This window comes from Neolamprologus multifasciatus, chromosome 4 (assembly GCF_963576455.1).
Source record: "Neolamprologus multifasciatus chromosome 4, fNeoMul1.2, whole genome shotgun sequence".
NCBI classification, from domain to species: Eukaryota; Metazoa; Chordata; class Actinopteri; order Cichliformes; family Cichlidae; genus Neolamprologus; species Neolamprologus multifasciatus.
In genome coordinates, this window is record NC_140442.1 from 9,626,213 (window position 1) to 9,770,391 (window position 144,179).

General features: G+C 38.1%; 6 protein-coding genes across 14 annotated transcripts; 5 read left to right on the top strand and 1 right to left on the bottom strand.

Moving 5' to 3' along the window:
* The first annotated feature begins 17,053 nt into the window (after positions 1 to 17,053).
* psmg3 (proteasome (prosome, macropain) assembly chaperone 3) lies at positions 17,054 to 20,085 on the top strand. The gene is made up of 3 exons (XM_085157170.1): positions 17,054 to 17,212; positions 18,130 to 18,352; positions 19,003 to 20,085. Exons 2-3 carry the CDS (start codon positions 18,140 to 18,142, stop codon positions 19,153 to 19,155), a joined length of 366 nt encoding a protein of 121 aa, XP_085013296.1. The 5' UTR covers positions 17,054 to 17,212; positions 18,130 to 18,139; the 3' UTR covers positions 19,156 to 20,085.
* Positions 20,086 to 22,955: 2,870 nt separating this feature from the next.
* On the top strand, positions 22,956 to 41,992 carry tmem184a (transmembrane protein 184a). Of its 3 annotated transcripts, XM_085157165.1 has the most exons (10): positions 22,958 to 23,201; positions 23,293 to 23,365; positions 23,584 to 23,790; positions 31,590 to 31,755; positions 32,672 to 32,762; positions 34,372 to 34,447; positions 37,302 to 37,393; positions 38,634 to 38,803; positions 38,894 to 39,091; positions 40,548 to 41,992. In XM_085157165.1, exons 3-10 carry the CDS (start codon positions 23,584 to 23,586, stop codon positions 40,775 to 40,777), a joined length of 1,230 nt encoding a protein of 409 aa, XP_085013291.1. In that variant the 5' UTR covers positions 22,958 to 23,201; positions 23,293 to 23,365; the 3' UTR covers positions 40,778 to 41,992. The 3 variants fall into 3 exon arrangements, with proteins under 3 accessions (XP_085013293.1, XP_085013291.1, XP_085013290.1); XM_085157167.1 differs by lacking the exon at positions 23,293 to 23,365 and having other exon boundaries at positions 22,956 to 23,201; XM_085157164.1 differs by having other exon boundaries at positions 22,958 to 23,365.
* A 102-nt stretch (positions 41,993 to 42,094) lies between these two features.
* mafk (MAF bZIP transcription factor K) lies at positions 42,095 to 52,737 on the bottom strand. Of its 2 annotated transcripts, none has more exons than XM_085157169.1 (3): positions 52,539 to 52,737; positions 46,594 to 46,670; positions 42,095 to 46,514 (listed from the first exon to the last, which is right to left on the bottom strand). In XM_085157169.1, exons 2-3 carry the CDS (start codon positions 46,636 to 46,638, stop codon positions 46,077 to 46,079), a joined length of 483 nt encoding a protein of 160 aa, XP_085013295.1. In that variant the 5' UTR covers positions 46,639 to 46,670; positions 52,539 to 52,737; the 3' UTR covers positions 42,095 to 46,076. The 2 variants fall into 2 exon arrangements, with proteins under 2 accessions (XP_085013295.1, XP_085013294.1); XM_085157168.1 differs by having other exon boundaries at positions 52,544 to 52,735.
* A 5,771-nt stretch (positions 52,738 to 58,508) lies between these two features.
* On the top strand, positions 58,509 to 75,908 carry ints1 (integrator complex subunit 1). Of its 4 annotated transcripts, none has more exons than XM_085157262.1 (48): positions 58,509 to 58,641; positions 59,001 to 59,120; positions 59,223 to 59,513; positions 59,630 to 59,826; positions 59,968 to 60,105; positions 60,189 to 60,348; positions 60,433 to 60,538; positions 60,720 to 60,906; positions 61,087 to 61,232; positions 61,323 to 61,464; positions 61,553 to 61,729; positions 61,821 to 61,929; positions 62,013 to 62,133; positions 62,220 to 62,297; positions 62,398 to 62,555; positions 62,816 to 62,915; positions 63,005 to 63,096; positions 63,192 to 63,252; positions 63,338 to 63,535; positions 63,744 to 63,873; positions 64,727 to 64,906; positions 65,071 to 65,220; positions 65,310 to 65,489; positions 65,582 to 65,686; positions 65,796 to 65,963; positions 66,521 to 66,632; positions 66,714 to 66,872; positions 66,964 to 67,110; positions 67,221 to 67,319; positions 67,517 to 67,641; positions 67,851 to 68,105; positions 68,211 to 68,370; positions 68,452 to 68,583; positions 68,769 to 68,937; positions 69,490 to 69,616; positions 69,722 to 69,837; positions 69,942 to 70,029; positions 70,127 to 70,377; positions 71,834 to 71,963; positions 72,575 to 72,708; positions 72,838 to 73,030; positions 73,155 to 73,279; positions 73,385 to 73,494; positions 73,719 to 73,832; positions 73,938 to 74,008; positions 74,098 to 74,189; positions 74,397 to 74,506; positions 74,981 to 75,908. In XM_085157262.1, exons 2-48 carry the CDS (start codon positions 59,066 to 59,068, stop codon positions 75,094 to 75,096), a joined length of 6,564 nt encoding a protein of 2,187 aa, XP_085013388.1. In that variant the 5' UTR covers positions 58,509 to 58,641; positions 59,001 to 59,065; the 3' UTR covers positions 75,097 to 75,908. The 4 variants fall into 4 exon arrangements, with proteins under 4 accessions (XP_085013388.1, XP_085013390.1, XP_085013391.1 ...); XM_085157264.1 differs by having other exon boundaries at positions 62,819 to 62,915; XM_085157265.1 differs by having other exon boundaries at positions 59,238 to 59,513.
* Positions 75,909 to 81,617: 5,709 nt separating this feature from the next.
* Positions 81,618 to 87,124, top strand: LOC146519779 (visual system homeobox 2). 3 transcript variants are annotated; one of them, XM_085157268.1, is made up of 5 exons: positions 81,618 to 81,801; positions 83,781 to 83,873; positions 83,972 to 84,540; positions 84,843 to 85,000; positions 85,458 to 87,124. In XM_085157268.1, exons 3-5 carry the CDS (start codon positions 84,306 to 84,308, stop codon positions 85,830 to 85,832), a joined length of 768 nt encoding a protein of 255 aa, XP_085013394.1. In that variant the 5' UTR covers positions 81,618 to 81,801; positions 83,781 to 83,873; positions 83,972 to 84,305; the 3' UTR covers positions 85,833 to 87,124. The 3 variants fall into 3 exon arrangements, with proteins under 3 accessions (XP_085013394.1, XP_085013393.1, XP_085013395.1); XM_085157267.1 differs by lacking the exon at positions 83,781 to 83,873; XM_085157269.1 differs by lacking the exon at positions 83,781 to 83,873 and having other exon boundaries at positions 84,097 to 84,540.
* A 1,106-nt stretch (positions 87,125 to 88,230) lies between these two features.
* Positions 88,231 to 99,981, top strand: micall2a (mical-like 2a). The gene is made up of 18 exons (XM_085157266.1): positions 88,231 to 88,361; positions 88,511 to 88,677; positions 89,000 to 89,048; positions 90,947 to 91,088; positions 91,249 to 91,415; positions 91,627 to 91,757; positions 91,851 to 92,372; positions 92,485 to 92,669; positions 93,835 to 93,889; positions 94,313 to 94,512; positions 95,275 to 95,382; positions 95,580 to 95,644; positions 95,824 to 95,947; positions 98,692 to 98,794; positions 99,168 to 99,241; positions 99,319 to 99,433; positions 99,544 to 99,590; positions 99,669 to 99,981. Exons 2-18 carry the CDS (start codon positions 88,535 to 88,537, stop codon positions 99,746 to 99,748), a joined length of 2,310 nt encoding a protein of 769 aa, XP_085013392.1. The 5' UTR covers positions 88,231 to 88,361; positions 88,511 to 88,534; the 3' UTR covers positions 99,749 to 99,981.
* The last annotated feature ends 44,198 nt before the right edge of the window (positions 99,982 to 144,179 follow it).

Consider the following 144,179-nt stretch of genomic DNA (forward strand, 5'->3'; position numbering starts at 1 on the left):
TTAATATGGCTTGAAACTAAATGGATCAGTCTCTGCAAATGATATACCTGACAACATCCAAGTTAGTGATGCCAAGATATCGGATTTTCAGAAAACAATTATCCTGGCCAAAAAACTTCACAATAATGATGTTTATTGAAATATAATACCATAATATATCATAAATGCTAACAGGGAGATTACCCTCTAACTTCTTCCTCTAACCAAATCAGAAAACAAAGTGCAATGATCTAGTTATGGAGCCTGTAACCATAATTGTACTAAATCATGCAAAAAGAATGTTCACACAGTTGTTTATGATATGAAATAAATATCACATTTATTGTCAACACATGGTTAATCCACCACTAGTGGAAGTAAGACTCCACTCAAAATATCTCCTTATGGCATCAAAGCTTAAGCTAATAAATTCATGAAAGATTACTTGTGGAAATTCAGCTTGAAACCTTCTACAAAGCTCTGAAAAATGCTGCTATGCTCTTCACTTCCATGAACACACTCCTGAAAAAGTGGGGCTAGTGTACTTTGTTTCCCATGTGTTATTTGTTATGGTCAGATTAATGAAATAGTGAATTAGTTTCATATGATAAACTTAAACCCTGTAGGTCACCCTTTTGATTCCACCTACATTTCTACCTTTTTATATATTTTTAACAAAGACGATATACAAAAATGATCTAAAGCAACATGAATTGCATTAAATTAGCACAGAATTATACCTTCTACTTAATATAACTGGCATTGATACTTAGAGGGAAATGTTCTTCATAGAGGGTTTTGATTTACCACTTCTTGTTGTGTGGTATCCACATGACAGAGTAGGCTTTATTGCTTTTCCCCTCCTACATGGTTTGAGGGTTATTGGTTTAAATGATTCTCTTTTTGGAAAATGGCAAGCAGCCATTATTGCCTAAAGTAGAATCTAAGCCCATTCTCTTTAAGTTTATTTCATATACTGTGGCAGTCTTCATTTGAATAATTTAATAACAAAAATGCCTTTCAGTGAAAAGTAAATTAGAATGTGAGTAGGATACTACCAAGGGGCAGATAAGAACAGCCGCAGTCAAACACAATGTTCCTGTTCAGTGAGCACATTAAACTGGCAGATTTTTGCTGTATGCCTGACGAGCCCTGGACACTGGATACACTCGAAAAAACACAGCCTTGAACATTTTAGCCTGTGCTGTGAGTCTTTTCCAAACAGATTGTAAACTGAAGCAAATACCACAGAGACCCACACACCTCCCTAACCTCATCAGCTACTACCCCCTCACCCCCCACACTCAAAGACACGTGTCAGCATTGATTCTCAGATGCAGTTTTAAGTGATGATAAGCGGTGTACTCACTCTAAATGGTTCAGGACATGTTGCTGATTTAGTTTAGCAATATAGGAAAAGTAACATCAAGCTGTTGGAAAGCTTGATTTTCCAGATAACATATCTGTTAGTGTTTACTAAAGAATAAAGGCAGTTCAATTCATAACATGTAAGTGTGCACTATTTCAATAATTGTAAGTTACAAAGCTTTAGTCAGTCAGCCCTAGATATCAGGCAGTAACATCCCTGGCATTCCCCAGCTACTAAGGAAGAATATGTGTTTCCCAAACAGTTGGTGAGTGGCAGTTGCTGGCTGTCCCTGAGTGAAACTGGTCACAAAGAGGGTGCTGCACTAAAAACCTCCTGCTTTAGTCAGTAGCAGAACACCATGAACAGCTGTAGTTTGCACTGAAACCAACTTGTCTTCAAACACTCACAACAACTGGCTGGGCAGTAGTAAATTTGAAAAGGTTTGCCTTCGAAGTGTTTTCAGACAAGTCAGCATTTTCCATGCAAACAAGAGGAAAATGTGATCATCTGCAAGCAACCAGAGAAATTCCAAGGAAGATTTAATTGCAACATGTTAGATGTTAGATTACATGTCTTTGTGACCAATTTCACCAAACAGAGTACCTTCACTGCCAGGAAGCTCCATCAACCATTCGCCAACTGATGAGGAAGCACTGATTTTTCTCCATGGACCGGAGGTTGTCAAGGGGTCGCTGACAGGTCTCTAAGTCTGTGTGACTGGGAACTCACTGAAATATATTTTCTTAAGCAGTAAAGATAGTTAGTTAACTAACTTATCAGGCCATTAAACATTTAAAATGCTAGTTTTTTCTGTCACTATAAGTTTCAGAACACCCACTCTAGACAGTAATAGCAGTGAGTAAAACTTGTTCTAAATCATCCCAGCATCTGTGCCTCAAACCCAACAGCCCATATTAACAGAATTTTCTGTGGTTACATGTATTTTCTTTCTTATTTTAAAATTGAAGAAATATCTTGAATAGAGCTTGAGAGAATATAATGGACACCGACAAAACCTAACGTGTGTACTTGCAAGGACGTGGCCATGCTTCTTAATGGTACATTTTAAAGAGGTTGTTTGAACTTGTTAGACCCAAATAACAGCAACAGGTGTGAGTTTAAAAAGCTGAATATGATGTAGCAGCCTTTTATGCAATTTTTCTACAAAGGGAGTGAAAAATCACTTAGCTCTCCCAACCCAACAACATGTACAGTATCAGGCAACCCACGCACTTTTTATTTAATCAAATATAATGTAGTCCCTGAATAGATAAATACTAAGCTTTCTGGTCCAGCCCCTGGGCAAATGTGTCTTAAAGTAGTTGGGATACTATATAAGATGTTAAAATTTAATGTTAAAAATGATTCACAATAGAACATAGAAAACATATCAAATGTTTAAACTGAGGAGATGTACCATTGTAGAGGGAGAATAGTTGAGTAGTATTCACGTTTTGTTTAACAGCAGCCAGTAAACATATGGGAACTGAAGAGACCAGTTGCTGAACTTTTATAAGAGGAGTAGTGTCCCGTTCTTGTCTGATGTAGGATTTTAGCTACTCAACTGTCCTGATCATCTCTGCCATATTTTTGTGTCATGATGCACCAAATATTTTAAATTAGAATTCGGGAGACAAACACGTTTTACATTTTTAATATTGTGTTAAAAACAGAGAATATAATTCAAGTTGATTCAGGTGATCTTGAATCCTTTAGTTACGCTACAATAGGTCTAGGCTGCTCAGATGATGCACTGAGTATTTCTTATTCCCTCACCTTTTTCACTCACTGTGTTTATACACCACACTGCATTTAATCATTAGTTATTATAAATCTCTGTCTCTCTTCCACAGCATGTCTTTGTCCCGCCTTTCTCCCTTACCCCCAAGTGGTCGCAGCAGATGGCCAGTCACAGTCACAAAGTCTGGCTTTGCTGGAAGTTTCTTCCAGTTAAAAATTCGTTTTTCCTTCCCACTGTCACCAGAGTGCTTGGTCATAGAGTGTCATCTGATTTTGGGGGTTTTGTCTTTTTTCTCTGTATCATTGTAGGGTCTTTACCTTCCAATATAAAGAGCCTTGAATAAGCTGTTTTTGTGATATAAATAAAGCTGAATTTAGTTGAATTATTTGCATGATAGAGCTTTAAGCTGTATTTGTGGATGGCATGGTGAACTTTGGAGTAACATTCTGAAATTGTTCCACAATTTGTAGTCACGTTTTTTTTTTACACAGTTTCCCAACCTTTACAGAATTAGGTTTGTCACTTTGATACGTTTTAAAGTAATAAATTGTTTTCAGCACTACAGAATATCCAGTAGTCTAGATGCTGGTGGTGAAGATCAAGACTGAGGCTTGGAGGCTTGAGTCTCTGATTCAGGTGAAGTGAAGATGAGGAGGAAGTGGTTTGCATGAATGGTAGTCTGAAAGGGAGAACAGGAAAGTCTGAAAGGGACTAGAGTGATCATGTGAGTACTGAGATAGACAATGTGGGAAAGTGGTAGTGATGCAAAGAACGGACAAGCAGTAGAGAAGCACAGGAAAGCAAGCAAATGAGTGATTTTAGATCCTCCTCATTGAACATACACATAAGCTGCATTTTATACTGCAAAGCCAATGTTCTACAAAACACAGGATCCTAATAGTTTCAAAGAAAGAAACTGTTGTTATAGATTACAACAGGCTCACTGTGAACAAAATAGTTGCTGCCAGTAATTTAATTTTGCAAGGAAACTGACAAAAAGGAGTATATCTCAATTTCACTTATAATGGGGAAACCAGACCCCAAGAACATGTCAGGATTACATCTCTTTGTGCAGGCTGGACAGATGCAAATGAGCAATTTTGAGACAGAATAGCAATCTTATGTAAGAGTGAAACAATGAACAGGTCAGTTGAAGCAAAAACGGTGCCCTACAGTAAACATATTTTGCATAAATGCAAATGTCTTTGATTACAGTGCTTTTTTCACTCTGATAAATATGAGAGTTCAGGAATGTGAAATTCAAATCATTTGCAGTGCCACAGTCATTCATGAACTCTGTGGGTTTATCCAATCTGTCATGACGATATGACATCCTCATTCAGAGACCAGATGTACAACTGTTAGTCACAAACCTCAGGAATGAATGAAAAAGAACATTAGCTTTAGCGACTGCGATTTCTTGTGAATCATTTATAACACTTTTTCATTTATTTCAGAGCAAAAATAAACAAACAGGGAAAAATGAACAACTTATCTGGAAGAAAAAACAGCCTTGGGCTTTCTGGAGTAAATTCAGCTCACTAGAGTCTTCTCATATTATTAAATGTCACACTTCAAAGTGTCATTATCAGTATATTCACACCTTGGTTTTAGGTAAGTATATAATCAAAAGTTAAACACTGCAAATAGTCTAAAAAGGGTAATTTCCTTTTTTTTTTCTTTTCCTTTTTCACCTCAGTAAGTCAAATAAACAAGAAAATAGATTGTGTTGACTAGAGGGAAGCACCCAGACCAGATTAACTTGTTCTTGTCCTAAGTCAGAGCCAATAGTTCACATTGGCCCTCCAGCATGCCAAACTGGGTAACATATTGTGGTAAGAAAGACCAGTAATGGGCTGGAGAGGCAATTTGCTGCTGTTTTCCATTTTTCTCTGTGACCTTTTCTTACGTGTGTGCAATGTCTCTTTGAGCCTTCTGCTGTTCTAAATAATGCCAAAGCAGAATCACAGACCAGACACCATTCCTGCACTCAGTCTTCACCAAATGCCAACCAGTCATCAAACACAAGGACCCAGATTGATGAATGAATTTAAGATGGTCTGTCTACAAAGACATTGCCATGTCACTGTAACATATTGTGCCCATTATGTCTGAATGAAAAACAATACCCAGTGGTCTCAGGTATTCATCAACAAACTGAATACCAGCCAAATTATTGCTATTGAAATCACAAATGTTAGGTTAGTAAAAGGCTGAGGGCTTTCAATTTTTAAACACAGATGCTTTTTAGTGACGACTCCAAATATATTTTTTTCAATATTTTTATTTTTAAAAAATATTTTTAATTTTAATATTGTTTTTTAACTGTGTTCCAGCAAGCTACTCCAGACCCAATTCTTATTCTCATCACAAAGGAAAGAACTCACAGAAATGACACACAGCAGCAGTGAAACACACAAGTCAAAAACAACTTGAAACCAACTCCCAAAACAAGATCTGCCCTGAGATGAAGAATGCTACTTGAGACTGTAGATTATAGATTTAACTTCCCTGGCTCAGCCTAAAATCTGTTCACAGTGTTTTCCACCTTTAGGAATATTAGATGAAGAGCCACACAATTAGAACCTGCTGCCCTGGCTGTCTTTTGAGGCCCCTTCTGTGATTAAAAGGTTTTTTTGTCTGCTGACAAAACCTTTCTCAGTTGCTCTGCCATCATACACAAGAAACAGCGACAGACAACAGAGCTCTGTTTGACAGGCTTCCTCTAAAGCAGCAATACTGATAGACTACTGAAAAATTCAGTGCTGCTCAGAGACTGATCTGGGGAGGAAAATTAAAAGCACCCTTTCTCACAGTCGCCACAAGTCTTGTTTTATTCATTCATTGTTTTGAGGCTCCCCTTATGGTAGCTGCACCTCTGGACAGAAGATGTATGTGTACTCACAAATGGGATCACTTTGTCACATCAAGTATTATTAGGATGCAAATCGCCTCTTAACCCTGCATGGTTGACAACGCTCAGCTCTGTAAAATATGCACATCTTGTGTGTTTTGATCCAGCATGAAACGCCACCCCTTCCAACACTTGGATGTGGGAGATCTTACAGGTAACACTGTCTCATATAATGCAAATCATTAACTTGTATAATTCTGCTTTCTGTTTGTTTGTGAGAAGATGCGTAAATTAATCACAGCAAATTATCCTTTCAGAGTTTTACTCCTCAGCACATTTTAAAGCTCCTACCTCTTTAGTGGAAATGTCACAGCATGTTCAATTAAGGATGAAGTCATTAAATATGTAGTCGCCTTCGTATTGCTCCGGATTAAATGAGCTGCTTTGGATTTGCCTGCTGTTTAGGTGTACACAAATCAAAGCACTACTGCTATAATTGTCAAGGTTCTAAAAGAATAATTGCAGAAAAGAACAAGAAATAACAACAATTTATACATAGCCTTTGGGTATTTTGAGCCTATGCTTAGAAAATGGAGACTAATAAGAACAGTCTCAACCAAATCCAGGACAGCAAAAATGGAAGCAGATCAAATATGAGGCTGCACTATGAATATAAAATGACACTAAGGTTATAAAAAAGTTCTATTCACTGCTCCATCATTCAAACATGTCTGAAGAAGGCTTTCGACTCTGTAAACCATCAGATATTGTTGTCCAGATTGACTCAGTTTAATATCTCCAGTCAGGCTCTTCAGTGGTTTGCCTCATATCTCTCACACAGGAAGCAGTGTGTGGTGTTGGATGGGGTTAAATCTCCATATTTAGACTGTGATACAGGGGTTCCTCAAGGATCTGTTCTTGGGCCCTTATTGTTCTCTCTTTTTATCAATAACTTACCTGAAGTCTGTCCAAATATATTTGCTCAAATGTATGCGGATGATGCAGTTATATATACGCAAGCAAATAGTGTCCAGCAGGTGGCAAAAGATCTTACAGCTGCTTTAGCATTAATGCATAGCTGGCTGGAGGACTCATGCCTAATGTTGAATACCTCAAAAACTGTCTGTATGTATTTTTCAAAACGCCCCTTAAACTTGAAGCAGTCAAACATATTCCTGGATGGAGTAGAGCTTGAATTAGCTCCAGAATTTAAATATCTTGGGGTCATTCTAGACCCAACATTATCCTTCAAGAGTCACATAAATAAAGTGTCCCAGGTACTTAAATTTAATAATCGAAATTTTAATCATATATGTAATAATTTAAATATGAATGTTGCAAAAACTTATTTTTACTCAATGATCATCTCTCATATGGACTATTGTTTGACGTCCTGGTCACTTGCTTGTCCAACAACACTTAAAACTATTGAAAACATTTATAAAAGAAGTTTAAAACTACTTGACAAAAAACCGACTTCCCACCACCACTGTCATGTGTTAAAAAAACATAAATTACTGAACTTCAATAACTTAGTGAAACTTAAAAGAGTGTGTTTAATATATAAAGTCTTACACTCCCTTGCTCCACCACCACTAAAGCAGTTCATTAGGCATAAAGAAAGCTCAGACAGGACCACTCGAGCTACAATCCGAGGAGACTTGTTTATACCCCACAGACGGACAGCATTTGGGCAGAACGTCCTCTCTGTTAAGGGTGGCCATCTGTGGAACAGTCTTCCTCAACCCATTAGAGAATGCTCGACATTCAATTTGTTTAAAGCAAAGGTTAAAAACTGGTTATGGACAAATCAAGTGTTTGATCATGTATGAGTTGTATAGTTTTAATGTTTTATTTGGGAACAGAATGGTGTGTATGTGTAAGTTTGGTGATGGAGTTTTATTATGAATGAATGATGATTTTTTATGAATTATTGTCTATTTTTTTATGTTTAAGGACAACAGATGGAAATTAGCCTTTGGCTATAATCTGGCATGTTTACATTCATGTAATTTTTTTTTTTTACATTTATGTTCATTAACATGCACTGTCCTAAATAAATAAATAATAAAAAAAAAAACATGTGCAAATCTGCAAATCATGATGAGTTTCAGGCATGTTTCCTTCCTTCTGGGTATTGGTTTCTAAAAAGAGGGCACACTATAATAACAGCAATACAATATTGTTTCAATTAATTAATGATAGCTTTAACAAGAACAAAGTCACAGTTGTGAAAATATGTAGGTACATTAACTAATTCAAATTTGGAAGGGCTCACGCTTAGGTATTTACTCAGCTCGACTAATTTTCACTGTTTATTCAAAAGTACCACTTACACAACTATTTGTGGAAGATTAGTTTGTGAAAATGATTTTATCCACTATATTCTAATGCAGGCCCATTTTTTTACACATGACTTCTGACTTCTTTGATGGGAACTTGGAGAATCTGAATGACCTTCTTGTAAGCAGCTCGTTTTAACTCCTGATGTGAGTTGGAAGATGTACACAATAGTGTGCATGTGTATGTGCCTAGTGCTTTTTTTTTTTTTTAGTGCTTCAGTGGAGTTTGAAGGTGTGTGGGTATTACTCCATGGACCACAAAAGCAACAGTGTAGCAAACTAATAGATGCCACTGAGTCCAGTTCCTGAGGCGTTGAGGAAAAAATAACTCTCCCTCATTAACATTGGTTTAAAATGAATTAATTAATTTTGAAATAAATAAATAACACAGGATATACTTTTTATACTTTATCCTCTGCAGTTTTTCGTCCTTCAGAAAAAGTAAAGTGCACTTTAGTACTTCAGGTGAAGCATTAAATTATCACCTTGTATTTTTCTTCTCATCCTCATCTTTTGAGAAGTGTGTTTCAGTATTTATTTAATAACTCTACATTTAATTGTGTTGTCTTACATTATACCTCTGTATATCAATATTAATTGTTTAGAATATTTAATTTTTTAGCTGGGGTGCTATGAATGCCTTCTGGCTATTCTGTTCTAATGAGGTGCTATATCACAGACAAGGCAGATAATCAGAGGCACAAATTAACAAAGTTATTTGAATTAATCAGGTGATATATTTGCGTGAAAATTTAAACAACACTAAAGGGCACGCGGCTTTTTTGTTTCATTTCAATGCACGTGGCAAGAGCCAGTTGAAACTGATTACCATTAATGAATTCATCAGCCAAATATGCTCAACTATTTAGAAAGTCTTGCTGAAACCCATCAATATCCCCAACTTCAGTGACATTAATTCCATCTTGTATGAACTATTATATATACATAATTGGCCAAGTCTGCTCTCAGCTGGCACAGCAAACATGCATGGACTTAGATAGAATAAGTTAAGTACTAATGAAGGTCATTAGTGATGATTAATGTTCACAAATACAAGACTGAAGACCGTAATGCAGCGCCTTAATGTGTGAGAACAAAGAAAATGTGAAGCACTTAATATGTTAAGCACCCCTGAGATGAGAGCAATTTGTTAAAAGTAAGCCTTCTTTGCTGCTAATTATTCAAATTTTCTTGCTCAAAAGGTGAAGGGTCTTTCCAAAAAGACACATTTGCAAAAAAAAATGCAGAAGACTTGAGAGTGTGTTTGTAAAAGTAATCTAACAAGGACAAGTAGAGCATACATGCACTGCTGAATACTGAGGAATCTGATGGTGCTGAACAGTTACCGGTTATGTAACCCCTTGTGACTTTCAACCAAAGGATGATGTTTCACTTTCAACATGATGGAAATATTAATATTGCACAAAGTTCCCACCTTCACTCTGGTCTGATTTATTCTACCCTTCTTTTCATTATGGATATTTCATGAAGTAGTTCACACAAACACTTTTTGAAACAGAAAAAAGACAATTTAATATATAATTAGTTTAGAAAGCAATTTTTTTATTATTATTTATTAAAATAAACATTTCTGGCACAAAGCTATTTCATAAATTCAAAATTTGAAATTAAAACTAACTGTGAAAGTAAGATACAGCCTGCCTTGTTTTACATCTTTCATGTTATGTTATGTTATGTTAATATGAAATATTAGCAGTAGTTTTATGGCAAGATGGTTGAATGAGCTTTTTAGGGCCATTCTCCTGGTGTATTTATTTTATTGTTACACTAACAGTCTATTATTTTTAGTATGTGATGTGGTATGGGTAATATTACACACATAATGGCAAGAAAACTGTTTGCAGTTTCCATTGACATTGTTCTTTGCAATCTATTTAGTTTGTCTTTTTATGCATACATAATTTCTTATATATATATATATATATATATATATATATATATATATATATATATATATATATATATGATTTATATATATATGATTTATATATATATATAAATCATATAAACAGTTATTACAAATATTATGTGAGTTAGAAATTTTTATCTGAATGTCATGTTATTAGCTAGATACCGTACTCAGACCACAGTTTGATTAAACAATTTCCTCACCATGCTGAGTTTGTATTACCTCCAAAGCATTAATGGCAGCTGTACATCAGCCTTGGGGAAGGCTTTTATAGGCTAACTATTGATTTCAATCTGTATAGACACAGTATCTGCCCTCTGTCTCCTTTACTACTCTCTGCCAATCACAAGGAGGTGGCGAAGGAGAGATTATAGCATTTGCTTCAAATTTCTGAAGTACTTCAAACAAAATTTTGTGTACTTCACATGAACACTAGCACTTCAAAGATGCTTGAATTAGTCTGTATGCAGCATTTCCTGGAAATCTTTTTCTAGTTCCTAATCATTTTCAAGCAAATTTCTTGTGTCTTAACTGTGCATGATATGATTTCAGGAGTGGGGAACAGCATGAAACCTGAAATGTTTAGGGACTGAAAGACATTTCAGTCATAGCTGCATGTGTGCAATTCTGGAACACAGTAAGAAGCTCACTGTGACAAGGTTTAATGTTTATAATGAATTAAACTCCCATTTCTTTTCCTTTGAAAAATATTTGAATCTAATTTCTTTCATAGAACAAACTATACAAACTGCTATACATAACTTCCATAAATGATGCCTCTGATTAGGAAGTGAGAAATAAATCAGTAGCCCCCAAAAATGGATTTGCTTTAATATATAAATGTCTGAACAGTTGCTTGGTGTATTGGCCGCTGTCATTGAGAAGTTAAATATAAATGGAAAGTGGATGGGACCCTGGTCAATCATAAGCCTGCAGGCAGAGATTTTCTTTCTTTTTGGCTTTGATTTGAGAGTGATCTTTCAAATCCAGAAACTCTGGCCTGTGATGTAATCGTTAATTATTAATGTACAGCTCCTATTCCCCCCTAGATTATAGTCATCCTCTGCTGCTTTTACAAAGCTTTCAAAATACCTATTTCACACTGGCATCTTTCCATCATCTTATTAAATAAACTCTAATGAAATCATTAAAAAAATTATAGTAATTGGGTAGTTCTAAGACAGAAGAGGTAAATCACAGGCTGTCTGACATTTTGCCAGCACATATGATTTCTGCTCACTGTGGCTTGTTGTTGTCTCTGTTTCAGAAACACTTCGCGGATAGTAGCCCCAGTGGTCAGTCCCAGCAAGCAGTAGTGCAACTTAAAAATGTCATGATAAAGACGCTTTTGAGTTCTATCTGTAATACAGCACAGCACTCTAGTGGCCACCAGGGTAATAATTGTGTGTGTGTGTGTGTGTGTGTGTGTGTGTGTGTGTGTGTGTGTGTGTGTGTGTGTGTGTGTGTGTGTGTGTGTGTGTGTGTGTGTGTGTGTGTGTGTGTGCGTGTATGCTTTTATGGCTAGGCTTATAGAGTTTGTGAGTGAGGTTCAGGCTGGTCTTCACTTTGGAATAAACATTTAAAGGCCTGTTTGAGGTTCACGACTTGTGTTTTTTTGTTAGGGTATGTGTTGTTTATGAGTGGTTTTATGTAGAAGTTTACACATACAGGATGGGTGTGTTTGTAACTCACACTAAGGTGTGAAGGCTTGGCTCTTTGCTGCTCATCTTTTCAGATTTGAGGAAAATGTTTGTCAGTACTGATGACTAAATATTAAGGCAAGGCAAGTTTATTTGTATAGCACAATTCAACAACAAGGTGATTCAAAGTGCTTTACAGAGACATTAGAAACAAAAACAAATAAAAAGCATGATTTAAAATTGATTAAAACAAGCAAACAAACAAACTAACTAATTAACAAACAAACAAACAAACAAAACAGTATATAAAATCAAAACAGATAAAATCAGAACAGTAGATAAAATCAGTAGTTAAAATGTAAGTTTTGAAATTTAAGCTTAAAAGTGTGGATTTGGTGCTTTATTCAAATGCAGCTGAGAACAGGTGAGTCTTCAACCTGGATTTAAATAAACTGAGTGTTTCAGCTGATCTGAGGCTTTCTGGGAGTTTGTTCCAGATATAAGGAGCATAAAAGCTGAATGCAGCTTCTCCGTGTCTGGTTCTGACTCTGGGAACTGATAAAAGACCGGATCCAGATGACCTGAGGGATCTGGAAGGTTCATACTGGGTCAGGAGGTCACTGATGTATTTTGGTCCTAAACCGTTCAGAGCTGTATAGACCAGCATCAGAACTTTAAAGTCTATCCTCTGACGGACAGGCAGCCAGTGTAAAGACCTCAGAGCTGGACTGATGTGGTCCACTTTTTTGGTCTTAGTGAGGACTCGAGCAGCAGAGTTCTGAATGAGCTGTAGTTGTCTGACTGATTTTTTAGGTAGACCTGTAAAGATGCTGTTACAGTAATCAAGCCTACTAAAGATGAATGCATGGACTAGTTTTTCCAGGTCCTGTTGAGACATCAGATCTTTTATCCTTGAAATATTCTTGAGGTGATAGTAAGCTGATTTTGTTATTGTCTTAATGTGTGGTAAGGTAGTTATTATTCAAAAAAGGGTGTAAAAAGAAACATATCAGGCTTTATATGCATTCAGTGTATTCAGAAGACATTTGATGAGACAAATCTAATGAAACAGAACATCAAAATGAAGTGATGGAACAGCTGTGGCTTCGTTCAGCAAAATAAGATATTTTTTACATGGGTTGACATTTTGACACAGACCGTCTGTGTGTGATACAGAGAAAACGCTTGACTACTCATACAGACAGAAGGATGGGATGTGTTTATAGAACTGAGAACCCTTAAGTATCAGTAACTCTTCCAGAAATGTACCATGATCAGACTTCCCTTTTCCTTTTGAGAGCAAATCTATTTACACAGCTAGAAACTAAAATAAAATGTCCACACTTATGTGATTCGAAATCAAAAAGCTTTGCTTTCAAGGACCTCCAAAGCATCGCTCCAGAGCATATTCATTCAGTGCAGGTCAAGGCTACTTTTAGTGACATCATGGGCAAAAGCAGCAAATATAAAAATAGATGAAGAGAAGAATACAAAGCATTGATTACAAAAACACATATTGCTGTCTTTACATGAATCTTATTATAAAAGAGGTAATTACCTTGCCCACGGATTATGGAAAACTGGAGCAGAGAGGGATTGAACCACCGACCTTGTGATTAGACGACCTGCTCTTCCACCTGAGCTACAGGTGCACATGACTATGTGGTTTCTCAATTTACCTGGAAACAGCAAGAGCCCTTGAATCCCAGGAAAAACCAATATAGACGTTATTGTCTCTAAAACTCATTATTTACAGCAATGCCTTTAGTAATTTGCTATTTAATAATACACGGACACGCACTCATTTCAAAGTCTTAGTGACATTTGCTGTCATTAAACCATATCCCAAAAACCTGTTGAAACCACTGTTTTTTCTTTGCTTCTTTGGACTCTTACATGTAGAGATCTGAAGTCAAAATCCGTGATGTGGAAAAAAACGCAGCAGGCAAGATTTTAGAAACAGCTTGGCAACACATGCCTGTGTTTTCATGTCATAATTGTTGGCAATTGAAATAACAAGGACCCTGAGGACATATTCAAACTGATTAAAGATTGAAGAAATATTACTGATGTAACTCAGGTGAAGACAAAGACAGACAAAACTAAAGGATGAAAAAACTTTTATGAGAACCTTCAGTGAAGGGGCCATGTAGTTAGCACAGATCTCTGTTTTGTGTGTTGATCTTGAATGTAAGAAGAACTTGAAAGTGTAGCTTTACACGATTTATATACAGCTGAAAGAAACTCCAAAGTACAAAACTGTTATCCATAATTTTAAGCTCTACATCCTTTATTAGGAAAAGTGTGCTCTCTTCAAATAAATGGGCATCAGACCTAAATAGTGAGTAATTAGACATCAATGGGCAATCTATATAAATAATAGTTTTTCCATTTTGTGCAACACGAATATTCACCAAATTCATTTTAAGGTCTTGCACAGGATTCACATTACCATAAAGCTTAAGTTGCTAACAGCTCATGCACATTTTGAAAAAAATGACTTCCACTTTGAAGAACTTTGAAGAAAAAAATATGGTCTCCATTTTCAAGTTGAGAATGAAAAACCTGATTCTTCTTATGATGCCCAGAATGTGCTTACAACACAAAAATTAAAAGATCGCATAAGTCAAATGTTAAGACTGCCCACCATGACTGGTACATACAACATGCCTTATCCTAGTATTTCTGTTTCTTTCTTTCTTTTATTTCTTTAACGTGAATTGTCTTATTTTCTTATCATCTGTCATCTTTTATTTATCTGTAAAATTAAATTGTGTACTCCCTGGATATCAAAAAGCTGAAAGCTGTGTTTGTAAGCAGCTTTATCCTTTTGAATCAGCTATGAAAGTAGCTCTATCAATTTTCAACAAGGACATGTTTATTTATTCCAACAGGAATGTTCACAATTTTCCCAAACCTTGTGCCCATTTGCTACTCGGTGCACTTGAAGGCTCACAAAGTGTAAAACTCTAAGCCTTCTATTCATGTTGTGGAAATAAAACAGTGCTTTCTAACTCACCCAAATTCAAAAGAAAGGATCAGCTTATTCTATACATTAATGTAGAAATACTATATATTGATATTTGCATTACAATTTTGTTTAGATCAGAATCATCAGTCAAGGACACAGATGGTCAGTCAGGGAGTATAGGGAGCGGTCCAACCAATTTCATAGCTAATGCTGTCTACTCAGAGTGCATAGCAATTCTGCTGAGCCTGTTCTATTTGACATTGTGAATGTGTCATGTTCATAGGGATGGCTCCTTTCGAATCAGCCTGATGCAGCACTCGCAAACTTCAGTCAAGCCTCACATCCACTTGAAAAAAACAGTCATGCAAGCATTTTTGCCAACAGTGAAAATTCCTCATCTGCCTGTATCTCCTTTAGCTGTATTAGCAAATCTGACTGCCGTGGTTGGCCAATCTGTAGTCTAAATGTAAAGGGCCGACTTAACAGTACTTGCTTGGCCTACACACAAATACTAGAATACGTTAAATGTCGAGGCAATACATTTGCAGGTGGTTTTCATCCCATGTGTGCTAGCTATTTTTTATTACTGTCTGTCAGGCACAAAGAAAATGATGAAGTGCAAATACCACTTATTACACTGTAATGTCCATCCCTATCTGTTGTTTTCATCTCCTATTATAGTGCCATGGACTTTTACAGCCTCCTCATCAAACAAAAGGACTGTTCAGCCAGTAGTGTGAAATATCACATTTTAACGAAACCCACAGCAAAAGTAAATAATTAAATAAACTGAAAAATAAAAGGCGTAACTTTATCTGCTTCTTTAAAGCTCCATTGACAGTTAATTAAAAACATCCTGCCTCTGTGATTTCTTGCTTTGGAAAAGCTCTTTCTGTTGGCTAATATTGATTGAAATGTACCAGGCCAGGGGATCCGATTTAATTTAAGCTCAAACAATTTCCCTTTTGATAATACTTTAAGAAAGTTGGCTAAATCATTCTCAGTATAATAATGCAAAGTGAACAATGCCAGAACCTTGAATATTTAATTTATGAGAAAAATAAAACTCAAAGATCTCTTTACGCATTAAGTGTTTTAATTCCTCAAGTCTGTGGGAAACTAAACTTCCCTTGTCCACAACATGTTTGTGAGGATTTTCTAAGGAACTGTTTTGTGAGACCAATGCCAAGGGCATGAAAAGGTAACCTGCAAATATTTCTAAAAGGACACTGTTCTCCTAAACCAAACCAGAAACAAGAGGGCTTGATAATAACTTTCATTGTGAGATGTATATTTACTTTGCTGCAGCTACCCATTTTGCTTAAACATATATTTTTGCAGGACTTTCAAAAGGAATCATATTGACAATAACAGCTGTACACTTGGAAAACCAATAACTATGGAAAAAGTATACTTATTAAAATTTCTATAGAAAAAGTTTGTACTAAAAACAACTTTATCATGATGTTAGACATAGTCACAGCAGGTGCAACTTCACGAAGCTTTTAATATAGCCTATTCCTGATGCTTGTAAATGTCATATGTTTGCTCTCTAACAATTAGCTACTTATTTCACAACAACAAATAGTTTGAACCACACATAAATATGAATTTGAATCAAGGTTCTTTGCACTTTATGCTGACTTATATGCAGTTATTATAGTTTTCTGTTTTCTAATTAGTTTGCCAAGCGGATTTTCTTATTTCAGTTAAGCTTTTATTTTTTGAAAATGTTTGGTTTTTATTTTAGTTTTTATTAGTGTCAATGTTAGTTTTAGTGTTTTTGAATATTATTGTATGGAGGGCATGTGTCGAAGGCAAAATCTTGGGACTTTATGAATTTTTGGAAATATGTTATATTGTAGACATTCAGAGTATTAATATGCATGCCTTTCAATAACTCATCAGGTAAGTTGTAATATATTTTTTAACAAAACTAACAGATACTAAAACTAAGGATATTTCCTCTACATTTTTATTTTATTTTAGTTAGTTTTTGAAATTTATAAAATCGTTTTACTTGTATCTTTTTTCTTATCGAAAACCGAAATTTTTTTTTTTTAGTTAACCAAAATAATTTTTTCACATGTATTTTTGGTTTTTAGTTTAATTTTAGTTAACTATAATACCGTTGCTTATATACAAATCTATTTTGCATTCAACCTGACCGCGAGCGCTTCTTCCTTGCTCGCTTTGTCCTGAGGCGGAATGAGCGTGACGTCAAAACGTCATCACGCAGAGTACTCGCGCTCAACAAAACGAGGCACGTTCGTTTCGGTTTGTTTTCAAGGTGGAGGCTGAATGACAGAGCACGGCTGAAGTTGAGTTAAAGTGAGGCGATTCTGTGAAGAGTAAAGTTTAAACTGTGGACAGCTGAAGACACAGGGTGAGGAATTTGTTCACAGACGGGGGAAAACGTGTGCATTTTTATTCCATCGGTTAATACATTGTCTGAGCTCAGACTAGCTGTGTAGCTAACGTTAGCCTCTGAGCATGCAGCATCCCTTGTGGGGAGTTGATGACGACAGGGTAGAAAAATAACACATATAGTCAATTTTTGATCCAAGTGATTGAATGCGGGTTTTTTTTTTTTTTAGTAAGGGCATAATTCTTCAAAGCAAGCTTTTTCTAGCTGCACTTAGTGCAGCATTGTATCTGAAAAGTCTGATAGCTTATTAGTTTGAAAATGTAATTTACTAATAAATGAGATAATATTCACGGTCAGAAATGCCTGTAGCGCTGGTTTGAAACCACCAGATGTGCAGTTTAAAAACGAGCATGCACACAAAAACAACAGGGAGGATGCAACACATAGCAAGCCCTTTAGTAATCAAGAAAACCTGAAGCTGACTGGAGAGGGTTTTGCATTTGCATTTGCACAAACCTAGAAGAACTCCACAGTTCACACCAAATAAATACATGAGTGAAACATTTAGAGGTAGATTGTTTTATGGGATGATTAGCAGCATTAATGTGTACCTATTATACTTGAATGGTGGTATGATTTTTTTAGAGAAAGGGCCAGTTTAATTGTCATATGAGATAATAAACTCTAGGTGTAATAGAAAATGCAATTTGAAGAATTTATCTTAGGTCTACAGAAATTGTGATAGTCATTGTAAGCATAGTTGCATGGTGTATAAAGTTCCAGATGTATAATTTTGCTGTGGGAAACTAAACCTGTCCACAACATGTGGCAGATAATGAGTATTTAAATACTGTGTTTAAAATATTTAAAACCTCTGCAAATATTCTTGCATTGTAAACTCCATGTACCTATTTTTGTCTTTTTTTTCTGTGCAGGGTTAACAAAATGTCTGAGTCTGTCATCAGATCGAAACAAGCTCAGAGAGAAGTCAATGGAATTCCAACAGAAGTCGTCTGTACAGAGTTCAGTAATTACATATTTGTAGTTCTCACTCAGTATGGCAAAATTGGGACATTGATCTCTGTCACACCCGACTCCAGATCTAATGATCTAAGCACCCCAACGTTCTCTACAAAAGTACTGCTGGGCAAAGATGAGGTACACTGGCTGAAATTGTTCACACAAATATCGTGTCAGTGTGATGCAAACTTGTTCACGGGACATCAGGCAGACTTGTTGCAACACAGGGTATCTCATTTCATGCCGTTAAAGGGCAAATGAGATTGATTTTGGACTGCTCAGGCGGATTGTGGCAAAATTAGATGTGTGCAGGCCTGAAGCTCAGTGGTCTGTTAAGATTTACTCAAGAAAACCTATTTCATCTCTGCATGAGCATGTCATTTTCTCACAGTCATACATTGCAGGAGAAGTAGTATCAGTGTCATATTGGATTAATACAAAGTTTACTTGCTTATGAATACTTTTTTGTTATTTTTGCTCCTCTAGCCATTTTAAATGGTGATACTTGCAATGCTTGTTTCTTGTAAAGTGAACAACTGTTTTAGATCAAGTGAGAAAGTACATAGAGGTCATTACACAGGCTTTCTGTGCTTTTTGAAGTTTACAGTCATGACACTGTCATGACTGTAAAGTGTCATGACAGTGTCATGACTGTCACTGTGTTGTATGATTTCCCTGCAGGGGAACCTCAGCAAATGAATTAGTTGTAGTCATAATGTGTGTGATTTAAGCGAACTGAACAAATAATGCTTTGGTGATAATCTAATGCCTGATTTTTCTCTTTCCAGCCTCTGACACATGTCTGTGCCAAAAACCTGGCGATGTTTGTGTCGCAGGAATCTGGCAACCGGCCTGTCTTGCTGGGACTGGCACTGAAGGATTCCTCCATAGATGCAATAAAACAAATTAAAGAGATGATCAAAAGTTGTCAAGTCTGGTAGGAAGTAATTAAAACGGACATGAAGCCTGTAGGCGGCGTAAAATACAGTTCGCCTGGATACACTGTCACGTTTTATCTCGGCATCTTTTTTAAAATGAAACTCCTCCAAAAATTAATCTGATTAAAACAATTATGTCTCCAAGACATATTGTGCAGAGCAGATTGTCTTCCACAAAACATAATTTATGAAACGCATAATTAACTGTTTGTTAAAAAGAAAGGTTTTCTGCATGTTATTTTGCTTTCAAAAGCTCAATGTGTGCTGATTAAGTGATGGTTTGCAAAATGATGTTATCACTGTATATTTTGGTCATTATTAACACTCTGGATTATTTTGTCATCATCCTCAGAACTTTGTACTTTTGTGAAAAAAAGCCTTTTATAGAACGTGATTCATTTGTATTTTTTCAACTGAATTTAAAGATGCATATGAGCTTGGTTAAGATAAGAGCTTTGGTTTTGTCAAGTACATTTTGTTATTCATTTGTTTCTATAACATCTCACTACTTGAGCTTTGATATCAGAACAATAGCTAACTTTTATATGCATTAAATGTAATTAATATGCTCAATTTTGTTTTGCTTGGTCAATTTTTTGGGTTTAAATGTAAGATGGGAGTAAGAAAAGCCTTCAGATGTCTTATCCTGGACTTATAGACCAAACCCCTGAAAATATTAATTTCATTTCAGAGAAAAATGACCAGCCTTCTTAAAAGATTATTTTATTCTAGCCATCTAAAAATTATTTTATTTTCTGACAGTAATATACAAATACTACATTTTTGTTACATTTGTGAAGTTGTATAGTCAAGTCCATAAATATTTGGAAACTGACACTTTTTTTTTTTTTTTCGCTTCAACCCAACAGGGCATTTTAAGTCAAGCAGTGAAATTGTGATTGAAGTGCTGACTGTCAACTTTAATTCAAGTGGTTTTACGAAATGATTTGCAATTGGTTTTCTGTCTTTTTGATTTGCAACTATTTAGGAGTTAGACGCACTTTTATCCAAGGCCTCCCACTTTCAGAGGCTTAAAATGCAGTTAGTGACTGACTGAAGTATTGAACCCATGGACATTACCAAATGTTTCTCACCTTGAGATGCTCTTCCAGACTTTTACTGCAGCTACATTCAGTTACTGCCTTTTTGCATTCAGTTTTGTCTTCAGTAGCGCAACAGCATGCTCCATGGGGTTGAGATCAGGTGACTGGCTTGCACGCTGAATATCCCATGACTTTGCCTTGAAAAACTCTTAGTTTGCTTTTGCAGTATTCTTTTGGTCATTATCCATTTGTACTGTGAAGCACTGTCTGATCAGTTTTGCAGCATTTGGCTGGATCTGAGCAGAGAGTATAACTCTATACGTTTCAAAATTCATCCTGCTACTTCTATCATATCTTGATTGTTTGATTGAAATGGGAATGGGACAAAACTGGTGGCATAAAGAGAGAAAATTACAAAAATACTGAATTGTCCTAAAACATAAATGTATATAATCTATAACTCAGATTATATACATTTCAAGAAAGTAATGTTTACATGTTCTGTTCAAATCAATGTAGCAAAAATATTAATGCACCTTATTTAATAAAGCAATTTGCATATTTATGTCCAATTTTCAACGTTAGTATCTTAATCCAAATTTCATCCTAAAACATGAAACTAAAACCCTCACAGACTAGCATTGCGTAACCAGTTCGCATAGCAGTAGTCCTGAGTGTGTGAATTTGTAAGTGCATCAAATGAAGCTAAAAGGAATACCATCTTATATTTTTAACATTCTTCATGGCAGAAAACTTTTAACTACCTGTTTTCTGAATTGAACATATTCCAGGCTCTTGCTTTACAAAAGAATATCTTTCATGTTTACAAAAGATTAAGCAGACATTTCAATGGTGTATTAAATTAAAACGTGATGAATTCCTTGTGTTTCTCCTAAATCAAACAATTTGTGCCTTTCTAATGTTTTTGTTTTCATTCACGTTCAATAAGAACTTGCCTCAAAAAATATGATTTAAACAAACTGAAATACTGAAACTGCATTGTCGACATAAAAACTGACCACAAAAAGCCCATCTGAGAAAACCCAACCCATGTAATCTCACTGTTCTGTTTCATAGGTCTGCAGTCAGTATAAATATAACAAAAGTACTTTTGTTAATTTCTTTCCCTTTTATAATAATAGGGACGTATCTTGTCTGAAATAAATAAAGGTGATATAATATCACTTGATTACCAAGGCTGGAATTTAGAAAAGAAATGAACTAAAAATAAATATGGTTGCTTTCCATTTAAAGAGATGATCAATTTTAACTCTTGCACTTGTTAAGGGTAAGTATTATTAGCATTTTCTCAGCAACGCCATAATGCAAATTGAGATACACTACAGCCCTCTTCACTTTGATCATTTTATTATAGCTAATTATCTTTGTATAGCAAGACAGTTTTCTAAATCAACGTTACAAAGTGCGTCTCACAGGGCAACAACATCATTACCAGCCGATTTTATTAAAGTGCTGTGTTCATAGTTTGCCTGTGGGTTAAACAACTTGTTGCAGTTTCAAAATATATTCATAATTTAACGTTAGTATAAGATTGAAAACAAAGCAGCAACTGAATTCTTTCCTGTTACGTTTTTTTTGGCTTTATTTTTTAAATGAATGATATTTTTCACTGTTATCCACTTTTATTCCAGCCAACATAGTTTAAATGAGTCACATCAACAATGTCCGCTGTCACATTATCAAGTAAAATAAAGCAGAAGCATTTTTGGAGCACTGGGCGTTATTTTCTTTCACAGCTTTTATTGCCCTCATGATTCTTTATACTGACGTCAAGGAAAAATTATTAGGAAAAGACAAAGACAACCTTTTTTAAATATTCAGTCACAAGTTGTGAGTTCATAAAAATAGTATAAACAGGTACTGAATAGCACTTTTTGTCATATAACCCGATGTTCCCTTAATGAGGCCAGGTCATATTTTACATATTTTATTATCTTCATAGCCAAGTAACCTTCCTCAAATTCCTCCCAGGGTCTGCCTTGAAGAGAAGACAAGAAATAACTATAAATTTATCAACTTTTGTCAAAGCATCATCCTTAAATAAAACATCTGAAGAAATGAATAATGTAGAACTAGAAATGGAACATAATAAAGCACTGCGTTCATCCAATTTCCTGTTGTTTCATGTAACTTTGCATAGGGGCGCTCCTCATTGATGAGAGGCTTGAGCATTCATCTAAATCCATCAGAGAATACCGTCTTATCTTTGAATCTTATCTTAGATTTTTTTCCCCATAAATAGGGCAGAAGGCAGAGCCCATAGAAACGGAAAGTCAATAACCAAAACTTTACAATAATATGACAACGTAAAGAATAAGATGATGTTTGTATAATTATACAAAACCAGCAACAAGGTGTCACTGAGTTTGTTGGTCCAGGCTCCTTTAAAGAAAGTCCTGCCACCGTCTATGTGATCTTGCAGCAACAGTCAGTGGTCTTGTTATACATGATGTATATAATATGAGAGGAGGCCAGCAAATGCTGCTACAGTCGGTGCAATCATCCAGTTCACCAATAATTCTTGGGGTCTGGGTGCATATCCTTGGCTGTGTCATAGATGATGATGATGGGTGATCCTGATGTGCCTTTCACGTAACCACTGAACTCTACGCGAACCTCTGCCTCTAGCCTCATGTGTAAGCGCACCTGTGAGCGGAAATGTGCCGCACTTTCTGTCACTGAAACAACGTGATGACGACAGGCGTCAAGCCCAGGTCACGTGAACCCTCCACCTGTAAACCTGTTGATTTGTGCCGCTTCCCAGAGTCGCCACTCGAGGATACGTTCAAATCTCTGCTGTTTATAATTTTATTTGTCATTTCGTGGCATCTCGCAGTAAATTCGGGTTCTATCGCACTATCTGTATACTCTATAGAAGCATTTTTGTATGCTCTCCGACTGTGTGGACTTCGACCTCTGCGAGACACCTGCCTCAAACAAGGAAGTCGAGTTTGTTGACTGCGTCGCGGATGAAGTCAACGAGCGGTTAGTAAATGGGCCTAAATTGTCACGTTTAGCTGTTCTGAAAATATATTTCACCCTTAAAGCTCGTCGTGTAATTTTGGCTCGTGGACAGTGACTTCTAAACGCGATAAAGCTACTTCCGCCCTCTCCGGGACAAGGAGATCTCTTTGTTGACAGTAAAGAAGGTACGAGTCGATAAGATCATTTGAACCACATTCATATCTTTTCTTTAAAAATGGCACTTCTTGTGTCCGTTTAGCAAACACTATTGCATTTTTTGCTTGTGCCTAATGGGCAGCATAAAGTCACTTATTCAAACACAGAGGGGCCGTGTGCTCACTGTCTGAGGAAAAAAAAAAAAAAAAAAACTAAACCGACTTGGTGTGTTTTCTTTCTGTTTCAGATGAACCTTTCTTCGGAAGACATGGCTTCATTAACCGAAAATAATTCGTCTGCCCTGGATGCTTCAAAGTCAGGCATGTCCAACATGACCATTATTGTATCAGGCAACGGAGCAATCATACAGAATGGGATGTTTTTAAACACAGTGGCTGCCCAGGTCCTCTCAGGGATATTCGTCTGGTCTGCCTTGCTAATAACTTGTCACCAGGTGAGTATGCACCATTTCACACAAGGTTTTCATGTAAATCACTTTAAATACGTGAAAAGAACTAAAATCACTGCATTACAAAGCATCACACGCTCAAAGATGCAAACGCATAAAGAGAGTTCAGCTCACCATTTTAATGTAACAGAAACAGATGTGCTGCATTTCCCTGTCCAGAGGACAGAAACAAATTATTCTATTCCTAAAGGCTTATTAGTGCAGTGACTTTATTTTCCCTGCTTTTACTGTTTGTTTTTGTTCTCACCCTGGCACTTTCTTATCTAATTTAAAGGTATTACTTTATTCCCATGCAAGCAAGTAAGTAAGTCCCTAACTTGGTTGGACTTCCTCACTTGTTGTGAGTGTGAGCATTGTTTTACTTTTTAGTTGTTGTTGACTACTAATTTAAAACTGACAAAAATACCCAAGCTTATTACAGGACAATGAATGCACAGTGAGCCCTCTCTACATGGGTAAGAACATGGCCACGATGAATGAGTGGCTCACCACAGACTACCTTTACCCAGAAACCATTTTATCACTGCTGCAAAGAAGTGTTTCCGCATGTGTGGTTGATGTGCCCACTGTGCTGAGATGATAGCTGATCATTATGTTTTTTTCACTCATAGTGAATGCCAAAGAGTGCTGTGCACCATCAGCAGGGAAACAACTGATTTTTTTTTTTTTTAAATAACATTTTCCACATTATAAAGAAAAAGGATTTTGTGTTCCTGTTCACTGATCTTATAGCCTAAATACTGATTATGCACCCATAAAGAATCATTGGACTAAATGTATGCAGTGTCATATTTATATTAGGTAGTGTGATGAATGAAAGACACGTTATTTATGTAGATAAATACGTTTGTGACATAGAGAGCATTAAAATATTGCAATCAGTAAACCAAAAAGCAATCTGTGTTTAGGGACTTGTGACACAGTATCGAGCCAATTGGTTTTCTATCTTTTTAATATAGTACATGTTTGGCCAAACACTTGCCAGCAAGACATCTTAATTGAACAAATAAACAACAAGTGTTCCACAGGGAGGATGCTGGCTTGTAACCGACATCCTTTGTGTAGCACAGGAGGGAATAAAACGGTCTGCAGGAGGAGTGTTGCAATGCTGGTGGTGTTTCATCTGACTCCGCTCCAGAGGATTGCTATAGACTCTTAAACTCACATTCTGAATACTAAACACATATCGACAATGACCTTAGATCCTGTGCTATAATGTTTCCAGTGCATTTTGGAGTAGCAATCTGTGAAGTGTGTGTGATGGGCTTATTGGTGCCTTTGCAACGTGAAGCATTTGGGATTAAGAACATCAGACTGAATTTATGTCATGTTTTATGACTGTATTATGTGTTCCAGGAGGCATTCTCCTTTAGCTACCACGTATACTTTAGATTCAGTCCTGTTCTAGTTTATTTGTGTATTCATTTTTCCCTTATCCATACTGTGGGCTGAAGCCATTTTTCATCACACAACTATGATTTACCTGCAGAGTCAGAAAGGATATATATTTCTGTGTTTTAAAGCAAATTTAGGGCATCATTCTACAGTCTGCTTCACTATATGTGAAATGATGGCCACCGTTTTCACAGTAATCAGCCTTTAATGTGTAGGCTTAAATGGGGATATGCTGAGTAAAGTGCCATAAGTGAGATTTTTAGATCCATTCATGCCATTTTTTTGCATTCATGTGAAAAAAAATTAAATTGGTAATAATTTTCTCAATTTCCTACAGCGCTGCAAAATGCTTTTAAACACACCCATTACCACATACACTGAAAGGTTGTCATAAACACCAGTGCCGTCACCACTCATCTTTTTGGCTTTGCATAAATTTGTGACAAAAATGACTGAAAATGATATATCTCAAGGATTTCTTCTTTATGCTCTACACAAGGTTATAGCTCATTTAATGTAGAGAAAGTTCTGTGATCCACAGACTAGTTGTGTGCTTGTCTAAGGTGAAGTTGTAATTATTTTCTGTATCAGTTAATGTGGCAGTTATTTTTTGAGTGAGTGGAATCAATTTGTCTTGATAAGATACCCCAAAATTATATTTAAAAAAATCTCATCACAGATTTTCTAATGTCCAACAATGTTTGTTTTAAAGTCTTTAGTAACCTTTTAAATTGAAGCTATTCAGTTTACAATTTAAAAAAGATCAAACATAATGGACTAAATGGATTAATTCTTATATAGTGCCTTTCTACTCTCGCAGAGTGCTCAAAGCACTTTATACAACATTCAACCATTCACAGAAGAACTTTCTATCCTTTAAGTGCTTTCTAGCTAACATTCACATATATTCATATTCCGATGGATGCATCAGAGAACAACTTGTGGTTAGTGCCTTGCCCAAGGATATTTGGCATGCAGACTGGGGGAGTCAGGGAACAAACCATCACCCTTCCGCTCCACCTACAGCCGCTACAGCCAATCCAGAAATAACCACAAAAACAATCATACAAATATTGGAGGCGGTATGGTCAGAGTTGAAATAATGATGTTTTTATTTTTAGGCTAAATTGACTTGAGCTTGGTGGGATTAATTGGATTACCTCTCATATAGAGGTAGCTGACTGATGAGTCATAAGTGTCTGCGTTTACCGAGGAAATTTAAACTGCTAGTCCTTTTTCTTTCTTCAAATTGTCATTTTATGAAGAATGAATCTTAAGTTATTACCAGAAAATGATGTCTCTCTTTATTCTTTAATAATCACTCTACTTTAAGAGGTCTTTGCGCTTGACTGCATCCATTTTCAGCAATAGTATAGCAATACTGAGGAGATAATTTGACTGATTTTTCAGTGAAATTTTATTTTTTTAGCTGAAGAGACACTACTACAGATATAAGTCTTCCATATTTCCCAACAGTTTTACTGTCAACTTGTTAATCTTGACGGTCTTAGCCACTGTGGTTACGTATTAGCGTTGCATTACCCAAGAACCCAAAAAGGAAGAACCTTCCTCAGACTTTCCACTACTTATCTAACAGATATGTGTTTTATTTCCATTTTATTTATTTAAGACTAGACTGGAAAATGCCAATCCCTTTCTTAACCATATTAACAGTAGTAATCAATAAATGTGACTCACTGGTGTAATAATTGTTCTGTGTTTATGTAAAGCTTTGTCTAAAAGCTAAAGGTCACTGATAAGAATGATAGCTGAATTGTCTGCCATATGGTGCATGTGTTGTTGTGTCGTCAACCATGTTTCTAGAGGCAACTGTGTGTGTATGTATGTGTATGCATATGTGTGTAAAAAAATAATAAGTTAAGACTTTTTACCAGTTTACCAGTTTGTTAAAACAAAGTCCAGTTAGCGAACATATACTTAAGTTGGAGCTCCGCAATGTAAGGTGTGGTTAGTAATTTAGTAGCAGGAATGTTCTGGGAGGGTGTGGGAGGGTGGATTATCTTTCTTTATTCTAGACAACATGCCTCTGTACTTTTGTATTCCATTGTGGCAGTCAGAAGAGTCGCGGCAAGATAAAGTGCCGCAAGAAATAACACCATACAGATTAAAAAGAAAAAGATGACATGGTTGCACTCAGGAGTTTGATATGTCTTGTCTGTTCTATAGAAACACAAGGAACATTAGTTATTATCGGTATAAGAGTGTCTGATAAGCTTAAAGTTGACACTTACACATCACTAACTTCCTTTTTTAAGACATTTTCAGAAAGTGAGTTACAGTTTTATTAAGTTTGTTATCAGTATACATGACTTCTGACAAGAAGTATGGGAGCCCTATGGAATTACCTGGATTTTTGCAATAGCTCGTCATAAAATGTGACATGATTTTCAATAGCCACTAAAAACCACGTACTTGTGGTTTTGTAGCGCAGAACTCACTTCTAGGTAGAGTACCCGCAGTACTAAATGGTCTCCACCTAGTGACAACCTCTCTAACTGGGCTCATTAGTAAATTTTAACTCTTGCTTTTTTATGTAAATATAGTTCATGATCATAAGTATAGTAACTGTTTTGACCAAGAAATATCAGTGTATGCTGTGTAGCAAATGGTTTGCTTTTGCTTGTGGCTTTTTTTCTTCTTCTTTAGCTCCAATACACACCTACAATTTTGTTTCATTGATTAGACTCCAACTTTGCAAGCTCCTCACTCCAATATGCTAATTTGGGTGTTATTATACGTCTTTAGACACTTTTTGAATGTTTAAATGATACATTTAAGCAAGAGAATCCTTTTTGCTTCAAATTGTTGGTAATTAATTACAGTAATTGCAAGGTTAGCTGGGCATGTTTTGTTTTTTAATGTTGTCTAGGTAAAAAGTAACTTTGAAAATGGCACTACAAGCGCTTGTAAATTAAATTAGCTTTAGATAGACTTTTTCTAGTTACAAGATATTGAAAAAATATGTTAATTGAAAATCAAGAACCTTTACATTGCAGTTACTAAAGTTATAGTTGCGTGATAGTGTTTGCCCCTTCCTGATTTCCTAGTGTTTTGCATATGTGTCACACTTAAATGTTTCAGATCATTAAACAAATTTTATTTTAGATAAAGATGGCCTGAATAAATACACAATGCAGTGTTTAAATGATGATTTCACTGATTAAGGGAGAAAAGTTATCCAAACCTACCTGGTCCTGTGTGGAAAAAGTAATTGCGCTTCTTGTTAAATCATGAATTTACTGTGATTAACCACATTTTATGGAAAACTAAGTTCATTTTCACTAAACACACTCAGGCCTGATTACTGGCAGACTGTTAAATCAAGAAATCATTGAATAAAAGCTTTCTGGCAAAGTTGAGCAGGCTAAAAGATCTCAAAAGCAACACATCATGCTGTAATCTAAAGAAAAACCTGAGAAACAAAGTCACTGACATCTATCAGTCTGGATAGGGTTACAAAGCAATTTCTACGGCTTTGGAGCTCCAGTGAACCATGGTGAGAGCCATTATCCACAAATGGAGAAAACTTGGAACAGTGATGAACCTTCCCAGAAATGACCAGCCTACCAAAATTGCTCCAAGAGCACATTGACAGCTCATCCAGGAGGTCACAGAATAACCCAGAACAGCATGAAAGAACCGCGGGCTTCACATGTCTCAGTTAAGGTCAGAGTTCATGATTCAACAACAAATAAGAGAATGGGCAAAAATGGCATCCATTGGAGAACTCCAAGGATATAACCACTGCTGAACAAAAAGAATGCACAGGCTCATCTCACATCTGCCAAGAAACAAATGGATGATCCCAGAGACTTTGGGAAAATATTCTGTGCACTGACAAGACAAAAGTTTACATCTTTTGGAAGGTTTATCCTATTACATCTGGTGGAAAAGTAACGCAGCATTTCAGAAAAGGAACGTCATACCAGAATTATAAACATGAGTATGTCAAAATTCCTCTACAGTGTTGTCAAAGACTCATCAAACAGTTGTTGCTGCTGAGCGTGGTCAAACCAGTTATTAGGTTTAGAGGGCAATCACTTTTTCTGGGGCCATATAGGGTTGGATTTTTTTTTGACCTTAATAATAAACGCCTTGATTTAGAAAGTGCATTTTGTCTTTACCTTTTTTAATCTTTGTCTAATATTTAAATTTGTTTGATGATCTAAAACATTTAAATGTGATAACAAGCAAAAAAATAAAAAATCAGAAAGGGAGGGGGGAGGGGCCAAACTTTTTTCACTACTATATTTCAGTACTAACAGCCATTGTTTAGCTGCTTATTAAAGGCGTTATCATTACATTACCACAAAACCTGTGAACAAGTTTTTCTTATACAAAACAGACTGATTTTAATCTGATATAAGTATAAATATTGGGTTTTGTTCTGTTCAATTGCTCCCATGATTATAAGTTTGACAAGACTGTATCAATTTAAATTTCAGTGATACAAACAGTTGGGATATAACCCCCACCATATTTCCCAACTGCTTTATGTTGCAGCATTTTGCTGTGGATTTCTTAATCTCGATGGTACTAGACAGTACTCCCGTGGTGGCATTGCATTACGTCACCTTTAGAGCATCAAAAGGAACAATTACATTTAACATTTTGTCATAACATAAACACATAGTAAAACCCAGTCACTTTCTTAACTTTATTATCCATACTTCATTTTAAGTAGGAGCTTGGAAAAATGATTCACTGTTTGAACACGACTCATTGATTGTAAAACTATCCTGTCAGGTGATGATTTTTATGTAAAGTCTAAAAACTACAGCTGAGTTGTCTGCCATGTGATATGTGTGTGTTGCCAGATACACTACATCACATTTTAAATATAATTCAATTGAAACCAAGTCCAGTTACCGATCATATTGTTAAGTAAGAGCTGTACAATGTAAGGTGTGGTCAGTAACTTTGTTTCGGGAGGTCATTAAAATGGGCGTTGGGTAATTTCTCTTTATTCTACACAACATGCTTCTAGTATTTCATTGTGGCAGACAGAACAGTCAGGGCAAGATACAATGTGGCAAGGAATACCATCCAGATTAAAAAGAAAATGATGATATGGTTGCTCCTGGGAGCCTGGCATTTTAGTGTTTACACTCTTGTGGTTTATATTGTTTCTTCTCTGTAGAAAAATAGAATTAGAATAGAATAGAATTCAACTTTATTGTCATTGCACATGTCACAGGTACTGGGCAGCGAAATGCAGTTTGCATCCATCCAGAAGTGCTTTAGCCATGATATAGATATATTACAATATATATTAGCAATAATATAGATATGTAAGTATATTACAGAAAAAAAATGAATTACTTATCACCCCTATGTTAGCATTCTCCACTACGGATGTCTGATAAGCTGAAAAACTTGATAAGTAACCATAAAGTAAAAACTTCAAAGTCCAAAGACATTAAACAATGGTGAGTTACAGTTTTGTTAAGTTTATTATCAGTATGCAGTGATTAAAAAAATCTAAGCCTTATGGAGCCTGGTCATAAAATGTGATATGATCTTCATCTCTGCTACTGATATACATAAACATATTGATTTTAAGCTAATAACATACTGACATTTAACATATAAAACTTGGTGTTTTAAATGATCTAAATCATACCAATAAATCATTTCCACTTAATAACAACCCTGTAGTAAATCCTTAACCCTTTTCATGTTTATGCAAAGTCTAGTGACTATTCTAATAAATATCAACAGATGTTGTTTGTGAGTAGCAAGTGGTTTGTTCGTCTCTGTTTTGTACTCTAGGTTTGCCAACTCCTCACTCCTTATGTGGATGTCATTAGCGTAGTTGTCTGCACACTTTCTAGTGTTCTATTAGTATTTAAATGATGGATTCAGTATATACAAAAGCTCTTTTTGGCCAGCATCTTCATTAAAATTTATATATTTTTAACTTAAAGTTAAATTTAGAGTTAACAAATTGTTAAAGAATTTATCAGTCAATTCAAAAGGTGAAAGGAAATAAATGTCAAACTGCATATTCTGTTCTTGATTTATATACATGGAAAGATAGATGGTTTCCTACTTTGTATTTGATTCATATGAATGTAAATATGTGTTTTCTTTGGCCAGGTAACAAGTCATTTTGAGACTTCATAAATAATGAATAAAAAAAAAAAACTATTTTCAAGTTGAGGTTATAATACTCCTTATAACCAGTTTTTCGTTGAACAATAAAAGCAGGTCTGAACCAATTTTCACATGTAGGCAGACATTACTTCTATAGTTATATAAGTTATTGAATTCATAACCCTTTTTTATGGTTCTGTATTAATTCCTGGCAATAAAAGGGTTATTTGTTTCCTAATTGTTCTACTATGCTTTAACTGTTTTCATTGCAGATCTATACACACCTTAGATCCTACACCGTCCCAAATGAGCAGCGCTACATCATCCGCATCCTGTTTATTGTGCCAGTTTATGCCTTTGATTCTTGGCTCAGCCTTCTTTTCATCAGCAACAACCAGTACTATGTCTACTTTGATTCTGTCCGAGACTGCTATGAAGGTAAGCATCATAAGCACCAGCACTGTGGGTGATGGTGTTCTTCATGGGCAGTCATTGTTACTTCCCTGCCTTTGTTTTATATGGCTGCCAGGAGTAGAAACACAAGGAAGTAGCCAAACTAGTTTTTCACAGCAGTCGTTGTTATCATGTGCGTAGACCTCATTATTTCAGGTGTTACATTTCTAGGGTGAGTTGAATTTTTTTGGTGAATTTGTTTTGTTCCCTGGTTTGCAGTGTTTCTGTCTTTCAGGAAAGGTAATTTATTTTGGTTTGATATTGAAAATCCTGCAGCAACTTTCAATATGCAAATCTAATTTAAACCCTGTTCTCTAGGTGGCAGTTAGGTAGAGTAGCCGCTTTTTACAATGTACCTATGATTATGAATTGAAGTTTTGAGACTAAAGCACTTCACCGGTGGCAAAGGTGAATCATATGCAAAATGGATTACAAGTAATTTGAGAAAGAAGAAAAATAGGAAATGCATTATTCAAGCGATTAGTTTCCAGTTTGCAGGCCAATTTTGTGGCTGATTGATAGTGCGGTGCATCAGGAAGCAGGAAGACTGGAATACCACCAGCGGCTACGGCTAAAACATAATGAACCTTCTCTTGACTGGACACCATCTGCATTAGCTTCATTAATCCCTCTTTAAATAGCAACACAGGATTAGGAAGGGATTTCCGAGACACAGAACCCTTAGAAGCTTCTTAATATAAGGACTAAAACATTTATTGTTATAAAATGTAGGACTAATTATTTTTTATCATGTGAAAGTTTTTTTCCTCTAAAATGATTTGACCTTTTTGGTGAAGTTAAACTTAAAGGTGATGGAAAATACAGTTACAGTTTAAATTATTCAGTGAAATGTGTTTGACATTTGGTAAAAAGACAAATAACTCTTTCTTTTTTGTTACAGCTTTTGTCATTTACAATTTCCTGAGCCTGTCCTTTGAGTATTTGAGAGGAGAGAGTGCAATCATGTCAGAGATCCGAGGGAAGCCTATACAGTGAGTCACTCAGTTCTATGTTACATGTACATGATGGAAAGCTTTTTAGTGTTAATGATTACATTGAGCTAGGAGTAATAAATACATTAGTTCACCTGGAACCAACTATAGTTGTTTTTTATGAACCCAAAAGGTCCAAAGTGCATTTTCTACTCTTGAATTAGCATTTTGTTTGAACAGCACAGTGAAAGTGCTACCAATAAACTGCTGTGTTGTTCATAGGTGAGGCTTCTCTTTATCTCTCTGCTTTTACCCAGTCTTCATAAGCTGTGTTTATGGCTGACTCAGCCATAGGGCAGCTAGTCGGGGCCAGTTTCTCGAGTGTGTTCAGACTCTAATGCTGATCTCTGTTAAATGATGGTATTTCTTGACAGAGCTGGTGGAGACAAGATGTATAATGCTTATCTTGTTTAAGGATCATTCACCCTTTAGGAATTCAATGGAAACTCTGATTTGAGCTTTGTGACATTATCAGAAGCAGCCATCAGAATATGGACACACTGCATATAAAGCTATAAATGGTTGCTGACCATGCTATAAAAGGAAAACATTGTCAGCAACAATACTCAGATAAGGTATGACATTTAAACGATCTTTAGTTTGGTTCCAATGGGCCCAAAGTCTGCCGAGAAAAAAATCCCCAATACCATTACACCACCACCACCAGTTTGAAACATTGATACAAGCAGGTTGAATCGGTGCTTTCATGTTGTTTTCACCAACACCCCTACCTTCCGAAAGGTAGGAACTAAGATTCATCAGACCAGTTCTCATCTTCCAATTCTGGTGAAATTGCAGCTTTGTTTCATGCTCTCTTCTGACAGCAGTGGCACCCGGTGTGTTCTTTTCCAGCAGTAGCCCATCTTCTTCAAGGTTACATGTGCTGTGCATTCAGAGATAGCCTTCTGCACATCTTGGTTTTAACAAGTGGTTTTTTGAGTTGTTGTTGCCTTTTTCAACTTCAGGCAGTTGGGCCATTTCACCTGGCATCAACAAGGCATTTTCACCCAGAGAATTGACACTTATTGGATATTTTTGTTTTTGGACCAGTCTCTGTAAATCGTAGCGATGCAGGAAAATCTCAGGAGATGGGGAATTTTTGAAATATTCAATCCAGTTGCTGTTACCAACAACCATGCCAAGCTCAAATTCTCTTAAAGCACTACTCTTTACATTCTAATGATTGAATGGAGAAGAGAAGATGAATTTAAACAGGTTATCCCATGCTTGTCTACATGCCTAAATGCATTGGATTGCTGCAATGCCATTGGTTGATTTAGATATTTGAGTTAAACAGTTGAAAAATTAAAAATTAAAAATAAAAAAGATATATACCTATATAGATAGATATAGATATGTATAGATCCTCATGATCCAGGTGATACCTTCTAATGTGTTTTTCTGTCAAACCAATGATCCAAAACCCAAATATACTCAGTTCACAGTAATCTAAAATATAGCCAGATAAAATCTCCACAAAAGCTTGAACAAATTGATGTCTTAAGTTTTTGTTTGAAAAATATCTTTTGTGTACTTTGCTTGATTTTGTTATCAGACATTTCAGTATTGACACAACTTAAAAACTCCTCATGTTCTGTTGACTTGACAGATCAAATTGTCTGTATGGTACCTGCTGCCTCGTTGGAATGAGCTACTCCATTGGCTTTTTGAGATTCTGCAAACAGGTAAGCTTCAATCATGCTTTTATCTCTGCTCTAAAAACTCTCCTTCGGGCCTCTGAAATAAACTCGCACAAAGTGAAAACAAGAATACATCCAAAAAAAAGAAAACGAAAACCCTTCACTGCGAGTTATTATTCACTTCAAGTCTTCAGACTGCTTAAAAATGACAGCTGTTATAATTGGCTCTGTGTTTTTTCAGAGGATAACATCCATTGGTTACAAAAAGGAAAACAAAAGCAATCGAGGCCAGGTGAAAGCAGCTTGATAATAAACACAGAGAGATGATATGAGCTGTCAGCGCAGTGCTTCATTCCAGTGTCTTGGGATGCTGCACAAGCTTCCAGTCTAACACTGATGGATATTAGAACTGTCTTCAAAAGAAAATGCATAAAATGAACATTTTTTTTAATAAGAAGCAAGTGATAAACACTCGTTGTGCCCTGGCACAAGTCCTCCATGAAATGTTTTAAAAGGAAAATCTCGCAATTGCAATGAGGTAAAACTATAAACAAGATAATTCTCTACGAGGGGGTAATTAAGACAAGAAGAAGAAGATAGATCCAGATACTCCAGTATTTTTTTTTGGAATTTGTAATGTATCAGTGAAACGTAGGCCTAGAGAAAGGGCTTAATACTAAGCTTTCTAAAAATCTAGCACCTTAGAAATTAATAAATTCTGTTTTGCTTATGTAAACCAAAGCAAAGTCATTGACAGTTGCTCCAAACAAGCTTAAGTGGCTGCCATACATATTAATATATTTGAACTAAATCACTGAAGCACTTCATATCGATCACACAAAGCTGTGGTTCAGAATAAGAAACACTGTTCTCTGTGAGTTTCTTTACAAGAAAATACTTAAACTGGAAGAATGTGACATCTGATAGGCCTCGATCTACATTTACGGGTGTAACGAGCATTAAAATTCTTCGCACATTTTGAGAACGCGTCAGTTTGTGATTATAAGGGGGCTTAACAAATGAAATACTGATATGAAAAAGCAGCCTAGAGTCATGGTGTTTCTTGAAGATAAGGTTAGAGGATAAGCTGCTCTTACATCCTAAACTGTTCGATGACATTTCAGTTTTAAGTCATTTATCTCATTGTCAGATGCTTTGGGGAATCATTTACTTGAAACTGAGCACAAGTGAAATCCCGCGGATGTGAATTGTGGCTGTTTTGCTTCCAAATAAACAAATAAGGTGCAGTAAAACATGGTATAACCACAAAGTGTTGTAGTTTGATCATTTTAATAGGTTGCTGTACTTAATATTCTATCAAATGGGCAAATTTTTAATCACAAGTTGAATTAGGCTGACATGAAGTCACCCTCTATGAGCGAATCCTTCACCAAAGCTTATGCCTTGTTTTAGAATTTGAAATGTCTGGATCTGTTTGTAAAATGAAAGATTCTTCTTTTGCCCACTGTCCTCTTCTCAACCAAGTTTCATGAAACTCAGTTTAATGGTTTTTTGTGTAATCCTGCTGACAGACAAATGAAAAGCTCTGAAAACATACCTCCATCTCAGCTCCCTGGCAGAGGAATAACATACATCTTCAGCTTTCCAGGGCTGAAGAGCTTCACAATATTTTGTGTCCTCAGCTTTACTGTTTTGATTCTTTCTTGTCGCACTTCTAGTGTGTAGTGTGAAATAGCAAAGAGACTCACTGACTAGTTGTTAGTCAAGATGAAAAAGCATGCAGAAATACAGTGTCCTCTTACATATGTATCATGCAGTGCACTCTCACATTAGTATTAGTATTTTAGTGTATGAAGACTGTGGATTGCTTGGACTGAATTAATTTGAACCAGAAACCATGATTGACTTTTAATCCACTGCTATGGCTGTGTATTTTGTTTTCAATTTTAAGCATGGCAGGAAGTATCATGCAAATTACTTGCTTTGGGGATATTCTGGGTGACAAGCTTGCACTCAAATAGGCGTACGGTAAGTGAAAACTGCTGGTACTTGAGCTTCAAAGTAAATCGGTGTTCTAAACGATTATCGATGCCATTTTGCCAAGCTGACCATCGTCACTGGAAATCCCTCAAGTTGAAAAGACCTGGTCTGTTGCTTTCAAGTGTAGCAGCAGCGATGGGAGTTTAGAGCAACCTCTTTCAAATTGGTTAGTTCTGGCTTCAATACACAACACAGAGAGCACCTGTCACTCTTGGGATGCATGCAGGTCTCAATTCGCTGCCTACTTTGTTGTTTCATCCACCTTCCATCCAGATCAGCATTAAAACATGTATCCTGTAGGTTAATTTAGCCAAATAATTAATATTTTACAATGATAAGATGTTTTAAGTCTTTTAATAATTACAGCAATGATTTGTTGTATGAAATATGCCTGCTTGTTTTGTTGCTGAGAGCATCTGTCAGCTTGATTTAAGAGCAGTTGGTGTAGTTCAAAGACTGGATATGATAAATCTGCACAGAAACTGATGTTTAAAAACAATTTGTTGTTTTATGGGACGATGTTACAGGACAGTTTCATACCTTTGAGCAATTGCCCAGCAACCAGAAGAGATCCCAGGAAGTTGTTTCTCAGAGCCAAAAAATGGTTTAGTGCATAACCCCTCATAAAACCATAAAACAGTTATTTGTCTTTTAACCGTTTATTACCATGTCATATGGAATTTATTAGCTGTACTAAATGCAAACAATAACTGAATTGGTGTATACGACATATAATGTAAAAAATCATACCTTGTGAGGTGGGAAAATGGCTGGTGATGACATTAAAGGGATTGGGGATATAACACATTGTTTTCGTCTGTCAGATGTGCAAACAGATTCTCACATCCTCCTTCATAGTTTCTTGATGTCTCATTCTGAATTACAATTTCTTCTTCAGGCGACTCTCCAGTTCTGTGTTGTCAAACCCATCATGGCAGTCATCACCATCATCCTGCAGGCCTTTGGCAAATATCACGATGGAGATTTTAAGTGAGCACCACCTCTCTTTGCATTTCCTTCTCCATGTATCATATGCTTCCACATGATAGCCAGAAGGCTTGTTTGCTGTTTGTGTGATGTGCATGGGAACAATTTGCAAATAGAGATAATTGTATCACCTCTTCACAGCTGGCATGATGAAAATAGTTGCATTAAAAGTATTTATTTTAAGCTGAAACTGATGGATAGAAACTTCACAGGTGCCCTGCTGCATTTGTCCCAGTTGTGTCACATGTGTAGCCACACTCACAGCTTCATTGGCATTGTTGATAATGTGAAGTTATTGCTTTTTACAACTTTCCCTGAAATGTAGTGTTTTAAAATGAAAGCCCTTCATTCTTTTTCTGTTATGCTTGGAGAAGAAGCATTGCTTCATTTCACATTTTTACTTTGTCTGTCAAAAGCTGGGGATAAATTGCAGTCAGAAAGATTTAATTACAGCATATTTTAGTGCTTCACATGTGCCAATAAGGTTTTTAACAGAACAAGGAGAGTGTGATATATTCAATAAAATTAGCTTTAGCATATAATCAAAAGCTATAAAATCTGCAGGCCGTAAATTCTGCCCGACTTATTTTCAGGTGCTCTTCTGTGCCTCTTGATTCACCGTCTCTCTCTGAAGATTCAGCTGTGACAACACTTGTTTCAAAACGAAGCACAGAGTTCAATGAGGGCTTTATATAGAAGCATCCAATCAGTTTTATATCATCACCTGCTTTTTAGAAGTTTAAAGTTATTATTTCTTCATATACTTCAACAGGAAAAATGGCAGTCAGAAATAAGTGTCTTTCTTCACATCTTTCTTTAGGCTCTGCAGTAAGGCTATAATGATTCACAGATTGTTTACTTATACGCTTTCAGCCAACCGTGCACGGTATACTGCATGGGAGTAATTAGTGTAGTCACAGCTGAATCCTCAGAGAGGCTCTCTAGAATGCAAAATGGGTAAAAAGGCAGGCTGACAATCAAAAATGTCTGTTTACTGGATGCATCCTAAAAATAAGAAGGCTGTGTATATATATATATATATATGTAAGTCGTAACCTCTTGTTCAAAGAAGAGGACAAAAAGATGCGATATGGCTGAAATGTCCTCAAATTTAAGCCACTTCTTTTCAGTCAGCTTGAAGAGCTGAAGAACTCAAAACCCAAATAAGTAGACACTATCAAACAAAAGCCTATATATGTTTGCAAATTTATTATGCCGTTCTTCCAACTTTCTTTTCATGCAGTGTGAATGGAGGATACCTGTATATCACAATCATCTACAATATTTCAGTCAGCCTGGCCCTCTACGCTCTATTCCTTTTCTACTTCGCAACAAGTGACCTGCTCAGACCGTACGAACCGGTGCTCAAGTTTCTCACAATTAAATCCGTCATCTTCTTATCCTTCTGGCAAGGTAAGCTCAGTGTGCGTGTCCCCTTTTTTTCTTTTCTTTGCCAGCCTATAGAATTATATAAATTGATTTAAAAATGTTGTCTTTTTGAAGGAATGGTCCTCGCCATCCTGGAGCGCTGTGGCGTCATTCCCAATGCACTTTTCATCGACGGACACGAGGTTGGCGCCGGTACTGTGGCGGCAGGCTGGCAGAACTTTATCATCTGCATTGAGATGTTCTTTGCTGCCATTGCCCTCAGATACGCCTTCACCTGCACTGTCTACCAGCAGAAAAAAAATGAAGTGCCAGGTGAGTGATGTCGTTTTTACAGAGAACAGAGGAAACAAACAACAAACAATTGATTGTTACCTCTTGTCCTCGCCTTGAAAATCTGTTGACGTCTTCCCAGGCTAATTGCCCTTCTTCCCTGGAGAATAAGGAGTGACACTGGCCTGAAAGCCTGAGAAGTAAAAGTAATTGAATTGCCCTGTACCTCTTTAGACCAGCAACTTGGAGGAGTCACAATACCTCTGATTTAAGCGATATAGAAACTGAAATGTGTAGCTACAGATTTACACATTTGCACTTGAGTTAAATCTAGTGCAAACATGAACTATGTGACTGTAGGAGTTGCTGAGCATATAATTTGACTAATAAGTTAGAGAAAATTTGCCTTTGAGCAAACCAGAGGAAAATGAGGGGAAAGGCACTGTACTTTAAAAGGGATGAAGTGAGCGATGCTGCTTGCAAGAAAATTGCAAATAGAAGCTAAAAGATGTGTCTTCTGCCATTTTGCAATGTTTCCTGATATAGGAAATCCTACATTCCTTAAAATTCGTACCATACACAATTTCTGGAAATGCTGATGAAAAGGCATAGTTTCATTTAAACTTCTTTGAATTCAGAATTGAAATGTGGTCCACTTGGATAGAACAGTGTTTCTCTATAGAGAGTACCTCATTATTAGATTAGTTTTAAGTCACCCCGTTCAAGAATACAGCTGAACTTTGGGACAGTAACATTCATATTTTCTCGGGTGTTGATATATGTTATTTCAGAAGTTGCCACACCCCTGGTTTACAGTTTCACCAAACCTTGGTCAACCATGCCTAACTACCACACCTTACGCTTCTCGTTGCACACCTTCGTAAGCCTGAGCCAGTGACCCTGAAACCAAAACCTGTTTTTTTACCAGCCCCCCACCCCCTTTTTTTATTTTTTATTGTTGTCTTACAATAAACAGACAGTACAAATTAAATATTTAGTCGCTTGATGGCGACAAGCCCTATTTTTGGTCACTTAACCAGATCAAAAAACATTTTGTCTCTACAATGAAATCAATACAATGATCAAACAATCTTGATTGCACAGATTAGCGGATGTATGGCTGTTTTGAACATTTAGAAGTACTAACGAATTATTAAAATTTGATTCCACCAATAACTGGAATTCATTATTAAGGGTTTATTAGTTTGTTGTTGTTTTTTAAGACATGAAATTACTTTGTGACCAATTGCTAGCATTGCAATTGGGACATTTTGATAGACATTATTGTCAGTACATGAAAACTCCTCCTTTTTAAATTTTCAGTGATTTAATAAAGTATTATGCCGTTATTTTTAAAAATAAATGTTCCCATCCTTCACATTTATTTGCATTCAGATGGCCAAATTGATCACTTTTGTGAAATTTTAAAAGCAATTATATTGCAGTCTCATTTTGTCTGATCGTTAATGTGCCCGTCCTCGTTCCTGCTTTTCTACAGAAATCCTCCCACCAATGCAGAGCATTTCCAGTGGTCTGAAGGAAACGATAAACCCGGGAGACATGGTGCAGGATGCCATCCACAACTTCTCTCCAGCCTATCAGCAGTACACCCAGCAATCCACACAGGAGGTGACCCTGCCCACCACAAATGGAAACGTGGCCACAGGCAGCAAGAGCTCCCGCAAGTCTGACAAAATCATGCTGATTACATCTGATGATGAGTACTAGGCATTTTTCCAGCAAGATCCAGGTGTTTGTGCCCTTCCCACCCCTGTTGCTGATCCCCTGGAGGAACAGCTTTATCTTATAATGCATAAAGCTGGATTGAACCCAGGTGTTTAATTTTCAGTTTCCCAGTATTTCGGATGAGCTTCCTACTTCTGTCCCGTTTCAGTGCTAATTTGACCACATGATGGATTACGTATTAAAATGAATAGCTTAATAGCCAGATATCTGATCTGAGTTCATATCAGCAGTAATAATTGCAGGAAAACGACATGTCGCGTTCACTCTATCAGAGAAGACTGGAGCGCTGTGTTTTATTTAAATCAAGCTGCTGGATTTTCAGCTGTGTCGCCGATGCTGATTCTGTCATTCTGTCGGCGCTCTGGCCGTCTGAAGTGTGCTCCCTCTGATTCATGTCAGTTTCAAAGAGGAGATGATTAATGTGTGACTCCAGGTGGGAAGCAGGGAAGCCAGAGATGGCTGGGAGTGGCACTTCATGGACCGTTTCCCGCATCTGCTTGTTTGAAGTATTTGCTGAGCATTCCTCAGCACGGGTTCCTGACAAATGGAAGGATTTGTTCAAAGACACATTAGTTTTGGAGCAGGCACTTCACAATGCTTTGTGTCTACCGTAGCAGGGATAAACTGGATAAACCTGCCTCCTACAGTGTGGGAGTTACATTATTCTCATTAATTTCCTCAGTGTGCTAAAGAGTGAAACTCAGTGCAACTAGACAGCAGTTTACTAGATTTGTTTTTCACAGTTCCTGCAGCGTTGTAAATACTTTTAGTGGCGCTTTATTTTGTTTTTTAGGCTGACATGTGGACATCACTATTTACATTATGATTCCATGTTCCAGGGATTGTGACATCTGTACAGAATTTGATTAGTTCGATATGATATGATATGTTCTGTTTGGAGTATAATTTGAAAGATCCTAATAATATTTATTGTGTGTATCTCAGGCCTAGATAAAACCAAAACCTGTGCTAGGAGAAAAAGACTTTTGCTCATTTCTTTTTCCCCCTTTAGCAAACATGGGAGTTGTTTTAAAACAGAGGCTAACAAATGCTTGTGAATTTTTAAACCCTCTTGTGCCAATAATACCTGTCTTTCTGGGAAAGCAGAAATTAATTTACATTTGGGTATAAAAACATTCAAAATTGTTTTATTCTTGTTTCTTAATCAGCCAAATAAAATAAGTTTTCCTTCTCTAACTCACATTTGTTTTTTGTTTTAATGAGAAAAAAGCCTCATTTGGAAATACAAAACCAGACAGAGTGACCCTTATTAATAGGAATAAATTTACCACACATTAAATAAGAGCAGAAACAACATAGATTTTATTTGTACATGAGGGTAGTTCATTAAGAAAACATGTAAATGAATGTAAAAATAATTTAGGTGTTTTTTCTTTTTAATAAAATTACACAAATCATTGAAATAAATATAAAATATATGAGCAGAGTAATGACAAGTCATGAATGGTACATACTCAATTTATGCTGCCTTTTTACTGCTATTTGACAGTCACTCTAAGCCTCGAGACATTTATCTCAAACTCACAAACGCAGAAGTTGCTGCTGTTAAACTAACATTCAATGTATTTCATCCATAATTTTAGCCACACCTAATCTGTACACATGCTCCACTCTTACAATATTAAAACTGACTTTCTACATGGCTAAAGTTAAATACTATAGCTTGTAGGACTGGCAAAGCTTGTGTGTCGAAGCTTATTTAATCAAAGACAGCTGATCACCTCGAATGCTTACTCAAGACATACAAGCATGCACATTTCTGTACATGCATTTGATATAATTATTGTATGAAAGATTTAAAAAAAGATCTCAGTTCTATTACTGCTCCTTGGTATTAACTGTGGTTCACTTCAATGTAGAAAGAAAGCTGATCAAACCAAGGTTTGTATTCACCCATGGCAGGAGGGTTTTTTTTTTTTTTTTTTCACCCATAAACATGTCTATATTAATGTATCTACATCTTTAACCTTCTTTAAACTTGTGTGTCTGCTAGACTTTTTTGGATAGCTTAAGAAAAGAGCATGAATAAACTCTCTGCTAGGTCATACTGAAATGTAGAACTTAATTCACCCAGAGGAAGGTTTGTCCTTATTTAGGCACTGTACATAAATATATACTTTAAAATTTGAAACTGTTTTTTTTTTTCAGGTAATTATTATTTAGGTGTGCTCATAAAAAAAAAAAGTATTCACCTCAGACTCAAATACAGTAATAAGTGCTAAAATTAAAGAAGCCCTGATGTAGCTTAGTTTTGCTTGGAAACTAAACCACAAGAGGTCACTGTAATGCTATGCAGAAAATGCTTTTAGCCACAAAGCCTTTTAGGTGAATGTGCTCAAGAAATAAGTTATGTAAACAGGTAATATGTACTCATTTGTCCAAGGCTTGACACATTCCTTATCTGTAAGAGGCCTGGGTGAACAGTCCTAAAAGAGCTTTGGGGTTCTTTTTTTGTTAAGCAGTTACAAAAGCATTGCAGTCACTGAAATTTCTGACTTGACATATTTAGAAAAGTATACCAGGTTTAGTGGCTGCAGGGGCGGACTAGGTTTGCATGCAGGTTGATCTGTTTTAAGAGCAAATTTTCCTCATATTCTATTTGTAATATTCTTAATAATTCCTCAGTTAACGCTGCCCAAAAGCCCATTTTGCAAACTGAACACTTGGTTGAAATTAGGCACTGTTTCGTGTTACACTCGAAACGATCAAATTTGACATGACAAAATATGATAGCTTCTACAGAAGGTCATCTGCAGCCTGCATGTAACCCTAGTTACTGTCCAAGTCGTGCATTAGATACATTGTGAATGTGCTGAGAAGAACTATTCTTGGGCCATAAATACTCACAAGTCTTAAGTTACGAAAATAGTTCTCTCGTTGTAAATTTGAATACTATTTTTTTTCCTTTTTTTTTTTTCTTTTTGAGAGAAAAGTTCAGCATCCATATAATTAGACTTCAAAGACCGATTACATAATCACACCACTCCCAGCATAATAAAAGACATAAATATAGAAAAATATGTACTAATGTATATTTATATAATGTATATGCTTATAAAACTAAGTATCAGGAAAAAAAAGAACATGGGCTGTATTGACACAAACCAAATGAAAAATACAAAATGAGAGTAAGAACACAGCAATGCCCCTGCTTATAAATCACAGCAGGTTGTACAGCAGCAAAGTTCCCCATACTGTTCTTTGCAGCTATGGAACAGGGGAAGAACAGTCATGTCCTCTTAGCCAAGAGAAAATCCTGACATGAACAATCTATTGACTTCACTCCAAATTGGGAATGGATTCTCGGTAAGAACAGCTCGATTTCAAGTGAATTTCATATTTAAATATTACAAAATGTACAATGAGAGCAAGGCCTTTACTGCATTTAGTTATCTTGACACCACAGTTTCTAGAAACGGGCGTCAGGAGTTCTCTTGTAGAAGAGCGTGTCAAAAGAAAAGTAGCTGGTTACTGTTTCGGAAATACCAACACCGGCAGCAGCACTTCTTGTGACCCAGTATAAGGAATGATTTCTATTTGGACGGAGTTCTCAATCTAAGGGACAACAGAAGCAGTGGGAGCTTTGCCGTCTCTAGTCTGTAATATACAGTAAGCAACTTGAATTGCATCATACTTAAAAGGTCTGCTCTTATTATTATATCCAATATGGATTACCTACCAAGAGTTGCATACAAAGAAAAGAGATTAAACACCACTCAGTAAGTGCCTCCGCAGATAGTAGTAGTTCACTATCATTAGTTACATTCGGCACAACTTTCCTGTAAGTGGTTCGACCACATTGTGTTTTCACTTAGTTAGGCTCTAGTAACTGCAGAAATGCAAGCGTAACTTCCTTCTTTAAACAAGTGGCCCTGTGATTTTTTTTTTCTACTCACTGTATCTTAACAGTCTTCTCTAAGTGCTATTTGATGAAAGACACCATTGTCAAACGCATGTTCCTTAATCACTTTCCAATTTTACAATTTAGTCTAACCAAGTTTACCATTTAAACAGAATTTAAAAAATTTTCACCAATATATATCAAGAAACTTCTGAGTCAAGGGGCCACACACAAATGCAATCACATGCAACAGCTCCAACTGTCTTTGACAACATAACAGTACTTTTCAGCTATCTGTCAACTAGAATGTAGTTGACAAGAGAGATCGGAACCCCTTCTGAAATCTGACGGTACTCAGACATGTCTTTTCTCAGTTGCCAGTAGGAGGAATGAAGGCACAAATGGCACTTTTTAGAATATTGTACAAGGAAACAGTCCAGTCCAACAAAGACAAATTCTATCGTAATGGGTGATTTTAACTCTTTCCAAATATTAATTTAAGGTGTTTCTTCAAAACTGCCAGATTAGATCACTTTCAGCTGTATATGAACAACTTTACTGGATCATTCAAACTTCTCTGAACTATACTGGTATTGCTTTCTAAATAAGTTACTTATATAGGTATCATGGTTAAAAGACTAGTATAGCTTTTTAGCTAAACATTGGTCAGTTGTCAACAGTATAACGCAAAGATCCCTCAGAACCATTTCTACATAAGATTTCATGTTACTCAAACACTTAGTCAAGTGACTTTACTGCTTAGCACCTCCTAAAAGTGCTAAGCATATAAGTTTCCGGTGCCGCGTTTGGCTAGCTTTCAAAGGCATCTGATAACTGTGGCCTTGAAGAAGTGTCTATTTGACCTCACAGTGGAAAGATATCACCTCTGTGTTAAAATACATGTGAGATATTGCATAGATCACATGTAGAACTGTTCAAGGCAACAGACACAGAGGCTCATTAATATTTATACAAAGAAAATGTGATTTGGCAAAGACTTTAAAAGTATCCATACTGTCTCATATGTGTTACTTTAAACCTCTCGTATTTTATGCTTTACATCATAAAGTATGAGAGGTGTCCCAGACCATGTGCTGCCACATTAAGGCGTGTCAAATACTTGAAATTTGAGTAAAAGCAAATCTCTGCTATTAGTCATGGAGGTAGGGTCACAGAGGCCCGATAACCTGCCGGTGCTGGTTGTCAGGAAGGGGGTTTGCACAGTGCACAGACAATGTAGATTGTGTAAAAGAGACAAATAGAGGGAGACAGAATTGTGAATGCAGCATAACATCACGTAGAGCTTGCCACCCCTCAGTCTAACTACCGAGCCTCGTCTCAGTGTGGTATGAGTGGGTTTAGACCAGGTCAGAAATTGGAAGGACCAGGCAGGCAAAGGAGAGCCCAGTCCTATCAACACTAGGAAGGTGTTGAGAAAGCAGATGGGCTGGAGTTGTTTTGGCTGGTAGATTTGACGATGGTGATGACGCTGGTAGGTGCAACTTTGCCTGGTGAGAGAGGCCCTCTGGTCACAGTCCGGGCGAAACACTGCAAAGCCTCATACTTGGCTCGCAGTGCATCCAACTCCAATCTCATGCTGGCATTCTCACGTGCCAGCTTGTCCACCTCCTGCTGCAGCTCGGTCTTTTGTCTCTCCAGCTCCTCCTTTTGCGTAACACGTTTGATGCGGCAGCTCGCGGCATAGCCGCGGTTTTTCAGGGTCCGCCGTCGCTGCTTCAATCGCACAACATCCTCCTTGGTGAGCCCACGCAGGTGCTGATTGAGCTCCCGCACAGACATGGCAACCAACTCATCATCGCTGAGCACAGGGGCATTCTCACCCGCCTCCTTCTTGACCTGCAAGACACGAGCAGTGCATGAAGAACTGTGTGCAGGCGTGAATCACTAAAACATTTTTCAAACTTCTCATGCTTACCTTTAAAGCTTTGCTCGTCTTAAAAGTAGTCGTCATTCCCTGCATGAAGACAAATGACCAGAATCTCACAGAAGACACTGAAAAGTAAAAAAATACGACCTCAAGTAAGTGAAACAGAACATATTATTGATGGATGAAAGTAATTACAAATAAACAGATTTACTCAGCTACTTATGTTGGCAATTTAGAAGCAATTGGGGTAGTGAAGTTATTCTACTAGAATGACTGGACAGCATGTGTTACTTTGCACATATCATAAGTTTATACTACTCGGGTTACTTCTGCTGCAGAGTGCATTAACATGCAGGAATTTTAAACAGTGCATTTTAGTTCAAGCGCTATATTTTAAAAATGAGATACTGATATTTTTTACTCAAGATGGCATGTTATTTGACATTTCAGATATGACAGATAAGCAGAAATGACACCCCCACTGGTGGTACTCGAGAAGTTTACTACACAGACGTCACATCCCAGGGTTACATCATATGTCAGTGCTCATGTTTGTTTGTTAGTGACATAAATACCAGCAGATGGCAGCATGACTCTATTAATTGTCAGCACTGTTGCTTGTCTGTCTTTACATATTAAAAAGAGGGCCGCGACAATGTAGTTCACTAGACCAGGCAAAATTAGAAACAGGCATCCTCTCTCCTGCTCGTCACAGAACTTTGCATTTAAGCTCTCTGCCTGAGTGATTTTGCCAGGGCAGTATTTAGAAAAGCCTCTCTGTACTCATTACAGTGAGCCACATGCTTTCCAGACTGCTGCCATGGCCAAAAAAAGCAAGCGCGCTGAGCTGCGATCCTGTGAGAGGCACACATCCCCCAAAGGCTCCATTTCAAGACCTACAGACCAGCTTGACTACGAGTGCACTGTTCCATGCTCAACAGATACCATGGAAACGCCCTGCAAATGGGCGTGGGAGTGTGAGTCACATGGTCACCAAAAGGGTAAACAAGTCTCATTCATAACCGCAACACAGCCCATACATAGTACAAAAGAATAAAAAAGAAAAAAAAGAACTGCACTAACTTGTGCTGGTAACTTCAAGGCAACCTGTGTACAAAAATCCTCAATTCTCCTCTTAAATCCAAACTCTGTCCCATCATTTATCTTCTGATCTGACATCTCTGGATTTACAGAGCAGCAGTCTACAGGATTCTGCCTCCTCATCAAAGCAAATCATCACATCAGTATAACATTTATAGTTCTGCTGAACTTTACAGGGCAGCATGTGGAAAATTCCTAAAGATAGAGTGTCACAGAGAAATAGTTTCCTTTATAGTCACTGATGTATTTTTGCTGGGAGACAATGTAGTCTATCGATTTAGTTTCGTCTCTCTGTGGTTGGATCTTCTTACACTGGGCTTTCCTGAGCTGCCCTATGCCCTTATTTAACGCTCGTGGATATATTTAGCCCGCAGTGCTGACACAAATTTCTGCCAACTAAACAATTTAAAGGGAGAAATGCGATAAGTGATACCCTCAGTAAGAGGGGAAATATTCTCTTCAGATCTATTAGCTGACGCATTCATGGAAGAAAACACTGTGGGTGTGGCTGTTCATTGTGTGATATATATATTTCTGTTATACAGGGCCTCTAGGGGATTCTAACTCAGACCAGTGAAAACTTAGAAAAACAAATGCTTTTTTTTCTTCTTGTCTTTTAAACATTACTAAGTCATTGTCCTGAAATAGAAAATCAAGTCAGAATCCTAACTTGGAAAATAAACACATGGCAAATGTGCGTAATGAGCGAACAGCTACAAACAGAATCCACATAAACTTCGGTTTAGAGATTTAAGGAACATCTGGTGTGCTCGCTGATGTCCTTTATTTATCTACAAAACATGCTGCAAAGCATTACATAACTGAGATTTTAGAGGCATCAAATAAAGATGATGAACTAAAATAAAACATTCCTCAAAAGCAAGCTGGCCCTAAACGGTCTAATTTAAGTGGTATTGCGTCAGAGGGGGGTCCCTGGGTATGTTCCTTGCAAAAATCATGGAAAAGCGGACTGGGGCCTCTCTGATCTTTATACAAGAGGTCCCCAGTCTGAACCAATATGCCAGATTGTTTGCCTGAAATTCTTAAGGCATGTGCTTTTGTTTTTGCAACTTGCACTGGGACACGGCTTTCTTGATTAAGACACCAAAGTTTCCTCAGAGAACAAAACAAACCCCAGCAACCACACAGAGAAGACAGACAAAACACGTCCTCTCGCTATAGTCGAGAAAACAACTTACGTTAGGCTTTTTTTTCCCTTCATAACAGTGAGGAAAGGAGTCTGGGAAAATACCTCAAAGAAAAGCCACAGTTGGCGGGTAAAGAACAAAACCACATTCCTGAGCGAACACACATGTGCAAACCCTCACATGCACACAGGCAAACCTTCGCTGAAGAGGGAACATGCAGTCTGAATATATCCTGCAATGCGCTCAGCTACGGGGGTGGAGTGGAGACAAACCCACTTGTAAAACAATGGCTGCAAATTTCACAAAATGTCTGGAATTTTGAAGTATTGCACATCTGTCACTTGGCCAAATAAATGGAAAACAGCCTGCGCATGCTTACGTGTGGAAGTCAGGAGTCTTTCTTTCTTATTGTTGTGTTTCTTTAAGGGACAAATTGTAAACAAGTGCTTCATTTTTTTTTTTTAAATTCACTTTCCCTTATTTTGATATACAACAAGCAATACTGTTTTATTCCTAACGACACCCCTCTGACGACTGATAAGCAAATAAGTGCTCACTGGAGTAAATGCTCCACTGTCTATCCACTATAAGCACAAACATTTCACGGCTCTGCTTGTTTGCTGAGGGATTTGAGCAAAAAGCACAACGTTTCCCGCTGTGTTCTTTGAAGATGTACAGATGCATGTCATGAATATTTTTAACTAGTTCAAAAGCAAGTAAACCAGAGCAGAAGCAAGAAAACAGTGATTTAAAAAAAAATCATCTCTAGGCAAACAATTGTGGGACAAGAAATCCATTATAACCTTGCTCCACATCTGAGACCAAGCCAGTTAAATAAATGTATGTACCTTTCCTTCACCGATACCTCGTGGTTAAAGTATAGCTTACTGTTTTTGAAGTCAGGGATCGGGTCAAGTTCATGGCTGCTGTTCAGTTACAGCAGTGGGGGCCCAGCCTTCCCCTAAAATAAACAGCGTATCAAAGACTTATGCGCTCACACTTCCCTAATAAATGCAGAGCTGGCTTGTCTGGATTCTTTGTTTTTCTTCTCTTTTTGTGTAGGTTGGGGAGGGGGTTCGGCGCAAAGCAGACTTAATGCTGCCCTTGACATTCAACTTTAGTCTTCACGAGAAAGCGCTTGCATTTCTTGCACTTTTCTAAGGGGTGGGGGGTGGAGAGATTTCTTCACAGACTGAGGCGCGCAGCACTCTGCTCTTTCTCCAGCGCAGCACATTTGGTGGGATATTATGTGAAGGAAATGGAGAGCATAGCTGAGCAGTGAGTCATGCTGTTTACTGGTAAAAGCGACAACCAGCAGCAGGGAATCACACCCTCCTGATCTGACATTTCCTGGAAAATCCCGTTGTTTCAGGGAGAGGAAGGAAAAGTACAGAGAACCTCAGAAATGGTTGGCATGACCAGCGGAACTTTCTTGCGGAAAGGGAGGAGATCTCACTGAATATCTGTGAGAAGATATTCTCCCAGTCATGGACACTGGTTTTCAGAACGATGTAAAGAATGAAAAGTGGACACATCGGTCCTTTTTTTAAATTATAACTAATAATTAGTGAATAAAAGAAGACATATTAATATTCAGTCACTGCTAATAATAGTCCTAAAGATTTCGATAATGTTCTTTCAGGACAGATAGGTTGAGCAAATGTTTCGAATGATTTGATTTGAGTTTGAATCGCAACAGAATCAAGAGTTGCATCCAGCTCCATCAGGAATCAACAGAGAATTCCCAGCAACACAATCCGGCAATATAATTACAGGAGTACCTCTGACACTTGCCACACCTCTGAGCATAATGAGGTGAAAGCAGTGGTTTGAGATCCAGTCTTTCTGACAGAAATGACTTGATACAAGCCGCTGCCGGTGGCAGAGGGAACAATCTCAAATGCTACATAACTGCCAGGGAGTCACGTTTGACAGATGCAAGGCAGACCTGTTCAAACAATCGCCTCTTATTGGCTGTGTCCACTCTGGCTGGCATGTTCGGCTGCAAATAAAAATCACTGGCTTCCACAGTCAGTAATCAAAACTTGACATCTTTTTTCCAGTAAGAGGAGCAAAACACATCACAGCCAACGTGTTCTCTGTGAGTCATAGCATTGCTAACCACAAACATTTCACTTTCACAATACTCCACCACAAAAACGGTCTCGCATTCTGCACTGCTTTCATCCATCGCCACTGTCCGGCAAAATGAGAAACACAGGGAAGACAATTCGACCACATGCTGTATCTTCAGGGGAATTTCTCTCCTCCCCCCCACTGTCCCATACTGGTATGATGAGTCAGCTGCTGTAACTTCTCCATCCAAAAAAGATATCATCACTTTGGTGATTGAACCACATGTTAACCTCATGACAGGAGCACACCCTGCTCCTACTGCTTCAGACTGAAAGTCAGTGTGCACCCACCAGAAACAACAGTGAATCATAAAGCCCCCCCCCCCTCAAGACATCAACCTGTGACCATCTAAGCGGAACAAGTTACTCAGACACAAATATTTTCCATATATTAATCACAAGTTCTTAAGTAAATGGCAAAGGGCAAACTGAAAGGTGGACATACAAGACTGCAAAGAAGATCATTGTGAGCTATTTTGGAGCCATGGTCAAAAATTCAATTAGTCATTGTAATTCAAGGTTTTCTTATCTTTACCCAATTCATTACGAGTTATGCAGAGCAGGAATTATGGCTAAACACAGCGATAAGATAAAGTCTCTCTAAAGTGATTCGTCGTTTGTGGAAATATGGGTTCCTTCTGCTGTTTCTTCTTTGTAGGCTAGTCAACCCTGGTGGTCTACCTCCACTCCACATCGTGCCCTTTGTCCCACATGTCTAAAAATGCAGACCACGTGTCGATTCCAATGTCAAAAGCAGGCTGGTATTCTGCATTATAGCAGCCGCTATCAACCTCGCTGCCGTGAGCTGGGGAAGAGCGCGAAAATTAAGGAGGATGTGAAAAATGTTGTACATGGATTTGATTCAATAGGAAAGTGAGGAAGTTTATTTCACTTCCATTTTCCGAAAATCTCATTCAAGTCACAGAAATGCTATAAATAAACACACATGTGGAGAAAAAAAATGCAATTTTGGGGGTTTGGGGGTTTTTTCGTTCTAGAAAAAGTTATACTCTAAAACCTTAGAGGTTCAGGCGTGCTTAGTAATAGTATATAAACATATTTTGTAACACATTGTGTAACTTTACTTTTTATGAGCAGTGCGAAGAAATAGTTTGATTTTTATCGTCTTATTTTTTTCCCTCCCACAATGCTGGTCGAAAACGTCTCCTCGCTCGTTATACAGTTTATAAAATTTATTAGCTATAATTTTTTTTTAAAGGGACCGCATTCAGTCAGTGTCATAATCACCGCTGTTATTTTCAAAGAACTATTTCAAATCGCAGGAAAGCGGCAAAACACACGTTTGTTTCCCCCTTTTACATATTTTCATACAATTTCTAACTTCCTACATGCGACTGCTCCGAGGTCTCCGCCACTTTTGAAGCACTGTATTATGTATCTCCAGCACAACACGTGTCCGCCCGAAAGAAACAAATCTACGAAATCAACATGAGCTTTCATAACTGGGATCAAAACTTATCCTACGAGGAGGATGCACAACACAAGCCTGTTTGCGTGCGCCACTATGTCACCGTGAGAACTCGAGTAATTTAGAAAGGAATGTCAAAACATCTTCCCGAAAAAAATAAATAATTAAAAAAAATACAACCTCACCTCTGTGGACGCAGATATCTGTGGACCGGAGTGTGTAAAACTGTCAAAGTATGTTTCCTCGACAACCGGTGAAGTAAGTTGACAAAGTTGGTAAAGCGTCCAGCACAGACGGGCAGCGGCGTATCCTCGTACTAAATTAACTACAAAACAACAACAATGTACCAACATTCCACGCTCTGCTTCCGCAAGCACTCACGTCACCGATTCCTCGTGACCGCCCCCTCCATTCATGAAAATAACTTTGTGCTGACGTCAGTCTGGGGAGGTGGGGTGGGGAGGGGGGAGGCCTGGGGGAGGCCATAAATAGAAGACAGATACTGCTGGCGACTGCTTTTGCTTACTTTACAAAACTAATCTGCACAAAGTCAGCTCACGTTGCCAGCATTAGCCAAGAAAAACTTCAGATTTCTAAAGGAAGTCATAAACCTGTTGCTCTCTAAGTGTGCTCACCTCCCTCTCCTCCTCCTCCCCCTCCTCTTCCTCCTATATTTTTGAGTCAGCTCTGCACTACAAGGTATTCAAAAAATACCTTTGAGTGAGGGAAAACAGCGACCTCCTCCCTCAGACTTGAGGAGCAGCAGCAGCAGCATTCCATTCCCGAGGAAAGTATGTGGTGTAGTAGCTCAGCAGTCCCAGGATTTCTCTTATTTTAACTGCACTACTGCCAATAGCGTCACAGGTTATTCTGGGTAATTAAGTACTGAATGTAAATATGTTAAGTCAGTAGCCTTTTATGGCCTCTACTTGTATGGCTTTTCCTCTGCAGCTATATGGTATTAGAAGATCTCAGCTTTGACCTGAACTATGGTGCCTGTTAAAGTCAGATGCAGTGTGCTGACACTAGAAAACACTTTGAGCTGGGCAGCTGAAATTGCTGAAACTTTTCTTTTTTTCTGCTGGTTGGACAAGCAGAAAGTTTTTAGGTTGCATTTGTTAGAAACAATGCAGTAAAACCCTGGGAAAAGTGAACATCTGGATCCAAAGCCATCCAAATATGTAGATTTTGGTTGGTTTTATGAAAGTGCATACTCAGCCATTTGTGGTTATTTATTGGTTTATGGCTACCTATGATGAATAGCAAACAGTTAAATACTCTCTTGAGCTGTTATTGTGCATTTACCATACATCTCTTCAAAATCTGAGCATGGACATGCTGTCAGGACGTCAGGGAAGCTTTTTTTGTTTTTCTTTGACCATTTTAGGCCAAAAGCAGCTTCATTAATGAATCATTTTTTGTTCCATAGTGCTATCTTTAGCAAGTGGTGAGACAAATGAGGAAACAGAGCAACACACAGACATAATGTCAGATCCATGACAAAAAGCGTGACCTTTAGATAAAGAATGAGTTGTAGTTTATTAGTAAATAAAGAAGAAGTGCTGAGTTGGCTTCTGGCTGGGCGATTCAGTGCGCTGAGATCTTTCTGTGCAGACTTCTTTCTGGTGGGTGGATGGTTTAACATTTACAGTTTTTCCAAAGCACTTGACAAAAACATTGGAGACTGACAATTCTGAGTCAGAGAGGAGTAGTCCTTTATACGATTCACAAAAGCTTGCTTACAGAAAAACTGACTAATTCCTTAGAAGTGTTTTTTTTTTTTTTTTGTTCTCTGGCTTTATGCCAGACAAGAAGACTGGGATTGATTCAAACTGAATGTCATCATTTATGGCAAATGACTCAACAGTTCAACCTTTTCCCCCGAATCACATATGGAATCAATTGTTTACTAAGGATGGTTGGCTCCGTCCTTTCATCTGTGCTGAAACCTGCTTTGAGTAAAAAGCAAATAAACCTAATGCGTAACCGTCTTTGTGTACAGGTTACTTGCATCACATCACAGATTATAGATGAGACGAGACAAATGAGTTATTAGAATAACTGTTATTGGACTGTATTAAAGATGAGCTTGAGTAAATCAGGATCACATATTAAGTGAAATAAGATGATGGGATACAATGCAGAAAATGTAAATAAAAAATACAAAAGTGTGGTGCATTGCTTGTTTTCTAGAGAATGTGCAGACAGAGAAAAGAAAGAGATCAAACTGGAGAGTCTCTGCAGGACCACCGCGAATATTCTGCACTAGTCAGACATCCAGCTGCTCAGTCAATGGCATAACCCTCTGTTACTGTCCATCTGGCATCAGTGTATGCGGATGACCTGAAATACACCCGACGTGTGAAACAAAACAAAAACAGCAAAACCATGTGCGGCAGACTTGCCGGGGTTTTTGTCAGATCGACATGCTGTGGGGTCTGGGTTCTTGCGGGCAGTTTTGAATTACAGGAAGTAACATTGACTCACTAATCTGGGTTCTTTCTGACTCAGACTTCTGAACTCCTAAGAAATCTGATCTGGTACAAAGAGGCCCACTGTTGTAAGGGGATCATTCCTTTTCTTCCAAATACTCCAAATGATTTGTTAGCAGAAGAATGGTTGTAAGATATTTATAGGATCCTTTACGCTCACAGTCAATTAACTCACACTGCATTAAAAATAATAATAATCTTGTTTTCCTCCCACTAGATCCTTCCACAATGTCCAGGCACAACTTGCTGAAAATACCTGACATATTAGACAGCCAGCTCTGGCACAGTCTGAGCTGTACGTAATTTCGAAAGCTAAAAAACAGCTTTTTTTTTGTACATTTGTAGACTTCACATGTGACACAAGATTTAATTTGGAGCATTTACTGAACATTCCACTGACTTCACCAAAATGTGTTTCATATGAAAACACTTTACGTAACCAGCTGGCAGCTTAGAGCAGCATGGAAATGAACATGGTGAGGTTACAGTGGTAGTGATGGCAGTACTAGCTGGAGCAAACACTGGTGGACCGTTTAAAGTCTAATACCAAGATTCTCTTTTACGCTTTAAATGGCAAAAAAGTGAGTTTGGGAATTTGCAGACAGCAAGAGAGCGGAGAGAAGGACAGAGTTATTTCTCTTTTTTAGTCCTGTCACAGCTGAGCAATGCTTAAGGAATGAACAGTTCGCTGCTGCTGACTATGGGCGGGACTAAATATGGGCATTATAAAGTGTAACGCTTCAATGCTGTCATTTTTTTCCTCCCTAAAGCTACTGATAGCTGTAAATTTGAAAAAAAAAGTGAAGATTAACACGTTTAAAATGAACACTGTTAATTCTTTATATTCAGAAAAGTTTAGTCACTGTTAGCATAAAATAAGCCTCCGCTTGCAAAGTGACAAGTGGAGCCTGTCTTAATTAAACCCATCTAGAGTTTGCTGCTTCACTTTGAAATCACCATGCCACAATCTTACGTTTTCTCTAAGACCTCAGCAACAGATTTTTTTTAAATAATTTTTTTAGGTCCACGATTCCACTCTCAGCAAAAACTGTAGATTTTAGATGGCTGCCAGTTTTTACTGAACCGGCTGCCAAAGCAAATCCAACCCAAGAGTGACAAAACCCCTAGTTTTAACTGGAGGATCTGCAGGTAGCTCATGCAAGTGTTGCTGTCAAAGCAAAGGTTTAGATAATCAGAAAGAGATGGTTCCCTGTATTGAAGATGTGGCAGTGAAAAGACTTTGATGTTTAAAGCAAAAAATTTTAAGAGTAAAATACATTTTGCCAACAGAGGCTGAGGCTGGGAGTTCTAGAATAATTTGTTCTGTCTAGACAAATCAGAGGCAGAGCTTTTTGGTTAAAGTAACAGTGGACATGTTTGTCACACCGGGAGCTTAGTAGAAGAAGAACTGACAGAAATGGTAAGGTCTGGGGTTGCCTCCTTTCTCTTGGGGGACCGGGCGATCATTTATTGAACTATAAATTCTGCATCATAACTAAGATTATTGGAATATAATATGAGGCTACCTGTCTGAAAAGTGAATCAGAAAGGGACATTTCAACAAGGCAATAATTAACCTTCAGTCCACCCTGGAATAACTCAAAAGGAAGAACGCTAAGGTGATTGAATGGCCTTAAAGCCCAGAGTTCAAAAAGGATTTGATAGAGGAACTTCTGTTTGAAAACCCTCCCGCCTAAGGTCATCTGGCAACTGAAGGAATTTTGCATAGAGGAGTGGTTAAAAATTTTCAACCAGCCAGTGCCAGATAGTAAGCAATTATGCAAAAACTCTTAAAAAAGGTCATTTCTGCTAAAGGGGGCAAAAAAGCACGTGCATCCCTCCACAGAAGAATATTTAATCTTCATATTTTAGTAGAATAGCCGATTGACCTGCATCCCATTCCAGACCTTTGGCTGCGGTGTTTTTGAAAGCGAAATGCAGTTCTTTTATTAAGCTTAAAAGCAGCCAAAATTTTGCTTGGATTTAATTTTTTTCAATTAATTTTCACAAAGGATGAAAGTAATTAAACGCATGATGTGAATCAAATGAATTGATGAGAGCTATCTTGTCTCTTAATTCAGAATAAAGCACTTACAACTCACAGTTCAAATGCAATGCTTGCCTTTTTGTCCTCCGACTTCACAAGGGAACACAAAGGAGACTAAAAATGAAGGTTAAATGGGAAAGAAGAGGGGTATTTTTTTCAAGCTCGACCAGTCTAAAGCTGTAGTGAGGAACAGTGTGCAGAAATAATGATGATTATGTGATGGCAAAATATCTGCAGACTCTGGCACAAGTGATGATGAAAAAGCTTTGCAAGGCACTGACTGAAACCCATTAAGCAAATGCCAGTAACTATGCTTAAAATGATTCACGGTTTTGCAGCATTTGATAGAATTAGAGTGATGACATCTGCTGGCCATTTCTTCATCTTTCACTTGGGATTTTAGAAAAAGACCTAATCAAAAAGCTGAGTCAAAGTATAAAACATTGCTGTTATTCTCATATTTTACTCCAATAGAAAAAGATTTTGGAGATTCTGTTGAAAAAGTGATATATTTAAATATAAATATACTTAAATACTGTAGAGAGTAGTAAAATATTATTTCTGTCTCTTTATGTGACACTGATTTCAACTTAACTTTACCATAAACTATTTCAATTAACACATATTTATTTTTCACAACATGCGTTAACATCAGTAATTTTGATACAAAAACATTTTTATCAACACATTCTTGTTTATTTTTATTTTCATGTTATTAACACTAAAGGGAGAAGAAAAAAGTGTGAATCTTTAGCGCCCCCAATTGGTAATATCACGTAATTACTTAGCTTAGAAAAAAAGAAAAGTTTTTTTTATTTTGGAGGTGACCGGAAGGTGTTTTAAATTAAGTATTGACCAATGACAGTACACACAAATATTCACGTTCCTCTGCTGTGATGGCACAAACCCTGTGGTGTACAGCACATTTCCTTTAACGTGTATTACATTAGCATAGATAGTACTGTGACAGCATTATACACACATTATCTATGTTATATCAACAGTAAATGGAAACAGTTATGTATTATGAATCTATAATGTCGTTATTTTGTATAAGGACGCCCTCTGACGATCACCGTTGGCTCGTCAGTTTACGGGAACAATGACATAATACAACTTCCGGTTAAAAAAAACTTGTTACAAAGTTTTACACAAAGTTATAGGAGAAGATTTGTCATGTCTACCAAGGCAGATGTGATTAAATGATAAGTTTCCCCCCGCAAATAAAACTGGCTAAACATACATATATAGTTTTTATTATTAGATTTTAAACTTTTTTTTTACATATTACAAACCACGTCTACTGGTACTGAAGCTGGGGAATAAAATCATAAAACTGTGATGGCGCAGTTCTGTCGTAAATATTACACACGAGGGTTAAAGATAAGAATTCCACCATGATTGGAAGAGTTAACCATTTTAATCTGTAAAAGTAATTAAACACAAATGTTTGCTGCATAGACATTTAAGGATACGACGAACTATTTTACTTTGAACTGATTGGATATGCCTTAATAATAAAAAGTCGAGAGCAAGTTCGTATACGAACTTGGTGTATATATACAGCACGACTAGCAGGAGGTGACACTCAAAGATGTACATGACCCTCCCTGGCGCTTGGTGGCGCTTGTTACTTGTTGGTGTTATCGAGTAGTTTCAGTCGAGAAAAAGAAGCCACCACAGCTCTGTCTGTCTGATAGCTTTGAGGCGGTGAATGACTTTTTGTGTGAAGTATATCGTCCAGGTATCATATCAGTATGACTTTTATTGAACATATTAATCAAACGACTTACGGTTGATTTAAGTTAAATGAAACCTAACGCCTTTTAGTTGTCAGTGTTAACGTTTAACGTCGTGCTAGTAGTCATACTAGCCATAGTTTTCGTTGTTAGCCTAGCATTTTTTGTCTTATGTGTTGTAAACATGTAATTAATAACCTTTATAGTGCTAAGCGGCATTGAATACATCCTTCTTGCTAGTCTTCTTATGCAGTGATTTACTAGCTGTAGAGATTTAGAGAGATTTAAACTGCTATTTATTACTGGCTTTTACCTTTGCTGTTGTTACTAACCTCATGTTTATTTATTGTTTTGTTTTACACAGGCTACACATATGACACATACATGTGTCCCGCTCTACTTTGATTGTAATTGTGCCTACCAGTAAATATGAATCGTCCAAAGCCTACAACTCTTAGGCGCCCCAGTGCAGCGAAACCATCAGGTCGGACTACTTGTGCAACGAAATCCAATCTTAGTTGTGTGTTCCATGTTGAATAGCACCTAGGCAGTTGAAACTAAAATTGTAACATCTGCATTTTTGCAGGCCATCCCCCTACAGGAGATTTTATTGCTCTCGGTTCTAAAAGCCAGGGAGGAGAGCCGAAAGCCCCCGCTGTCCTCCTGAAGGCAACCTCTACAAATTTACCTGCTGACCGCAAGAGAGAGACTTCCTCCACTCTGCCATCCTCATCAGGGCTAGCCAACCTAACTAAGCGGCCCAAACTATCCACCACCCCTCCTGTCAGTGCCCTTGGACGTCTCGCTGATGTTGCTGCAGTGGACAAGAGGGCTATATCGCCCTCAATAAAGGAGCCATCAGTAGTACCTATTGAAGGTAACTTTGAAGCCTGTGCATTTCTGAAGTGTTGTAAAATTTGAGATAGAAATGTCAGAAAATCTTCAGGTGACAACTGACAAGGAAAGTAAAAAAAATATGTTTCTTTATGGCAGTTTCTCCAGCAGTGCTGTTGGATGAGATTGAAGCTGCTGAATCAGAAGGAAATGACGATCGCATTGAGGGATTGCTGTGTGGAGCAGTGAAACAGCTCAAGATGAACAGAGCCAAGCCCGACATCACACTTTACCTTAGCCTCATGTTTCTGGCCAAAATCAAGCCCAATGTTTTTGCAACTGAGGGAATTATTGAGGTAATTCTTTTAACACAGTTATTCTTCAGTACATATACACAGATGAATAATGTATATCAGCATTGCAATATTTCGCCAAGTGAACCTCACTGATTTGACAAAATCTTTGTTACTTTCCATGTGTTACACTTGTGTCACTAGGCCTTGTGCAGCCTCCTGCGTAGGGATGCTTCTATCAACTTTAAAGCAAAAGGCAACAGCCTGGTCTCTGTTCTGGCATGCAATCTGCTGATGGCAGCATACGAGGAGGACGAGAACTGGCCAGAGATATTTGTCAAAGTGAGAATGCCCACAAAATTCAAACACATTTCTGTCATGCATGAGCTCTTCTTATAATTTGTCCTTCTGACGTATACTTTCAGGTTTACATTGAGGACTCTCTGGGTGAAAGAATCTGGGTGGACAGCTCTCACTGTAAGAATTTTGTTGACAACATTCAGACTGCTTTTGGAACAAAAATGCCCCCAAAGAGTATGCTGCTCCAGGCTGATACGGGCCGCTCTGCTGGAGATCTGAGTGCAGGTATGGTACATTCAGGTTTCCGCAAGTCAGGATTACTGATGTCAGAAACAAGTGCTGATTGGTCATGCTGCTTTTGATCTTTAGGTAGCAGCCCTCATCCATCAACCCCAGATGAGGATGACAGCCAGACTGAGTTGCTGATAGCTGAGGAGAAACTCAGCCCTGAGGACGAAGGGCAGGTTATGCCAAGGTATGAAAGCTACCAACATAAATGTGACGGCCATAGCGTACAGTCTGTGTGTTCAGATTTACAGCATATATAGGTAACACGGTTAAATTTTCACAATTGAACAATGAAAAATGATTGAAACAATGCACTGAGCTCCGTGATCATTTTGTGTTTATTGTTCTTATTCACTGGAAACCTGTAGGTATGACGAACTTGCAGAGAGTGTGGAGGACTATGTGCTTGATGTCCTCAGGGATCAGTTGAACCGCAGGCAGCCGATGGACAATGTGTCCCGAAACCTGTTGCGTCTGCTCACAGCCACATGTGGCTACAAAGAGGCGAGACTCATGGCGGTGCAAAGGCTGGAGATGTGGCTCCAGAACCCAAAGGTGAAACCCTTGATACTGACAGCTGTGTTAAATAAATCCATAGTGTTATATAGTTGTACTAATAATATGTTGCAGGATTTGTGTAAATAAAAGGTGAAATGTGGCCTCTTAAGATACAGCTATTGCAATACATTAAAAGTAGGCGACTAAGCATTAGCTTACTTTTTTCTGTGGTTGCAGTTGACTCGCCCAGCTCAGGACCTCCTGATGTCTTTGTGCATGAACTGCAACACCCACGGAGCAGATGACATGGAGGTTATCTCCAACCTGATCAAGATCCGACTCAAACCCAAAGTTCTTCTTAATCATTACATGCTGTGTGTCAGGTCTGTAAAGTTGTTCTTATTGTCACACATCTATTTTGTCATCACAGTCAGTAATTCGCATTAACCGGAGCTTTGGGTGTATCTTTGCAGGGAGCTACTAAATGCACACAGAGACAACCTGGGAACTATGGTGAAGCTCGTCATCTTTAATGAGCTGTCCAATGCCCGGAATCCCAACAACATGCAAGTCCTCCATACAGTGCTGCAGCACAGCCCAGAGCAAGCTCCAAAGGTAAAACTAGATCGTTTGGAAACATTTCAACAGAAATGAAATTCTTTTTTAATAAACTCTGCATTTAATTTTATCTTTGTCTCGGCAGTTCTTGGCAATGGTGTTCCAGGACCTGTTAACCAATAAGGATGATTACCTTCGTGCCTCAAGAGCTTTGCTCAGAGAAATCATCAAACAGACTAAGCATGAGATCAACTTCCAGTCCTTTTGCTTTGGTTTGATGCAGGAGAGAAAAGAGGCCAGCTATGTTGACATGGAGTTTAAAGTAAGTGGATATGAAAATTCAGCAGGCCTACTTTGTTGTTGTTGTTTGTTTGTTTCGTTCATGCATTTAAACTTGGTTATTTCTCCCATAGGAGCGATTTGTCATCCAGGTGACAGATTTACTCACTGTTTCTATGATGTTGGGCATCACCGCTCAGGTCAAGGAAGCAGGCATTGCATGGGACAAAGGAGAGAAGAAGAGTGCGTTCTGTCTATTTGTCCTTCTGCTGTATTTAAAGTAGCTCGACTTGGCTTGGGTTAAACATGTGTCTGGTTTGTTTCAGATCTTGAGGTCCTGAGGTCCTTTCAGAATCAGATTGCTGCCATCCAGAGAGATGCTGTGTGGTGGCTTCACACTGTTGTTCCTACCATCAGCAAACTTGGTGCAAAAGACTACGTTCACTGGTCAGTATCCGTAGCAGATGTGTCGATTGTCCACGTGGAAATATTTTTGCTGCTTTATAAATCATTTATCTGCTTCATGTCTGCAGCCTTCACAAAGTGCTTTTCACAGAGCAGCCTGAGACATATTACAAGTGGGACAACTGGCCTCCAGAGAGCGACAGAAAGTGAGCAACCCTGAAATAGTAGCACATAATTTGCTTTTTGTTATTTCTTAATTTTTTTTAGCTTCTGTAACTTTATGGACCTTTTCTTTTCATCCCTCAGTTTCTTCCTTCGCCTTTGTTCTGAAGTTCCTCTTTTGGAGGACACTCTGATGCGTATTCTGGTGATCGGGCTGTCACGTGATTTGCCTCTGGGGCCGGCAGACGCAATGGAGCTTGCTGATCACCTGGTTAAGAGAGCTGCCGGAGTTCAGTCAGATGGTTTGTGGAAGACCAATTTTGGTTGTAAATGTTTATGACTGCTGTTAAAGTTATTTATGATAAACTCTAGTCGAATGTTTGTAGATTTGTTAAACACTTGTGCCTCTCTTTAATGAGCTGCTATAAATATTTCAGGGGGCAACTTTTATGTTTTTTACGTTTGCTAAGTAATGTTAGGAACAAAGGAAAGACTATTTTCATTGTTATAGTTTTCTTGGCACGATGCGTGCTGCTGAGCTGTCTGCATGTTTCTTGTTAAGCAGATCTCGAGGTCCTGAGAGTGGAGAGGATCCAGCTCATTGATGCTGTTCTGAATCTGTGTACATACCACCACCCAGAGAACATTCAACTGCCTGCTGGGTATGTCACTTATCCTTAATGGCTTTTAAGAACACATATAGGTCATACTGTTTACAGACTTAAGTAACAAATGACTACTCTTGTTTAAGGTACCAACCACCAAATTTGGCAATATCCACACTCTATTGGAAGGCATGGCTATTGTTGCTTGTTGTGGCTGCATTTAACCCTCAGAAGATAGGTACAGCAGTCATATTTACATACATCTTCATATAAGATAAATTGTTCTAGGTATCTGTTGACAGATATGGTGTCTGATATCTTTTTCTCTTTTAGGTTTGGCTGCCTGGGATGGATATCCCACCCTAAAAATGCTTATGGAGATGGTTATGACAAAGTAAGTAAAGGTTATCAGTAACAGTTAAATTATTTAAATGTAATAATTCTGATTGGCTAACACTTTTGTCTCTGTGGTTTTATAGTAACTATACATACCCTCCTTGTACCATTGCGGATGAGGACACAAAAACAGAGATGATCAACAGAGAGTTACAGATCTCCCAGAGAGAGAAACAAGAGATTTTAGCCTTTGAGAGCCACTTGGCTGCAGCTTCAACCAAACAGACCATCACAGAGAGCAACAGCTTGCTCTTGTCTCAGCTTACCAGTCTGGACCCACAGTAAGATACCAAGACAGTTATTTGAGAGTGGACACCCATACTAGAATGAAACATTTTTGCTCATATATTAGGACATTTGAAATTCCCTATTTTACTGAAAAAAAATGATATAAGCTCAATATCTTTCCATCACAATGTGAATGAAGTCATAACAAATAATCTTAGCTTTTATTTGATGGTCAGAATCATAGCTGGTGTTTGTGTTTAGGGGACCTCCTCGTAGACCTCCTCCTCAGGTCCAGGAGCAGGTTAAAAGTCTCAACCAGTCTCTGCGTCTCGGTCACCTCCTTTGCCGCAGTCGCAACCCCGACTTTCTTCTCAACATCATCCAGAGACAGGTAATGACCATTTCAATAACTCTCCCAAACTCTGCATCCCCCCATCTCCATAAAATAACCATTTTTTTCCCCCCTTTTCAGTTTTTTGTTGTAGTCCCGACAGTTCAGCCACAGTATTAAAAAAGAGCAGTAGTTTATGTTATTAATCAGTGAGTTTTGTCTGTTGCGACTCAAATTTTTTTCAAACTCATCTGCAGTAATTACCAAACAATGACCAAATTCAAGGCATTACATGGAACATATCAGTTTTAAAATGTCCAAAATGACCTGGTCATTGTTGTATTATATTGACTTCAGTACTTATCTAATGTTTCCAAGAACATCTAATATTAGATTATAATTATATTCGATATAAGAGATTAGATTATGCCTCAACAATCATATGATGTGCATATTAGCTATATTAGCTTGGCTTGGGGCTTAGGCTGTACCACCCGGAGTGTGCCCGATTCTCATCTGATCTCAAGAGCTAAGCGGGGTTTGGCCTGGTTTGTATTTGAATGGGAAACCACATAAGTGCTGTAAGCTTTAGCATGGTTGAGTTGTTGTTAGTACCATTGCTTCTGGGTTCAAATCCTCTTGCTGTCTTTGGCCTTTCTGAGTAGAGTTTACATATTTATCCTTGTACCTGTGTGGATTCTCCCCAGAAGTGCATTGTACTTTACTTGGTGTTTTGAAGTTGTTAGTGTGAGTGGTTGTCTCTCTCTTTGTGTAACCCCTGCAAACTGTTCAGGGTGTACCCTACCTCTCACATCCAGACTGATTGGATGGATGGGACTGACTTGGAAGAAAATATAAATTGTGTTGCTGTTGTAATGTCCGTGTTAAAATGTATATTTTCAATCCCTTACAGGCTTCTTCTCAGTCCATGCCATGGTTGGCTGATTTGGTCCAGTCCAGTGAGGGGTCCTTGGATGTGCTCCCAGTGCAATGCCTGTGTGAATTCCTTCTTCACGATGCTGCAGATGACAGCTTGCTCATAGACGATGATGAAGAAGGAGAAAGCAAAGAGCAGAAAGCCAAGAAGAGACAAGTATTTTAATTAGTTTAACATTATTTCTTAATTACAGGGCTTCATCTCAAATTCATACCCTCCATACAAAATGTATACATGTGCTTGATAATAGAAATTTGCATCTGGGTAGAAAATAAGACTTAATGACTAATCCTATGATTTCTGATCTTTATTCCTGTCAGAGACAACAAAAGCAGAGGCAATTACTTGGGCGCCTCCAGGATCTCTTGTTAGGTCCCAAGGCTGATGAGCAGACAACATGTGAAGTACTGGATTACTTCCTGCGCCGTCTCAGCTCTTCTCAAGTGGCATCAAGAGTCTTAGCCATGAAGGTACCGCCCTGAAAGGATAAAAAATGTTTCATGGTGTTGTGTTGTAGGTAAGTCATTATTTAAAATATACATTGCATATTTGTGTGCAGGGTTTGTCTTTGGTGCTGACTGAAGGAGGCTTGAAAGATGGGGAGGAGCGAGACCAGCCCATGGAAGAAGACTCTGCAGATGCTGAGCTCTTGCCAGGTTACCAGTGGCTGCTACAGGACCTCCCCAAGCTCCCTTTGTTTGACAGTGTCAGAGGCATGACATCCACTGCCCTGCAGCAGGTCAGTTTTTCTCAACAGTGGACTGGAAATAAGTGTAAAACTTTAATGAAGGTTAATAAGTAAGAGTTTTGATGTCTGTTAATTTTCTAAAGGCCATTCACATGGAGACAGATCCACAGACGATCAGTGCCTATCTCATCTATCTATCCCAGCATGCACCAGTGGAGGAGCAGGCTTCTCATAATGACCTGGCTTTGGTAATCACAGCGAGTTGCTTGAGTTTCCACATGTCACTTTGTTTTAAACCGTTCTTTTTGTCAATGAGCAGCGCTGACATGGGTTTGGTCTCCCTTTTGCTCTCTGCAGGACATTGCCCGGCTCATCGTCGAGCGTTCAACCATCATGAACAACCTCTTTTCCAAACACTCCAGCAGACCTGAGTCTGATGCTGTGCTCTATGCTTTCCTCTCCATCTTCTCTACGTATATTAAGAGGATGAGGAAGACCAAGGAGGGCGAGGATCTTTACAGCTGGGTGAGCACTGGCGACGAATGCTTTTCTCTTCTCACTAGCCCACAGCAATTTACACTTTTCCTCATTTTTAGTCATATAACTACTGTTACAATGTTGGATTCTCTATTAAAGATTTCAAATAATTGTCTAAAAGTAATCCCTGTGATCCAAAAGCTCAGGCTTTAGACTCCACCCTCCTTCTTTAAGGGAGGGTGGTCTTAAAGAGAGATAAAACTGCCCAAAGCTGTGTTTAAGATAAATAAGGGTTATTTTAAATCTAGCAAAGCTAGTCTAGTTAAGTGATAAGAAAGTTAACAGAAATGTTTAAAATAGCTCCCCTTTTAAATAAATGTTAAGATTTTAGGCCTTGTAAACTAATAATTTTTCTGTTTTCATTGAACAGTCTTGAGTTAAAGAAAAAAAATTCTAGTACTGAATAGCCAAGTACAGAAAATATTGAACTTCCACCTGAGAGTCATTCTAAATCAAAGAGTAATTTCTGTTCTTAAAACTGTGGACATACACCAGGGAAAGATGCATTTATTTTGTAACTTTATGCTTTATTTTGTGTTTTACAGTCAGAATCTCAAGACCAGGTGTTTCTACGCTGGACTACAGGGGAGACTGCTACAATGCACATTCTTGTAGTCCATGCTATTGTTATCTTGCTAACTCTGGGACCACCCAAAGGTAGCCCTGTTTGCTTTAAAGTACATTGTCAGCACTGCTAAAGGGCTGTAAGAACAAGTTTAGCATTGTGTATCATTACAGGAGAGAGTGATTTCCACATGCTTTTGGACATTTGGTTTCCTGACAAGAAACCTCTACCCACTGCCTTCCTGGTTGACACCTCAGAGGAAGCCCTGCTGCTTCCCGATTGGTTGAAATTGAGGATGATTCGTTCTGAGGTCTCACGACTGGTCGATGCAGGTACAACTTGTCATGTGGATAAAAACCTTTGTTTTTCATCAAATAATTCATTTTTTACTTTTTAATGAATGTGTGTGTACCCTTTTATCAGCTTTACAAGACCTCGAGGCTCAGCAGCTGCTGCTTTTTGTTCAGTCTTTTGGGATTCCAGTCTCCAGTATGAGTAAACTTTTGCAGTACTTGGATCAGTCTGTGTCCCATGATCCACAGGCTTTAGAGCAAAACATCATGGACAAGCGTAAGATTTTCTTTTTTTCTGTGTTCTACCTGTTTTTTTTTTTTTACTTTTTGGGGGATTTTTTTTAAATTGTTTAACATTGATCTTACTGTGTATATCCTCTGTCACAGACTACATGGCCCATTTGGTTGAAGTGCAGCATGAGCGAGGGGCCACTGGGGGGCATACTTTCCATTCTTTACTCAGTTCCTCTCTTCCTCCACACAGAGGTCAGTGTCTTTATCCTGTAAAACATTTAAGTAAACATTTAAATCACTGGATAGATTAAATGTTTATCCACATTATGCTTTGATTTCTAACAGTACACGGCCCTGGGCTTTAATTTGAAGTAGATTGCAAAATTACACCTCCGAATTTATTGCATTTTCAACATTATTTAATGTTCTTATTGCACTGTTCCCGACAGATTCATCTGAAACAAGCAAGGCCAAAGTTACAGTGGAAACTCCTCACAGCTCTGTGAAGATGAGAGCAGCCACTCAGCTTCCTGTAGTCGGGCCTGACGATGATCTCACTGGCATGTTGCTTCAGGTAGGATGTACTGGATGTACATTTATTTCTCCACTCTTTCTATTTAAACTATTAGCTCACTTAGTAGACAAGTTACAATTTCCTTTGGGCTGAATTTTATTATTTATTTGAGTTTTAAATCTTTAAATCTAAAGTTTATTTCTTTTGAGACTGATGTTGGGTAACTTCTGTAACTTCTCCTACTTTTTTTTTTCTCTTAATCTTTACAGATTTTCCCCTTGAAAGTGGACCCCCGCTGGCATGGCCCTCCTCCCAGTCAGGTCTCCCTGGCCCTCCAGCAGGCCTTAGCTAAAGAGTTAATGCGAGCTAAGCAGGGCCAGATTCAGCAGGGTGGTTTGGCATTTCGACTCCTGCAGGCCATTGCAGCCTTGCTCGCTTCTGCTCATGCAGGGCCAATAGTAATATCAATGCATCGGAGTCACTCTCTGTCCTGTCCTCTTATGCGCCAGCTTCATCTCTATCAGGTGGAACACACATACAGAAGCAGAGTCAGTTTATATTTCTATGTATTTTTATAAAGCTTCTAAATACAGTATTCCCATCTTTTGCTTCCTGCATGTTCTTTGCAGCGTCTCGTTTCCCAGGACATTGCTTTCTCATCACTGTTTCTCAAAGTCATTGTTGAGATGTTAATCTGGTTAGACAACCCAACTGTAGAGGCAGGACCACTAAAGACTCTGCTCAGATCTTTTGCTGGACAGAACTCTCACAAGCACAGGCTCAGTGATGGTGAGTATGCCAGTAATTTCTTTGCAGATGCTGCTTTATTCATTTTCTATAAACTGCGAGTAATGTTTCTCTGCTTTGCAGTACGTACAGGTTTCCTTCACCTGGCTGAGGCGTTGGCATATCGCAGAGATACTGAAGTTCCACTGAGAGCCATCATAGCAATGCTGAAAACTGGAGAGAAATGTAATGCAGAACCTGAACTTGTTGGCAAAGGTAATAATGAAGTCACTGGATTGTTTACGAGATAGATAGATAGATAGATAGATAGATAGATAGATAGATAGATACAGCAGCTTGGATTAGGAACTATCACTCCCATACTCCCATTTATTGTGTTTAAACAATATAAAGGTGGTCCAAAGCCTATGATAAATACACTACTTATTAATATTTTTCAGTGCTACAAGGGCTGATGGAGGTGAAGTCGCCATATTTGGAGGAGCTACTGTCTCTGCTGATGACTGTTGGTACACAGAATGGGACAGCGGGCTCTGTTGCTATGGTGATTTCTTTGCTCCTTCAGGAAAGCGAGGAGCGAGCTGTGAAAAAGGAAGTGGATTCTAATAAGTGAGCGCTACAGTTCTATTTCCCTCACAAGTCATGCAAGAAACATTTTTGACAGGACTAGATAGCAAACATGCCTGCCTGGGACAAATAGCAGAACAGCGCCTGCTGCCTGTGGCCTTATACTTTAAACTCCATTTGGAATTTAACGTTGAATTAGCTTTTCAGCTTTGTGGTGGCTTTTCAGATGCACATCAAAGACATCTGTAATCAGTTCTGCCACTGAGAAGTTACTTACTGTGTTATATATATTTTCTGATAGGAGTACAAGTAGAGGGAGTAATAGCACTATTGGATGCTCTCTGTAAATTGTCAGAAAAGGGATGTAGCTCTAAAAGCTATTTTGTTGTCATTATTGAGGCTAAAATGATAATTAAAGGTGACAAAGACAGGTTCCATGTAACAACTTCAGAATTGGTTTGTTGTTTCTAATTGACCAGTACAACTTTGTTAACACTAAATATTATTATGGATGTGCCTTAGCTCTTCTGTTAGTAGTTAACAGATGCTGAGTTACATTTGTATAAACTAATCCTTTGGTTTGATCTTTGCCAGTGGCTCAGAGGTGACAAAGTCAGGACTTAGCTCTGGGCTTCTGGTTGATTGGCTGGAGCGTCTTGACCCTGAGGTTACTTCAGTGTGTCCAGACCTTCAACAGAAGCTGCTGTTTGCCCTCAACAAGGTAAGATAAGGCTTGTGTGCAGATAGTGTTCTTGGCTTATCACACCAGAGAAGGTGTTTGCTTGGCATTAGCGATGCATCCTTTCTTACTGTTTATCTGTTTCAGGCACGAGGGACCCCAGCTTACAGACCTTATCTTTTGGCCTTGCTTACACATCAGTCAAACTGGTCCACTCTGCTGCAGTGTATCAGTGCTCTTCTCAGCAAGCGCAGAGACTACAAGTATGTAGTTTTATCACAACCTTTGTCTGCCACAGTCTTGAGGTTTTATTGAGGATTATCCTATGTGTAGAGAATTCAAAATTTCACTTTGCTGCTTTTATTAGACTGGACCCATCCTCTGCTCTGGATTTCTTGTGGGCGTGCAGCCACATTCCTCGTATCTGGCAAGGACGTGACCAGAAGATCCCTCAAGTAGGATCGAAAGCTTTCATAGTTACCACCTTTTTTTTTTCTTATTTCTTTTCTGCTGATGTTGGTGACTCTGGTGGTCTCCTTTTGGTCTTTTTAGAAGAAAACCGAGAAGTTTGTTCTCCGGCTCAGTTCAGAGGAGCTCATTAGCCTGATGGACCTGATATTGTCAGAATCAGAGCTTAACAGCCACGACACACTCCAGGATGACAAAAACAGTGTGGACCAGGCCCCCTGCTCCCTCATCCAATCCAGACTGCCCCTCCTTCACTCGTACTGTGATGGAAATTTAGAAGACATCAAGAAAGTATCAGAGTACCTCATCAACTGCTCAAAAAAATGGGAGGACAGGTAAGGTTTATATTATTTAAAAATTTGCTGTATTTATCGGCAACGCCTCCGCTGTTTCTTCTTTTTGCTTTTTTCAGATTGATTTTTTCTTTATCCATTCTTAGTTGGTAATACATATGTTTATTGCATTTAGTTGTGGATATTTTACCATAGTACTCAATTAATCTTATTGTGACACATTGTATTGTTCACACTAATTGGCCCCAATACTGAAAGTCATTTTTTCCTTCTTATGCTGTGCTGATAAACTTGGGGTAAATCGCACCAGATTTTCCTTCTCAGTGCAGATGAACTTTTCAGACTTCCTCTGTCAGCCACAATGCTGTGGACCAGGGAAAACTTGATAATTAGGTCTATTGGTGTGAAATTAAAACCAGCAGAAGTCGTCTGTACTGTGATCTCTTTAAAAGCTCAGTGTATTATAATGAAGGCAAGAGGATTAAGGCTGAAGCTCTAAACTTGCCTGTGTTGTGAATTCCTGCACTGACTTAGCTGTCAGAGATCAGGGTGCAACTCTTTGTGGAGGCAAACCCTCCTTTCATGAATATGTCTCTGGTTATTAAACCACTTTAATGAGGAAACTTTGGCCAAGGTCAAGGAAAATTAGCTTCAGAATTACAGTAATTTAAGTGCAGTTAAGCTGTTTGGTGAAATGGTTGCTAGTGAAAATATGGCGGGGTAAAAACATGTTGAAAGTAGAGGGTTTCGGCCTTGTGTCGAGTAAATACTTGATTGTATGTTAAGCATTCTTTTTGCGAGAGCTTGCTGACAGATAAGCTGGTGTTTATTCCAATTACACAGAAACTATTGAACAGTGAGCCGATGTTTTACTCTTGGTCAAGGTCGCTCTGATTTGCTTAATGCATAGCTGTAATAAACTGCTCATTTAGTAGAAGTGCATCATTTGAGCCTGACAAGAGCCTTAGCAAGTAAGAGGATTTTATAAAACTGCATTGACTCGAAGGTGAATACCTCTGAATTGCATTAAGCTATTCATGTCAATAGCTTGTGTTAATATATGTTAATTGTTGTTGCCTACAGACATAAATAATAGGGAACTACTATATCGTGTTCGCTAAACTGGTGTCACGTCAGCTCGGTGTATAATCACTTGCAAAAAGATTAGTTTGAGTGAATTTGATAAAAGTTACATTATAAAGTCAGTGGGACTCTAGCTCGCTTGAGCAGAAAAGCTGTGACAAGTGTTCTGTGACTGCACAAAAAGTAAGCATCCATTTACTGTCAAATAAAAAGGTCCAAGTGACACAACTCCATAACTTGAGGGATTAAACTCTTGATTATTTTCTCGCTAAGTTTGGAGCTTTAGGATGGACAACTGAACTGTTCTAAGCCAATAATGCATTAGTGGTGTCTTCCCCCCACCCCCCAAAGAAAGTTTTCATGGTGGAACCATAACATATAGCATACTTAGCGTTTTGTTTATTTTGGCTTTCAGTGCAATGAGTAAGAGGTGCCAGAACCTGCTGCTACAGATCTATCTGCACTTCCCTGAGGTCATCCAGCACGTTGCCCTGCCTGAAAGCACGTTCAGCAGCGGCGGGGCAGCAGATGGCAGCAGCTGCAAGGTAAAGATATCTTCCCTCTGTTATAGAACTTCCTGCCTAATCTTGTGTAGGCTCCTCGTGTATTTTTTTTGTATCCAATGACATAAAGGTGGACTATAAGTATAAACAACATCAACATGCCAGGATCCAATAATGATCCAGCTTTGCAACAAGATGTTACTGTAGACTGAATGGTATAGTTCTTACTAAATACAAGTAATTGAGTGATTTGATTGTGTCTTTAAATGTAATTATTCTTATTTCCCTTTATTCAGTGTTACAATTAGTTATAGCAATATCATGCTAAAGGTCCCCTTATGTGCAGTTCACATGGCTACAGCATTACAACATAACTGAATATTGGATACTGTTGGGAATTTTTAAGTGCTATATAATTAAACAGAAGCAGTAGATCACAATGATGTTGTGTATTAGAAACGGGTTGCACATCGTAACTTGCAGCTTTGCTTAATGGTTAAACCATCTCTGATGTACCCACTAAAAGTTCTCATAATGCTGAATTGTGTTTTTGTAAAATATTTTGTCTCTGTCTCCCTAATAAATAAAGTTTTCTGAATTCTTAAAATCACAATTTCACTACTACTACTACTGACAAATGTTATGTTTCTCAGCTTGATGTCCTGGTGCATCGCCTGGTCACACTGCTTGCTGATATAGGAGATTCAAAGTCTGCCGAGAGCCGCGTGTCTGATGCCAACCTCGCTTGCAGGAAGTTGGCTGTATCGCACCCTGTACTGTTACTCAGGTGAAAAAGAAAGACTAAACTTTGATGCCGTTTTTTGTTGCATGAGCTTGTAAATTATCCACCACTATAGATGTGTGTGTTGTGTTTAAGCTGATTACTGATGCGCTTTTGTTTCTTTTGGCCTTCCAGACACCTGCCCATGATTGCAGGCCTCCTACACGGTCGCATGCACCTAAACATGCAGGAGTTTCGCCAGCAAAACCACATGACATTCTTCAGCAATGTACTCGCTATTCTGGAGCTTCTGCAGCCACTTGTTTTCCACAGTGATCACCAGAGGGCGCTTCAAGACTGCCTTCTGTCTTTTATGAAGGTCCTTCAGGTGGGCAGCTCCACGTTTCCAAATCTTCTTTAGGGGATTTAGTATCGGGATCCTACCAAAAGGAGCTACAAATAAGATTTTAATAGTGTCTTTTTTATGTTTGTGCCTCTCTCTTGCCTTGTAGAATTTCCAGAGGACACGCTCGCCGTTGGTCTTCATTAACAAGTTTCTTCAGTTTACACAGAAGTACATTACGCACGACGCAGCAGCAGCCATTCCTTATCTACAGAAGCACTCTGACATCTTACAGTAAGTGGCAGCAGTAACTTTAAAAAGCATTCCTGATGAGTAAACACCTTAAAAGAAAGTCTGTACTGCAGAAAGATTTGGCAAATTTTTCTGTTCTCGTTTCAGGAGTTTGTGTGCGGAAAATCCAGACTTGGTCCAGCTGAAATCTCTCCTTGCTGGACTCACTTTGCCTGTAAAAAGCTCTTCTGCAGAGGTATCTACAGAAGAGAGAGATGGTAAGAGTTGCTGTTGTCCACATTTGATCCTCATGTGTAATTAAATTTGTAGATACACTGAAGCTACAAGTGATCACCTTGTGCCTGCGGGCATGCTGTATATCTGAATACATTGCTACGTTTTCAGTGATACACTTTGAGAGCATCTTTTGTAATTTCTCTATGCAAACTGTGGTTTCCACAAAAGCGTGAATTCTTTAATCTCATTTTTTTCTCTTTACCAGACGACTTGGCTGCAGGTTCTCTGCCCTTAGTCAACATATCGGCCTCATTTTCACTGAGCGCTGCAGACATGACAATGTACTTGAAAAAGATGTCAAAGGGAGAGGCAGTCGAGGGTAACTTCTCTCCTCTATGTCCCACATCATACTGAGTAATGTACTGTTTTAATACCTATAGTGAGTAATGCACTCATTTTTTTCTCTCCCCCTTAACTGCTATAGATGTGTTGGAGGTGTTGACAGAGGTGGATGAGAAGTCAAGGAGGAGCCCAGAGATCATACAGTACTTCATTGTGAGTCACGAAAAATGGACACAAAAAAGGTCAAGTGCAGTGTCTCAGTGTGAAACACGTCAATCACCACATTGTGTTTCTGTTGGTAGAATGATCTGCAGAGGCTCATGACTTCGCCTGAGGAGTTGTGTCGGAACATGGCCTTCAGTCTCGCCCTACGCTGCATTCAGAATAATCCATGGTAGGTTCAAAGCATTTCAGGACAAACCACTCAAAGGAAAACATGCTGATAGCAAAAGAAAATGTGTGGCAATAACTGAGAGGAGGAAAAAGGCCAATAGTCATGAAAAAATATGTTGATCTCTATCTGTCTGTCATTGTTCTTTAGTTCATATATTTATATAGTTTCTGATTGCTTACATAAGAGTGTGTGTTTTTTGTGTTGTAGCCTGGCAACAGACTTCCTGCCAACTTTCATGTATTGCATGGGCAGTGGCAACTTTGACGTGGTGCAGACTGCATTAAGGAATCTTCCAGAATATGTACTTCTCTGTCAAGGTAAGAAGACACTTCTGTGAGTCCTGCGCTGGTATTCTGGTCAAACGAACCACATATTAAACATTTTGTAAATTGTGTATTTTTAAATATTTTAAGTGATTTAACCTCCTAGGACCTGGCGTCCACATATGTGGACATCACATTTTGGGTTATTTAGACCAAAATACTCAATTTTGCTCCACAAGGGCCTGATAACCATTTACAAGGACATCATACTGCTACTGTTCTATCAAAATTTTAAACGAATATCCTCATATGGGGCTCTGATTTTTCATAAAAACAAAAATAAGGTAAAAAAAAAAAAATCAGGTAATTCTTTGTTTTTACATTCATCGGGCCCCAATATGCCCAAATATCAAAGAGAAATTAAAAATGCATGCCGTGGAAGAGTTTGGGTCTTAGGAGGTTAACAAAGGTCTTTTTTAGTCACACATTTGTAGCTGAATGATGCCGTGTTTCCCCCTCCCTCTCCAGAACATGCAGACATCTTGCTCTACAAGGCGTTTTTGGTGGGTATCTATGGACAAATCGACACCAGTTCAATGATCTCAGAGTCCATGAAAGTCCTTCACATGGAAGCAACAACCTAACGATAAAGTGTTTGTTTAGACTCCACGTTTGACTAAAAATGCTGTCAGTCATTCTTTGCGTTCCACACCTTGATATTATGTTTTTTATATCCCTTAAGTTCAGTTCAGTAACGTCAGGATAATTTATTAACTTCAAGAAATGCATAAAAAATATCTTTGAATAAAATGAAAATAATATAATTAAAATGGTAAAATCTGCTTAATTGTAATAATGGAACAGGTATTACTGTGCTACATTTTAATAGATATGGATTATTTAACTTGGTTCGATTACTTCAACAATAAAGTTAAATGGAACATCAAAAGGTCATATTATTATATAGGAATATTAGTTGGAGACAGCAGAGCGGATAACGCTGAAGAAATTCTCAACAGAAGATAATGAAAAATAAATATAATATAGGAATTCATATTTCATAATTTGGGGTGTAATTTGGAGAGAAACTTTTGCATTTCTGAAGTTATTAAATTATTTACAGATGCACTATTTCAACGCTTCATGAAAAAAGAAAAGGTTTTTTTTTTTGGCTTCACACTTTTAATAGTTTTGAAAATGAAGTCCTTCTTTGAATTTTCGAATTTTCCAGAATTTGAAATTAAGAGTTTAACTTATTTTCTTGACTGTATTAGTTGGGTTCAAGAAGAGCTTTCATTTATTAACTAGTTATTAAAATGTTCGAAGAGCTTGTGAATCATTAAAACTAAGAAATGGAAAAGTGTAACTGTTTAAACAGTGCTGTGAATTCCTTTCAAACCTGCGCACCATTTGGGAGCAACCTTATTGTGAACTTAATAAAATAACTTTTGGAAAATGCCACTTTTTTATTTTTCATTCAACTCAACCTGACAGGATGTGAGGAGTGTAATATTTCAGTAGTTTGGAAGCTCAGTGGAGACACTTTGATGGAACTTAATATGGAAAGCAGTTTAAAGTTCAAAATGTAGCAACAGAAATTTCACAAGAACCCATTATTAGCTTTCAAAATAATATTTTAGCACCTCAAAAAAAAAAAGATTGAACGGAGGAAAAATTCATGCTGTAAGGATTCATTTCATTCCAATATTTCTTGGATCCTGATAAAACTGGAAACAGCTGTCACATGTACGCTTGCTCTTCACTGGGGTGTAACAGACAAATTAAAGGCGTGATGCACATGCTGTGATGGAAACCATTTTGCCATGAAAGTGTGAGTTGTTTTGCCCAGTGCCAGTGACTTCATCTGGAAACCTCTTGATGGAGTCAAAGGGATAAGTTAAACAATGTGCAGGCATGCCGGTAAACTAGCAAAGTGGACATCCACATTTATGGTAAATTAACCATGGTGGTAATTGTTCAATCACACAGACCAAAGGCTTCTTTGAAGATGTGATGTGGGTAGGCCGTTTTACAACGTAGAGTGCTCCTGGTGTTTTGTTACATAGGAGGACGTGGAGATGCAGTCGCAGCACGGTTGAGGATCATCAGCGATGGTAAGACATGCCCACACTGGTGGGTCAGTGGAATCTGTCATTCAGAAATGTTCAGTCACCCATTGAGATATATGGGCCTGGCAGCTAGAAGCAGTTTTTCTTCAGATCAAAATAATGTGTTTTTTCTTATAAAAAAACAACAATAACAAAACTGTTGGACAAAGTGCTATAAAAACGTATTGGGGACTGTCACAGGGTGACTTGTGACAACAATGATGTTCATAATTCAAATTTTAAACGTTTTAAAAATGATATCGTGCACCATACTTGCTGTGTGATATGTTAATTGCACCTGTATGGTGTCCTGTAACTCGCCAAAAATTCTGTTTATGGTTATCAGTCAACAGACTACACAAGTCCAAGCAGCTTGGGCTCTTGGTCCGGCGCCAGCATCCCATTGGCTGGACAGCAGTGAGGCGGAACAGAGATGAGTGACAGCGAACGAGGAAGTGGTGGGAGGGAGAGCGGGGGGCCAAGCCTATTGCTGAATAGCCTGATGGACCACTGACAAGTTAACAACCTCTGTCTTTATTCATCATACCAATCCAGATGCACTCAAAGGCAGCTGCAGAGAGCTAAATGTTTGCGTGATCACTGTTAACATTTTGCTTCATGGTAAAATAAAGAATCCTTTCAAAAAAAACAAATCTACTGCAGAAAGTAATTATGCACTAAATGTATTTTGGCACCGGCTTTAACTGTTGATTTAAGGGTAAAGAGTTCAGAATAAAAGTAAATGTTATTCGTATTTAAAGCCGTGAACGCCAACTCTGGCTCGTAGTCATGACCACTTGCAAAACAACAGTGGCTAGTCGGTACTCCTTATCACATTTCAGATTTCTCCCTGCTCATTTGCAGCTCCAACACTGAGGCTTCTCATATGGTCTCCAGCCCCCAAAACACACACTCTTGTGTTAAGGCCGTGACCTTGGTGGGGGTGGGGGTGGACTAATCTACCAAACGGTTTAAGTTGTGGTTAAAACATTTCAGCTCCATCTCAACCTGCGGTACACTTTTCTTTTTTTAACAGCAGTCACTTGTGCATAACGAGTGCTTGGAGTTTTCATTTTTACAGAACATTTTGCTGTAATTGTTTGGCACTATACTATTTGAATGCTATAATTGGTTTGCTCAGTGTAAGATCACTTTAATTTGAATACACAGTCTTAATATTTCTTCCAGCACCAACCATGCAAGTGTTGGAAAAATCACCGATTTTCCCCCGTCTGTGTCAAAGTGGACAGTAAATGAGCGGCAAGCAGGAATGCCGACCACTGGAGGCCTTTTGGTCTCCTTCTCAGCTGCAGGAGGGGCCCTGATGTGCCACTACCTGCCCATGCACATCTGTCTGCTCTCCGTCTTCCTCTCAATGGCACCCTCGTCTTAGATCATCTCCTTTTACTCCACGCTTGAGTTGCACTTGGCTTGCATGGAAAAAATGTGGACCGTCTCTCGCCTCTCTTCTCCCTGGCACTTTGATGTCTCAAGTGTGATTGCTTTTGGATTGTGGCCGCTTTCCCTTGAAGGTTTTGACATGAAAAGCAGGCTGGGCTCTCAGGTTTATCCCATGGCCAGTGATCCAGGACTAAAACAATCAACCAGCTCGCTGTGGGATACTGTTACCAGCGAGAGTGAGGCACCAACCATGGGGGCTTCCTCAGTCATCATACTTTTTCTCCCCTCTAAACTAAAATATTTTAGGTGTGTTGATTGAATTATACAAATCCAAGCTCCCATTAATAGATTTTAGACTTAAGTTTGTGCTGACAGTTGACACTAAAATATATAGCAGCTAGAGAATACATTACAATACATTCCCAATGTGTTTGCAGAGGTGGACAACTGAAATGATCCAACATTTTTTAATGAATTAAAAAGAAATGAGGCTAGTAATTGCAGTTAAAATTGACCCAATCAGATAAGTATGATAATGTGACACGTCATTAACAGCAGAGGCATAAGTGACAACCCTTAAGCTTCACTTATACTTTCATTAAATATTGAATCTGTGCTCATTGCTGTTCCAGCCTGCAAATTACACCAGATAGATAAATTCCCATGACAGTGGAGCTGACGATAATCATCCATCTTCGCATGACATTTGGCAGAACTCTTGTTTTATGAGCTAAAGTGCCACTGGAGTGGATCAGAAAAAATAATAATGCACAGTGTTCACGATCTCTATTAGAGCAGATGGTATCTTATGACAACGAGGGCAGAGCGTGACAGTTAATCCACTTCAGCCATGTCTGTCAAGGAAAAAAGTGGGTAAATAGCCTGAGTGATTTAATTTAAATTTCAGCTTAGTGAAAGTGTTTTTTTTTTGTGCAACAAATTTAAAGATATAAAAAGTTTCCTGCATCAGTGAAAAAGTCTTATTAATAGCTTTAAATAGAGTTATCATGTCTTCAGTAGATATTTATAAACTATATTTTTAGGTTATTTTATACATAGGTTTGTTTGGAGATATTGAGATTATTATTTTCCCCGACTAATATTTATATACTTGAAAACTGAACCTACAGATAATTATCAGCTCCTGAGTCACGCAGCTCTTGTAATGTTGTTTTTGGCTGCGGCCAGAAGCTGTTTTAGGTTACAAAGTTAAAGAAAAAACAAGTTGCAGACAGACTCACTCTGCAACTTCCTGATGTGCTTGCTATAGACACTTTAAGTATTTTCTTTAAGAGTTGAAGGAGACCAAAACTGACTAATTCAAGAGCATTAATTATAGACAAAGATTTATCAGGAATCTGGATATTCAATTCATACTTCCCTATGCTTATTTTTAACTGGATCTACTGAAAAGCAGCTGTTTGATAAAATGTTTGCCATATCAACCCGAAAGTGATAAAGTCATGGTAAAAAGGAGATACACCTTCTGCCAGTTCTAGGGGTTTACATATCAGGACATAATAAAAGGTTATCTAGTTCTTAACAGGTCTTATATTAGATAAGTACAATTCCAGGTGAACAACAAAACAAGTCTTATTACAATGTGTCATTATGTATTTGGCAAACATTAAGTCAGACTGCAGAAGACGTATCTGAAAAATGGTTCCATTGGAAGGTAAGTATTGGAGGGTAAGTAGCAGCCAGGTGCTGATAATCAATTGCACGAGATTAATTGATCATTAGCAAGTGTGAGCACTTCTATAAAAGCAGGATTTTGCAGATATGGAGCATTCAGGTGTATGTTAACACAATGCTAAGGGGGTGGTATATCAGCAATAATCTTAAAGAAGCACTTTAAGCAAATCAGCACAAACACCTCAAACCACCTGTCAAGCACGGTGGTGGAGGGGTCATGAACACAACTCCTCTGTATACTAAAGTATTCTAGAGTGAAATTTGAGGCTGTCTGTCCAATAGCTGACTTTTGTACCAAATTGGGTGGATTGAACTGCTTTGGATTGAACTCAAGCATCGCTGTAAAGAGAGTTGACAATGATCCAAGAGACTGATTCGGTCATACACGAAATAATTACTTAAAGTTATTGCTGCCAGAAGTCCTTATGTAAACTGTTGGCTCATGAGTTGTACTGTAGTTTTCACACACTGCTTCTGTATTTTGACTTTGTTAAATAGTGACATTTATATACACTGCTGCCAGATGGCTATATAACAGTCACACTGGCTTTCAGGTGTATACAAATTTCAAATCTGAATAATGATTTTTGTCTAATAGTACTTTTCTGCTTCTTTATGTCAGATAGAGTTGATGATTGGTTTTAAATTCAAGTGTGACTGAAGTGGAAGAAACAAAACACTTTACTTCACTTTGAGACCAAAAAACTGATTTAACTTTTTTTTTTTTTTTTTTTTTTAACTTTCACAATGAATAATTTCAAGCTCAAACATGCCAATTTCAAGCTAAAGACACGTGAAGAGCATCCCACTGGTGACTTACTAAAATCTCAGATAATGTGTAGTCCGTCCCTTCACTTGAAGGTCTGCTAATAATACAATGATTGCCACTTTAGCTGTGGATCTCCAGTGTTGTCATTCAAGAAGCTGGAACTCCAATACAGGCTGGCATTAGCCATTACTATTGTTGTCTTAATGCCTCCTTCAATTATCCACTATCAGGCTTTTTGAGCAACTACTGTCAGAACCTCCCCCGCTGGTTTTTCACCAATCTTGTCCCTGATTATCTGGATCAATGGGCATTAAAGGACCCCAGCACAGACAAATAGAAGTAGTTTGAGGGTGGGAAAAGGGGTCTACTTTCAGACAATCCAGAAATCCCTGTAACTATCTGTGTGCCAGGGACAAACAGAATGGCTATTCAGTCGTCAGTCCCGCCACACACAGTGTTTATTTAGCCACAGCTCAAACCAGACACTTCTAATCTATTTTCCTTTTCCCTGCAAACCCAAGAAATTATTTCTCTCAATCGCCATCTGTCCTTACCCATCCCTACATGCATACGCTTCCACGTGAGTAGAAAGTAGTGCTAAAACCTGTTAATTGTTGAGTTGGCTCACTTAAAATGATAGATCATTCATACTGATTAATAGTGCAGTTAGAAGTGCTGTTTCCTTGGGTTGGGGTGATTTGATTGCTAAAGAGATGCTAAAATGCTTTATTAGCTGACATTTCATTGTTGTTAGGTTTTTGTTATGGAATCATAATGTAGGGAAAACGAGCAATCTTTATCTGCAATTCAAGACAAGACACTCCACCTAAATACTGGCTTTCAGGTACAACTCAGGCTGTAAAGACATCCGAATTGCTCAACCCCTAATCCTGCCTCCTAATTTAGTGTTTGAACAGGTGCAGATGAAAGGGCCACACAGGTGATGGATTTGCAGTCCTCACAGCACGTATAGGAATGACCATCCTGTGACTCACCTTAGCTCTGACCAGCTGCCTCTTGCAGAGATCCCAGGCTGATCAAAGCCACCTCAGCGCGCCAGCTCTGTGGTGACAACACTGACAGCGGAGTGTTTTCACCACCGTTTGAGCTGACGAGCAGTTAGAAAGAGATGTTGTTAGGTGATGTGTAACTTTGGATTAATTGACACACCTGGGTTTAATTCTCACAGACAGTGCTGGAGATCATCTCATCAGAGAGCAATCACCACTAAGCTACAGCTGTCTTGCTTTTTAAAAAAAAAAGTGTTAATAATCTTCGTGCCTTGGCTGTTAATGTGTTGATGTGTTAGCTTTGATCTGAGATGGAAGAATCCCATCAGGGCTTGACTACTGACTACATACTTTACAGCTGTGGAAGTAAGATTATCATTACCAAACACATGATATGATAAAACTATTTTGCTGTAACTACAGAACATTTTTAGATTTTATGTCTCACTAGTTTGCTTCTAACGTGGGTTTTCATAGGGGATAAGTGACAGAATACAAATACACAAAAATAGAAAATTGCCTTTTTAAAGATTTGCTATCAAGGACATATCCTTCTGATGCAATGTTTGTTAAAAGATATATTTGACAATTTGGTTCCTCTTTAAAACTTGTATTTTATCAGATGTGCGAAAAGTGGCATTTTTGATTCTGGTTTAGTGAACAAGTGACAGTATTGTTATTATGAGGGTTGCTTTCCACATAATATGAGAACCTTAACCTCCTAGGACCTGGCGTCCACATATGTGGACATCACATTTTGGGATGTCTAGACCAAAATACAAAATTTTGCTCTACAAGGGCGTGATATTCACTTATGAGGACATTATACTGCCTCAGTTCTATCGAAATTTAAAACTAATATCCTCATATGTGGATCTCATTTCTCTCAGAAACAAAAATCAGGTAAAAAATAAAATAAAATCTGGTAATTCTTTGTTTTTACGTTGACCAGGTCCCAAACAGCCCAAATAGCAAAGAGAATTTACAAATGCATGCCATGAAACAGTTCGGGTCTTAGGAGGTTAAACATTTGAAGAAACCTACCCTTGCATGTAGATACCCTTTGTTATGGACGCTTGGTTACTTCCTTAAGCAAGTAACCCTAACACAGTGAGTTAGCAGTTAGAGTACTTATGATCGCATTTAAAGTGTGCTAGAATTTCAAACATCCACAGGAGACCATTAATTTAAAGAAGTGTTATAAAATTTATTCCAATTCATGCAGCTCTTGATGATATGCTTTTAAAAGTTGTAAACCTTTAAGTTTATCATCTTAAATGTTAACTACCCCCTATAGATAACATGCTAAAATGTACCTATGTACCTTTTTTTTTCTTCAAACACTGGCTCTGTATGATATCAGCGAGAGTGGATATACCTACTATGGTCATTTTAGGCAGGGAAACTCCACCCACCTGTGGTTGAAACCTGCAGTCTGCTAACAGAAAGCCAAATGGAAGATGGGCTATACAACAAAGCAGTATTATGAACTATAAATGCAAGAAACATCAGTAGAGTGCAAGAATAAAGGTTTGAAAAATTACCTTAATAGGCTTCTTCTAGCATTTTTTTTAAACTCAGAAGAATACAAAGTACAGCGAACACAGGTGAGACAAGTTATTATTTTTGATCTTTAGTCATCTACAGGAGACTGAGATTATTACATTAGATTTTCTGGAGTTATAATGGGAGTCTGCCAAATTGTAAATGAGTAAATTAGTTGTAAACAAACAAACAAAAAAACACTGTCCGGGACCAAATTTTGCAAAAGAAGATGTCTAGGATATAGAGTATAGAATATGTATAGGATAAAGCAAAATGCACACAATAAAAATACTTTATGTTTTTATTGTTTTTTTTTTTTTTTTACATTTTAACTAACTTGGTTTATCTATTTGAATATTTAAATAGTTTATTTTATCATGTAAAAATAATTTGTGCTGCACTTCTGCTACTGTGTAAGATGAGTGGCATGATGTACAGCTATCCTTGCTGTTGTTAAAAAAACATAACAGCATTCATTTACTAAAAACAATAAACTCAAACCAGCATGGAGGCAAATGATCCACCGTGGTGAGCCCTGAAAGGGAACAGCCAAAAAAAAGAAGAAGAAGAAAATCAAAAACAATAACACTGAGACCTGCTATTCAGGTTCAGCTACCGTTGTATTTACTTCCATTCCACAAAACCGAACAACTGCTTTCATTATGTCTCCTGTACAGTAATTTGTTGCTATTATATCTGACAACCGTTGAACTAGTTGTCTGAAGCGTATGCGCCTAAGTGAACATAAACATCTCTGCTACTTACTGAGCTGCCATTTGTCTCACTCACTGAAATTTCAGGAGCCAAAGATGTTGCAACTTGTCCCTGAAAAGCAGAGAGAGCGAGAGAGAGTGAGAGGAGGTTTGGGGCATGTCTGAAAAAGATTGCAGGATGTATGTGGTTGGAGAAGAGATGACAAATACAGTAAATAGTGATGGGGTGATACTATTAATCCTGTGAGAAACAAGTCATAGTTCTTTTGTTTTTTTAGGCCATAAAGCTACATCTGTTTAGATGTCATGTGACTGGGAAAAGAGGGGAAGATGATTGGAGGGGAAGGGAAGAAAGCTAAGGTGAGCCCACCTCCACCGCTCAAGTCTTACCTTTCCTCTTCAGGCAACACCTTGTACCTGGGCTGAGCACCTCAGCAGCAAACAGCAGCTCTGACAACCAAGTGGATGCATCTGCTGGACAATCGTAGCTCTTTAATTTTCTCTTCTATTTGTACCCTGGACCTTGGAATGCATTTCACCTCTCTACCAGCAAACCTCTAGAAGTCAACCAGACCCTTTTCAGTGGACTGACGTTAAATATTGGACTTGGACATGTTTGGCGCAGGGCAGCTGGTATCCTCTCTCCTTCCTGCAGTTTTCCATTCACCTGCAGCTCATTTTTTTCCTGCCTTCCCAGCCAGACTGGGCTCTCAACCTCAGTTCCTAATCCCGGGGCCTTTTATCAGCTATGAATCCCTGAGGAATTATCTGCAGCCAGAGCTATGCAAGGAAGCTTTGCTCCTGGCCACACAGGCGGTCGGGATTGGGCCACTCACAGAGAGCATAGGTGAGTTTAAGCCACAGCTGCTGTAGCCAAAATGGGACTGATTGTATCATACTGGACTTGTTCAGATAGAGCGTAGCCAAACTGGCACAGTATGACCAGTCTCAAAGACAGTCTGTGAGCACCATCTGATTGCAGTGTAAATGTTTACAAAAGACTGACTAACAGCTCGTAACTAACAATCAATTATCAAGCAGTGTTAAATTGGGCCTAATGATTGCTGTGCTAATTATCCAATCTAGAGCCATTAGTTCCTTGTCACCCATTGGCGATTGTGTAATTGGTGCTTGTGGTGCGCTTTCCAGATGAACAGAGGCCAGTGAAGCAGCGTCGTGCACGGGCCAACTACAGCAGCTGGCAGCTGGAGGAGCTGGAGAAGGCATTCGAGACCACCCACTACCCGGACATCTTCATGAGGGAAGCCCTGGCCCTCAGACTGGACCTTATTGAGGCCAGAATCCAGGTGATTGGCACGACGAACTCCTGCTGGAGTTGTTGACTTTGTACTCATTTAGCTGATATTAATTTTTACGCACAGTGTGCAAATTTGCCTTTAGCCCTACTGTTTATTTTCCATCATAGGCATGTTTGACAATACTTACAATAATTCACAGTAAAATCATCTTGCACACCAAATAAAGGAAAATGCCTGGAGAAAAAAATAGTATTTTATTCTATATAAATACAATAACTTGACTAGATTAATCTGTAATTTTTTTGCTATCCATATGGGTCAAGATTCATTTCTGTCCCAACAGAAATGTAATCACAGTTTCAGCTGATACCAGTATGAAAGCAATTCTTGACTAAAGATACATCAGAGCTTGTTTAGTGCAGTTACATTTCAACTATTGTTTTTTAACTATATAATCTCCATGTTATTTACATTCTTAAATTATATCTCTTTCATTTATTCCAAGGTTTGGTTTCAAAACCGCCGTGCAAAAATGAGACGGCAACTGAAACTCCAGGGCCAGTGTCCAGGGCCTTATGTGAAAAGGGACAACGATGAAACATCTCCAAAAGCGAGCAAGAGTTTAAAACACACAGAGAGATCGGACGGTGAGCACTGGGAGAAACAACAGGAAGATGAAGGTTATCCATGGACAACCCAGAAGTTGGGGAAGTGGGAGAGGCCGGAGGGGCCGAGCTCAGAGGAGCTCCGCTCCTGCAGCATTGCTAAGCTGCGGGCCAAAGCCAGAGAGCACGAGGCTGAGATCCAAGGCAATGTAAGCATGTCAGGAGGCACCAAACAGTCACAAACACAGGAAACTGATGCCACGCACAATGACTGATCATTTTCAATCTTCCTGTTTATACATGAGTTGGAACTTTTGGGGGAAGTGGAACTTAAATATTTAGCCGTCATTAGCTGAATATATGTATGTCTATATATTCTGTAAGATTTTATATTGAAAAATAAAATTTACATAATGTCAAAGTTTAAGGTTTTGGCTTTACCGTGCATTCCAACTGACTTTTAACTTTCTTTATGTTTTCTTGAGCACATATATATGCAAATGATCATGTCTTTTTATATGCTGAATACAGTTTTAGATACACCTCAGATATGTGCAGTGGCATCCACTCCCAATGAATGGTAGATGCTTCATGGTGGGGCCTCAACATGTAACAATGACAAATGATAAATGTGGACGTCTTATTGTGTCAGCCTATCAGGGCAAAACTGAAATGGGATACACTCAATCTGTAAATGATTTCAGCACGACAACCATCCCTGACCTCTTGGGTTACCTCCACACACAGGCAGGATGTCTACATGCAGCCACACGTCCTCACAGGAAACAACGCAAATAGCTAAAAAATGAAATCATGAAGACTAACTGCAGTATTTACGCTCATTTATTAGACATTTAATACTAACTAATACAACATTTCTGTTACAAAATCTACATTTATTCATTTCTGATGTCGGGTCAAAACTTTACCTCATGTTTAATATTGAGGTTAAAGGAGATAGAAGTGGTCTACAACACATTTAAAAAAAGATATTTCTCATATTTGCATAGTAGCGCTTGTGAGAGGGGTGGTTTGGTTCTCTTTGGAACCTTTAGGTGTTTTTGGATCAACAAACCCTGTTGTTTAATTCCTCTGTACTATAATTACAGCCTATTTATTTAGTATTGGGAAATTGTGCTCTGATGTGCTGAATCACACACAGAAGTGTGGAAAGATATATGGTTGATGATATGTGCTCTGTGCCTCTTGAATTGTTCCTGCTTCACCTAAACTTCTAGATTTTAAAGATACTAATTATGTTACGTGTGCCTTGTTTATAGAGTTGACCACAGGTTGAAAGCGGTATGATAACAGTGTGACACTGCCCCCTTCTGGGCTTCAATACGTCTTTAGACAGGACAAGGCGACAAATATTGTTTGTCTTTTTTTTTTTTTGTTTGTTGTTGTTGTTTTTTTTTTACATGTACCGACTGAATGCGTTTTTTTTTTTATTGTAACGTATTGAAACTTTTTTTTTTTAAATTGTTGTCTACAATAGTTTTAGACTTTGCTTTCATATTCTGAGTCACCCTGTGTCAATTAATAAACAATTCATGTCTTACAGTAATTGTGACATGTATCGATGATGAGGTCAGTGTGGGTTGCTCCCAGTTCAAAGACTCAATTTCAGCTCTGGTCTCACACTAATTACATTCTCTGTGTCAGAGGTTTGAATACTCATGGATGAGGTCTGGGTCAAATTTGATTTGGGACTACTTTTCAAAACGGACCGGGGAAGCACACAGACTTATTTTGTTCTCAGTTAAGGTGAAATCACTCTGCAAGCTGTCTTTGCGAATCAAATGTCTAAGTATTCAGTTTACTACATAGTAAAATTGCCCATAAATTAACATATAACTTTTCCCTAAGATTTAATGGGACATGGCGACATGGGTTAATTGGGTCAGAATCTTTAGATGAGGCTTGCTGGCCTCAATTAGTCCCCAATTAGGCCGCACACAAAGAACAATAAGGTTAAAGAATGCATGTAGAAGAGCATTAACTATCTTATGTACACTGTCTGAGGTAGCAATACTGGGGTTTTATACTCTAGATATCCCAGAGCACACTTGTTCTTCAAAGCTTAGCTCGAAGGATATTTTTATTTAGCATTAAATTAATATATTATGGCCATAAAACCTCTGTCCTCAGAAAGTTCCAGCTGTCGTTTAGTTATGTCTCTTATGTCTGTTTAACTATAACTGTCATGTCATTATGTTCAATTAATATATTTTATTTAATTTGATCTTTTTAACTACATCTTTAAAGATATAACTGAAAACGCAATTTCGTAACTGGCTCCCGTGCATATAAGTCCAACACTGTGTTTTACCAACAAAATAAAATCAAGAAGCGCTTTTTCCACGATCATCATTTTGGCTGTCATACCAGGGTCAATAAATGCAATAAAGACTATTAGAGAAGATGGTTCAAATGTGGCATAATTGTGAAAAAAAAAAAGGTCAGGTGAGACAAGCACGAGGATCTAAAAACACTAAATAACAACATGTGCTGTCTGATAACAGATTACACTAACCTACCTACTAACTGGATTTAACCTTCATTTGGTTTTCTGAACATCATTTAACTCAATAATCCCACCCCAGGGAAAATAAATAAATAATAGGTCAGCATGATCCACTTCTCTCTGGGATTAAAACGTGCATGAATTATGAACATCAGACTTAGCCAAATTTCCTTAGCTGGATGAGCTTTTCTTCAACTGTCGTGAATGACGAATCGGCAGTGGCGTCAATTAGTGAAATGAGCCGAGAAACATACACCAGCAGCACTTCGCAGAGTCGGTGAGTCAGACAAGCAGGTGAAAGAAGGAAACAGGACGCAGCTGCAGTTCGCAGATCACGGTCAAAGCCAGCACAGAGACACGTTGTTTTATATCTGTCTTTCCTCTCACTCCGTCACACCTCCTGCCTGTTGCACACTTTGTCTGCAGTAGTGGTTCTGTCGCGCTACAAGCATGGCTGCCATCAAAGCTTTGGAGCAGTGGTGTAAAATGCAATGTGAGGGCTACAGAGATGTGGCCATCACCAACATGACGACTTCATTCAGGAACGGGTTGGCTTTTTGTGCGCTAATACACAAGTACAGACCGGACCTGCTGTAAGTATTGAAAACTTTTTCTTTTCTCCCAAAACTTTACTTTGGTTTGGTCAAGTACTTTAATAATTGTAATACATATAGACAGCCTGCCTCCTCCAATAATTTACCCTTATTTTGTTTTTAATATTTTAGTTGTATAAGTACTAACTTAAGTGATCCTTATTCTTATTTCTGTGTTTTATTAATACATTGTCATTTGTTCAGTTTCATACTACTGTTTTTTTCTTCTTTTAAATATATATTTTTTTCTACATGCTGTAAAAGAGCTATTCTGGGTAGTTGAGGTAACTTCTCTGTGTTCATTGTATTCCTGTTTTCCCAGAGACTATGACTCACTCAGAAAGGAGGATGTGTTTGAGAACAACAGACTGGTAAGATGTCAAGATGTTCAGCCTTTGTCTTACTGAGAGGAGCAGACTTCATACACAAACTGCAAAATCTGATGTAGCAGAAAACATCCACTTCATTAACCCCAGACATGACGGGCCACGCAGCAACACGCTGTTTGTTCTTGCCTTGGCATCTATGCAGCAGATTGGACAAATATTTAGCTGTTTCAATTTTCACAGCACAGCAGATTAAGCAAAAGCCATATCTCTCTACTAATTTTAGACTCCTGTCAAACTCAACCTTTCTCAATCTTTGCTCTTGCTCTGTCCGTTTGAACTCATCTATTCGGTTAACCCCTGCATGACATGAGCAGCACAGCTGGGACCTCTCCATTATTTAGTTTTCTACCCTCTTGTCGGCTTCCTCTGAGGGTTACAGGCCCTGCAGTAAGTGTGCTACAGTACGCGCTCCGTACGACTTCCTTGTTGTTTTCGATCATCTTGGCTGTGTCAGCAGCAAACCTGAGCTCAGGGGAGAAGCTCTCAAGTCTATTCATTTTGAATGAGGCTTTACTGTCGTCTGCCACTCGGTCCTTATGGTGACTGTTCCCTTGAAGGCACTGCTGATACATACATCTTGAATGGTATACGAGAACAAAACGATTTGTGGGCAAAGAACTGTGTTTGGTCAAGGTTAAGTTGGATACACTGCTGAAGATGCTCCCTCTACTGAAACATGAGAGAGCACCTGGTAATTCACACCCTTTCTATATTTCATGAATGGTGTCACGCTTCTTACGGGTAGGGCTGGATGATAAATTGGATTTTAATTTCAGGTACAATCTAGTATGAAATTGCTTCTTAGAATTCATTTTCACCATAAAGCTCTAATTTTGTTTTGTGTTAGAAATAAAGCACACCCCTTTACCTGACAGTGGTGTGTTTTTACACTCTAAAAGCCTAAGCTATTTAGTTCAGCTCAAGCCACGTGGACAGAAAGCGAGCCTTTTGTTCAACAAGACCTATCGAGAGAAGTAATTGAAGGAAGGATTCTGTAGGAGAACATGGTCATTGGAAACCGATTTTTTATTTTTTTTTATTTTTATCCCAGCTGCCTTTATTTCCAGGGTCTTTAACACGGTCTGCAATGGAGGAGTTGGCCTATGCTCCTCCTCCTGTTGCCAGCAGCAGAGGTCTTCTGATGTTTATGAGTTCACTGGGCCTCTTGTTGCCCTTATCTGAACCCACAGACGTCTCACAGTGGAGGCCAGCAGAGCAACCGGTTGCTTCATAGTCAAAAACATCCACTATTCTGTACCTATGGGCCTAACTCCTGATTGAACACCCATTTTCCCTATCTCCGATACTCTGTTATTTATTTTTATATTACTGGAGGTTTAGGAAAATCCCCCATGTACAGGGATAGGGGGTGGTGGTGGGGTTAAAGGTGAGTCAATTCTATATATTTTAATTTAATAAATAACCGTGTTAGACTTTTTTTCCCTACCCATGAGCTGAAATTTGTGGTTTTGTCCACTTGAACTCCTCAGTATCCCCTTCTTTTATATATGCCCACTTGCTATTCCGTAAGGCTTTTCTTTAAATTTAATGAGCATATCCAGGCTGATCCTAAACAATGCACTGATATCCCGCTCTTCCCATCCTCTTTCTTATCCCTACAAGCTCACAGGAAGTGTGCCATTCATTATAGAGCCCTTTCCAAACCTCCTAGGGTTGTGCCACAGAATACCGCCTGTCTATTTAAAGTAGATTGTATTGTGTGACATATTTACACATGCTGTAACTGTAGGAGTTAGCCCAGCCAATGCCATGTTTTTACATGGAAAAAGTGTTTTGGATATGCCTACTTTGTTTGTCATATTTAGTTGGAGATGGGGGCTGTTGGTTAAACTTTGATTTATTTATTTTTTTCTCTTAAGGCTTTTCAGATCGCAGAGGAGAAGCTGGGGATCCCAGCTTTGTTAGATGCAGAGGACATGGTGGCTTTAAGAATCCCAGACAGGCTGAGCATTCTTACCTACGTCTCCCAGTACTACAACTACTTCAAAGGACGGCCTCCCAGTGAGAATATGTCTGCTTTAAAAATCCCTAGCAACTGCATTTGAGTAGTTCATCCTCTTTAATTCTGAGCTTTTTCCCTTATATATTTCTTTTTTATGTACAGGCTGAGGTATTTTTTCCCCCCAACTCTTTGACACTAATGATGTTTTACTGTCTTCAGTGGGAGGTGTAAAAAGGCCAGCAGAGGGCTCCAAGGAGGAGCCATCGGAGAAAAAAAATCTCCCAGTGGTTGCCAAAAGCTTTGTATCTAAAACTGCCACTGAGAGTTGTTTACCTTCCACTCACACAGCTCAGACCTCACCCAAATTGGCAAGAGCTTCTACTCAGGTCAGTAGTCATGTCAAACGGCACGTCATCAGTCAGCTAAAATTAAAGCTGTGTGTTAAAACGTCTTTCTTTTACACACCTTTGCTTTTTAAAGGAATAATATTTAGGATTAAACATAGCATTTATTTTCAGTGGGTCACCAAAGGAATCCTAGGGGAAATGGGATACCTTTCTGGATCAATGTTTTCTCACTTTTGATTCTTTTTCACAGAAGGTAGTTTTGGCTGAAAACACCAACAAAAACGGGACTCTCAATAGCAAATGTGTTTCATGCAAGGGCCATGTTCATCTTGTTCAGAGGCACTTTGTGGAAGGCAAGCTCTATCACAGAAGCTGTTTCAAGTAAGAATTTAATCTATATTCATAGATGCTTTTCCCCCCTGCACAGGGGCTTATTCCATTAATAATTTAATATTAATAAACTTCCACCACCAGGTGTGGCGAGTGCGCCAGCGTACTTCATGTAGGCAGTTACAAACCTGGGACGGATCCAGACACTTTTATCTGTAACTCCCACCAGAACACTTCCAAGACTTCCTCCTTTGAGGCTCTGATCAAAAATGGTCTCACCAGTTCAGCTGCGCGACCACTAAATGATGCCAGCCTAAAACGGCCTTCACCACACCCGCCTTCGGTGTTGTCAGCCCCACTGAATAATGTTTTGAAACCAGTTGCTCCTACTCCAACCTCCCAGTCCTGGACGGCCTCAGCCCAGAAGACACAGGCTGCCCGGCAGAAGTTTTTCCAGGCTGTGCCACAAGTTACTGAAATCTCCAAAGTCAACAACAGGAAGCCAACAGAGCAATCTAGTGTTCAAGTAAGGCCAAAGGTCCCGACTGATGATGATGATGATCGAAAGAGCCAGTCGAGGGTAATGGTTGGGAAAAAACTAGCAGAGCAAAACTACAACAATAATAACAAACACCCATTTACAATCCGATCGGCGGATGAGAGATGGTGAGCATTGCATTAGTATACAATCTATAGCCATGAATGCACTGTCCTTCTGAAGGAAACTTTCCCACAGTCTTTTTTTAAAGCTGATGGCGAGGGCTTTCTCTGTCCCCAGGTTTGGTGATGAGCCAAGTTTAGCTGACAGCTCTGCTTTGAAAAAGGATAAATGCAGCCAAGCCTCAGCAGGAAACTACGCAGGACAGCCCTCCACCACTCAGGCAAACAATAAGGAATTGCCATGTCTAAAGGCCATCAATAAAGACAACACAGGGCCAACAACTGTACACAAAACCACCAAAGGCAAGCTCCACTAAATTCATTTTACTTGTGTCTGATCCATTATTTGACATCCAGCCAGCATCCACCCACCCCCACCATTCAGTCTGTCTCTCACATTCCTAGAAAACAAAGCCCTTTTGTCATTTTTGCCCTATTTATAAAACCAGTGCATCTCGCATGCTGATAGCTGACATTTTAATTCCTGTCTCACACTAATGAACTTTCATAGTTGAACTGTCATTCTCCTGGGATGGATGTGCATGCACGGGTGTCACATTCTGACTGTCGGTGGGTTTGTAGACAGAAATACAATTACTGGTGGGTCTATTGAGAATGGCTTTTCAGTCACTTTTACTTTTAGCATTGATGGAAGTTTTCCAGACATGGAAATGAAGTCTGTTTCTTACTAATATTAACCATATGTTGACTGGACATTACGCCAAGGTCAGTGATTAAAGCATCATTTTGGTCTTGTGTACAGACGAGAATGTGGAGCGCAATCATTTTATTGGAGTGCTGTGAATACCTAGATAATGAAATCAGTAACTGTGCGCTTGACAGCTGTTTAGACGAGTGTGACACACGAGTCGAGCGAATTTTATTTATTTTTTTGTTTATTGTGTACAATAACTTGGAAGTGCCGCGAGTGTGCACGTCATCGACAAAGCAGATGTCTCATAAGCTGCAATGTGCCATCTTCTCTCGTTCTAAAAGTTTTAAAACGGTAGTTACACAAGATTATAAGATGAAGTGTAATGACAGATTTACCATTGTGCTTTTTATTCGCCAAGGTTAATGCAGAGTTAGACGTTTGTGATCATTGCGATTCGTGTTATTGTTGCCAGCAAGATTATGAAAAAGACTGCCAAGTGAGATGCTGGGAAACTTGGTGGCGATGCCAATCACAGGCACAAGAACCACCTCTGAAATTTTGAAACGCTTTCTTTAAATTGAGGAAAGTATCATTGATCTTTGTGGAGGAATGCCCTTCTGCTTCAGCAAGAAAAAACGAATCGCTGGAAACGACATCATTTTTGTTGCTTCAGCTGTTTATCAAGCGAGTCCTTTCTTAAATGCAGTGATATGCCGTTATAGTTTTCACATCTAAGTATTCATGGTCTTTGGAGACTAGCAATAATGACCTTATTTTTCATTTTTGGTTTTACTGTCTGTCGTTTCTCTACAGATCCAGTATACCATGAGTGGCAAAGAAAACCTGTTAAAACCGAACTCAGGCTAATGTAAGTATTTACAGTTGCTCGGCTGAAAGTTGAAAAGCTGCACAAGTGGACCAGAATGTCTTGAAAGACTCGCCTTGAAATACATCTGACCTATCAGATTATTTACTCTCCAGAACGCAGAATCATCTTCGTCCATCTCTTTTATTGCTGACTGGCTCAAAGTGGAGCCGCTAGTTCTATCCCCCATCTTAACAAGTCCTGAGGAGTGCAAGGCCTGAACTCCTCCTTTCCTACTCCTTAACACTAGATTTTCTCATTTCTAACCCCTGCTGATGATTCCTCAACTGTTTTCATCACCTTTTTAACATTTCAAAATTTAAGGTGAGGTTGTTACTCGTCTGAACTATTAGTACATTTCGCCTGTGTCGGATTAAAGCCTCTGTATTAAAATAATAAGTTCATTTCTTTGTTTATATCTTACAGAGATGCTGAACCTGAAGCATTTACTGAAAATCATAAAGCTGAATTCATGTCCACACCTCCATCTAATGTCTCAATTAGTCCAACAAGGCTTCCTCTGGCTCAAACACCTGCAGCACCAGGAGTTAGCTTTGCTCTGTTTGATCCTGCGTGCTGCAGGGAAGTCAGTCCCCAGAAACCTCAGCCTGCCTCTGAAATCCTAGGTGAGAGGCTTCTTTGCATTATAATGAGAGACATTTGTCTGCTGATATATTAAATGAATTGAGTGTTTGATGTCAAAGTGAACCCGAACTAGCTTGCAAGGAACCTCTCTGTAAATGTTTTGGTGACTCAAGCACTTTTGTCTTGGCCATTTTCATGTTTAAATAACAAAGTTCAGTCATGTGTGAATGGAATCAATTAATACACACTGAGAGCAGCAATACCCAAATAAAGCAACTGTATGTGTATTTTATATTTTATATTTTATTTTATTTATTTGGCTAACTTATTCAAGCTCTTGAAAAATCTAAAGCGACACAAGGAAACTATGAAGTTGGTGGAAAATTTGCACTTTCATCTATTAAGATGGTAAAATAGCTGTACTTTTAATTTTCTTTTTTTGGGGAGGGGGGAGGGTGATTGGGTTCTAACCAAAAATATTATTTATAATCTAGACTGTATGAGAAGTCGAGAGCATCAACACAAAGAATGAAATATATTCTTGGTAGTTTGTATGAAATTTTATGCCAGTTTTAGTTGGCTTATTTTAGTGAAAACTATAAATGTGAACCTGATGGTTTTGCTTGAGGAAATGCTAAATGGATTACTCTAGCCAATGGGACCCATCCTGTGTATGCTCTGAACGTCCACAAAATTATACACACCCTATTGTATTAGTTCCCATATTAAACAAACAAAATGAAAACAAAGTTTTGTGAACTCTGCACTTCTGCAGCGTTTAAGGCCTCTTCTCTTTATTTTAGATTTTAAATTTGGGAGTTGCTTGCCTGTGAAATCCTCACCCAGACTGCCAGCTGTGAAATCTATTAGCTCTTCAACTACTTTTCCAGCCAATCATGGAAATCCATCAGGTTGTTTCCCATCTTTTTAATAGCTATCAAAGCCAAATATACATGATTTCAGATTTCTTGTTGATTTCATATGAAAAGTGTATAAATACATTTAAAAATTGTTATTTTATTGAAAACAGGTTAAGTCATATGTGACAATACTTTTCTAAAACGCTGCCATGAAAGGACTATCTAATCCTATTTTATCTACCTCTTAGCTGCTAAAAAGGGAAAGTATTTGTCACCCACCAACGCCTCCAGGACTGAAATGAGGTCACCCTCTGTAAGTTCCTTCCATTAAGTCTCTTAAGAGATTAATTAACAGCTCTACAAATATGCTTTCATTACATTCCCAGCAAAAAATGGATGACCTTCTTTACATTAAAGTGGCCAAAGTCAGAATTTTCAAATTACGATAATCTTTACTTGACAGTGACTCTTAAATTCTCTGTTTTGCACCAGGTAAGGTCTTATCATATCCCAATGGAGCAGATTGAAAGGGATCTGAATGATATTGAGACAAACTTGGCTCATTTGGAGAAGGAGGGTGTGGAGCTGGAACAGAAGCTCCGAAGCTGTGAGGAAGGTACGTTTTGTGTCTTCCACTTCTTCTCCTTTTTACTTGTAAAAACATACAAATATTAAACAATGCAATCAATAGTCCACTTTCAGACACGGTTCATGAGACATTTAGTAGCTGGCTTTTCACTCTTAACTCTGCAGCGTAGTTCCATATTATTTCTGAACAAGTGTGAGGGCAGTAGTGTGGTAATAAGCTGGATATGATATGGAAATGGCAAGTTACCACATCTTGATTACAAATGAATATCATGTGATATCTTACATTACTAATTACTTTAGTAATATTACACTAAAATTTAATAAGGGGCCAAAATCTAGGGGTAATACAATGAAAACATACATGCCTTTGAGGCAAACCCAATTATTAATCGTACAGTATATTGGTAATTATATCATAACTTGTTAGGAATAAATATAAGTTGCATCTGTGCATTTACATTTTTCATACACTGATTTATTTTTTTTTTTTAAGTGGTAGTAACCTCATAATCATAAGGGTATTTTGGGTGATGCTTTACCATATCAGGATAGTATTATCATACTGTGATTATGGGATCTTGTTTCCCCAGCATTTCTCCTTATTCACAAGGTCACAATGCAAATATCTTTTTTTTCCTTCAATTATTATTATTATTATTATTATTATTATTATTTGTAAATTTGTTTAAAGTTGTGGCATATTGTCTATTGTAGTTTCTTATTTCTATGGTAATGTAAAAACCAGGAATCAGGGTTTCAAAATGCTGATTTGTATCTAATTCCATGTTAATAACCTCTTAAAGCAAAAGCTACTACATCTTTCCATACAATCATCACATTGCTTGAAGCATGATTATCTTGAAACGTGAAGGATTTTCTGTGTAATAACAAGAAGTTTGAGCTGCAAGATGTTTATACTAAATTTTATTGTGGTATCTCCTTTTTTATTTTATTTTATCCTATCCCATCTGTAACATCTATATCACTGAATATGACCAATTATGACATCTGTATATGTGGATCGGACTAAGCTAGGTAATATTTAATACCTGGCCATTTCTGAACAACAGGGGGGGTGGTAGACCCTTCACCGCTATGTTGGTTTGAATGAGGTAATATTCTAAAGCAAAAGGTGTCTTGCAATAACCTTAAACTAAAATTTGACATCATATTTTTGTTTGAACTGCTGAATCACTCTGCTGCATTGGTGAGTTGTATCTTGGGTGCTTCACACATTTGCTCACCATCGTGTGTGTGTGTGTGTGTGTGTGTGTGTGTGTGTGTGTGCGTGCGTAGGGGAATTGCCTGCCATTTCTATTAGTGTTTCTGCAGTCAAATGAGGTGAGAGGCACAGCTAGCCCACAGGGATGTTGCGTCTCCTTTGAGGTAGTAGGAGTAGGGGGCCTTATTGCTTTGCTCAAGGTCAACATGACTTGGATATAGTAATAAAAATATATATGTGTGTGTGTATTGTGGTCGATTGCTTTTTCTTTTTTTTTCCTCCTCTACATGCCACCCAGGAAGCCTGAGCATGCAGTCACTTGGCCAGAATTTAACATAATTTCCACACTACCTAGGAGATCATCTACTTCTCAACTGGAATTTGTTGGCATAAAAACTAAACCCTGGCACTCCGGTTCAGTTCAGAATCAAATCATGTTTGTTCTGGTAATGACAGGATGTGTGGGGCTCTGTCCTCTGTCTCTGCAGCTCGCTCTCTGTTGTAAATGTGACTTGATTGATTGGTCGCTAATTAGGATTAGCAAAATATTCAGCCTAAAATCAATTGATCCACCTACTCGGGTATGACTCGGTGAAGCAGCAAATTTAAGCACTGTTTCAGTGCATGTCGGAGTACTGTGGTGGACCAATACTGAAAAGTATACACCGTATCCTGAAAACCTTAAATATTGAATCATCTTGGATGGTAAATTGCATTGTTCCCTGCATCATGTATCCATAATTCATCCATTCTCACATTTCCTTTAAAATCTGAGTAATAATATAACTTCTCAGGGCTGAAAATGAAATTTTAAAATGCTTCCAGTTTAACCCCACATAATGAAAGCTTTGGAAAAATATAAGCAGTATTGTTGTGAATGATTTAATTAGCAATTCATTAATTTTTTTACTGGATTGGTTTTTGAGTAAATTGCAAAAAGATGTTTGTCAACAAAACATTGTATTGTAAAGTCGATGCCACAGGAATGATGACTGACAAACTAAAGTGTCTATAGACAGTTTTTTTGTAACATCATGTTCTGTGACATACATTTTGATATTATTAAAAAAAATAGATTTGGGTTTGGCAGGCTAAGCTCCATTTTAAGATTGTTGGCTGTGACATAGTGTCTTAATAAAGGTGACAGCGTGGTTCCAGGATGTGAGTCACTTCTTCTCTTAATAAAAATCGAGAACCACCTACCTGCATATGAGCCAAATTATCCTAACCCCCCTAATTTCTACTTAATGTTTTTCTTGCAAACAGTGTGGTTGAGTCTGCTCAAGTGGGGTATTTTTATTTTCATTTTTTTTAAGTTTGCTCTTGGAGTATATCAGTTAACATCACAACAGCACCAAATATTTGGCTTAAGTGAAATGATAAATGTTATGAGCTTGTTAAATAAACATCTAGTCAGTGATCATAAATGCTTGATTTACTACAATATATACACATCAGTGATTGAATAACAAGACCAAGACCATTCTAAAACGTTTTATTTTATTTTTTGAATAAATTCAGCTGAGTGTTACTAACATGTTTTGCAGATGGAGAAGGTGACATCTTGATGGACCCACTGATGGTCGACTGGTTTAACCTCATTCGAAAAAAACAAATGTTCATTAGGAAAGAATCAGAGCTCGTTTACATGTGAGTATTATTGAAGGATCGATGTAGGTTGAGAATATTAAATGACCCTTTCTTCATTATTCGGGGAATTATTACTCATTTGGATAATTTTTGTTTACACCAGAAAGCTTTTGAACAATATTCTTACTTTGACTTGACTTTGAGACTTGAAAGTTGGATTTCTCTTTTATATATTTGATTATATTAATTCCAAACCTTATTTATTGTAACTTTTATTTTCTTTAAAGATTTTTCCCTCATTGTTTGTACACAATTTTTACACTTTTACTTGGATTTAACATTAGGACAAAAATCAAACTCAAAATTTTTAGGATTGTTTAGAAGTTTTAGATACAATGTGAGTTTTGAATTTGTATTTGGTGTTAAAACTCAGAGCCAGGACTCAAGAGCTGGAGCAGCAGCAGCCAGGTGTTGAGGGGGAACTTCGCAGGCTGCTCGAGAAGCCAGGTAAGTGCTCGGTCTCTTTGCCTGTCAGCATCTGTCTTACTTCCTTTTCCGACATGCGGTTGTTAACATTGTCACAGATCATTTAAAGTCCAGAGAGGAACAACGGCAGGAGAAGAAACTAATGCAGAAATTGATGGAGATCGTGGATGGCAGAAACGCAATTGTGGAGGGTCTCGATGAGGACAGGCTGAGGTAACATGATCAATCTTCTAATTAATTCTTAAGTACAATGCAGTTAATCTTAAAGATTGATGTGGTAAAAAGATATGACAGTGCTTAGTTTGATTTTTGGCTAATTTCAGGGAAGTGGAGGAAGATCAGCAGTTGAATAAAATGATGCAAAACCTTGGTAAGCAACATATAAAATGTCTTTTTTTCTGTTTCAATTTGATTTGAGTTGTTAATATACTGGTTTTGTTGAGAACAGGAGTGAAGAAAGCCAAAAATGAAAGGAAATCCTCCATCTCAAAAGTGTTCAGGCGAAGAAGTAAAAGACGCTTTGAATGATCCTAAAGGGGATTATTTGATTTATTTTTATTTTTTTACTAAATTGTCATTATTTCTATTGTATTAATATTCCTTTTAAATATTTAACTTTTTTATGTATAATTTGTGCTCATGGGAAAGATAACAGAAGAGATCTCAAATTAGGAAGGATGTACCAAGCCATATTTTGTCTATACACCATTTAAAAAGAAGGAAAAAAAAAAAAAAAAAATCGGTGCAAATGTTTTTGTTTTTTTGTTTAGAAAATCACTTTCAATTCTTGGTTTGTTGCTACTCCACTGTTGTTCCACTGTTAAGGTTGTTCGTATAGAAAATTCTCATTTTCTGTTAATATAATTCCAGTCTCACTAAAGTAAAACGAATATCACATTTGGGGATATACTAATTTTTTTATAGATATATATTCTTGGAATAAAGTAACCTTTTTAACCATTTTAAAATCGCACATGGTTTAAAATAAAAGCAGCGTCGAATCAACTGTCATAATGTCAAAATGATGAGGGGAACACTGGCTCTTCCACGTGTGAATAGGAGTGAGGAGGATAAATGTGTAATCCTTTGCCAGTCTTGAGTCAAAATGAAATTATTTCAGTATTTATTTAATAATGGATTTTAACAAATTTCCTGTAAGGATATTAGAGGGAGCCTTGACAATTAAGTTTGAATGGCTGTGGAGTGTAAAATGGGGAGCCACACATGTTGAACTGTTGGACTGTAGTTCCTCTCCCAGACTGTACTGTAGGTGGCAGCCTGGGTATGCTGTATCACACGGCAAGAACTTGGAAATCCTATTTGCCACAGTACAGACAGTTAATTTCTTTGCTAATTTTATAAATACTGCAAAAATGTTCAGCTGTGCTGATGCAATAATGTTATGTGAAAGAGGATTAGGAAGAGCAGTAGCTTATGGCTGGCAAAGGCTTATAAACTATAGGATGTATTGAGCTCTTTATCTTCAAACCTGGTTTAATTAAACATTACTCTTTACTAATATCTGCATCAGAATTGCTCCATACCTGAGCTATTAAAATGTTGAAATGATGTGCGAGGGCACTCATCTGTGAAAATGCCATTTGCTGTGTTTGTAAGGAATGCTCTGTAATGTTGCATTTTAGAAGTGTTATTGAAAGGTGTGTGTGTGCGTTCTCCTATTTATAGTATTTTAAAACTTGAAATCTGTTGTCCAATAAATCCTTTGAAGATTAGAACGAACGAGAGGTTGAATTATTTACTCAATAACCGCTTCCTTCCATTTTAAATAGATCCCCAAACTTTTCATCTCTTCCCTCCCCATGTTACAAGCTTCACCAATGACTGTTGATACAATGACACTACCAAGATCAGACATTGCTTTGCTTTCAGTAAGAAGCCAACAGCACTGGAACTCCTTTGCATTAAAGCTGCGCAGCAATCACGGAGCAGCATCGATGTATGCTTTCATTAAAGCTTTTTAAAGACGGCATCAAGATAATTCACTGGCGTCAATATATCGCAGCTTCTTATAAACTACATATCGCTCATTTTGAGATGCATGAAATTGTGATCATGAACTTGGAACACAATCTTTCTAGCTGAGCACAGTTGAGGATGATATTGGTACAAAATGCCACGCGTGATGTGGGTGACAGTCGAGACTGAATGTGTGATATTAGAGTTAATTAAAGCTTTGCGCCCCATCTACTGCAAATGCTTGCACTTCTGCAATTAAGAATCAAAGGCGAGGGCTTAGTGTCAGGGGGGTGTCTAATACATGGTTTTAACAGGAATGGGACCTGATTTGCCGAGCTCCTAGCGACAAGCATTAACAACAGCCTCAAATTAGAGAGACATTAATATTCATAAGTAAAACAATTCATCCTGTGAATGTGTGATGAAATGGAATCCTCTGAGGTGAGCTCTTGTGTCCAGGCTGCCATCGTTCATTAAAATATGCCATTACCCATGAAGTGCTTAATCTTTATGAAAGGGTGGTGAAATCAGTTTGAACTGCTCGAACAGAAAGGTGGAAATCGTAATATTGTTCAGAACCTTGCATTATGTTAATCTTGTGCATTTCGTGATGACGTGATATCAAACAGTATAGGTTTCTGTGTGTCTCATGAAAATGTACAAAGCAATTTTTTTTTTTTTTTTTTTTTTTTTTTTTCCTTTTACTGAAATTAGTCTGTGATTCTATTAATAGGGCGTGAGTTCTTTGTGATGTTCTAGGTTGGCTGTTAGTCTGCCTCTTCCAGCACCATCTAAATTCTGTGTGTGTGCGTATGTGTGTTTCGTCTTATTCCAGTCACTGCCAGAGTCTCTGCCACTAGCCTGTAATTATGATCCTCGAGGTAATTTTATCAGGCTCATTAGCTCTGATGAGTAAACGAGAAGCGTGCCTCTAATTTATTGGCCATCCAGGCTGGAGACTTAATTCTCATCAGAGAGATCATAATATTTGTATAGAGAGTGAGTGAGACTGATACAGTATACATATACACACTTGGTTGCAAAGCTCCTAGAACAACACCGAGGCCAAGACTTTGTGACTTAAAATCAGTAATTACACTACTAAGACAAGCCCGTTTGGATAACTGGGCACATGCTTTAAAAATGACAAAAGATGTGTCTGTGATGAGCAGGGCACAAAACATAGTCGTCTTTTTTTTCTTTTCTTTTTTTTGGGGGGGGGGGGATTCAGGCATGATTTCAAATGAAAGCCATTGTTTGCATTCTAGGGAGTCTTGAGAGTTTATCTTTCTGCACAAAATTAGATTCTCACACCTCTGCAAACAAAATTGCATTGTTTTGTTCCCTGTTCAATAGAGATTATCCATTTTCTGTGTCAGAGAATGTGTTAAGGGAGCGGTGTAAATATGCTCACCATTTTCAGTGTGTAGAAATTTGCATTGAGGGGAAATTATGCATGCTGGCTAGTGGAAATGAAATGTATAAAGTGCATGACTGGTAGACTTGACAAGTGCAGCTTTCATCCATCTCAAATGAATAATTTTCACTTCCCTTAAACATCCTTAATCCAACCATGTTATCAGCGGGCATGCAGGATTCTGCCAGACTTTCTCCTTAACGGCACAGCAACTTTCAACTTGCCTGAGATTTTGCACTGCAGTTGCTTACCACATGGTCTTAGGGACTCACTCTTATCCTTGCCTGCTGGTTTTGTGGATCAGTAAAATTCCTTCAAAACACAATATATACATAACGCAAGTCTTAATAGATAGCAGAATGTCTCACTCTACCCTCCTCTGTGCAGCCTCAGAGGTCGACTTAATGCACTGTATTTTACCTCTGATTCACATTGGCAGAGAACTCAGAGGATGGTGTCTAAAAAACCTATTTGCTCCGTGGCCCTTTGTCCTCTATTTCAAATTTCAGTGACAGACCCCTCCATGATCCTATAATGTGGTTTGGAAACTCATATGGCCGTAAAGGGATAGAGAAGGATATTCATGGTAAATTACTCATTTATAGCCCAGCATTCAGCATTCCGACTTGTTATTTAGGGACATTTCCTTGTCTTCTTCACTGAAATCCATACTGGTAATGATACTGTACAGCGAAATACATCCCCCACCCCTCACATCCCGGTTCTTTTAATTTATGCATTGTGGCATGTTTTTTAAAATGCTAACAAACAATGAAATGTGTAATTGGTGTTTATGCTACTAATCCGCCTGATAGCCTCTAATATGAAGGGTTACCTGGCTATTTTCAATATCCACTTTCTCAGAAGCCTCAGTCTGCGATAAGAATATTAACCTCATCAATTTCAGGTAACTTTCAACGCTTTAACATCTTGTCTTAAAGACCTACGTGTTAGCAGGAGTCTCAGCCTTGGCATTTAGTGACATTTTAAGCCTTTTAACAGAATCCAGACAGGGATTTGCCGTTTCCACCAAAGGAAAATAATTTATATCCTCCTTTCTGAGAAACTGTGGGTAGAGGGATTAAATACACCAGAGAGATTTGTATGTGGTGCAAGTAAAACAATATTGTGACTCAGTTAATATATTTCCTTCCATCTACTGTCATGCTTTGAGGAAGTCGGGAGTTGTTACTCATCGGGCTGAATGATGCTCGATGCTTTTCTTGTTTAATTTTCTCACTTTCGAGGTTTTAAGTGTGTAGGTCATAGCGATGACAGCAGCGTGTACCTGAACTCTTCTTATGACTATGCAATGAGACAATGCGTGTTAGGAGATAAGTGTTGGAGGCAATGAAAAGTCTGACCGAGACCAATTATTTTGCATTCCTCACAGTCAAACTCACTTAAAACCTTTGGAACAACCAAATGCTTTTGCTCCACCCGGACTTATATTTAAAACATAATGATGTCATGTGCACAAGAACAGAAAAAGCCACCACATTTGTGAATGACAGTTTGGAACACAAAAGGTCTTTTCTGTGAGTTGGATGGGTTTTGGACTGTGTATCTGCTAGTGTGTGTGTGTGTGTGTGTGTGTGTGTGTGTGTGTGTGTGTGTGTGACGGCCGCTGTGTAGTGGAGACATGCAGGGCTCTGTTCTCTCTGTGGGCTGGCAGCTTTGATGCACTGCCTCTCTTATCTCATGCCTGGCAAGGTTAATGAAGTGGTGGCACTTTTGGAGGAAGTAGAAATGGGATGAGTAGCAAAGACCAGAGGAAGCTTGGAGATGAAACGTCCTGCTCTTAGCGGCTGTAAGTGGCAATTTTGGTGAATTACATAGACAATGAGAAAAGGGGTTGTCATCCTCTTAAACACAACAGTCATGTGAATCGGGAATGGTTGATTGCATCTCTTTCAGCCTGGTTCATATGAAATTACATTAGCATTTAGGCATCACTTGCAGCTTGATCTGTCAAACATCTCTTTATAAGGCCATATTAGTGTTACTACGCAGCACTCAGCCAACATTTAAATCACTTCTTTTTTTTTTTTTGCTTGAATTATAGTCACGTAGACTAATACACAAACATAATGTAGCACCTTAAATCGACTTGAATGCTCCATGCTAAAGAGAAGTTGCCTTGCGCTTTTTGAGCGTCGGATCATTTTTCATTCGAATCAAAGGAGTTTGTATAGCTTTCAGCCTGGTTTAGTCTGTTCTAGTCCTTTGAAGGACTTTTAAAAAGCCGCGGCACCTTTGTCAGTGGCAACAAGTCCCACTTAAGTGAAAGAGTTGGCTTATTTCATTTTGAGTCTTGGATTGTGGTGCTGGTTACAGCTTAAACAAAGGGCAGAAATGCCACCGCTTCTATAAATATAATAACATCTGATGTGCTGCTAATGCCCTGTATTTTTTTTTTTTTTTTTTTACTTTATTTTAATATTCCAATTCCCTTTGCATCTATAAGAGCTAATAGGTAAACAGTCCTGAATGGTAGAAATGAAGCAGGTCTACATGCCAATGAATTAGCATATAGATGAGTTCATCTCATACAAATAGTGCTCTTTTGCCCAGAACTCCCTGTGCTGAGCAAAGATCATGTATGTAAAGTATGCATGCCGAAAATGTAAATTAATCCATTTCAATCATCATTCAATCTAATAACATTCCCCCCTCCATCCTTTCCTCATTTGTCCCACATTGCTCAAATGTCCAGTATCATTAAGAGGGCAGTCAAACCATTACCCCAAAGTAGCTTAATTGTTTAAAAGAAAAGGAAAAAATAAGAAGCAAATAAGCATTATGATCAGAGCAAAGTTTTACCTCAGTGTTCTGCTGAAATCACACAATGCAATGATTTTCTAAAGCAGAGGTTCCATAAAAGAAATGCCATTGACCGGATGTTTTGTATTTGATCCTCATTATTGTAATTCCATAAACAAACACCGCCCCTGTGAAACATTACTATTTGTTACATAGCTCTTGTTAATATGCTAAAAGAAGCTTATAGAATTGGGTCAGCTAATTAAGCAATTAGCTTATTCCAGATCCGTGGTCAGGCTGTTACTAATCTATGGCATTGTGAGCCCAGATCTGCCAAAACTGAGAAGCGCTCGCGACTGTGTCCCCCATCCTGACTGACAAAGAATCATGTTTGAAGCCATCGTTCCCCTCTGCAGAAATGCAGAAGACTCTTCAGTGTTCGCTAATGCTCACGTTTCTCATGCAAATCCCTGGAACTGAATGGGTTTGTTTATTGTCTAGTTCGGATATTGAGACATTTATGTAGTGTTGTTGAAGTGTATGCTCCCTGCATTTGTAGCTGTGTTAACACACATGAAATCCCAGACAGATTAGAGTTTGATAGCATTAAAACCATGATGAATGCTGGTGGCTTTTAGCAGAACCCACCACGTAGCTTCTTACCAGGATCCTGTAAAGCACTAGAAGTTAGGCAGCTTGACAGTAGAGTGGTAAATACATCACTGGTATAATTTAATGAAACTTTCTTTCTGTGAGCCAATTTATTATCCTGAAACTTTTCTGTCTTGAAGAAATTACTGCTACTGCTGGCCATGTCATCTTCATACACTGATTAACAGTATTTTAAACATGAAAGAGTTGTATTTATGTGTGGGATTTTTTTCAGTTATCAATGTGTTATTTATGTCTCTATTTACAGTTTGAAGAAAGGTACGCACAGTAGGCCCACTTGTAGTTGGATTAATATGGCTGTTTATGCACAACACCTGACCTGTCCAGGATATACCCTACCTCTTACCCCATGACAGCTGGCATAGGCTTCAGCCCCCCGGCAATCCTAAATTGGATAAGTGGAAGAAAATGGATGGATGTATGAAACCCTAACTGTTAGGTAATTAGATAGGTAATTAGGTTTCACTAGATATTGATGCATTACTTTCATGTGCACATTGTGACAAAGAAGTTTTGATCAGGTTTCTATGTTTATCCAATCACATCTGGCAAAGCTTTATTGCAGTAGATGATAATATGACCTTAACAAATGCGTCATCTTTGCTCTAGTTGCAGAGAGGAAAAGCTTGCACATGAAAAACTTTATTATATATTTATGCATCATTTTTAGCTTGTGCAATAACTAACTTTTTGTAAGGTGCTGTTTTACAAGGTCTAAACAGCCAGCAGAGGAAGGAGCAACATTAGTTTCATTTGGAATTGTGCTGATTGAGCTGATTTACTTTTTGCAAAGTAGATTTATCTCATCAGTTTCATTAAAAACTGCCTGCTGTGAGTAAAAATATTAAAAAACACTAAAAGGTGTTGTTTTTTCTTTCGTTTGTTTGTTTTATTGGCGACCAGTTCTGTGTTACACAGGGTACATTTAAGCAATTTTAATCTATTATCTATTACAGCAGCAATTGAGCTTGAGATTTTTTTTTTTTTATGATTAACAGTTTTATTTCTATTTCAAACAACAATAAACAGAGACTTACAGAGACATATTACAATATCATAATCCATAAATACACTTCCACGCACCCAAGCACCCACCCAACATTAGTCATCACTCATAATTAATTATAAGCACATTTCATCATTAAATCCAGGGTTATCCAAAATAAATAAATAAATAAAAAGACAACAACCAAGATAGATTCTGCAACTTTTTAAAAATAATTTTTCAGCCTTCTAAATTGTTTGCATGAGCCAATTTTTAATATATTTACTTTCTCTTGACAACTCTGTATCATCACCCAGAACAGACTTGGATTGAATGGATTTGAATATATAAAATATTACAAATATTCAGATACACTGGAAAAGACAAACAAGCAAAAATACAGCATAATATCACATTTTGTTTTTTAATATTTTTTTCAGATGTTTTCTGTATTTTTTTTATTTATTTTATTTTTACCAAAACATTTCTATAAACTTTCATAAAATAAAGATCATGTACTAGCGGAAAATTACCAGGACATTTTTAAAGCCCTGAACTTTATTACATGACCATAAAACATGGAGTAAATGACCCTCCACACCAGCAGTTTGGTATATCCTTTAACCCAAATCTAAAAGTGTGCCTTGAGCTTGCGGTCTAAGAATTTCAGCTTCAGGTTAGACATCTAACAAACATCAGTTTAGCGATGAAATATGTCATCAGTGAATGATGATTTTGTCATTTAGAACAGTTAAAGGCGTGTGCTGCTCTATAACTCTAGCGTATTTTTAAGCCATAGTTTGCTAATAATATTTTGATGAGAGAAATCTGAGGGAGAAGTGTACCTAATTAAAGGAAAAGGCTTGAAATGCATTGTTAACGGGTCATAGAGACACCACTTATGGTCATGATGATGATATGCAAGGTGTGGAAATGCATTTCCAATCTCCCTGCCTTGAGCTCATCAGTTTCCATTCAGAAGTGTGTGCACTTGTTCATTAAGCTTATGCATATCATCAACTGGTGCACTCATTCTATCAGGCAGATATGGCAGGGATAAAACGATGTGAAGGATGGAAATTCAAACAACCATTCTCATTTGCAAAGGTCATTAAAGCCTGGCATACATTAGAAAATCTGCTAATTATGAAATGGCTTAACTCCACATTCAGTGGGATTATGTCTGCTCATTTAGAATATGTTGATCCCCTCCCTTACTCGCCACAAGACAGTTGATGTGAGGGACTTGTGGCACAGAACTAATGTTCCCAGTGCTTGTCGGTCATCTTAACTGACTGTAAGAAGTCCATAAAAGTGGCCGTCATGTGCTGAATGAGTCTTCATCAACACTACAAGGCAGACACGAGTTTTAGAGCTGCTTGGAATATTTGTTGCGCTGATTACATTTGACTCTGTCGCCGATCATCATTATTTAACATTAGACACATCATGTAAATGATGTTGTTTTTTAAAAAATAAGCAAATAATTAAAAACTTTTACTTCTTTTACCTGCAACGTTAACAAACTGCAGAGCTTATCTTTGTTGTCACTGATCAGTCTCCATTCAGATTAATATTGTAAGCAGTTATAAATTTCTTCATTCGTACAAAAAACTTTGTGCGTATGATATGAGCCCCCGTTTATATGTGACTTTTTAAAAATTCAGTGAAACCCAATTACCTGCATTTTCTAAAATGATGTTGCAGCAGACTTTTGATTAATACAAAGTTCCAAATAAGATCAAAAGCAGCGTTTTGCTCTGAAAACGGCATTTAAAAAGCCCTGTACTGTAATTGCCCCAGTTTAGGTCATTATTATATCACTGAATTAACTGGTGCAGATAAAATGCGCTCTGCGTTTCCATGATACTCTTAATGAATTCAGATTTATTAAAAAATGCTTTTAACAGACCACCTCTGGAAACTATGTTTTAGGAATTACGATGACACGTGTAAATTTGCCAGACTCAAAATAATTAACCAGTTTTGTTAAAGGCTAATCTGTATTTATTTAACATATAAATGAAGGTGTTTTCAGCAGCTCGGATCTTTTTGTAAATGTTCAAAGAGTAATCGTATGTTGTGGTATACTTCTTAATAAGCCGGCAACCTTCATGGCTGTATCATTTAGTTTATTTCAATTAAGTTTTAATGAGCTGAATTGACACCGCTACTGGTACAAATAGTTGTGCTTTCAAAGAAACACTTTTTGAGGATGGAGTTCAAAGTGATCAACCCGGTGTCCATCTTTTGTCGTCTTCTTTTGATATAATTTTCTCTCTTAACTTATAATTCATGGGAGCTGATTCAAATTGTACTACCGACGGTGTGATTCACAGTTAACCTAATGACTTACCTCAAATAAGGCTTGTTATAGTCCTGTAATAGTTTGAAGATCTCAGAGAATATACTTTGGAGGATTGAATCACGTACATGGATTGGATGCACACATTGTCACAGACTGGACCTTCCAAAATAGCCTCCACATTGTAGACCTTGTTGGATCAAATCACTCTGAATTTGGTCTGTTTAATAGTCCAATTGCCAATTAAGACAGGCGGCAGTGCTTAGATCTATAAAAGGTTAATAAGCCTCAGCTGCAGTGTGTTTCTCTTGGGTAAATGTCACTTAGACATAGGCCACCATGGGTCAAGATATCCCTCCAGATCTAAATTTAATCACATAGCCTTGCCTGGCCCCGTCCTCACCCTCATTAGTCCTTGGCTTGTGCAGGAGTCTGATCTGCCCTGTTTTCGCCCTGGCACTGCTTCCAGCCCCAGCTTTGACCCAAACGTGCGAGCAGCATCCACGCAGGCACAAACTCAAAGCTGAGATTCCAAAGCACAACTAGTTGGAAGGTCCACAGAATAGCACGACTTGTGTGTGAGATGAAGTGTCTTGCACCAGGGGATGCTATGAAATTTGCCCATACCAGCATATCATGTGATCTGTTGGCTTAGCTGTCACCTGATGCAGGCCCGTGCCACCTGTCGGTCTGCCCCAGATAATGGCAAAAATGACCAGAGTGATTCAAGCAGCCATCTCATCTTAATTATCTCCTCAGAGTTTAATTAACTAGCTCATCTATTGGCCAAAAGGAAAGAGGGGGGGAAAAAAAAGCTGCCTTGAATCACATGAAATCACAGCCATGGAGACGGCATGGATCATCATAAAATTATTGTTTTGTTTAAAGCTGTTCAAACGCACGAGGTGCTTCATGACAAATAAATCCTGAGAGGCTGTGTATGATTAGAATGGATACATTTCCATATTGTTTGTGGGAGTACCGCAGGGAAAGTGCTGTCATACGCCCTGTACGAGTGTTATGAATGTGTCCCCTTATTTTTCCACTGTATGCTGAAAAGATGTCATGGTGTAAGGAGTCCATATGGAACAGAATGCAAAATCATTTAGTTCTGAATGTTAATACGAATTACGTACAAAATGGGTAATAATTCTTTTGCCCTACAGAAATGATTAACATAATTCTGATAAATAGGCAGATGGCAGAATGTGTGAATTGAGGTAGATTTATCTTAATTAATATCTTGAACCTACTTGGAGAAAGGTAAATGGCTCCACCGGGGCCAGAGATGTTCCTCTGTCTTGTGTGTGTATCTTTCTCATGGCCTGACATGTAGTAGTGGCCCGAGGATATTAAGTTGCTCTCCAGGTATGCATCAAACCCAGGCAGCCTGCTGATAATGAACATATACCCAGGCAAGCAAGCAAAGATACACACATATACACATGCACGCAAATGGATATACCCATAATCACATCCCCCACGTTTATTCTACACACACACACACACACAGATGCTAAAATACATTTTTAACATGTTTTTTTTTTCCTGCAATGAGCTATATGTGGCTAACATTTATCATAATTTTCCTGCTAATACTGCGAGCTCGAATTCTTTGCTTTATTGCTGGTGTCAAATAAAGTGTGAATTTCTTTTACTCATCACAAATTAAGGCAATTAAAATGTTAATTATTACAAGTAGAAAAGGGACAAAGGAATTCAGATAAATTGATGTATTGACGTTTAATTAATTCATTTGGGTTCCTACTGTGTTGGATAATTATGCTTAAGTGTTTAATTACATATTTTGATGGGATCCTCAATTACTCTGGCTTAATAAAATATCATTAGCCTGTCTCCCAGGTTGTAAGCTGTGGAGACGTACAGTATTAGTCGGTGTATTTAAATAAAATATTAAATTACAGGCTGGTTGGAATATGTGGCAAGTCTCCAACCCTCAATCTCCACTAAATCTCTGCTAACCTGGAAGCCACTCTTCACATCAAAGTTCGACACAGCTGTAAACAAACAATGTTAAATTTACATATTAATTAGAGACAGGCTATCAGCACAGGTGATGAATTCAAATGTGTGGCCCTTCGCTGCGTTTTCGCAGGGATCCACTGTCACAGTGCCACCTTGCGGGAGGCTCAGTCCTAAGCCCAGCAGAACAATAAGAAGTTACCTCGACTTAAAGGCCAAAGAAGCCCTCCTCATCAGAGACATGATAGGTTTTATTACTGTGCGAGTGTACATATTCAATATCCTTCCACTGACTGTGTCGTACAAATCAATTTGCAGTGTCACAACATCAACTGCAAAATATGCAAAGCACAGATAAGTACCTAGTTGTCACCCATCCAGTGTTGCTCAGTCAACTTCCTCTGTCAGAATTGCACATAGGGAGCGATTGCTGCCATCTGGGTGCTGTATGAAATTATCTTGTTTAAATCCTCTAAAGGTTATTGCAGTTATGCAAGTGATCCGTCACTTTCCCAGCTCTGTGTTACAGAGCAATGGAAGCACTGAACACATTTCCACTTTGTATTATGTAGGCTCTACCACTTCAACATTTTTTTTTCTAAATGTGTTTTACATCTTGTGAGGAACAAGGATCTTTGGCAATGGCTCAGAGGCAAGATCCTATAATTAGAACACAGTTCAGTTGGTTAGCAGGTAATTTACCTTTAGGGTGGAAGTCTAATTATTGTCTTTGAAAAGCTAATTTAGCGTCAAACACTTCAGGTGTCTTTTCCCCTCTCTTTAGCAAAGGGAAAGGTATCCTGGAGCACTGTGGGGTCGGAGCCATCTCTTGTGCATGGTGCTATTACTGCTTTATGTTTTCACGGCTGATTCCTGGAAGAAATTAGTTGCTGTTAAAGCAGTGCAAAGCAGCTTCTTCTTTTGTTTCCTTCAGCAGGTGTGTGGGCTTTTTATGAAAGGAAAGCACCACTCCTTGACCCGTTGATAAATGCTCTTTGCAGCAGACCTGATTCCTGGCAGATGGTGTTTGTGAGTGACACTGGTTCCCAGTAGAAGCAGGCCCAGGGAAATGATCACAGTTGAGTCTCGGTAGAGCATACCGGTCTGGTTACCTGACGGCATATGGTCTGCTGTGGCCTACACCTGCTGAAAGATGGCGTTTACACCACAGTCCCCGGACTCCACCTCTGAGAAGGCTGTTAATCACAGCTCACCACTCATTCAGGCAGTTTTAAAACAGAAAATAACTGAGTAGCAGAGGGGATTTCTCACTTGGACTTGGCTTTGTTCTTTCTTGTTAGTTGCAAATGAGATATATTTATTTCAAGAGACAATGCAACCCCCCCAAATTTATTATGTAGTTTGCTTATATTTAACATCAGTGTTGAAAATGCAGTGAATAATACAAAAAATGATTTTCTTCTCCTTTATCTTAGAAAGTTAAGATGACTGAAGCATCCTGTGTATCCTTTGTTTTGTTACTATCTCCATTTTTTCCCCCTTTTATTTCCATGCACCCCCTAACTGGGAGCTCCTTGAGTCCAGTTCTGCTGGAAGGTTTTCCTTTGCACTGTTGCCAAGTGCTTGATCATATTGTGATCTCTCCACATTCTTTATCTATAGAAGGACCTTGAAGAAACTGTTGTTGAGAATTAGCAGTATATCAATACAATTCACTGCAAAATTTGTAGTTTCAGTGCTAATTATACTATTTAGTAGTATACAGTGGTGAATACTGATATGTTTTCAACAGTATAAACCCTTTGCCCTCTTTGAGCACCTAAAACAAATGCTTTAACATCCACAGCTTGGGCATTTCAATGTCAGGGACTAATTAGCGTTCCAAATGCCTCTTTGTTTAGATTATTTTTGAATGATAAATGCACCTAATTTATCCATTTAGATGTGTAAACATTGCATATAAAGCCATAGCCACTTTTCCCTCTGGCTCTAAGACTGTTTATTCCACACTGTGGTGAATTCCAGCCACACCAGCAGGGACTGAAGGACAACAGTGTCCATAGCCACAGGGATCAGTAACAGGTCTGCTGCTGAAATATGTGCAAAGTGTCAATAGTCTGGAGCCCCTCTGTCCAACTGGAAGCTATTGAGCTGCTAAAATAGAACTGGTGATTAGGACGCAGTCACCCCAGTCAGTGCCAATTCAGATGTCTTAGCAACCCTGGGCACGGCAGTTTGATCTGCCTTGCTGTCATTGATTCACAAGGCTTCCAGCTGGAGCAAAGATTCCCATTGAAGCGTGAGATAGAAACCTCTCCATCTTGGCACATCTTGGCTGGCTCAATCCCCTGCAGGCCATTAGGGATAGAATATGTTGTTTTCTATTTTTTTTTTCTTTCCTCCAGAAGAAAAATACAGTCTGTCTTCATGCTATAACAGCCATTACTTAATTGTGCCGGATTTTCCGAGCAGAGTGTTGCTTTAATTAAGCAGCTAATTGCAATGTAGCTCTTGATTAGCTTTGGGGGATGGGAATGTTCAGACAGGCTGATATGTTGTGCACACTTCAGAATCATTTACAGAAATTGAAGCTAATTTCGCTCTCTGTCTATTGCTGCATTAATTTAATTTGGGTTGCTTTTAGCTCATTAACACTTCTAATTAATACGTTGACATCACTATTAAGATGTCTCTTTGAAACTGGTGTCTCCTGATAATCAGGAAGGAAGAGGCTGATGGATGGAGTGAGAAGCTGACTGGGGGAAATGGAGAAAACTCTTTCAGACTGAAAGGGAGCGAGACACCATCCGTATTTATAAACCCCTAATACTGTATCATAGTGGACACTAATAGGAAACTGTGGCAGGTGACTAAATTGGAAATGAAAGGGATGCTGATTGTTTTAAAATTTGATTGGGGTTACTCTCTGTATGTGTGTGTGTGTGTGTCTGTGTGTGTGTGCGTACAAATGTGTGTGTGTGTGTGTGCGTGTGCGTGTGATGCTCTGGGGAGTTGGGGGCGGAGGTGCATCAGGGCCAGATGCCATACACAGCTGAAGATCACGCCTGAGTAACTGTGTGTTTGGGTTTGTCATTTTAATGAGCAGAATTTAGTGACTATGGGCTGGTAACACTGCATGAGAAGCCCCAATGCATTACCATCACTTTAACCAACCTCCACTGACTAGTATGTGGGGGATTTTCTTCATGTGTAGTCTTAGACATATAAAATGTCATTTTTGTCCTTAAATTTTAATATGGCCAAAACAATAATTCATCCTTTCTGAACACTGTCTCTTAAGGATATTGAAGTTCCCGCAAATGTTAAATGTTTTTCTGTTTACCTCAAAACATCTAACAATAAGAAAGCATAATATATCCTAATTAATACTATATTAAATTCACTAATGGAACTCCAGCATATTACTCAAATTAAAGCTAAATTATGGGGACCGTTACCATCAAGAGGTAGAAATCTGCAGTAGTTTTTCTCCACATGACAACCCTGTACTCGTTCACGTGCCCTAAGCAACATAACGCCCCACCGATTGACTTCCTCTCATGTTGTCTTCTATTAGGTTCCATAAATAAGCATTGATTGGGAAGGGATTCAGTTATTTGGCATGGCAATCAATAGGGGACCTTGCTTTCCTGTGAAGTGCTTTCTTTGCAGTGTATTCCTGAGGACAGACCACACTGTAGGAAAGCCTTCTGTTTAGCACTTCATTAAAACTGCCTCTAATAGGAGCCACTGGGGAGATGCTCCCTGCATCGTGTGTAAAAGCGATCAACATCTGCATCAATTAACCCCTTCATCCTCACGGGGCCCATTAGGAAGAGAAACACCCTTTAAAGCTGCATATGGCTTTAGCTCACAATGGAGGGTGAACAAGTATAATTGCTTGTTTGCTTTACTTCTTTTCTTTTCTTTTTTAAATTCTTTGAGTATTTCAAGAATATGTTCATGTAATTTTTTTTTTCCTAAATTAGACAAAGGCTACAGTACATGGAGATATGGAGCACATTTTAAGAGTCACAGCAGTTACAGCTCAGTATCAAAAGTAGTGGATTAAACACAGAGCAACTGACGCAAGCTGAGAATACTATGCTAACTCAAGTTTTAGTTAAAATAACTGTTGTTTTCTTAATCATGTTGTTTTCCGATATCAGCGTCCACCTTATCGCTGCGCTCGACCGAAAAGGTTTAATTAGAGAGACTTCTTGAGCAGCAAGAGCGGTATGGACACCTAAGTCACTATTGGCAAGATATAAGCTTGTTTTCAATTCATTTGTAAGAATTTAACAAACAAAACATTTGACGAGCTGCACGTGACAGAATAAAATCTTTTTTCATTTACAATATGCCAGATTATAACACATTTTTATATAATAATAATAACAATAGAGTCATGATATTTGACTGTTAAAGTGGTTTCTGCTGTGATTTTTTATTTTTAGATCAAACATTAACAGAGTGATTAAAAATACAAATACATGAAGGCATTATATTCAGGATTCCAGGTAAAATACAGCATTTCATTTAGAGCATAATATTATATTATTATTATTATTATGCTTAAATTGTGAGCAGACCTTTGCAGCGCAATAAGTGACATCAGGGAAACATACAGTTAACTTTACCAAAGTAAGAGAACACTGTGTACCTAAAGAGCAACAAGGTGTTTTTAAATTCAGAGTTTTATAATTAATGCGATATAACGAGATGTTTCTCTCATCACCTGTCCACATATGCCAGAAGTGTTTATCCCTCAGTAAACAGCGACAGCTGGGCTCTGATATGTTTAACAAACCCCAAACCAAATCAAGAGTAATAAAATCACTCATTTTGGTTAATGAGTATATTAACAGCAGAGGTAGTGTTTAAGCACAAACAAGAACAACAACATTAATAATTGCAACTCTCTAGTGCCTGGCTGATGTAAGCTTTAATAATTAACAAGTCTTTGTCTTATCCCCTTGAGGCTGTATTCCTATTATCCAACTAAGTTACAAACAAGTAATTGCGCTGTCACTGAATGGTCACAACTGTTTATCTCACAATATCCCCCTGGTCCCCATTTGATACCGACTTTCAATCTACACATATCCGGCTTACCTGACAGATGCCTCAGTTAAAGGCAAGGCATGGCATTTCAACTTATTTATTTCACTTTTTCTCCTCTCATTAGAGGATTAGTCCTCTTACCTCCTGTGTTTACATATTAGTGCTAATCCAATTGAGTCAACAAGGGCACTTAGTGCAGGCTATGAACTGAGTCTGAGGGACTTAAAATGGGAGGGGAGGGGATATTAATTTACTTCTTCAGATTTTAGGCTTCCAGGGAAAATAGTTTTGAACATCTGCTATGACAAATGAAGCATTGCAAGAGAGCATGCTGTCAGTAAGCGCCTCAGCTGCCTGCTGTTGGAGTTAGCGGTCGGCCTGTAGAGGGAGCCCCTCGTCATGACTCTGTCTATAAAGTACACTGGCTACACTGTATATATATATATGTATATACACTCTCTATACACACACACATTTATATATATATATATATATATATGTTTTGTTTTTTTTATTTTAATTACTTTTGGGGAATGCACTGAAAAATGATTACATTTAAACGCTATCTATTTTTGTCTTCTCTATATAACACACACTGAAAGGACTGAAAGGAGAGGTATTCACATAAGCAACTCAAAGTTCAGATTTTTTTTTTTTTAGTCTAAAACAAGTGATTAGAATAAGAAGCATGTTCACTATGTTAAGGTTGGCCTGGGATTTGATACAAAAGCAACAATATCTGTTTAATGAGGATTCGGATCCCTCGGCTCTTCCCTGCTTCTCCCTCTTTCCGCCATGATCTCCATAACATCAGTCATGATCTTTGACCTGAGGGCCATACCCCGTGTCAGCTGAAACTAATTAGCCTTTGATCGCTGGTGACTGCACACAACACGAGTCACACCCGAGAGGTGGTTTTACCACGGGATCTGGTTGCTACGCTGACACAAGCCCAAAAAAATATCTTGGTACGAAGGTTAGACATACTATTAACTGTAACTCAAAATCCACATCAGTTCAGGCTGCAGGTATCTGCAGAGTATATCAGTCACACTGGTTCATGTTGAACACCGTGCAAGTTCTAATACAGAGGAATAGCCTCATATGCAGAACTCAATTAAAACGTCTTGCTAGACATCGGCTCATTACAGAGCCTGTATTTGTACAGTTGAACCATTTATCTTCTCCTAATTAGTTGTAGATCAATAAAGCTATTTATTTTGCAGTATGCTCAGAGATCCAGTGGAGGAGTTAAAGCATGAAAAATACAACTTAAAAAAAGAAACATGACTCTTCAGATTTCCCTGTAGACCGTCAAAGTCACTTATTTTGTGCCACAAAAAATGTCTTATCAGTTACTGACTGTGAGAAAGAAAACGGTTTCAGCCTGTGTGCATATGCAGTACACGCTTGATCAGCATCAGTGCAGGTAAATAAAAGTACTTCGTGTTGCGTCACAGTTCTTTTTCCAGGAATTTTTTTTTATCATTAATCATTAGCCTGTCTTCCTTTCTCCAGGGCTCAGCAATGATGGCAGCTAATTAAGTAGTGGCTGGTGTCAAGTGTGCTAGGAGACCATGTTAGGCAGGGTGCTGTTCCCTCAAACCACTGACTTAAAAGATATTTGTTCTCAGAGTCTTTCGTCTTTCTTAAACTCATCTTTTGTCACGCATTTCTTTGAAATGTAGCAATCCACAGTTCTTTTCCCTCAAATTCTCTTGCTTCAAAATAAAGAGCAGCAAATTATGCAGCAGACATGCACACATGCAAAAGGGCCCAGCTTTGTTCACAGTAAAGCTGGTGGAAGACAGAATTTGGCAGTATGAGTTGAGGCATTTCAAGTGCCTAGCTTAGACTTGGAGCATAGAGTCATAACAAAATGAATAAGCTTTTTTTGTTTTGTTTCCAGAAGTACATGTTTGTATTTTGTCTTGGATAAAATGACTAAAATTTATAATAGCTGTGTTTTTTTTTTTTAAGTGGAGGAGTACAGTGACTGAAATGGCTTTGTGTGTGGTACTACCAAGATAGTAAAGTAACACCCATTAAAACCTAATTTGCACCTTTAGGCAGTTCATTAATATACTGAATGGTAGAATCACACCAATATACTCTGTCCTCACCTTAGGGCACCGTCTCTATTCATCAAAACACACAGACACACACACACACACATTTCTCATTTTCACTAACATTAGTCACCATTGTTGAACTAAGGAGCAGCACTTGTGAGACAATAGACACATATGTATGTAATGTTTTACAGTCACTGTCAGCCCCTCTGAAACCTCTCATTATTTATCATGTGGATGCTAAACATGGTTCGGCGTGATCTGTGTTTGAAACGGTGACACATTTAACACTTTCAGACATTCATTCCTGCCACTTTCACTTTGCTGCCCAAGTGATGATGATGTAAAGATAATAGGAATATTTATTATATAGTCTTAATGGTAATGTCATCTTATACATGCTGCAGGCGTGTCATCATTCTGAATGGTTTGTATTATCATTTGACTTAAATATCTTTTTCATGGAGGTTATCACTTCAGTAATTGCCAGAGGCATTGGTGATCCAGTCAATCAGAGTGACTGAACTTCTTACACTTTGGTATTCCCAACACTCAGACGCAGGCGTTCTCCTCAGAGAAGGCCACACATAAACAAATATGCCTTTTACACACACACACACACACATACACACCCTGAGGCTACAAAAGCTGCAGTTCTGATCTTCGCCGCCAGATGACCGATTCTCTGTCTTTTCCCGAGTGGACTGTTCTGTCTGGGTTGTCCATGAATTTCCCTTTCTTTTCATCACTCTCTGATGTCCAGCTGCTCCTGTCAACACCTTCTTACAGCAAGCAATTCATTGCAACATACTGGCAGCTGAGACCCCTGTGATGAACTTCAATCTGCCGTTTGCAGTGGGGGCTTCACCCTGAGTCCGGCTAATCAAGGGGAACACCCCCTTCCAAGAGGGAGGGCGTCGACAGACAGATTGAGCCCAAGTTACCCCGTAATTACCCTGCCACTGCCCCTCTGCTGCAAGCTGCTGCATCTGAACCCAGTCAGCAGAGGGAAAGACACTTTGGTGATTACTTTCCAATCTGTTTAACAGTGAACAACAACAACCTATGTGCTTCCATTACGCTCATAAACCACAACTTGTTTTTTTTTTTTCTTACCGTACTTGAAAACATTTTTTAGAGGCCAGAGCACTAGGCATTTTGTTATGCTTCCTACAGTAACACAGTGCAAATGTCTTTTGCCTCAGGTTTCGATTATTTCCAACTTGGTACAGTCCCTGGGGGGAAGTTCTCGGGGCTTTCTGAATTTTATTAAAGCCTCTACAGCTGATTACTTGGAGTGAGGTGCACAGGTTGGCGCATTTTAGGAGTGGAGTGGAGGCCTGACAGGGTCATGTTTAACATGTCCACAGGCAATCAATTCACCTTAACCCCTCCTGGTACTCCAGCCCTCTCCACCTAAGCTGTCCTTAATAACCAGGCAATGGCGAATTACTGATAAGGCACTGGGGTCTGTGACCTATATATCCCTCCCTGTATGTATTGGAAAAATTCACCCTGAAAGAAGTGTACATTTATAATGCAAAGAAGTGACCAAATTTAACAATCGTGCATTAAATGGCCATGAAATTCACTTTATTCCTTAGTTTGTTAGCTGGGTGAAGAAGTGGAGAGAATTATCTAGATGTAAATATGTGCAATAGATGCAGCACATGAAATCATGTATAAAACATAGCAGCTATTCTGTATAACTCCAAAATAATTCTCTTTTGTGCTTATGCTATATACTAAATTGCTTATAAAGAATCTAAAATTCCGAGAAGGTCCAAGCTGAATGTAATGTTAATGGGACGGCAATAAAAAAGCTTTTTTTCTCGTTTTTTGTGTTTTGCTGTACATTCAGTTACTAAGGCTATAATAGATTTTGTTTTTAATAACAGATTTATTGTAATGCTGGACTTTTGTCTGTTACTCTAGAAATGGTCTATATCTCAGTGGTTACACTGCATTTCTCTTACATGTCAGTGACCTCTGTGTAAGTTTTTACTTAACAAGCATGCAAAGGGTTCTACATTTGCCCTCATATGACAGTGACTAATTGCCCTGAGGATGCGAGCTGCTTGTTAGGCTAAGAGAGGATTCTCTTGCTCTTCAGCTGGCTAAATTCATTATTTCTCCTTTTCAATTCACTCTACCTCATCTTATAAAGGTTAGAAGCCAGATATGAAGGTTTTCTTTTTCTCTAATTGTATGTTGCTAATTTTCCGTGTAGACTTGTTCCCGGTTGTGTTTTTCCTTTGCAACTGCAACTCTGAGACCACTTCAACCATAATGTGGTGATTTTTAATTCCTTTTTTTGTTTGTTTTTTGAAGCTATCAAATTAATAGGATTCCCAAACCAACCCAGCACATTAAATGTAGTTGAATCGTTTATTCTAAAGCTGAGCTATGATTAATCTCTGTCATGTTCAACAATTTTGTGCAAGAAGTGAGTGTTGCAGGATTTTAAAGCAGCTGTATATCTGCAAAGCAATGTGGCATTTATCCTCATATTATATCAGTTTTTTAAAATGCAACATTACTTATATATATGTGTGTAAAAACACTTTATTTCTCATAAAATTGAGCGTGTAAAGACTAGTTGTGTACAGTGTCTCATCTGCTCTATTTAGCATTTTGTTGCCAGCTGTCCTGTCTCATCTCCCTGGTCCGATCCTTGTCTTGTTGTTCCTTCATTGAGGTACCTGTGCAGCTGTCAGGGTCGGGGCTGTTTAGACAATTAAGAATGTTAGACAGAGGAGGTTAGTGAATCGCCGAGAACATCAATCTGGCTGGACATTGTGCTCTCACATTACCACCCTGCTGTTTTGGTATTTATGCCCACTGTTTACACAGAGCACACAGAGGGGGTCCTCCAATCAATGCCATTATCTTTGCTAATACTATTGGTGCAGGTCTCTCATCCCTTAATGATCAAAATTAAGGCAAAATGCATCACAGAAACTTTGCTCACATAAAGCAGTTAGCATTAATCTATTGCACCTCCTTTCTTCGTGTTGTGTTATACAACAGCTGATTTTCCGCATCAATGCTCCTTCTCAAGGATATCCTCCACCCTCCACATATACAGCGTCTCAGCCACCTTCCCTTGTGCTCGGCACCGTTTCACCCCACCTTTCTCCAACCTTTGCCGCCCCTTGCCTGTCCCTGGACAGGTTTCAGCATATAAATTTGAAAATGATTTGTCCTGCCCTCTTAATAATAGATGAGAGAGCAGAGTCAGGGTCCCTTCAATAAACTCCATCCTCGCTTTAATTAGTGAACAAAAACGCCAGGCCTGCTGAGGACTCTGGCTTTGGCTCTGTGTTAGTAATTAAAACTGAAACCACCAAAAGGAGAGGAGAGGAGAAGGCTCTATTTTTAACGGGCAGGCTGTTTGGTGCCGAGTGCCCGTATAAGGTTCTGCAATAAAGAGTGATAATGAAGGTGTGAGACCTCTGGGGGCTGACTGGGCGCTCGCTACAATGGCTGCTCTCACACCAGACTGAAATACAGGGAGCAATTAGAGGAGGCACTGCATAGACTGGCCACCAGAGATTAGTTAACACCTCAGGAGCTCCGCTTCAGGACAGGCACATGCTTGTTTTCTTTCTCTCTCTTTTGCTTTCAAGATAACGCACTGAGGCCTTAATGATGAGATTTATTTGATTCAATTGTCATCTCAGACAGTGAACATTTGAAGTGTTCTTGTTGCAGGTTGTGTTTAGTAGAGATAATGTCATTGATATTTTAAAGATTTCTGGTGTTTCTTTTAAGTTATTCACACACGTATATAAATATATAAATATATATATAAAATCCCTGTCACAAGCGTTTTCTGCACATATGGATTTTAACACTATGACAAGCCTGAGTTGGAGGAGACCTTAAGCCTAAGAACCAATCAAGAGGACATTGTTAATGGAGGCCACATATAAGCCGTTAAGCCAGTATATGCATAATGTTATTTAATTGGAGTCATAAAAAGCCAATTAACCCCCCCACCCCCCCTTGCTCTTTCCCTCTCTCTCATTCTCTGTCTCTTTCTCTGTCAAATCACTATGAGTATGTGATGCTAATGTACAAATGTGTATTCTCAAGAAAACATTACATTATTTTTTTTTTAAAAATGCTGGAATAATTCCTGCAATATTTAGATATGTATAAGTCCTTATAGATAGGCAAATAAAATGTACTTTTTTTCCTTTTAAATATTTGTTTAAAAAAGGGGGGAGACCACAAAGGTGAGACTTTTATGTGATCACTCTTTTTTTGTGCCTTCTCATTCTCTCAATATACGGATTTTGACAATATATTTGCTCCCAGGAAAATAGCAACAGTGGGTCGCAATATTGGATCTGTCAGGCTCGGGCCATTTAAATTTCAATGCCAGTAAAGTGGGGGAAGCAGACACTGTTAAATATGATGCTTGAATGAAAATCTAAACCCTCCAATACCTCTAAGCAATGTAACTCAATGAGATGAATTAACTGTAAATGCCTTATTCTCTGTGTGAGTGTCTTCCAATTTAAAATCTCATTATTCATATAAGATCCTGAACAAGGTGACTCTTAGGATAGATCGAATAAGTGAAGATAATCTTACCGGACAGTTTTATGCAAATAGGAAATGTATTGAATCAACTATGAGGAGAATGGGGAATCAAATAAGCTAATAAAGTAGAGTTAGGATGAAAAACACCATGAATAATGTTTCTTTCCGATCTCAGCTCAGCGCTTATATCGCTGCCTGTGAAGTTACAAAGTGTATTAATTCAAAGGATGCTGTCATTTAATGTGCATTCTCTTTAGTATTTTGCGAGTAGTATTAACAGTCTGCTTCAATAAGCTTTTCAATGACACTGAACCATTGAGCTGCTTAATCTCTGTTGCCACAATCTTTAAATTATCACACTAACAATATCTTAATATTTATTCACAGCAATACCTTTTCTGCAAATAGTAGTGTAATGTACACCTTGAGTGCAGGTAAAAAGAGTAATCGTAGTAATAATTATTGTTCTGCGAGGTTTTTCCAGACAGATTTGAAAGAGTAACCACTAATAAATGTTTGTCGGAGAGGTCCATCAGACAAGGATTGATTACAAGCCATCCCAGTCAGGGCTGCATAGGTCTGCAGAAGTTCATCCATAATTCATAGTATAAATAATGTAACATTCATTACACTGAAAATATGAACTTTTGTTATGGTTTGTGTAGCCGACGTTCTGCTTATATAAAGCTAACATACTCATAGTGCTTTAATTTGTTCTTCACCCCAAGGGTGAAACCCAATGACAAATGCAATGATATAATTATATAATAGAGTCAAAGACAAGGCTTGTAGATAAAGGAACTCTGACATGGCCGTGTGTGCTATTAAGAGGGGGAATATGTTGTATTTATTAACCTGCAGGATTAACCTTGTCCAGCGACTACACGTTAGAAGTCAGATTTGTTTACTTATTTACATTTGGTCACATGCGCGTAACATGAAAGAGCTGCTTTGTGATAGGACGGGGTAACTCTATTGGACTAAAATGATTTGCTCAGTAATTGTGTATACAGGAAGATTCGTGCTACACTTTCTTTCAGAGCTGAAGTAATTTAGCACTCAAAGGCGTCTCAAGAGACTTTTTTGGTGGATTTGTAAGATTTATAGCAAAGACAGCTGTGTGTCAACGGCTCTGAGGCTACTGAAGGCCCACCCATCAATCCACATTAGGACTCCTTTGAACATAAGTATATTTCACTCTGAGTTAGTGACATGCCGTGTGAATCTGCGGATGTGAAATTATACACATTCGAGCAAACAGTGGTTAGAGCAAGATAAGAGTGGAGGAAAAAGCTAGGAGTTCTAAAGGAGATCAGAGAAATTATGTGCAGTGCATTTCCTAGGCGTGAACTAATTTCCTAGACAAAAATGTGCATGATTTGCTTTGGCATTCCAGCTAGTACAAGCACTTTTGTCTGATGAATAAAATACATGTTTGTGAACATGCTACGTTGTTCCACAACCCACAATGCTTCCTCTGCAGCCCCTGAAATAGAAAATTGTCCTTCATTCAACCACACAGGTAAACAATTTCACTCTTACTCACAGGAATGTGACAAAGTTTGGGAATAGGGCTGTGAAAGGAAGTGAGAAGAAAGACTGTAAATCTCAAACAGAATGTCCCTGGCAGAAGGTGAAAACAGATATAATAGATTGAGTAATGCTGTAAATCTGTCAAAATAAAGGGAAACCTGTGGCGAGAACAAGAAGCCTCTCCTTCCGCTTGTCTCATCTGTCTCCACTAGACTGACCAGGTCCATCTGGATCGAAGCATCTCATGCAGGTGTGTCATCTGCAAATCTCTCCACACATAAGGCATACTTCCAAAAGAATATTTATCTCTTCCCTTGAAAGAATCAGTCTTATAGCTTCCCGTGTTACATTAAAATTTATTCTACACAGAAACTTTTATGTCTTAACATCCAACATCAGCAGCCTACGCTTTTAACTAAACATGCATGTGGTTTGAATAGACCATATTTTCTCGGCGGAGAAGCACTTCCTGGCTCGCTATCCCATTTGATTTGATGGGTTATTAAACACTTCTGTCAATAAGAAGCGTGGTGAATGCTAATTTCTGAACCCTCCATCGATAAATGACCATGAAACCAGTGCAAATTAACCTCTAAATGTCATGGGAAAAGCTAGTGCCACAATCATTACTGTATGTGCTTTAGAGATAAATCTTGGTGACTGCACTATAGTGGACATATAGATGCATATCACAGGAATTGAAGTATCTATTTATGAACCTTATATCAATATTAATAGGCTTTTATAAATATTAAAATCTAATAAATACATGTAATTAATATTGATGCTTTATCAGAAGGAAACAAATTCTGTTGGATGTCATCTGGGTTGTGAGCCGGTGAGATGATAGGAGGCAGTAAAGTCCCATTATATTATTGATGTTGAGTCTGTGGTATGTACAGTGTATTGCTATTAATGAGAAGAAACGAGATTACAAAATGAGTCAAAAATATGGAAGATTCAATGACCATTTAGACCATAATATCCTATTAATGAGTTCTTCTTGAAGAAGCATCCATATTGTCCTGATGCTCTAAGTAGCCATTATGGTTGCCAATTACATGTTTAAAAATAGTTCTTCGCTTATTCACTTACACTTGCTGGAGCGACCTTTTTTTTTTTTTTTAATACTGTTTTTCTTAGTGGTAAATTAGTTGCCTACATACTAAGAGTAGACTGTCAGACAGAGAAGCAAAGCTTGGCAACTTTACAGCAAACTATCCAAGTACCGCCCATCATTCAGTAGCTTGTAGAACCAGATTTAGCAGCAAAAAGGTGAAGTAATAATTTTCTGCATGACTATCAGTTTCCTCACATCATTATGGAGAATTTTGGTCTACTCTTCTTTACAAGATTGGTTCAACACATTGAGGTTTACAAGCATTCAGTTGTACATAGCATTTCAGTCAGGTTAAGATCTGGTCTTTGACTGAGCCATTGGAGCATTGATTCTTTTTCCACTCTGTTGTAGATTTGCTGGTGTGCTTGGGATCATTGTCTTGGTGAATGATGATCTTTTCAGCCAGACGTTGACTCTACTAACTTGACTCTAGAATACTTTGCTATACAGAGGAGTTTGTGGTCAACTCAGTGACCGTAAGGTACTCAGGTCCTGTGGCTGCAAAACAAACCCTATGTCGTGTTTCTGCTGATATGTCTCTTACTGTGAACTTCTCCAAACACAACTTCTGGCACACCTTCAGCTACTTCCAAGGTGCACTGAGAAAAGTTTTATCACTTGGCCAACACGTTTTGGGTTGTGGCCTTCATCACAGTCATCAAGGCTGTACTGTAGACAGGGCTTGTATAGTCAAAGGTCGAGGGAAAAAGCTTGACCTGTAAGTTGTTTACATTGCAAGTGTTGTCACATGAGTTTTTTGGAATTTATCTTTCATTGATCCTTGATGTGAATTTCCTGGGACATTCACTCCCGGGAAAATGTAGGCATTCTGTTAACCAGCGTTGGTCAAGTTAGTTGAAAAAAGTAATCAGTAACTAATTACTGATTACTTCCCCAAAAAAGTAATCCCATTACTTTACTGATTACTTATTTTCAAAAGTAATTAATTACTTAGTTACTTAGTTACTTTTTAAAAACACGATTTACAACCTGAATAGGTGATAAAGCGATAGATCTTTCAGCCCAATTCTACTTTTTCTACATAATCCATCATACAAAATGTAATCAAATGGAAACGTCACTTTTTAAAACTTGTTTTATTTGTTTTAATCTTTTAACTTTATGCATCAAGCAAAAATGTAATTATATGCAACATTCTCTGACTGGAAGAAATTTGTTTAATATTTAAACCTATTTTCTGTACATTCCAGCACATATATATATATATATATATATATATATATATATATATATATATATATATATATTTTTTTTTTTTTTTTTTTTTTTGGGTGTTTACACTCACTCTTTCAAATAGATGCAAGTAAAACACAGCAGAAAATGAATAAAGTCAAAGACTCAGCGGTCCTTTTGCTCTATTTTCACCTGTAAAGCAGGAGTTGAGTAGGCGGAGGTTTACCCTGGTGCAGGTGTGCCGCAGCGGTCAGTGGAAGAATCCGCGAGTTTCTCTGTGAATTTCCCATTACGTCATAGCGCACTCGGTGCTTGCTTGGAAGTTTACGGGTTTTTTTTCGCTGTAAAAAGAAGTTTTCTTCCTGCACAAGGGACACTAATGTTTTTGTCACTTTTTATGGAATCAAACTCAAAGTAAGGTCAGTACTTCCACGCTTTAAACGCTGCACCTCATACTCTCTCCCGCACTCATATATTATCCATTGTTGATCTGCATACAGCTGTTGTCACAAAGGTCGCACTCGCTTACGTCACTGTCATGAGACAGTCTCGCAAAAAAAAATCATGGTTTTAGTAACGCAGTAACACAGAGTTCCTACGGGAATGTAACGGTAATATAATTACCGTTTTTGTAATAGAAATCCCTTACTTTACTCGTTACTTGAAAAAAAGTAATTGAATTACAGCACATCTCTGCTGTTAACACACCCTGAATGTTCCACACCAGGAAGCTGTTTTTATAAACGGTGCTCACACTTGTTAATCAAGTACATTTGATTAGCAGCACTTGGCTGCCACATACCCTCTTAATTCCTCTAGAGGCAATAAGGGTGAACTTTCAGAGTAATGTATATATAAAATATGTGTTTTTGGACGCTTGACCATCATTGATGGTCTTGTACATAAAAATATAGTGTACCAACTAAACCCAATGTTACTTGTTGGATTTGTTACATGTTGGATCTAACCCGAAATTTATTTCAGCATAAACTATAATACATTATCGACTATGCTACCATACAGGAGGTGTGGAAAAATGGTCTTAATTGTGCATTTTTGGTTTTTAGTAATACAAAATTATCTATTCATAGTCTCTTAAGTTGTGCTTTTAATATTGCTTTGTATTCATGAAACACAGATTTGCTTCCACACAGAATTATGTATGCTTTCAGATAATATTCAGTAAAAATAAAATCCATTAGGGCAAAAAAAGCGATGGAAATGCAAAAACTGTGGTTTTAATGCAACAAATCATTTGCCATTAACCTCACCTGTTATTTTATGGTAAGTAGGGTCTGTGCTATTCTAATAATAACTTCTAACAGAAACCAATCAGGTTAGGATCCGACCACAACATAAAAAAAACGCTGACATTGTGACCCTCTATCCATTACACATACTACTTTTTGACATGCAGCTCTACAATGGGGCTTTTACATTTTGCATTTGTGATGTTTCAGCTGTTCAGGTGTCAGGCCTGACCATACAACTGTGATGACAAAGAGAAACAGTCCTAATGTACGATCCTGGTCTGTCACGACAGGTCAGTAGCACAGCTCATTCAGTTGCAGATGATACGCCAAGTCCCACAACACAGGCCTACAAAGAGAAAATACAACTGCTAGATCCCTGTAAGCGCTGTAAGTGTCTGCTATTGCTGTCTTTTTCACTGCCAATATGAACAGAAATGTCAACAGTGAGTGTCTGTCAGCACCTTGTGTCAGATAATCACAGGAAGCGGGACTTGTTATAGCTGAGTTCATAATGCTCACCTAAATCCCTGACTGGGCATCAAGTGCGACAATATTATTCTCTGATAAGCCGATACACTGTTTTACCGTAAAACGATTATCAGTTACAACTTACTCCAAAACAAACATTGGCTGAAAAGTGATCATCAAAGGTTCACACGTGCTTACTAAAGCTCACGCCGCAGATAAGCAACATAGTGCTGAGCACAAACATACACATAAAAAATACTTGTTTATTATGCCTTGACATTTGAAAAACAACCAAGTGTATCTTTTTTGAATGTTAATGTCTGTGATTCGGGAATATGAATCGACCGATTGTGGCTTCTCTGTGATGTGCTCTTTAGAGTCACATTTGAGTGCAGAAGTAACCATTTATTTGCAGAGCGGATGAGAGTCTGCAGCAATATTAAATTTCTTTGCATAAATTGTTCACAGGAATTTATTCGATAGATCCAAAGTTTGTTTCCTCACTACTTTTTATAGACGGTGAATAGACAGAAGTACAATACAGGCAAGAGCTCTTTCACAGTAGGAAAGTCATTAATTTGGTTGACATTGATACTGATATTGTCCCATTGGTATCACTATAATGGTGTGAGAGAAAATCAATCCAAACTTTATCCTTTTATGGATGAAATGTTTTTGTCTCATGTATTCTTGATGCTGTTATACTCTTGCATAGAAACTGGATTTAGATGTCTGCAATTCAAAGGTTTGTGATTGTGCACGAGTGTCCAAGATTATTGTACATGTAGATGTTTTTCTTCCTAAAGACAGTACTATTCGGAATGACACTTTTATTTTTCAGCAGTCAGTTATCATCTATTTATACTGACTGGGTTTACTTCCTGGTTTTGTTTCATTGTTGAAACCCAGCCTGGCAGATGTGACATCTTGTTGAGACTTTGGAGACAACATTAATCAGACATTTGAAGAGAAGTACACCATAACAACGACTCTATACAGCAGTGTAGCATTTTTCAGACACCTCAGTATTCATATCTGTAACCTGCAGGTTTGATATATCTAGTCAAGGAGATGCAGCATTATTAAGTATTGCAAAAAATAAAATAAAAATACAGTACATACAGTATGATTATAAATCTGAGCATCACTAATAAAGAACTGTAAATGTAGTTTTAACTACAGCCTGATATTTCTGGTAGTATTCATATTTGAAATGCTGCATTATAATATAATTATAATAATAGTAATAATAATGAACAGACCAAAAAATAATTTTTATAACATTAGCTGTTGTTTTTGTGCATCGGTGTAAAAACAACAACAACATCAACAAAAGCATAATCACACATTTTATGTGCCATAACTATGGAACACAGGTTGTGTCCAGACCTTTGAATTAAACTGTGACTCAAACGACCATACTCTGTAAATAAGTGTTGGTTTACCATGATTATTGTCTGAAAGGCTTGTCTGCCAGAGACAGACTGATACTGCACAAATCAGCTTGGTAAAACACCCTTGTTAACATTTTAAACCTACGGCATCATAAAAGGTGATGCCGGGGAATTTTGGACTCCCATTCCCCCTAAATCACACACTCTTGATTTGCAATTCCAAATCTAGAACATAAATAGGGCTTCACGGCAACAGCGTGAATCCAACTAAAAAAACCTTGAATAGATTTAGAATTTTAAAAGCTAGATCAAATGAAAATCGCACAAAGGCACCAGCAAGTGGAATTGAAAGTGTGATACAGATGAGGGGGGTGTTGAAGGGGTACGGATGAAAACAGGATTAGACTCCACAGGCCTGGTTCCCACAGATTGCCTGAAATGGGGAACAGATTTAAAGCAGGTACTGTGTGTTGACAGGTTTGGAGTTTTTTTTTTTCTCAGGCATTTCCCTTTCCTTTTTTTCAGCATGTCTTACACATTTAACTAGACCCATGTCAAAACCTGTTTACATGTCATGAAAAGAAGCAGAACATGTTCAAATCGGGTAAGCTATTGAAGAAAAAAAAAAAACTTGGATGATTTGACAGTTTGAGTCTCTTTAATATTGCTCACTTTGAGGAGGCTGAAACAAATAATGTGCGTGCGTATGGTTTTGCTGTTCCGGTGCTGCTAAATGACGCTGTAATTGATGTTGATTAAAATAATGCAGTTTCTATGTTGAGGCAAGTGTAAATTCTGCTTATGTCTACATGTGTTACGCGCATACAGACGCGTACAGTAGTTCATGTTGTTGTATCTTGACTTTTTTCTGCAAATCAAATACAAGCTGCACGCTTAAGCGTTTCCCTGTATGTCAGCAAGTTTTAGAGATTAAACTGTTTCATGTTTAATGGGATAAGGAGGAACATGAGCTTCTATCCAATCCTGGCCCAATTGAGTGTTTTTAATGCAATTTGTCAACTCCCTCTGCTCGTGGGATTTGTTCCATACTGTTAGATGTGGAGTCAATTACATAGTATCTCTGAAGAGTATTTTGCTTGAGATATTGCTCATCTGGCAATATTAAAGCTACTTAGTATATGTTTGGCTGGAATGAAGGAAATACAGTTAACAGTTTTTTTTTTTAAAATTCCAAGCAGCTTTAAAAAAATATAATTTAGTCGATGTTATTTGAAAAGGCACAATTTGCCTCTTGTTGTATCAGTACATATTAATATAGAAGAATATGTGACAATAATAATAATATGGATTGCTTCTCTAAAAGCAGAGAGCGAGTAAAACATTCACTTAAGTCTATATATGATTTTGAAATGTCCAATATGATTAATTACAGACTCCAAGCATTACAAATGACTCACCGGTTAATGTTAACAAATATTCTCCCTTAAGGGCCTCTATTAATAATTTCATATTCTCTGCAAATATTATTCTATCCACCTGCTGCGTGTGATCCTATCCCCCCACCCCCCGCTTTTTTTTTTCCTTTTTCGTTTTGTGATCATACATAATTTAGTCCCTGGCCACATCTAATAAATGATGTTGACATATGCTCTTGCAGAGAGCACTGCCTGGAAGTGTTGGTTGATAAGCTTCTTTGCATTCTCACTGGATCCAATTTTGCCCTATCAGAGCATGAGTGTGTGTGGCTCTGCTCACATGGTCCACCAGGCCTCGAGATGTCCCGAGGCTTCCGATTAGTGACAACTGTTCAAGGAAGGGGGGGAAGAGATTTGTGTAAAATTCAAATTTGTCACCAATAGTATGGTTTGTTTTTGTTTGTTTTGGGTTTTTTTAATGGTTCCAGGTTTTTGACCCTCACCCTTTTGTGAACAAGGTTACACTCAAAGTCATATAAATGTGGATTTTCATGTTTGAAAACCTCTGTTCATTTAGTTTTTTTTAAAAATAGACACTAAGGAGAGTTTTCAATTGCATCCCCATTGCATGAAGTACAGAATCACATAAAAACCAGTGTTTTTCAGGCGTATGTGTATGTGTACACGTAGAGGGTTTGGGAAGGGCTTGTTGTGTGTGGGTGGGGGGGTCATGAGCCACTTTCACACCCACCCAATACTGCAAGCGTGCTGCGTATAAACTGCGCCCACAGAGCCACCAGAACGTGGAGATGGATTAAAAATTGAAATTGCTTTAAGCGCTTATATCCAAATATTTGTCCATTCTCAGCCTGAAATGAATTCCTACAGTTCCAACTCAACTCCACCCCTCCCACCTCGTCCTCCTCCTCCTCCTCTTCTTCTTCTTCTTCTTCCTCCCCGGCCCCAAGCATTACACGAGAGAATCAATTCGATCAATTCCGCTCTACCAATTGTTTGTTGTATTTTTTTTCTGCTGACCACACCTCAAGGATTAATATTTGATTAGCCTTTAGGAGGGGTGGAAAGTACTTATTAACCTTATTTGTCAATCTGTCAGTACCACTGTGTGAATTGTGCCTTGTGGCAGGGAGTGCAGGGCTGGAGGGGGGGAGGGGATCACTTCAGGGAATATCATGTCTTCCAATGACTGCTCTCCTTTGGATGTTTCATCATAATTATCCTTTTTAGGCTGCTGCCACAAGCATGACAGTCATTTCTGCATTTTGAATGCATTTGTTAATTGATAGTATGAGACGCTGTTCCACAATAATATAATGGTATTGATGTTTAGCTGCTGTTTCCTTCCACAATTTGCCCAATTATGCCAACTTCTTTTCTCAGTGAATTACAGGATGGGGTTATGGTTGGTAATTTAAATTCATGATGATTGTTTGTAAACAGAAAAATGGAGTGTGTTGCCATTCGGGGTCATTTTCATCACATTCCACGAAGACAAAGCATTTAGTCATTTTGAAATTGACACGTAAACCTCCACACTGTAAGCAGTTCATTTTTTTTTTCATTAGTGATTTTAATTAAGTCTTCCGCACAACACTGAAATTGACTTTATGTATAATTGTTCATTATATGTCTTGTTTTCCACAATGGGGAAATTAAGGGGCCTCGAACGGATGAATCTGAGACATGATTAGTCTTGTTCATCCCAAATGTATAATTTTTTTAATGCCTGGCGTGAGCTTTGCTGCAAAGTGAAATTGATACTCGGTATATGAAAACATTTAATGAATTGCCAATTTTATTGTCAAAATCAAGCTAACAGATATTCTTTGGGGAAATTTAAGGGGGGAGTTGGATGCACGTTTGAACATTCAAGCTTTGCAGTTGGACATTCAGGTTGATTTTTTTTTTTTTTAAATTGACAACAACAACAACAACAAATAAAGAAAAAACACTGCTTTCCCAGAGTTTAAAAGAATCAACGATGCTCAGATGTGTGAAAGCCAAACACACGAAAACACATACGCATTATTTAATAGCCAGTAGCTTTATCTGCCTTTTGTTTAAGGAGCGCAACTCTTGCATCACAGCCTTTGCACGAGGGCCTGACTGCCTCTGTTTGGGTCTGAATCTGCTTGTGTCTAAATGATAACACCTCTCCATATTCAGCGGAGGCCTCCCAGATCTGTCTCCTCAACCTCTGTTTTATCTGTGATCATACGCCCCCATGCTATCGAGCTCAGTCAAAGACCATCCCATGGTTTGCAGTGTTAATTACAGATCCTTTGATGTGATAGAACGTAGCCCTGTAGAGATTGATTACTCTTTGAGCTAAGTTGTCTTCCAATTACTTAGACAATTAGCCAACTAATTAAAATACTTACCCTGTGCATTGAAAAAGGAAGAGGAGTACTGCTGTGAGGATCTCCCTTGATATATGAGCTGCCAGGGATTCTCAGAGTGTCTCAGCTGAGAAAAAGTAGGCCTGGTGTGCTGACTGCAGCTCAGGAAACGGGCCCAAAATGAGCCACTGCAGCAGACCGTGATAATAATGTGGATCAAGCATTTGGAGACGTTTATCACTTCTTGTTGATTGAGGATAAGGATGTTAGATCAGAGGATGAATTGATGTTTGACAATCCATTTTAGAGCCGTTTTTACCATCTGACAAATGCCAACTTCTCAATGACAAGCTCAAATATTGAATATTTCTAAATAGTTATTGGTTCTGTTGATCATTTGAATTTTATCTGTGCAGATTGCAGATGAAAAAGAAGTAAAGAAGCAATGTTCAGCTTCTCCTGACAAATAATTAGTCGGTGGACTTGAAGTCACCGAAGCGTGTCTGAATATTTACACTCCAATCATTTGTAATTAGTCTGAAAATGGCAGTTTGGGACTCTTGCATTAATGGATCCGTTAAAGAATTTGGTCCTCTGATTAAAAAAAAGACGAAAGAAATTTATTAATTTCTCAAGAGACTTCAAAATAATTCTACTTTCTGATAGCAAACTGTTAATGTTCTTCACTGTTATTAAAACACTGAATAAGGTGCTCATTCATCAGCATCATCGGTATTTCTGTTGGCAGTGTGCAAAATAACCGACTGAAACTATTTCTATGGCCAATGACAAACCAGCTTATCTGACTGACCTATGTTGGTCTTAACACATTATGACAGAGCAACTCATAATGAAAGTTTTTGTCTTTATTTGATAGATGCATTAAAAATGAACACGTGGAATGCATGGGGCTCATAGTTATGGTATTAGTTATTTGTAATCTTCTCTTGGTAACAAATTTTTAGTCCCAAAATTTAAACCTATTAGCTAAGAAAGAGGCTCAGAAAAACTTTGGCAATGACAACGAATGATATTTCCTCTTTTGCTTACAACCAAATCAATAATTGGTGTTTTTTTATGTCATTTTCTGACTAATGCTGTTAATTGTTTGAAGTTATGGCAAGATTTTATCAGATTTTATATCTACACCTGTTAAATCATAAGGCATTATACAAAGACTGGACCTGGAAGTGGATAGTGCACAAATTCAAAGTAAACGGTTATAAAGAAGATGATGCTCAGAGGTTTTCCTCATGGCCTCTTTATATGATTAAACGAAAAGTTTAGCCCAGTAAGCATCACTGTCGTCTTGCATGTTTTTTTTCACCCACAAAGGACTAAAAGTATATATATTGCTACACTGAAGTTCTTACAGCATTTATTTTTTAATTACTATGACTTATCCTCACTTACTATCATGACTCATCTCAGGATGATAAATAGAACATTTAAATCATCTTCAGACTGTTGAGTATATTTCACATTGTTTATGCTTGTCATGGCAGCTCATCTCTTAAACCATGATGTGTGTGAGTCCTTTGACTCTACAAGACAACATTTCAATGGGTTAAAATTATTTATTTCTTTTTTGTGCGCTGCATCTAACCGCAGCTTGTCACGCCTATTGTCACGTCCCTTTAACCCCAGCTGGGCAACTCCATTATTGCCCCTCCATTGTAATGTTAATGCTGCGTTATCTGTGCAAGGGACAAATATGCCAGGGACAATGGGGGTGTAGACATGCATTCAATTTATGCTTCCATAATTGCTTTTGATGATGTAGATAATTATGTTGTACTCTGGAGAGTTTTTTGCACTAGGAAATTTACAGAAAAACCTTGAATCCTTTGTATTTTCTGGACAAGTATCCCGTGTAAATAATATCTTTCCAATTTTCCATCCAGTTTTGGTTTCATACTGTGTCGAATTTTGAAATGGCTACGTTTTTCGCTAAACGAGGGTGTTTTAATTATTGGGTTTGCAAATAAAAATCATAACTGCCAGCAATTACTTTTTAAACATGGCTGCAGAGTTATCAGAACTAAGTTAAATGCCTGTGGTGATGGCTAGAAGAGCCTCATTGTACCATATAGAGTATGATTTGTACCCATCAGACTTATGTTCTGAGGAGAGATAACACTGTGTGTAACTACCCATCTGAATTGTATATAAAGCAGCTGGAACCTGTTCTACATCAACCAGCTATAAAAGCAGAATATTTCATACACCATGAGAATTCAGTAATTCCTATATAAATACCAAACACATATACATTTATGTATTCCCATATATCTCTTCTTGTAAAAAGAATGCAAAAACATTGATTTCTTTCCCTGTTAGTTTTTCCTTTTTCCTGCTGCCAGTTTTAAACTCGCAGAGTGTGTCTGATTGAAGTTGTTGGTGCAGGCTGGATCGAAAGACCCCCTGTGATTAGGAGGTCAGCAAGTCTGAGAGATCAAACTCTCCTTCCTCATCCCCTAATCACAGATTATATAAAACAATCTTAGCACCACTTAACCTGTGCGGGAGCCCTGATATGGCTTGGCATGCTCTGTCTCTATTAATCAATCAGCTTCATGCCTTCATGAGATCTGCGATGCAAATTTGTGTAATGGCTGTAGTCCCATTTCTATGGATTTCCTTGGGTGCCAAATTCCTGTGACATACATGTAGGGCAAATACGGGGCTAAAACAATAAATAGCAGCAGCAGAAGCAAATCTCTCGCTCCGATTTCACAACTCACTCCGGTTACATTTGGAAAACATCAAGCATGACCAAATATTTAAATATTGCAGCTGCTAATGACTGAATTGGCTTGCAGATAGATGTTACTGTGTGCTTAAGGATTTATAATCAAATAAGGATTTTCTCAGTTATGCTGTACAATAGCATCTTCCACAAAATTCATCCTGGTGTCTCTCTTTGTCAAATCTGTCATTTCTTCCTCAGTTTATTCTCACTGGAGAGGTGTAGCATGATGATACTGACAACACAATTTAGGGAGCAGAACAAACTCAGCTGGTTTTGTTTTCTGGTGGCAGCTGTGTTTGTCTCTGTCTCTAGTAAGCACTTAACCGGTGAGGAAAATGATAAATATGTGAGTGTTTATATTCAATATCTTTCACCTCTGTTGTCAGACAAAAAGGCATAAATGGGGACTTAGAGACTTTCAAGCACAGGGATTTTTTTTTTAAATATGAAGCTGTTATGATTAAAAGAAAAATATATTTTTTAATCCAGCTCCACAAGTAGAAAGAATAGCATTTAAATGAAGAATAGTGATAATATACTTTTTTTTATTTTAAATTAGCACCACATAGTGAATTGAGGAGAAGTCAAATGTTAAGTTAATTTATAAGAGTGTTACACTCACAGAGGCTATTATTCTAATGCAAACTTAATAAGTGTAATAATAACAATATATTGACTTTTAATTTTTAATTTTGATTTTATTATTATTTTACCATACTTGGTAACACTTTAGGATGTGCATAAGCGCCACTGATTAGATGGTTATACCATTGAATTTAGCAGCATTTGAAAGAAATGATTATTTTGAATGGTCATATTCATGTCAGAACCATTAGACCACCACTGTTTTCCCCCAGTGACCTCATAACAAATGCATATTGGTATTAAGTAAGGACGTTTTTGTACATTTAAGGTTGGATTGTAACATATAGATATTTAATACATGTGGTCCATTCATGTAACAACAAAGTGCAATTGTAAACGGTGGCTAAGGGTGTCCACAAAATCCTCAGATCCTTCCTAACAATATGTACTCTAAAATAGTGTCTTGTTATCACTAATTATCTAGTAGTTTGATACCTTTAGGCAGTAATTAGGAAGTTATGAAGGGAAAAAAACGTAGTTGTGAATATTTTAATGTAATATATAGCTCAAGCCTTTTTTATGATCACCACTGTTCCATAATGAGCTTTTAATCAGATGTGAATGAGGACATTTACATAGCTATTATCATTCACTTGTTGTGCATTAGTGATTAGTGATTAGTACAATGTTCACCTTTGGTTTTCATTGTTTACTCGGTCCTGACAATGTGCAGTTAAATGCTATACTGCACTCACCAGCCAGCCTCTAACTGTGGCTGTCTGCTTTTTAGTGCTGAACAGGTAGTGCATTTTCTGTTTAGAGAGCTTGTTCTCTGAAAATAGCTGCCTGCTGTGAAAACAGCTAAACGATGATCTGAAACTCTCTATGATACTTGTAAAGCTGAGGGGAGGTGAAGGTTTGAGCAATAGTTTTGATAATCTGTTGGTTCATCTCTAGCGGAAACCTCTTGCGCAATGCCACATCAGAATGTAAATTGCGGCTCTTTTAACATATAATGTCAGATTTTCAACAGTAGCTGTGTGTTTTTACAGCATATGATCAACACTTTTTCAAAATGTAACTTTAATGTAACTTTGTTTGTTTTGGGTTTTTATTTTTTTGGTTTTCCCATTCTCTATGTCATCATTGCTCCTGGCATCAATCAGAAGTAAAAAGCAAGAAGGTAAATGGTGCCTGCTGACTATATCTCAAGTTTAATGTTTGAATGGGTTTTTTTTGTACCATTAAACTCTGCAGTTTTCTTGGTATGACAGCTCATTTTTTTTGTTTCTACGCTCTAAATGTTCATGATGATGCTACTGAGGGTCAGTTTCAATGTGAGGAAAAAGCACATGTTCCAATATGCACTTTGAATCTCTAGGCCGCTTCACTGAGGCCAACCATGTAATGTCCCTCCCTGCTGCTGTATACAGTCTAGGAGCTGCATTAAATGGCTGCTCCATCTTCTGAGGCTGGCTGGGCTGCTTATGAGAGGAACATAAACTACCACGCAATGTCCCATTGTCTCTGGCCACTTAGTTCCTCTCATTGTTGGAGGTTATTTTGCCCTTATGAGGGGCAGAAGGTTTTCAGTGTCAGTAGCGGGTGATTAATGACTCACTGTGGCTCCCTCCTGCTGAAAAGTGCACACTCAGTCTAGACTAAGATTTCCCTAACCTACCACCTCCCTACCAAGGGGACATCCATTCACCAGTTGAGGAATTTTCAGTCCCATAGAGGCATGTGTCCCCCTAACTTATTTAACATATTTGTTCCTGTGTCTCAAAAAAAAACTTGATTGATTTTGAAGTGAAAAGTCACATTTACATCTTGAAATTCCCTCGTGGTTAATCACGTCTAATTAACAGGACAAAGTGGAGATATTACGAGCCACAGTAAATGTTATTTTTGGGATTTTTTAACAGGAGATATATGCTGTATTTCTTGAAGCTGCCCAACAGTAAAGATATCTAGTTGCAGTACTGAGGATGAGCAGTGGTTGGTGTATAAATATGATTTATAGCGCATAGACAATGAGACAGACCTGCCTTCTGGTTGGCACCTTCGACAATCCCTCAAATCTCTTTGTATTTTGAGCAAAGACCAAAAGAAAACACTCCTGAATAATAAAGGTAGTGTTCCTCGTATATGAGGCGCATTACAAAACAGGAACAAAATAATGAATACATTTGGATGAGAGGCTTTTTCACAGAGATGTAGTGACTTCCAACTATGGAAACCATGCAGGGAGCCACCTTTGTCTCCTGACCTTTACCATCAAACACTATTCCTGTTTCCAAATCCCTTCGAGTGCAAGAAACAACCAGACTCTGTTGGGGCCTATATGACTCAAATTATATCATTTGTCCAATTTGCTATTGTTTCATCCATGTCAGGATAATTTGCTTTGGGTTTCTCTGTAATGTCTTGGGTTTTGTCTACCCCCTTGAGAGCCCTGCTATACACTGTGTGCCCTAGATAGACTGTTTATCAAGTGCCCTGTGTTCTGTCAAGTTGACTTTCCAACCATGATGCACAGATAAAATGTACAGCTTCATTTCACTGGCAGTCTCAGGAGGAATAGGCCTGTGACCGCAGCAGGAGCCTGTTTACCTGGGGTATTAATTGGGTCACAGTTAAAAGCGCGGCGCAGACAGTCTCGCTGAGGATAAAGACAAGGCAGTCATCATTACTCAACACCTACTGTATAATGACAGCTTCATCTCTCCCTCAGTAGCCATCCCACTCCTAATTAATCTCATCATCTCTCCTAACAGTTGGACAGTCAGCAGCCAAACAGATTTAACATATGTTATTATCACTATTGCTCTGAAACCATTTCACTTACAGAGTGAAAAGTAGATCTGTCATTATATTTTTGCGAGCAGCCAAATCAGCCTGTCAAGATCACAGTTGTATCAGTGTGAATTCAGCCAATTCTACAAAACCTTGCAATCCATTTCATTTTATTTTGAGTCTAGGCAGCAATTAGTCTTCTAAATGTGTGTTCATGATGAGGCTGTATGAATCATAATTAATTTTCGGCGCTAAATTGATTCATCAAAGGACATATTTCAGTATTTCGGTTTTTTGCCACATATAAGAGCTTGAAGCTTCACAATCAGTGTCAGATTTTGACAACTGGTGGCAGAGCACTCATTAATCAACTCGTGAACTCGGTCATTTCCTGCCTCCTGGGTTCACTAGGCAAAGACAGCAGTCAGAGATGGTGACCACCAAACGCAGTGGACTCCCTGACAGCTCCGTCTGGCTCCTCCAAATCATACAGACAACCTTTCCTGTGATGACTGCAGCCAATTCACAGGAACGGGGAGAAATCAGTTGTCTTTGCCATTAATAATACTGAAGTGTTGAAGCATCATCTTCTGCCTCATCTACTGCAGGCAGGGTGTCATGCTTCTTCAATTAATTGCTTGCTTGCCAAATGTATCTTTGCGCATTATCTTGTTATATCTTTTGATTGCATGTGCTTAATCCTTATCATAATTGGAGTTGCACACTGCCACTGGGCCAGTTATGTCTCATACCAAATTAGGCTTAAAATTGTTTACTGAAATATAGACGCTGCTCACTTTAGCCATGAATTCCACAGAAAACAATGTTGGAAAAATAAGAAATTAAGAATGAGAAAGAAGCATAGACTTACTGACATTTCGGTTGGGCATCTGTTGTTCTTTTTTTATTCTGTCAGGCAATGATTTGCTTCCACAAAAAGCAGTCCAAGCTCTTTGTGTGTTTTATTGGTTCTTGATTGCACATGAACAATTCTCTGGGCAAACAAATCAGTCTACTCAACCATCAGGGTACCGGTAATTCAGTGAAACTAGTCCTCCCTGGAAGTATTTTAAGTCTCAGGCAGGGACCAAAGAGGAATAACAATCATAACCATGAATGGGCTACATGGGTAATGGAGCACCACCTCTGCTGCTGCTTGCTGTGTGAGGGTGTTGTTTTTACACAAATTGTGAGACGATGTCACATTGTAAAGGCAGCAAAAGGTCACGACAGCACCTAAAGTCATTAGCAAAGCTCAGAGATGATGCATTAATTCAATCAAGTAGCCTGAATTCCTACTTTATAAATATACTAAATGTACCCAACCGTAGATATTCACATTATTTCAAAGTGTTGGAGGCAAATGTTAAATGGGCATCCATTCGCCAAAAAGAAACAATATAAGTTTTTTTTCTTCTTTTTTTCTTTTGTGTGTGTGTGTATATATATATATATATATATATATATATATATATATATATATATATATATATATATATATATATATATTCTTTGCTGATCCCTTGAGCATGAGTTAATTGTATCACTTATGTAATATAATTAATTCAAATTTATTAATTTAAATGACTATATATTTGTATTATAAGTCTTGATTCTAAAGTATTACCCCATCCATCCATTCAGATAGCAGCCTACATGTCCAGGACACACGTGGAATATTCCTGGGGGAACACAAAGACATTCCTACTGAAATACTCTATAGTCTACTTGGGTCTCCCTAATCACCCCCATCCTACAAACTTGATAAAGCCACAGGGATTATACCCATATTTATAAAATATCTTTGGTATCGAAATATATCAGCAAACAGTTTCCACCATACTGTTAACATTTAGATCTATCAAAATCTATGGCAAAATGACTTTTTGACTTGACCTCTGTGAACACTTCCCTGCTCAGTTTACTGGTTCGGCCACTCATTTTGGGTCACCTGGAATGAAAAATAAAGTCTGTTTTGTAAAACTTAACCATACTTTTATTATGGGGGATTATTTGTGGTATGAAGCTCTGCATTCATTGACCAACAATTTGTCAATCATAGCTCAGTAACCAACAAGCATGTGGCTTCACAGTCAGACCCCCCTCCTCGTAACATCCGGAGGGTTTTGCAACAGAGATTTTAGCAGGACTTCAGAAACCAGTCTCTGATGCCACAGTAGCTACATCCATCTTTTATTCTTTCTATGCTAAGAACACAGAAGCCATAGAAAAAGAACGCTATGGAATAAAGTTAAACCAAATGTCAAAAATAATCAATCTATCCACTGCAGCCACTGTTTTTATTGTATTTCTATGCTTTTTTCTCTTTGTGGTAAGCTTCATTGCTTCAGCCTTATACCTTTGCACAGTATCATCAGGCTAAAAAAGTTTGATGTTTGTAGGTTTTTTGGAGGTTGTTTGCATTGGTTGCATACAAAAAAATCCTTAAATCTGCTTAGCCAAACACCTGACATGATTTGCACTCAAATTACTTGAAGTGGGTGAGACTGATTTCGAAATAAGTGATGTTACATACTTTTATCAGTCGGTTTGGCCCCTATCAGTCCAACCATATCTCACACAGTGCTTATGAAGTATACTGGCTATATCTTAAAAGTGAAACTCTCAAGAATAATTACTACAAAGTATTATTTTTTAAGGTGAGGGGGCTTTGCTTATCTTTGGATAATGATTTGTAACTTTAAAAATAAAGGACTGTTTGTATCACTTCAGCTCCAGCTTGCGTATACTGCGCATGTTAAGTCACTGTAGCAATGTGAAGTGTGAAAATAGTTATTATTAAAGTAAGTTTATCCACAAGACAAAATAAAGTATATTGGATCAGAAATACACAGAAAGCTCCTCTGAGGATTTTCAGTTTACTTTGGCACAATAAGAGCAGCAAAGAAGAACAGCGATAAAGTCAAGTGAGCAGTTTTACTTAAGATTGAAAAAAGACTCGTGAATTTAGACAAATTATTAGAATTACTGTCTTTCTGAAGCACATGTTCTCATATTTGTTCTCAAAACTTTGTAGCTTTCATGACTTTATGCTAATTTATCCTTTGTTTATGCTATTTACAGTGTCTATAGTCTTCATTAACCGCATTTTAAAGGTGTGAGTTAAAAGCTTTCCACAGGGTTTATGCTATGTGCCCAACTGCTGGTCCAGTCTTAAGACAGTATTGCAGGTTCTTGTTCTTATCCTCTGCAGTCTCTATGGAGGTATATTGGCAGACGCTGTTTGCTCTGTTAATTAAATTTCCTCTTTGCAGCAAATGAGGTCATATTCCACCATTGGTGTAATGTGTCTCTCATGTACAACAAAGAGAATGCAGAGAGTCCAGGAATCTTTACTGAAACAATCGACTATATCATTGTTTGTCTGTGGATCTATATTTTTGAGGAGCATCACCATGGTGAAATTTGATGCCACTGCTTGTGGTTTTTATTGCTTCAATTTTACAGACAGTTGGGATTAATGTCAGTCTCTATAGCTTCCAGGAAAAAAAAGGGCAATAATATAGGAGTCCTTTCTATTATTCCGTGGCTATACAGGATGAAATAATTTGTTCTTAACTCAGCCTGCAATGCTGTTAAGATTGTTACTGTATGCCATTTAAAACGCTATTCATCATGATTCTTGTCATATTGACATACTTAGAGATGATCTCCAGGGTGATTGTTAGTACCAGAATGATTTTTCAGGCCTATAAATAAGAATATTTTCTTCTCAGATAAGGATGATTTTGACATACACTATGTCCTTATAAACCAGGAAATGTACACACATTTGACAGACACAATCAGGGTTAGGAAAGGACTCCGCTGAATTTGTAGATGCTGCCATAGCTGAATACCACAATAAAAGACATATTCTTCAACTAAGAAGAAACAGTTATTCCCTTTAACTGGAAGTGCTCACTTCCATTGAATAAGTTGGACTGCAAAGATAAGTAAAATAAAAGTGGCAATCCAATTAAACAGCCCAGGAAATTTCCATTTGGATATAATTTTCTGTCTTTAGCCATGTCTTTTTTTGTTATAAAACACTGAGGTTGAAATGAAATCACAGGCTTTTATTTACCTGTTCCTAACCATTTAAAAAATCCAGGACCTGTATTACGCAGATATGACAATGTCATTTTGTTGAAAATCATTTTGCGTGTTTTAATTAGTTTAAAATTCAGCATGACAAAAAAGAAAATACTAATAATAATAATATTTGGGAGCTAAAAGAAAAAAGGTCAGACAAGTATAAATTTGATGAAATTTAAAATATGTCAAAACAAACCAGTTGAGCATTTAGATTTTTTTAACAACTTGACTGATTGGAATAAATTATATTATCAAATTGCTTGAGAGAAGTATTGGTCTT

Excerpts from the sequence above, each read along its gene's own strand:
- psmg3 (XM_085157170.1), top strand. The coding sequence starts at position 18,140 with ATGTCTGAGTCTGTCATCAGATCGAAACAAGCTCAGAGAGAAGTCAAT. Across the intron at positions 18,353-19,002 it reads TACTGCTGGGCAAAGATGAG|CCTCTGACACATGTCTGTGC; the intron begins GTACACTGGCTG and ends TTCTCTTTCCAG.
- tmem184a (XM_085157167.1), top strand. The coding sequence starts at position 23,584 with ATGAACCTTTCTTCGGAAGACATGGCTTCATTAACCGAAAATAATTCG. Across the intron at positions 23,791-31,589 it reads TGCTAATAACTTGTCACCAG|ATCTATACACACCTTAGATC; the intron begins GTGAGTATGCAC and ends TTTTCATTGCAG. Across the intron at positions 39,092-40,547 it reads GAAAAAAAATGAAGTGCCAG|AAATCCTCCCACCAATGCAG; the intron begins GTGAGTGATGTC and ends GCTTTTCTACAG.
- mafk (XM_085157169.1), bottom strand. The coding sequence starts at position 46,638 with ATGCAGGGAATGACGACTACTTTTAAGACGAGCAAAGCTTTAAAG. Across the intron at positions 46,515-46,593 it reads AGACGAGCAAAGCTTTAAAG|GTCAAGAAGGAGGCGGGTGA; the intron begins GTAAGCATGAGA and ends CGTGTCTTGCAG.
- ints1 (XM_085157262.1), top strand. The coding sequence starts at position 59,066 with ATGAATCGTCCAAAGCCTACAACTCTTAGGCGCCCCAGTGCAGCGAAA. Across the intron at positions 61,233-61,322 it reads CATTACATGCTGTGTGTCAG|GGAGCTACTAAATGCACACA; the intron begins GTCTGTAAAGTT and ends GTATCTTTGCAG. Across the intron at positions 64,907-65,070 it reads AGAAAGCCAAGAAGAGACAA|AGACAACAAAAGCAGAGGCA; the intron begins GTATTTTAATTA and ends TATTCCTGTCAG.
- LOC146519779 (XM_085157268.1), top strand. The coding sequence starts at position 84,306 with ATGTTTGGCGCAGGGCAGCTGGTATCCTCTCTCCTTCCTGCAGTTTTC. Across the intron at positions 84,541-84,842 it reads GCCACTCACAGAGAGCATAG|ATGAACAGAGGCCAGTGAAG; the intron begins GTGAGTTTAAGC and ends TGCGCTTTCCAG. Across the intron at positions 85,001-85,457 it reads TTATTGAGGCCAGAATCCAG|GTTTGGTTTCAAAACCGCCG; the intron begins GTGATTGGCACG and ends ATTTATTCCAAG.
- micall2a (XM_085157266.1), top strand. The coding sequence starts at position 88,535 with ATGGCTGCCATCAAAGCTTTGGAGCAGTGGTGTAAAATGCAATGTGAG. Across the intron at positions 92,670-93,834 it reads TGTACACAAAACCACCAAAG|ATCCAGTATACCATGAGTGG; the intron begins GCAAGCTCCACT and ends GTTTCTCTACAG. Across the intron at positions 99,242-99,318 it reads CAGGCTGCTCGAGAAGCCAG|ATCATTTAAAGTCCAGAGAG; the intron begins GTAAGTGCTCGG and ends ACATTGTCACAG.